Source organism: Gopherus evgoodei, chromosome 1 (genome assembly GCF_007399415.2).
Source record: "Gopherus evgoodei ecotype Sinaloan lineage chromosome 1, rGopEvg1_v1.p, whole genome shotgun sequence".
Taxonomy (NCBI): domain Eukaryota; kingdom Metazoa; phylum Chordata; order Testudines; family Testudinidae; genus Gopherus; species Gopherus evgoodei.
Genome location: NC_044322.1, coordinates 154,677,449 through 154,821,627, shown reverse-complemented (window position 1 = coordinate 154,821,627; position 144,179 = coordinate 154,677,449). Strand labels below are relative to the sequence as shown.

The 144,179-nt window shown below is 42.9% G+C and overlaps 2 protein-coding genes and 1 pseudogene across 3 annotated transcripts in view; 2 read left to right on the top strand and 1 right to left on the bottom strand.

The window, feature by feature from the left end:
• The first annotated feature begins 68,732 nt into the window (after positions 1 to 68,732).
• On the top strand, positions 68,733 to 131,597 carry MED14 (mediator complex subunit 14). Its single transcript, XM_030576157.1, has 31 exons — positions 68,733 to 69,145; positions 71,176 to 71,202; positions 75,622 to 75,727; positions 77,119 to 77,292; positions 78,253 to 78,382; positions 80,106 to 80,234; positions 80,595 to 80,702; positions 81,592 to 81,724; positions 82,359 to 82,509; positions 84,718 to 84,829; positions 86,153 to 86,278; positions 87,045 to 87,123; positions 89,159 to 89,318; positions 89,733 to 89,927; positions 94,155 to 94,289; positions 95,478 to 95,554; positions 103,716 to 103,876; positions 103,964 to 104,110; positions 104,207 to 104,298; positions 105,268 to 105,420; positions 111,336 to 111,605; positions 114,635 to 114,778; positions 117,649 to 117,760; positions 118,519 to 118,650; positions 120,877 to 121,059; positions 122,516 to 122,751; positions 124,193 to 124,372; positions 124,613 to 124,720; positions 125,214 to 125,339; positions 126,355 to 126,544; positions 131,258 to 131,597. Exons 1-31 carry the CDS (start codon positions 68,964 to 68,966, stop codon positions 131,329 to 131,331), a joined length of 4,332 nt encoding a protein of 1,443 aa, XP_030432017.1. The 5' UTR covers positions 68,733 to 68,963; the 3' UTR covers positions 131,332 to 131,597.
• LOC115657861 lies at positions 108,164 to 111,314 on the bottom strand (annotated as a pseudogene).
• Positions 131,598 to 140,865: 9,268 nt separating the features above from the next.
• The window catches only part of C1HXorf38 (chromosome 1 CXorf38 homolog), a 22,419-nt gene continuing 19,105 nt past the window's right edge, over positions 140,866 to 144,179 (top strand). For both annotated transcript variants that reach the window (XM_030576146.1, XM_030576138.1), the window contains exon 1: positions 140,866 to 141,073. In XM_030576146.1, coding sequence (XP_030432006.1) covers positions 140,870 to 141,073 — 204 coding nt within the window. In that variant the 5' untranslated portion in view covers positions 140,866 to 140,869. The remainder of the gene's footprint in view (positions 141,074 to 144,179) is intronic.

The window sequence follows — 144,179 nt, the reverse complement described above, 5'->3', positions numbered from 1 at the left end:
TAGTCATGTTACCACAAAGCAGCTAATATTTTAAAAGTAACTTTCTAATAGTTATTTCCTGTTGATTAATATTATTTCCTATTTCAATTATAGGAGAAAACTGTCTTCATATGTTTGGGCAGCATCTAGCACACAGTAGGTGTGACTGAAGTACAAATTTCAGATACCACTCTGTGGTATCCTGACAAATCCTGATTCTTCAGTTACAACCACTTAGCAGAGCTAACATCTAAATGTGGTGGCTAAAAGTCTTCCTGTGGTATGTTTTATGTGCTATAATGAGTGCAAGGGCTACCTAAATAAGTTATACATTTCTTAGTAATGAATAGTGAACATCTTGGAGACAGGTATGAACTGAAAGTCGCTATTATGTACCTAGATAGTATGGTGATGGGTGCCTTTATAAAGATATGACAGCAGTGCGGTGTTGGGATTTGGCAGCCACATCATGAATTCTTTGGCACTAGTAGTGTCAGCTTCTGAGCCTTTTTACCTGTCAGCAGAACTAGTTACTGTCCTGGAAATACAAGTTATTCATTGAAGGTTTTAACCATTATATTTCAATGAGGCTTGGGCTGTAAATCAAACCTTTTACCCTCAGTACAGTGAGATGATACCCAGGCTGGCACTTATCCTTCCAGGGGAATTTCAGAGTCTGTGTCTCTTCCCCCAGTTTTTGATTATTATTTTTCCCTCTCACCTCTTTGCTTTCTGCCTTTGTGACACACAGCTGTACTCACACCCTTAACCCAGATTCCCACGAGCTTTCCCTCACTGCCTGTCTCTTCTTCCTGCCTTGTCTGTTCCCCTCTCCTCTTAGCAGGGAGGTGGGGGAGGGGCAAGGGAGGCTCCCCTGTTCTCACTTCAGTTTTTCCCTTTTCTCTCCAATTGTCACAGACTCTTCTGATTCCAGCGTTCTGCCCTTTCTCTTGGTGGAGGGACCTCATTCAAATGTTCTGCCTGTTTGACTGGGAGTGGAGATAAAAAATTAAGCTGTGCAAATCCTGGTAAAGCACTGTAAGAGCTGTATATTCCTATGTCTGAGGAGTTTTAACACTTCTAATGTTATGTACAAAAATACTGTTAAAAGAACATGAAGGTTGCAAAGTCAGGCAGTCATACCTTTGGAAAGGCCAAAATTAATGCACTATACAGTGTAATTCTAGCTGTGTCTGTCCCAGCATATTAGAGAGACAAGGTAGGTGAGGTAATATCTTTTAGTGGACCAACTTCTGTTGGTGAGAGAGACAAGCTTTTCAACTACACAGAGCTCTTCTTCAGGTCTGGAAAAGGTACTCAGTATCACCGATAAATACAGGAGCAAACAGATAGTTTAGCATAAGTAGCTAGCATATATTATAAGGGACCATTCAACCTCATTTTTGGAAAATGTCTGATTCAATTTTTATTCATATCCAGTGCAGAGACAAAGCATGGAAAACTTCAACCCAAATGATTTGTTTGCCAAAGTCATGCACAATAGGAAAAAAGGGCTAATATTAGGCAATCTTAAGGTATGTATTGCTACTACTCCACAGGTAGCTACAAAAGCATTCACACAGCAAAAATCAATTAATCAAATTGTGTGCTCCAGGGAGCCTTGCAAATAGCAAATTAGCCAGTCAAATCTATCACTGGATAAACTGGTGCAATAACAGAAGACATTCTTAAACCTATAACATAACAGCTGTCCCTGAAATACTAAACTACAGTTCATACATTTTAACAGTTTACATACAATTACACAGAAACATTAAGTTTACATACCATTGCAGAGAAAAATAAACACTGCTCTGCATAGATATGTGCTCTGCTTCCTTGTTTACTGTTAGTCTATCTTTAATAGTCATGCTTTTTTCCTCCACCCCCTTAGGCTTCATTGGTGAAGAGAGAGGATAATATTCAGGTTTATTATGAATTGTGCACTTCCTAAGGAGATCTTAGTGAGCATCTGACGTGTGCTGGGGTGCAGTTCAGACGAGTGAGGGGCTGTCACCATCTGCCCTGTAACCTTGGGTGCCTCCTAGGGTGACTAGATGTCCTGATTTTATAGGGACAGTCCTGATTTTTGGCTCTTTTTCTTATATAGGCTTCTATTACCCTCCACTCCCTGTCCTGATTTTTCATATTTGCTGTCTGGTCACCCTAGTGCCTCCAAAGGTCGGGAACTGGGGGTGTGGGGCTTGCTGCAGCACCCATATTTTTGAGCTTGGGTCTCAGCCTCTGGCCCTGCTCCCAGGCCGCTGGCTCCACACCGGGGCCCCGCTTCCTGACTGCTGTCCCCATGCCCTGGGCTCTGCTCTTGGTGCGCGGGCCCTGCTCCCTGACAGCCCCCCACTCCTAGGGTTCTGCTCCTGGGGTCCTGGCCACTAACTCCATTGCTGAGGCAGTGCTCCTGGCCCTGTGCCCGCCCCCATCATTTGCCCCCTATCCTGGTCCCCCCTCCCAGAGATATGGCACTGCTCCAGGCCCCAGCTGGGTGCGGGAACAGACAGGGGTAAGAGGACTGGCTTTCAGCACCCCCACTACAGTAACTCCTCACTTAACACTTTAGTTATGTCATTGAAAAATGCTACTTTAAGTGAAACAAAGTTAAGCAAATCCAATTTCCCCATAAGAATTAATGTAAAGGGGGGAGGAAGAGGGTAGGTTCCAGGGAAATTTTGTTCGCAAGACAAAAGACTATATTTTATATATAGAGAGAGACACACACACATATACACAATATAAGTTTTAAACAATTTAATACTGTACACAGCAATGATGACTGTGAAGCTTGGTTAAGGTGGTGGAGTCAGAGGGTGGGATATTTCCCAGGGAATGCCTTACTGCTGAGCCCTCAAAGGTTATCACATTGTTAATGTAGCCTCCAACTCTACAAGGCAGCAGGAATGCAGGGAGGGGAGCCAACATGGCAGAGAGAGAGAGACACACACACACACACCCTGTATGTGTGTGTGAGAGAGAGAGACGTGCATTTCCCCTTTAGATACACTGACCCTAACCCTTTTAAAGTAGAACAGCAAGTTGAGACAGCAGCTGCTGCCAGCAAGTTCCCTCCATCCTGAGCCCTGTCACGTCCCCACCCTGCTCTGTGGAGATGGGGGGCAGGAGCAGGGGGGTGGGGGACAACCTGATAAATAGATGCCAACTTCCCCTCTTTCCTATGGGTGCTTGACCCCCCCGTCCCATCCCCATCCCCACTCCACCCCTTCCATGAGGCCCCACCCCTGCCCCACCTCTTCCCACCCGTGCTCCACCCCCATGCCAACCCCTTCCCCAAAGTCCTCGCCCAACTCTTCCCTCTCCCTGCCAATATTCCAACTCTTTCCCCAAATCCCCGCTCTGGCCCTGCCTCCTCCCCTGAGCGTGCCGCATTTCTGCTCCTCCCCCACTCCTGGAGCATGTTAATGCTGCCAAACAGCTCTTTGGCAGAAGCCGGGTGGGAAAAGCTGGGAGGTAGGCAGAGGAGTGGGGACGTGGCATGCTCAAGGGAGAAGGAAGAGATGGGGCAGGGGAGCTTGGCTGCCAGTGGGTGCAGAGCACCCACTAATTTTTCCCTGTGGGTGCTCCAGCCCCGGAGCACCCATGGACCCAGTGCCTATGCCCTGACATTAGCACCTCTCTCTCCCCTTGTCCTTGCACAGCAAGCAGGAGGCTCCCGGGAGCAGCTCCAAGGCAGTGAGGGGAGGGACAGCTGAACTGCCTGGCACTGGATAGCCTGCTGGGTGGCTGCTGCACAGGGAACCTAGGGGGCCTAGCGGCCCACCCTGGTTCCAAGCTCCCACCAGCTATCTCCAATGGGCTGCTCTTCCTGCAAGCAATGGACAAAGCAGGTGGCTGCCAAACAACGTTGTAAGGGAGCATTCTGCAACTTTATATGAGCATGTCCTCTGATTGATCAGCAACAAAACATTAAATGGGATGACTTTAAGTGAGGAGTTACTGTATTAAAAGGGTTCCAGCACCACTGGATGTCTCACAATGATCTGCAGTTGTACTCCCAGCCTGGGCTGCTCACAAATAGCCTGCTAGAATGTAGGTCGCACCCTGAGAGTCTGTGTATAGCTGCAGCCCTGGTCCAACAACTCTGACCCCAGCAGCCTGTCAGCAACATACCAGCCATCCTCTGGCTTCCATCAGCCTTGGTTACTATGTGCAGGGTGCCCCCAACACATTCCCAGGCCTGACTTCTCCCAAAAAACATGTGTTCTGCACTGCCTAGCCCTCTCCTGGACAGTTCAGATATCAAAGGTCCATTGCCCCTGTAGGTGGTCAATCTGCAACAGCTTGCTACTTTAAACACAAGTCTGTATTAGTTTTGAATAAAATATAAAACAAGTTTATTTAACTACAAAGAGATTTTGAGTACAAAGTATTAAAATCAGATATGATTACAAGAAGAACAAAGGTAAAATTATCTGTTGTAGATAAGACTTAAACTAGATTTGGTTTAAGGCAGGGGTGGCTCTAGGTGTTTTGCTGCCCCAAGCACGGCAGACAGGCTGCCCTTGGCGGCTTGCCTGCAGGAGGTCTGCCAAAGCACGGGACCAGCGGACTCTCCGCAGGCATGCCGTCGAAGGCAACCTGCCTGCCGCCCTCACAGTGACCAGCAGAGCGCCCTCCACAGCTTGCTGCTCCAAGCACGCGCTTGGCGTGCTGGTGCCTGGAGCTGCCCCTGGTTTACCACTGGTTCCAAGAAACATAGCTGACCAATTTCTCAGGTCAGGACCACCCCTGAAGTCAAAGGTCTCAGTTCTTTGCTGTCTTGGGGGGTGTAGATGTGGGTGTGAGAGAGAGAGAGAGAGAGAGATCCCAGGGTGTTCCCCCCCTCAATTTTATAGTCACCCTTGGAAAATGCATTTTCCTGAGGATTACCCCTAGATTAAGTTCCTTCCAGCTGTGAGGATGGAGACATGGAGTCATGTGGTGAAAGAGAGTCCATGTTGTTGTTTTCTAAAATGTAGCTCCATGTATTCCTGTCCCCCTTCCTTGCCAAAGGACATCCACTTGACAGATGATTGACAATCAACTTTGATGACACCTGGTTAGAGGCATCAGCTTGTCCTTTGTCTTTGAGAAATAGATTTACTTCCTCTGCAGGCTTGTCTGGTAAACACATTTCAGTCATAATTTCAGTTTATGTTCATAACTTTACACACAACTTAGCTACACACGTTTCACCAGAATATGACTGACCAGGGAGTTATTAGTTTTCAGTTGATACCTCACAAGGCATAGTTTGTACAAAGATTATTACAATAGTGGGGAGGTATAAATACAGGGGTGCATTTGGTCACAACATTTGGTCACAACATCTGGCATCCTGCTTGGTTTTCAAACGAGGGTAGGTATGAGACCCTTGCTTCCTGCCATATCTCTTGTTACCAATGACAAAGAAGGATATTTTTACTTGCATGCTTTGGAATGTGGCAGAGTCAGCCTTATAGGGGAAACGAACACCTTTGCTTTCTCTATGAAGGGCAGAAATACAAACAATACCTTGAAAACTATCAGATGTGGGGGAAACTGTATTTTGGAAAATAAACCCCTATTCAGTCCACTTCTTGAGTTAACACAGATGAAAAGGGAATCACTTGCTTCTTTTAAAAGGAGTCATGGGTTTGTTTAGAATAGGGAGGTTGTGGAAGCTTCTTCACTGGAAGTTTTCAAAAGGATGCTGCATTGCCATCTGTCTAGGATGGTTTAGACCCAACAAATCCTGCAACTTGGCAAGGGGTTAGCGGTGGCGGCTCCAGGCACCAGCGCTCCAAACGTGTGCCTGGGGCGACAAGCCGTGGGGGGCGCTCTGGTGGTCCCTGTGAAGGCAGCAGTCAGGCAGCCTTCAGCAGCTTGCCTATGGGAGGTCCGCCAGTCCCACGGATTCGGCGGCAATTCAGCGGTGAGTTGGCTGACTGACTGCTGCGCTTGGGGCAGCAAAAAAGCTAGAGCCGCCTCTGGAGGTTAGGCTAGATGACCCTTGCGATTCCTTCTAACCCTATGGTTCTAACCTGTAGAATTAAATAGAGTAACTTACAAAATGTTTTTTTTATAAACTACTGGGCTGGGTAGGTTATGTAGTAGTAGTGTATAAACTGACAGTTTAATAAAAATAGACTTGCTGAGAGTCTCTTTTTTGATACATGACTCAAAGAACATAAAATGAAATCGTTAATATAACTGCATTATTATAAGACTCTGTAATAGCGAGAATGCAAAAAATATTTTCACACTAAATCTATGCAGAATTTACTTTGATAGATTGCAAGCCCATCATATGTATTGGGACTTAACTCTGAGGAAGACCACATCTTGGTTAAACTTCCTCTTTATCAGCTGCTGACGTATTTAGAACTTCCCAATTTTTCCTCAGGAACCTCCATATTAAGGTAACCTCTTTGGTTCGTCATCTTCAGGAGTTTACACTCGAAACGCAGTTCTAACTGGAGTAATCTTCTTATAAGCATTTTAATGTGTCATAAGTAAAGAAACTAAGGCTTTGTCTACATGAACACTTTTGTTAGCAAAACTTCTATCGGTCAGGGGTGAGAAAAAACACCTCCACTAACAAAAGCACCGGTGTGCAGGGTGGAGCATCTCCCACTGACATAGCTACCACTGCTTGTTGGGGGTGGTTTAATTATGCCGGTGGGAGATCTTTTTCCTACTGGCATAGAGCTGCTACACAGGAGATCTTACAGTGGTGCAGCTGGCAGCAGCAAAGCTGTGCTGCTGTAAGGTGAATGTGCATGATTGCATTTGTGGCAACGAATGCCCTAGAGATAAGATTAAGCAGTTGTTTCCATTTGAACCCCCTGTTTTCAATTGCTTTTGACTCTATTACATTTTTCTCTTTTGTTGAAAAGTGACCCATTTGCCTCAGCTCAAATTTACCAAACAAATTCATATTTGGGCTAAGTCATTTGGCCATTTTTGAGTTTCAGGTGTGTGATAAGCGGTGAGGGGGAGGATTTTCAGTGGAGCAAGTTTTAGAGTGCAGTTACTGTTTTAAAAAAATAGTGCCTTGTTTCACAAATCTCCTTGGTGAGTGAGTTCAGTCATATCTGCTAACTTTGATATTATATAAATTGTTTTGTTTTACACCTGTTGCCGCTGCAGAGCTAATACAGATCTGGGAGATTGAGATGGATTATTTTCTGAGTTGCTCATCAACAGAATTATAACATTTCAAATGCAGAATCTTTACTTTGTCTACAGGTAAAGACAAACTGTACTTTAACTACACCTGGAATACACCTCAGTTGGGTCAAGGTTACTGGTGATGTGTGAGCCATAAACTATGCAGTTTGCCATTTGTTTTTTGTAGCTAATGAGCAAGGAAACTACACAATCCTATTTGGTCACTATCCAGTGGCTGGTCTATAGAACTTCATGTTAAAACGTCTTTTAGCATTCCACTCAAACCTCTAGGGTAAAATTCTGGCCACTGAAGTGAATAAAGGTTTTGTTATTGACTTCATTATAGCTAGGGCTTCACCTCTGAAATATAAAAATTTTAAACTTGTCAGATCCGTAGTCATGAAGGAAGAATACAATCCTAGTTGAGAATAAAAAACCTCACTAGTTTTAAAGTTACAGGCATGAGACAACATTGACCAATCAAAGTTAAACTGGGTGTAAGTATTATGTATGTGGAGACAATTTAATTGAAAACATGGACATCACATGGCAATTATTTTCTTGGAATAAAAGTTGTCTACTGCACATCTAGTAATTTCATGCAGGGCTCCAGGGCTAGAGCTACAAACTTCCCCTAGGCGTGCTGGTGGTGGCTAGGTTCAAAGACTGCTTGGCTCTCTACATAGGAGACCAATAACAAAAAACCCCCAGCAACAACAACAACAAAACCCAAACACACCAACCGACCAACTCTGGCCTTGTCTACACAAGCAAATTGTACCAATTTAATTAAATTAGTTTCAAAACAAATCTAATTAAATCTGTACAATACTCTTGTGTAGATCAGTCCAGAGTCTGTATTTAAATGTCTCTTTCATGTAATTAAATGTGGCAGTTGCAGTTCATCTTTCTTAGTCAGGCTTTAGATCAAGCATCAGCAGCCCTTGGAAAAGTTCAAAGGCTATAACGAAGTGACTGGACTGCAAACATCACAAAGCAGAATTGAAACGAAAACTCTAATACATTGTTTGTTAATTATACAGTAACTATCCTACCTTTCTTCATTATGGCTCCCCACACTGTCCAAAATTAGTAAAATTACCAGATCTGGTAATCAGGGCACACCTCCTAACAGTATTAAAATATACTGCTCTTTCCCCCCAGGGGAGGAGAGTGTAGAAAATTATTAATATTTGCCAAAAACTAGGAATAGTTTCTGTGTGTAAGAGGTGCTCTGAATACCCACATTCAATCCTTCCTCTATTATACAACATACACTTTTCTCTTAATTTCATCCTATTACTTCTAGTAACACCCTCATGTACCACTCAAAATAACTGTACTCTCATTCATGTTAACACACTTCCTTAATAAACCATTGGCACGTTGAAGACTGAATCCAATTGAAACCCCATTATTAGTCCTTTGATAAAATTATTTAGCAAATGTGCCTTCGACATGAACTCAACAAGTCCACTTGGTTCATAATTATAGATATTAGAAAATATCTGAGAGTCATTCCATCTTGAATGGAAAAACTAATTTAATTAAACAGCTATGCTGTGTAATCAACGCTAATGTCGAAACAAGCAAGGAAGACATTAACTTTATTGAGTGGATTATTGAATAGATGAGTACTGATGTCACTCAAGAAAATACTATACTGTAGAGGAATAGTCTAGTGGTCTTTAGTGTGACAGAGGAGCCCTTGTTTAAATTGCCAATCCCAGACTCTTGTTTTCAATGCAATCATAATCTGGGGTGGGGTGGGTGGGGTGGCAGAGACAGAAGGCACTGTTCCTGAAAGGAAGGGAGTACCTCTCACTGCTCAATGGCACCCCTTCTGGCTGACTAAGGAACAACATTGGTTCCTTTAGTGGGAAGTGCTATAAAATTCTCAGTTGCAGGAAAATAGTGTGTTACAAATAAAAGCTTTATGGTCTTTCTGTACTTTAAAGAAACCACTAACTAGATATAACTCTCCAATAAAACTATTAAAGTTATTTTACAGTATAATCCAACCCATTATACTATGAGGGAGTGAAGTCTGAGGCCCGACTTTATCAAGTGGTTATACTGAAAGTGACCAACCCTACATAGTAATTCTGAAAGCAAATATTTCATATGCACAGGAACTCCAGCAACAATGGCTGCAGAGTAGTAGAATGCTGATTCCCCCTGCTCATCAACATACAGAAAAGCGTATTAATCTTCTGGTGCCATTGCAACCAATATAGCAAATGCTCCTTCTACTGCAAAACATTAAATGATCAAAAATTAAATGCGAATAAAGCATGATCTACTCACGTATAGCATTGCTCCCTGAGCTCAACAACTCCAGCATCCTGACCTGTGAAGTAAATAGTCCCACCCACAGCTGAAAAATGATCAGAATCCTAGACCAGCACTTACAACACCAACATATGAGACACTTTGGAAGAACAACAATGAACAGCAACAAGCTAAAATGTTTGAGATCCCTGCACAGAACTATATTGTGTGATCAGACTACCTTCTCATCCTGAAATATGGAAAAGTAAGGCTTAGTATACAGATTGGTTATGTATTGTTCTAACTGTGCCAGTTGGGGTGTGATTTTTATACTGAAACATTTATACTAGTACAACCCCTAGTGTGAATGCATTTATACTACTATAAAAGTGCCTTATACCAGTAAAACTTATTCCTTTCTTCCCATTTAGGAATATCTGTACTTGTGTAAAGCACCGTTATACCAGTATAACTGTGTATACTTGTAGGGGTGTACTGATTAACTATACCTATACAGTTAAAGTGGTGCAGCTTTTGTGTTCAGACCACCCTAATGCAGACTCCCACCAAACACTGAATAAGTAACCATAAACTGGAGGAGGAATTTGGGAAGCACCAAGCACAGTTTAAACATAGAGACTGTGCAGTAATAAGAAGAAGGATGGTCCAGTGGTTAGAATCCTAGCTGAGGACTTGGGAGATTCACATTCAATTCTCTGCTCTGCCACAGACTTCCTGTGTGATCTGTTCTAGGGTAAATTCTTGAGTCTCTCTGTGACTCAGTTCCCATCTGGGAAATGGAGAACAGCACTTCCTTACCTAACTGGGGTTTTGTGATTATAAATACATTAAAGATTGTGAGGTACTATGGTGATCGGAGGGCACCATTTAAACTAGACAGCTTGAGAGAGAGACATTTTCTACTCCAATGTCTGAAAGTAAGGAAGTGTGAGAAAGATATTTCCTCAAATTATCAGTAATCATAAAAGACTTCTCATCAGAAAGTGATAATAAATATTGTACTTAACCCTGGGAGAAAGGAGAGTGATAGCAGTAAGCATTGCACTACATAGCAACCTGTCACTGAATCAGGAATGGGTAAACAAGGGACCTGGGAAAAAAGAAGAGAACTACCATAGATCCAGCTTTGTTCTAGGTTGAGATAGATAAACAACCTCTATGCAGTAAAGTAAAATCCTGATAACCCTACTGCCAGTGAAATCAAAGGAAGTTTTTTCCCTTAGTACTTCAGGATTAGAATTATTAAAAACCATGCTATTTGGCTCCTGTTAAAGTACTGGTAGATGTTACTCAAGTTTACTTTTGAATTTTAGGCTAGGCTGTGTAAACATCAGAAGAGGCAGTTCAAAAGAAGCCTTATATTGTGTACTGTGTAAGTTGTACTAATCTTTCTTCAATTTGTTGCTTGGCTACTGTACACTTTAATCTTTTTAGCAAGGAGTTGTTTAATTTTGCTTTTGATTCACCCCTTCCTTCAGGCTGAGGGGTTGATTGCCATACTCATGGAAGTACATACACTGTAGAAATCTTAAAGAATGTAAGTTAATCAAATAGCATTTTATACCTCTGTTATATTAAGAGCATACAACAAGCTTATGTAAATGGCATCCAACACATTCTGTGTGAACTATACTCCTAATATGTCCCAGATGCTTATCTTTTTAGGTATTTGTATATATAAATATTTAAATATATGTTCTCCTTCTCCCTTCCCAAGTTCCCTTGGGTAGAAAGTGGATCTAACCTGGGCTTAGTTATGCAGGATCAGGGGCAGACCTGCTCATGGCATGATGAGAGGCACCTTATATCTGTTTTCTGAAATAATACATTTTCTGTGTATTTTTGAAATGGGCTAGCTGTGAAGTTTGAGGAACTTGTTGCTCCTGACAGGAGTGTGGGTCCCCCTAGTTATGTAGTGAACGTATGCATAACAAGTGTTTCCATTTAGGCCATGCTGATAGTATTTGATGCTCTAGAATTTAAAAGGTCTCATTTAATAGTCCCACTTCCTGTCTGTCAGAAACAAGACTGATATGTGAATTAACTTTCTTGTAACCCTCTCCGACTCCAAAAAACCCACTTTCATATAGCTCATAAACATGAACTATCATATAGCTCCAGCACAGAGCAACCGGAAACCATTTTTTGAGCTAGTCTTTTTGCCTCTTCTTTAATTGCTGCAGAAATAAACAGGAATGTTCTCCAAAATTTTGTGATCAGGTCTAGAAATAAGTCTGTTTTCGAGAAACACTTTACGAGATCAAGAATGATAAACAATTCCTCTGGAAGCAGGTAATTCAATAGATCGTTATGGAGTTAGTTGTTGCAGAGGTATGACAGATGTATAAGTTTGCAGTGAACAATTCATTTGAATAACACTTGGCTATCATTACACGGACTGCTTAGAAATCTATAGGTGTGTGAATAATCACTTGAGATAGGTTAAGGGTGAATCTCTCTGACCAAAAAAAAACTTTATGAAGTTTATAACTGTCAAATTATAGATAATCTACTGCCAGAAGTAAAACTGCTATTGTGTATATACTTTGGGTGTTTGTGAGGAAAAGACATCATATACAAACCTCTTAATTTGAATTTAATAGAAGCTTCTGAAAGGAGGAAAAAACATGAGGATAATGAGAGAAATCAGCTATGGGAAAAGCTAATTTCAGACAGTGAATAACAGTGCTACTGGCAAGAAGAGGCATTCAAAATATGCACTGGAGACAGGCATGCAGGAAATAGAGAGGGAAGAGGGATATGGACAAGGTGGCTGCAAAACTATAATTTTTTGTCATTTTTTTGGGAAGAGAATCAAACCAGGGAAGGAGACAGGAAGTCAGGAAAAAATGAATATGAAGGGGAAAGAGACAGATGGTGAAGAGGAAGTAAAGAGAGGACAGCAGAAATACATTTCTAGCATTGTTATGCTTGTACATGGACCACTGAAAAACAACTCCTCCCCCGCATCCCCACCCTCAAGGAAAATCATAGAAAAGAGACAGATACTGAGTGAAAGAAAAGCAAGCCAAACAATTAAAAGAAATTATCCTGGAGAGGGTTGTGGAAATAGAGGCTATTAAAGGAAATATCAATAAATACTCTAGGAAAAAATAGGAAAAACAGATAAAAGTCCCCTAAAAAATGGGCCCAGTGGCTGGAAGTTATAGGTAAAAAAACTCAGACTGGAAATAAGGTGTACATTTTTAATAGTGAGGGTAATTACCCACTGGAACAAATTACCGAGGATCCTGGTGGATTCTCCATCACTGACAAGTTTTAAATCAAGACTGGATATTATTCTGAAAGATACGCTCTAGGACGTATACTGGGGAATTTCTGTGTTGTACAGGAAGTGAGATGATCGTAATGGTCGCTTCTGGCTGTGGAATCTGTGAATCTCTACATCTGCTGGATAATGGAAGCATGTGTACTGAACACCACAGGTTTATAAGGCCTGATCCTGCTTAATGAAGTCAAGGGAAGTTCGATCAGGCCCATAAAGAACATCTCATGCCAGGTAGTTAGGCTCATAACGTTATAATAACTCCCAGTTGCTTGCTTTTGTAAATCCCACTAGACACCTATCTGCATCTTTAGGTGCATAAACAGCTTTGTAAATCTGGCCTGAAGTTAACACAGTACTTGAATTTAAGTAAACCGTTAAAGACAGACAATGTCTCCTAAGTGTTGCTTATAATATTGATTCCGTTTGGATTTGGTATGACCACTATGTCACATAGATTCAAAAGTAGCTAAAGAACTGTAAAGTAAGGGTGGTGATTAAGGGCAATGTACAGCATTGGGGGAGGGAAGTGCCCTAGGTCTAGTCTTAATATTTTCATTTTTGACCAGGAAATGGGAATAAACACTATGTTAATGAAACTTATATACCATAGTAAATAATGAGGTATTTGCAGCATCAGTGAGGCCAGAGAAATAACACAAAAGGAGATAGAGATTAGAAATGTGCAACAAACAAACAAATCAGCTCATATTCAGCCAAAAAAACCAAAATGCTAGCTAACAAATCAAGGGAAAACAATCCAAAACTAGCGGTCAGAATATTCAATGTGAATAATTTATTACGATTTTGGCCTGCTTTTATATTCTGAATATTTGTATTTGCTGAATATCTTATTCTTAGGTGAGCAAATTTCAGCCTATTGGTTATTTTCAAACTGCTTACCACAATTATTTCCTATTTGTGTTGAGATCGGTTGCCTTAGTCACATAATATTGTGTATGGTCCCTGGTAGGATGACAAACTTTTTAAATAAAAAAATGTCAGATTATAATTAACACATTTCTATTTTAAATGTTGGGGTGAATAATCATTCATGATAAAATTTGTGATTCACAAACATATTCATTAGCACCCAATAGCTGGCTGAATGTTCACAAGCAATTAATATGACTCCATGAATAACAGTGAACTGAACTCACCTCTTATTCTAAAAAAAATTTGTGAATTGCTTCTCATATCATTTGACTACTTCTCTCCAAGGCACATAATTCAATAGAAGTGGTAAAGCCACAAAGCAGTAATAGAGGGAAAACCCACAAGTGACAATGGACAGTAAATTACTATAGACATAGCTTATCGATCACATTACATCTAAAAAGGTAAATCTAACTAGTTTTTTGCGGGGGGGAGAGGTGAAGGAAGGGGCTCTATGTGTAGACATATAAAGTCACTGACATGTAAAGTGAAAGCATGGACTAAAGCAGAAAGTTGGAGACTACATCTAGGAACACTGAATTCAGTTTTGGACATTTCTGTACTAGCTAGAAAGGTACAAACTGGATGGAGTCCAGAAAGAAACAAGAATGTTATGAGCATGCCTAAGGGGGCACATAACACCATTCAAATACATTTAGGTAGTTAACAGGCATGGAGCTAATGGGCTTGATTCATCATCATGCTACAGCAGAACCTCAGAGTTATGAACACTTCGGGAATGGAGGTTGTTCGTAACTCTAAACAAAATGTTACGGTGGTTCTTTCAAAAGTTTACAACTGAACATTGACTTAATACAGCTTTGAAACTTTACTGTGCAGAATCAGAATGCTGCTTTTCCTTTTTTTTACAGTAGTTTGCGTTTAACACGGTACTGTGCTCTATTTGCTTTTGTTTGTGTCTGCTGCTGCCTGATTGTGTATTTCCAGTGACCAGTTCTAAATGAAGTGTGTGGTTGACTGGTTCTTTCATAACTCTGGTGTTCGTAACTGAGATTCTGCTGTACTATAGTGTTACACCCACTGTAGTAATTTTCATTTACTGTACTGTTCTGCTCCTCTCCCACCATATGGACTGTTTCCTCTGTCCAACACCCCTGCAGTACAGGATTCCAGGCTGCCACCTTGATGCCCAATGTGCAAATCTAAAAGGTAGGTGGGTAATTTACTGTGTAGCAACTAGAAAAGTCTCTACTTGAGCCTGGACATTTCAGTAAAACCTTCTTCAGAGATGAAACGCTTGAAAGTTCAAGGACATTTTTTGAGTCTTTGGAAGCTGTTTGTAAAGATTTTTTAAGTATATTAAATAATATATATTTATTATAGTATTTATGTAGCAGCAGGAGACAGTTAACCTGTGACAATGTTATACTGATGTGCTCCCTGGAATCTGGACAAAGCAACCTTTCACTATATTTGTATTAAAAAATGAAAAGCTCTTCAGGAGATTTCCCTCCCAGATAGTCACTGTCAGTTTCTCCATAGCTCACATTAATATGGTTAGCTATTTTCATACTTACAGTTACCTTTCTGTTCACCCCCACATGCCTTTTGGGACCAGGAAACTTATGATATTCTCTTAGGATTCTTTGGCAGTGCATCCATCTATTTGTCAATTCAAGAGGAGTAGTGGCTTTACAGGCTAGGCTTTACCTAGCTTCTATTCTGCCTCCACGCACTCCAGACTTTACAAATGCTCCATTGAGAATTCCAGATGAGGAAGAGGCAAGATGTATGTACCGCATCTGCAGCTGCTACATAAGCCTCTCTACAGTAGTGCCTTTTTTGCAGCAACTGTGCTGTGGATCCATTTGTCTACAAGAAACCCAAGAGGACACCAAACTGATTTTCAGCATCCTCTTCAGACAGATGGCTTACCAGGGGATGCTACTGCATAGAGGAAAACTAGGCTAGGTTCCTGACCTGCACCCTGTACTCATTCTTTTAGACCATGCTGCCTCCATTAAGCAAGAGTTTTAACCTTGTTGAAGTAAACAAGTTGCTTTACTGCAAACAGAAAAACATTAACAACTTACTGCATGGTGATTCCATGGATGACAGAGATCCCCCATCTCCTAAAGCTTCACAGCCATTGAAAAGGAGCTATAACTAAAGATCTGTGCTTCTTAACACTTAGTAAAGGTAAGAGTGGAGACTTGAAAGAGTGAGGACTAAAGCTGAGAGGTTTCAGATTAGCAGCCGTGTTAGTCTGTATCCACAAAAAGAACAAGAGTACTTGTGGAACCTTAGGCCTGGTCTACACTACGTGTTTATACCAAATTTAGCAGCGTTAAACCAAATTAACCCAGCACCCGTCCACACAACGAAGCCCTTTATTTTGATATAAAGAGCTCTTAATATCGATATCTGTACTCCTCCCTGACGAGGGAGTAGCGCTCATATCAGTATTGCCATTTTGGATTAGGATTAGTGTGGCTGGAATTTGACGGTATTGGCCTCTGGGAGCTATCCCACAGTGCACTATTGTGACCGCTCTGGACAGCAATCGGGAGTCGGATGCACTGGCCAGGTAGACAGGAAAAGCCCCGCGAACTTTTGAATTTCATTTCTTGTTTGCCCAGCGTGGTGCGCTGATCAGCATGGACTGTACGGGAGATACTGGATCTGATCGCTTTATGGGGAGACAAATCTGTTCTATCAGAGCTCTGTTCAAGAAGTTGAAATGCCAAAGCATTTGAAAAACTCTCCAGACAGAGGCCAGAGCGGGGACTCAACACAGTGCTGCGTGACAAGCATAACGGAAAGCCAAGGAATCAAATGGACTATCATGGAGGGACAGAGGGGGGCTGAGGACTCCAGCTATCCCATAGTCCCTGCAATCTCTGAAACGCATTTACATTCTTGGCTGACCTCCCAATGCCTGAAGGGTCAAAAGCATTGTCCCGGGTGGTTCAGGGTATATGTCATCAATTTACCCCCTCCCCCCGTGAAAGAAAAAGGAAACAAATTGTTTCTTGCCTTTTTTCAATGTCACTGTATGTCTACTGCATGCTGCTGGTAGACGCAGTGCTGCGGTGCTGAACAGCAGCATCCCCTCCCCTTCCTTTCCTGATGGTAGATGGCACAAAAGGCTTGGAAACCGTCCTCATCATCCCGTGAGTGCTCCTGGCTGGCCTCGGTGAGGTCGGCCGGGGGCGCCTGGGCAAAAATGGGAATGACTCCTGGTCACGAGGAGTGTGGGAGGAGGGAAGCAATGGGTGGGGTTGTTGCAGGGGCACCCCCTAGAATGGCATGCAGCTTATAATTTCTGCAGGATATCTGGGGCTCTGCCCCGGAGCGGCTGTGCTCTCTGGTTCTCTAGTAGACTTGACCCATATTCTAGGCAGGACTGACTCTATTTTTAGACAAAACATAAAGAAGGGAATGACCTGGGGAGTCATTCCCATTTTTGTCCATGAGCCCCCAGCCGACCTCAGGAAGGCCAGCCAGGAGCACCCATGACAGCAGCAGATGGTACAAAAGGATTGATAACCGTCATCGCCAATTTCCAATTGCAGATGGTGATATAGCGCTGGTAACCGTCTCTGCTACCTTGCAAAGGCAAATGAATGCAGCTGTGTAGCACTGCAGTACCGCGTCTCTCAGCAGCATCCAGTACACATATGGTGACAGTGACAAAAGGCTAAACAGGCTCCATGGTTTCCATGCTATGGCGTCTGCCAGGGCAATCCGGTGAAAAAGGGTGCGAAATGATTGTCTTCCATTGCTTTCACGGAGGAAGGATTGAGTGATGACATTTACCCAGAATCACCCGCGACATTGTTTTGGCCCCATCATGCATTGGGATCTCAGCCCAGAATTCCAAGGGGCGGGGGAGACTGTGGAAACTATGAGATAGCTATGGGATAGCTACCCACAGTGCAATGCTCTGGAAATCGACTCTAGCCTCGGTACATGGACGCACACCACCGAATTAATGTGCTTAGTGTGGCCGCATGCACTCGACTTTATACAATCTGTTTTTAAAAAACCGGTTTCTGTAAAATTGGAATAATCCCGTAGTGTAGACATACCCTTAGAGACTAACAAATTTATTTCAGCATAAGCTTTTGGAAGACATACAACCAAAACCTAGTTGAGTCTCTCCGGTTACATCCAGTATTGCAATGTCAAAAGATAGAGATGCCAAAGTAATGGTTAAGATGGTACTTCCCCTCTAAATGCCTGTGTTCAGTTGCTTATTACCATTGGAGGTGAAATTTCTTCTGCTGTGACCCTGAGCCAGAAGTGAAAATGTTTGGATTTTTTAAAACTTTTCATTCTGTTAATTTTAAATAATGTTGGTCAGGTATAAGGTGGGATGTGTGTTTCATCTGAGAACTCACATGCTGTTGCTTGATGTTTTATAGCAAAATTGTTGGCTTGTACATTCTGCAGTCTTGTGTTTTTGTCAGTTTTGGGGGGGAAAAGTTGGTTGTGGAACTATAGAATTATGGATGCTTAAAAAAAAAGTGTACTTAGTGAACAGTAAATTCTTGTCCTTAACTTCAGAGAGAACCAGCAGGCTATAATGCTCAGTGTTTGAAGCTGTGGATAGATGAGAAGACACAATTACATGTAAATCGTTTTGAAACCATAAGTGAATATCTGACTATTAAAGGGGATCTTTGGAAACATCACTCAATAGTTATATACTCCAATTACTCTGGATCTTTTATTCAAGGTGAACACTGCTCAGACATCTTTGCTCTGCACCTATGCTGCATTTTATAAAAATTTAAAGTTAGTGGGAAAGCAAACTCAAATAATTCTGCAGATGTATGAGTGCATCCTGAGCAGGATAAATTATGGAAGTCATGGTAAAATGTAACTGATAGAGCAGTACCTGGATACTTCAAAAAATATATATAGCCATAGTGGTCTGAATAGGCCTCATCTCCACAATATTTTTAAAGCTAAGCAGTTCTGAGGCTGTATAAGCATACGGGACTCACCCCTTCAGTGCCTCCTGCTGGTCTCTGTCGGAAATTAGCTCTCCAGCTGTCAGAGCACCCTCTGCAGGCCAGTGAGCCACCTTACTGCTGGCCCTGTGTCCCTGCCAGGACTCCCTTTCTCTGGGGTCCTGCCCCTCTGGCAGTAACCCCTAATCTCAGGGTCTTCCCTCCCAGGGGAACCCCCAACCCCTATCCCCACCTCACCTCAGTCTTGGCTACTGCCAGTCACCACTTAACCCCTGTTCACTGGGGCAGACTGCAGCATAGCAGCCACTCATCAAAGGCAAGGGTGAGGTCTGGACCTGCTGCCTCTGCCTTGCCTACCCATAGGCTGCCTCCTGCAACCCAAGTGCCCCATTGGCCTTATCCTAGGCCTGCAGCTTTCCTAGGCTGGAGCTCCCTGGCTCCCTTGGCCTTTCCCCAGCCCTGCTCCACTTTAGGCACTTGGTTAAGCTCTCTGCAGCCAGGCCCTTTTTCTCTCTGCATGCAGAGAGAGACTGTTTGCTTGAGTTCCTGGCTTAACCCTTTATAGGGCCAGCTAGACCCTGATCGGGGCATGGCCCCAGCTGAGCCTGCTTCCCACTCAGCCTGGGCTGTTCTCCCAGCCCTTCAGCCCTCTCCCAGGGCTGGTTTTAACTCTGTCTGGCCTGGAGTGAGTAGCCACTCTGCTACAGGCTGGTTAAAGTTTGGATGGGAGAATACCAGGTGGCCTATCTTTGTTACTTCTGTGATGGTAATGCCTGTTCATTATTACATTCTAGATTTGGAGTCTTTGGCAGAAACTTTTCATTATAGACCTCAAGTTGGACTATGGTTAACAGAAAAATCAGGATCTTCTGTAACAGAATAGGTGGCCCCACTACTAACTCTAGATGCAAGGGCCTGTTTTCCAGAGTCACCACTGAAATTGATCTCCTTACATAAATTGTTACTAACAGTGGTTCCCAAAGTGGGGCCCCTGGATCCCTTGAGGTCCGCTGTGGGTTATGAGCCAGGGTGGAATGTGCCAGAACAGCATTCCAGCACTTTTGCTGAATGGAGGATGCCATTTTGTTCTTAAAAGGGCATCATCTGCACAGTGCGAACTTGCACATGCATGCGTTAGAGATCACGTTGGTGTGGGAGCGTTCCGGTAGTGCCAGAAATGAAAGGAGTCCAGGACATTTTTTCAAATGCCAAAGGCAGGGCCGGCTCCAGCTTTCTGCCACCCCAAGCAAAAAAAAAAAAAAAAAAAAAAAAAAAAGAGAGGGAGAGAGAGCGGCAGCACTTCGGCAGCAGCTCAATCACACTGCTTCTTCTGCGGCAGTTCGGCGGCGGGTCCTCCCTCTCTTCCTCTTCGGTGGCAATTCGGTGGCAGCTCAAAGAGGAAGAGAGGGAATGAGGGACCCACCGCCAAATTCCTGCCAAAGACCTGGACATGCCGCCCCGATACCGGACGGATGTGCCGCCGCCCCTTTGAATTAGCCACCCCAAGCACCTGCTTCCTACGCTGGTGCCTGGAGTCAGTCCTGGCCAAAGGGGTGGTTGATGGAAGAAAGTTTGGGAAACACTGGTTAGGAATATGCCATGCTGGAGCAGATCAGTGGTCCAACTAGTTCTGTAGTCTCTGGCCCCAATTTTTAACAAGATCCTTAAGCATATGTCTAATTTTAACCCCCTGAATCATTCCATCAAAGTCAATGAAATGGCTTGTGCTTAAACTTAGGCATATGTTAAGGACCTTTACTGAAATTGGGTTTCTGACCATAGCCACCATTAGATGTTTCAAAAGAAGTAAAAGAAAATCAGCAGTGAGAAATTATGGAATAACTTACTTGTAGAGGAAATTTCTTCCTAACACCTGACATTAGAGATTGACTTATGCCCTGAAGCACGAGGATTTATGTCCTTTCCAATTTTTCAAAATGCCTATCTAATGTAACTGTAGATATTCTGATTATCCATATATGTGTCAAATCTATTTTGAATCCTGCTCAGTTCTTGATCTCTGCTGTTTATTCCTCTGATTTCCTTTTTACCTCTGCACTGCTTACATCAAGTTTTACAAACTTTGTTTTTTTCCTTAGAATCTATTTATGCATTAGCACTTTTTATATATTTACTGCTAATTGTTGAATTACTGGACACAAGTGGTATGACCTGCAGATCATGATAAATAAAAACATTCAGCTCAATAGCTATAACCCACCTGTTGCAGCAATGCTTTAGTGAAGACTGTGATGGGGGTTCTATTATACTTATTTCTCTCCACTCCCTTTACTGCCTTTCCTTTAAAGAACAAACATGGCTTTCACTGGGACTTTTTCCCCAAGAGCTCTTTTAATAGGAACAAAGCCCAAAGAAATAGCTGCAAAAATTGTGAATGTAGTGTTAAAAGTAAGCTCATAAGCATATAAGTCTTTTGTGTCCCATAAGTAGTGTGCATTACAATAGGGTCTTTCATTATGATTTTGCAGCACTACACAATCTGCCATACTATTCAGTAATTGCAGTCAAACTCAGTGTAATTTTAAATGCATTTCTCCATAACAACAGATACATATATGGGGTACAACCAATGCCCTCTATGTTGTGTGAGCACAAAGACAGATTGCTAGTGCCATGGCCCCATGCATCTTGCAACTCGGAGCTCGTTAACGTGTCTAATTGTGGCACACATGGGGTTTTGGAGAAGAAAAGTACTTTCCTGCTCTAGTCAGTGTTAAAGCCTCTCATGATGTCAGCCATAGCCTTATGGTACACTGACCAGAGGTTTGTTAGCTCTGACCTGAGATATGAGAGAGTGACTGGAAGTTCCACCTCACTGAGCAATGGATCTCCCTTGAGACTGACACTCCCATTCTTCTTGGATTCACTCCAGGGGTTTTTGATTCATAAGGGGCCGATAATGGAATAAAACTTTTCACCTGCACTGTATGTCCCTAATTTGAATTCATCCAAGACTTGTACCTTTCTGAAAACCACCCTGAACTTATTTCACATAAATTACCATCTGATAACATAATTCAGTTTCTAGTGGCTACTTGGCCACATCACTAAAGACACCTTTGTATTTGTTAGCAGTTTCTGCATAGAAGACAATGATTGAATGGGTATAGAGGCTGTCCTCTTACCACAAAAGCTGGTCCAGATCAGAGATGAGGCACACTAACAGGGAGCAGTATAGAGAGGCTTGCTCTACTAATGCATGCACTTTATGTATTCTGTAGCTAAAGAGAGAGCTTCAGTATGGCAGATTTATTGGGCATGGGATTCATTTTGAAAAGAGCAAGATCCAAAGTCCAAAAAAGGCCTTAGTCCCGGTACAAGCAACTGCTGCAAATGTCTTCAACATTTTTAAGTGACATCTGGGCTCCATTAAAGTCAACAAGAGTTTTGCCATTGACTTCACCAGGATTTCTCCCTATATATTAATGTTCAGCAAGGGCTGACCTCCTCACTCACCCCACAGCCTGCAATTTGTCATCCAAAAAGAAGTATTGTGACTCCTTACCTGACTTTTATTTTGACTAGCTACATCCACTCTCCTAGACACCCTTTTATTCTCCTCACTAATGCTAGAAGGGGAAAAAAATCAGACCTGTTGTTTCTGTGAAGTGCAGGAGAGTTACTGTCAGTTTCCACCTAGGAAAGTTCTTGCTCCATGCAGTCCATTCAGTTTCCACCATGTACATGAGCCATCAATTGGTCACACTTAATACTGAGTACATTGCCTGGTGTTTTAGAAACTTCCTTCACCATTGTTTGAGACGAGGCATTTAGAGGAAGTCCTATAACACTGGTTGCTTGGTCAGACTTGGTAACCCTAATACATTGGAAAACACTTCGGGGCTATTTTTCTGCGGCGAGGTGGTGGTGGTGTAATTTGGCATTCTATACACTTATATGCCTGAGCTACATGGACAGCCCTAACGCCATCAGCACCTGACGCATAAAACTGAAATACCCGCTTGTACAACAGCAGTAGATTAGCCCAGCCTCTGTTATTGTAACAGTGTGTGCTTGGCTGTGTGGCACCTTTCTTACAGCTGTGCTGCTGCTTTTCTCTAGTAAAGCAGAAGGAAAGGCTTTGGCCATGAGCGACGGGTATTATAGGCTGGGAAAGGCTGTGCCTCCCAAGCAGCCTGGTGTGGCCCCACCCATGTGAGTAGCCTTGTTAGTACTAGGCACCCACCTCCAGTACCAGCAGTGCAAAGACTGAGGCTATGTCTATATGTACAGACCTGCAGCGGCACAGCCATACTGACACAGCTCCTCCGCTGCAGTTCATGTGGTGAAGATGCTCTATGCTGCTGGGAGAGAGCTCTCTCATTGGCATAATAAGACTACCGCTGCCAGCAGCAGAAGCTGTGTTGGCAGGAGAAGCTCTCCCGCCAACATAGTGCTGTGCATGCAAGGGCTTATGTAGATGTTGGTGTAACGTACGTCACTCAGGGGAGTGGTTTTTTCACACCCTTGTGCGCCATAAGTTATGCTGACATAGGCTGTACGTAACCTGAGATGGTGGCTGCTCCTTGCACACAGGTGCAAGGCACTGAAGGGCTTTTTGTGGGCCCCCCCACTTGCTCACTCATGCAGGACTAGCCATCGTCTAGCCCTAAGCGCAAGTTAATACATTTTAAAGGGCTATGCGCTTTTAAACTTTCTGAGTTTGAAAATGTTGATGAGGCTGAGATTGTTTTTGTAAAGCCCTTAGTGTTGTTGACACCGCTCAGGTCTCTGGGAGGAGAGAGAGCTTTGATTGCAAGATTCAAGCAGACCAGTTGTTCAATAATAACTGCAACCTCCACTGATTGTTTGAACTAAATTACTGTAGTATGATAACTGCTGAGCCCTAACAGCAACTGACCAGAGCAAGGGAAAAATTCCATGATGTGATGTCTTAAAGAGGGGAACAGGGGAAGTCCTAATGCAGCCCCTTTGTCTAACCACTAGATAACTAGAAAGGCTGCCACACCAGGATGCACATGCTGCTGCTTTTCAAGTAGTGGTGGGGCTGCTGCAGTGGAATGTGCTTGGAACTTCTCTGGGGATTGGTGCTGGGCAGGGGCGGCTCCAGGCATCAGCGCTCCAAGTGCGTGCCTGGGGTGGCAGTCAGGCTGCCTTCAGTGGCATGCCTGCAGGAGGTCCCGCGGTTTTGGCAGTAATTCAGTGGCAGGTACCCTGAAGGCGTGGGACTGGTGGACCTCCTGCAGGCATGCCACCGAATCCATGAGACCAGCGGACCTCCCGCAGGCGCGCCACCGAAAACTGCCTGACTACTGTGCTTGGGGCGGCAAAATACGTAGAGCCACCCCTGGTGCTGGGGAAGTGTCTCTCTGCAACTTTCCCTTTCTCCCCCTCACCCCTGTGCAAGCTCAGCTCATAGATTACTCTGTAAACAGAAGGGCAGATACCTACTACTACGTACAACCTTCCCTCTTAAGGTACATCTACACTGTGTTTTAAAACCTCTGTGCTGTGTAGACATACCCTGAGACTCGCAGTTCCCGGCCAATGGGAGCTGCAGGGGTGGTGCTTGGGGTGGGGGCAGTGTGCAGAACCCCTGGCTGCCCCTATGCATAGGAGTCAGAGTGGGGACATACTGCTGCTTCCGGGAGTCACGCAGAGCAGGGCAAGCCCTGGACCCTGCTCCCTAGCAGGAGCACGATGGCCAGATTAAAACGTCTGAAGGACTGGATGTGGCCCCCCGGACCATAGTTGCCTGCCCCTTGTCTAGCAGATCAAGACTTTTAGAATGATACTTCACAAAGCATACTGTGTACAAAACATATCCTAATTACATGACAATGGTGAATATTGCGGTTCTATACAGCTGGTTTAGCACCATAGCATGAGTCCTGCAAGTTTGAATCTGTAAACCCAGGTTCTGCGACTCACTGTTGAGAGTTTTAAAATGCAGTGTAGAAGTGTTTACCTTGACATAACTAACGTGTGAAAGCTACAACCTGCCTTGTCCCCCTTAGGATTTTATCGCACATTAGTTACTATCTATTAGCTAACAAGTGGTTAAAACTAAGCTAAACCCCTTTTCCTAGTGTGGATGGACTCTCAAAGGGAAATGTTGAAAAGAGGCTGTGGCTGTAAGGCAAGATAAGACAAGTGACAAAGTGTGCATGCTCTGGGCTGAATTCTCCTCTCCTCACCTCATGCTGTTGGCTGAAGTCAATGGGAGTGGCCCCACACGAACCTGAAAGCAAAATGTGGTTGTAGATTTAGATGGCAAACATCTGAAAAGGCTTAGCTCAAGTACAAGCTACTTTGTCACAGACTATGGGTATTTGACTCTGAGCCTATTACACTTTTCAGGCTCACTCCGTTCTTTTGAACATTAAGCTTTGTGGTTTCTGGATGAATTGCTCCATTTTTTTTCCTAAAGGAAAATGTGTTTTTACTAATGCCATAATGCAAAATAAATTAAGCTGGTGTATTAAAAATAGCAACAGTAGGAAGCTTCCTGTCCAAATAAAGATAGTGTACTGCAAAACAGCTTTATTGAGAGTGTCTTGTAATGTTCATTCCATTCTTTTAAACAATGCTTCTTTTTAAATGAATTGTGCAAAGATTATGCACAATACTTTGCCTCAGGGCTCTGCTGGATGTTTTTCTGAATCACTGTTGTTAGCATGGGGACTGTGGGTGTTTAAGAAAAAGGATCTATATATAAATTCTGAGGAGTCCTCTCATTCAGCTGCTGGATCTTATTTTACCACTTTCTATGGATTCATTTTTCTGAATGCTTAGCTTTTCAGGAATATATCTCATGCAAAAATGCTCCCCATAGATCATCAGCTACATGATATTCGAAGAGGTTATTATATCTCAGGCAGTGAGAAATAACTCTTACTGTGCAGTATTATTCAAGCAATTAGAAATCATACTGTGTATAAAATATCAGATCTCTAGGCAGCGATGTTTGGTCCTTCGTTGTGCCTACTTAAGTGTGGAGCTACAGACAAAAAAGTACTATGCTCATAATATCATCATATTCTACCCATTATACTAACTAATTCAGATAAACAACAATATACAGTGAATGTAACCCAATTTCCCCTTGGTCAAATTCTCCCAGACTTCCTATCCCTATATTACCTCTCTGGCCTTGCATTAATCCTCTATTTGTCACTTAGAAATAGGTGCAGCTCTTTGGAGTATGTCAGCGCAATTTCTTACTTTGGTAAAAGAAGATCTCAAGGGAGAAAAGTATAATATTTCTGCTCCTTAAGAATGAGTACCTTGCTTCCACAATTCTCCTGGCCACCGCTACCCTAGCATGCTAGAGGCTTGACCCCAGATCTTTTCTGTCAGTGCATTAGATTGCCATAAAAATAGGTGTAGCATTTTCAGACATTTGCCTCTGAAAAGCCACAATGAGTTGTTTTCACTAGAAAATTAGGTTGTATTAGAACATAACCTTCAAGAGTCCTATTAACCACAACTTTGTATTCAGTGTAGACAGGGACTAGTTATGTTTAATACTGAGTCACCTCATCTTAGGTAAACCCTGTTGGGTCCAAGCCTAGCATGTATTAATGTTCAAGTGAAGTCAAGCCCAGTGACAAGTGTGTATCTGATGCAATCTCTCAAGCATTGTGCATATACTAATGAACTGGCCTTACAATGCTCTTGAGAGGTTAGTGTTGTTGCCCTCAGTGTTAGACAAGAGCACTCGCCTGCCTCAGACTCCTGTGCTTTCACCAGGCAATGTTTTCTGTAAAGAAGCAGGAAATATTTGTATCATACAGAAAGGTCCGTAGCTGAATATTCATTTCCCCAGTATGTGTGTGAGAGGATCCTCCAAGCTCCTCTCAAAGCTCCGAGTATCCCTCCCAGCCATTGCCTCCTTTCTCTCCCTCACAAGCCTTGTGTCACACCAATGATTCCCTTGAATTGGGAAGGGAGGGAAGGCTAGCTCAATGGTTTGCGCATTGGCCTGCTAAACCCAGGATTGAGAGTTCAATCTTTGAGGGGGACCATTTAGGGAACTGGAGTAAAAATCTGTCTGGGGATGAGTCCTGCTTTGAGCAGGGGGTTGGATTAGATGACCTCCTGACATCCCTTCTAACCCTGATATTCTATGATTACTGCTTAATGCATCTGGCAGAAGAGAGCAACAGAGTTGCTCATCTCCATTGTAGGGAATGAGCCTATTCTTCATATGGGAAGCAAGAGATGAGCATATGAGCTAGAATTTGGTGACCTCTCATAACAGCTATGTTCCTCTGTCTTGGGTATTGCCCATGAAAATTGCCAGCCACACTTGCAACTGTTAGAGACAGGGTTTTATTATTATCTGACCCATGATTGTAGAACTCAGTGCAAAGGTTTGATTCCATGCACAGTGAAGTCAATGGAAAAATCTGAGCAGAATGAGAGCAAACCTCACTGATTTCAGAGTGATCTGCACCACTCGCTACAGTCACCTAGCTTTCTCACAATAGAAGCACAGGGTGGCTGGAACAAATTGTAGAGTGGGGGTGCTGAGAGCCATTGAACCAAACTGTAAATCCCACATATAATGGAAACCACTTCAAGCCGGGAGGTACAGCAGCACCCCAGTTCCAGCATCTGTGTAGAAGCATCTATAGAAATCTGACCACCAGGTGGAAGGGCAGAGGGAGAGAATAGCAGAACTCCTTCTGTATATAACATCTATATTTTGTAAGGCATTCAGTTACCATGGCAATGCATGCGGTATAACTACCTAGATCAATCTCCCTTGTGGCAAAGCATTATGCTGCTCCTATCCAGCTTTTGCATAGTGATTTTGATAGGCTTTTCCCCAACTTGCTCTTGGTACAATTGTGAATAACTTTGTTCAGTATTGAAAGGAGTGGGCCAGTGAGCCAAAGTATTTTTATATTCTTGCTATAAGCTACAACTCACAAAGATGAAATGTATAACCTACTTTTCCCATGGAGATGGGATTATTACTTTATATACAGGCTGGCTTTGAAGGAGTTACATTCCACTGAGTTTGGTCAGATTTGAATATAGACTCAGCACAAACTTTTCCAGCAACATTTCAATGCTGCTGAATCCTGAGTTGCATAGGAGTTTGAAAAGATTCAGATGAGCCAGTAGGAGAGAGGCATAGCCCTGAGACAGGTTCAATTAATAAAAAAAGATGCCAGTGTTTCACAGTGTGGGAGCCCTTCAATTGCTTTTCCAGGATGTGTGCAGCCTTGTATGGTACAGAAATAGGTGGATTAAAAAAACCCAATCAAGAACATGACCCTATGTTTAGGATCTGGTAACACCTTTTAAAAGCCTCTCCACTACTTACTCAATTGGCAGTCATGGAAATAGCAGCAATCACAATTGTGACTGAATTTCTCTTCCACATTCTCTCTCTCTCTGTTTTATTATCTTCCTTTAGTTCAGAAAAGAAGCAAATAAAATCTATACACTCCCCTACTGTAGGGTCCCTGAACTGCCTGCTAAAGAGGGAGAGCAAAACTGTCAAAAATGGTTGAAGGCCATGACTTCACTGCGAAAAAAGGTGTGCTCTTAACTCAAGCTAGCTAACTTGAGTTAATGCAAGGTACAAGCCTAATAACGACAAGGCAATTTGTAGTTTTCACATAAGTTAGCTGGTCAAGTTACAGACTAGTTTTCTGCAACGTTCTGGGGTGCAATACAGACCCAGAAAGGGTTGTGTCATCATTTCCCCCATAACCCTGAATGCCTTAAAATGCTCTGCTGCTGTAGTTCCCTTGTCTGGATGCTCCCAGCCAGCATATAAGTGTGTACTGAGCATCTGTGTGATAAGCTGCCCTGGACCAGCTCTGACTCCAGAAGCCTGCTTGTTATAGCACAGTCGCACTCTAGCCTCCAAAAGCCTTGTTTACCCCAACAAGATGGGCTCAAGACCTCCCAGTCCCAAATTTCCCCCCCAGAACTGTGTCTTCTGCAACGTCCAGTCCTTTCCTGGACCATTCAGAGGAATAATAAGGTTTGTTTGCTCCTCTAAAGAGACAAAACTCATAACTTACCCCTTTAACTGGAGTTAACAATTACTTCAGTTCAAACACAGCACTGGGTAGCTTAGATCAGTGCTACTCAGACTGGGGCTCCCAAGCTGCAAGTGACTCTGTAATATGTCTCCTGCGGCTCTTTGCAGCACATGCTATGAAATCACTGTGTGATTTAATTATTAACCAATCTAAGTTATTAACCAGTTAGGATGCTTTTACTATGTTATTAACCAATTGTAGTTAATAAAATAATAATGCTTGGTCAGTCATTTTGCTGTGAGAATTATATGTATACACCCACACACACACACACACACACACATATAGTAAATGAAACAATTAATTCATGCTACTGTGGGTCTTTTGGGTAATGCTGATTGTTAATTTGGCTCCTGAACCACTGAGGTCTGAGCATCTCTGGGTTAGATTAAAAGCAAAACAAGCTTATTAGCAAAAAAATGATAGGATTTTAAGTGAGTTCAAGTATAAAGAATAAAGTTATGAAAAGGTTACTGGGAAATAAAAGTGAAAAATGTTTTCTAGAGACTAAGATTTAGAAAAACTACAGTCTTGGTTCAAGGTAAGATTTTTACCACACGACCTTCCAGCATGATGGCTGACTACCTTTCTAGCCAGGATCTCCCACAAAATCCAAAATTCTTTGGCATCTTAGGTGAAACATACCTTGGGGTTCTTTGCCCCTCTTCATAGTCTAATGAACCTTTGAAATGGATTTTTCTGAAGGTTACCCCCCAAAGTAAATTTCATCCAAGCAGTGAGGAAGGAGACATGGAATTTGTTGATGAAAGAAATTCTATGCTGGTTTCTTACCTCACTGGTGTTTGCTAAAAGGCAAATCAGTGGCCACTTGACATGTATACGGTGGCAGCTGCCCCTCACTAGCTGTCAAAATGTTAATAGCAACCCTTGGAGCGGCACCACAGAACCCAGTCAATCAGAGGAAGGCTTAGAAGCAGCCAGTTAGGGCCAGGCTAGGCCGTATAAGAAGGGCTGCAGGGCAGAGAAGAGCTTAGTTTCTCTTTGGAGCTTGAGGGAGAAGTACTTGGGAGAGAGCAGTAATGGGCAGGTTAGGGGAGTAAGCGGAGCTCCAGCCTGGCTGGCTCCCGGACTGAGGCCTTAATACGAGGGCTGAGTAGGTGCTGGAGCTTTTGGGAAGTGGCCCAGGGAAAGCAGAGAGTGGCAGAAGGGAAGGAGAGGCAGTGAGTGGCTGCTAGCTATAGGATACCTGGGTTAGGGCCCAGAGTAGTGGGTGGGCCTGGGCCCTCACCTTTGCCCCACTGCCAGCCAAAGGAAGTGGCCAGCCAAAGGACTACAGTTTGCCCCTGACTGAGGGGCTGGACTAGGGGCTGTAATTCGCCACTGCAGTGAGAGGCTGAGCGATGGACTGCTGTCTCCCCTGGAAAGGAGGAGACAACAGAGTTTGGGCACAGCCAAAGGGCTGTGCCCTGAAGAGGTTGCCATGGACCCTGAGTGACATGGGTCCCCCATGGACAGTGGAGACAATGAAGAAGCAGTGATGGAGAGTGAGACACCACAAAAGAAGGGTGCCCTGCTGACAGACAGAGCTAATTCCAGGAGTAACCAGCAGGAGGCCTGACAGTGGTGAGCACAACCCTTTACAACATGTGATTGCTCATCTATACGGATAACACCTGGCACGAGGCCCCCAACCTGTCCTTTGACTGGGAGAAGCCTGTTTACCTGCTCCCCAGACTTGTCTGGTAAACACATTATAGTTCTATATTTCCTTTGTATTTCTATGGTCCCTTAGCTGTATCATATGTACACTATGCAAGAATATTAATCAGTGTTATTTTTCCAATGACCCCTTACATGACACAGAGAGGGCTGCTGGGGGAGGGGGCAGGCAAATGGGGCAATTTTCCCCAAGCTCCACGAGCCCTGGCCAAGAATCCCTTCCCTGGCTACTCACCCAGTGGCGGTCCGGGACTTCGGTGGCGGGCCCTTCACTCGCTCCAGGACTTCAGCGACGGGTCTTTCAACGCTACTGAAGACGCAGAGCGAGTGAAGGACCTGCTGCCGGAGACGCGGAGTGCTTCCTGGTGAATACAAAGCACCACAGCGGCTGGTGCCTTTTTTTTTTTTATGTCCTCTCTCTCACTTTGCCCCAAGCCTCCTGATCCTCTGGCTGCCCTCATATCGGATACAGTTCGACATTCATTTATTGGGGCACTTTGAACTGTTTAGGCCAGCTGAAACTCGCTACCAGACACCAGTGAGTCTTTTAATTTGGGATGTTGTTAGGGGCACAGTTTCCCCCACAGGCTTTAACTTAACCGGCTACCTCATGTGAAAATTACAAGCTGCCTTGTCTTTGCTAGGATTTTATTTAACATCAGTTAATACAAGTTAACACTTGGAAGGTGGTAAGGTGATAGGGAATAGCCAGCATGGATTTGTAAAGAACAAATCATGTCAAACTAATCTGATAGCTTTTTTTGATAGGAAAACGAGTCCTGTGGATAAGGGAGAAGCAGTGGATGTGGCATACCTAGACTTCAGTAAGGCATTTGATACAGTCTCACATCATATTCTTATCGATAAACTAGGCAAATACAACTTAGATGGGGCTACTATAAAGTGGGTGCATAACTGGCTGGATAACTGTACTCAGAGTAGTTATTAATGGTTCCCAATCCTGCTGGAAAGGTATAATGAGTGGGGTTTCGCAGGGGTCTGTTTTGGGACTGGCTCTGGTCAATATCTTCAATGACTTAGATATTGGCATAGAAAGTACGCTTATTAAGTTCCCAGATGATACCAAACTGGGAGGGATTGCAACTGCTTTGGAGGATAAGGTTGTAGCATGGCACAGACTCACCCAGCGGCGTCTCCTGCTGGTTGTCCTCGGGAATTAGCTCTTTGACCCAGGAGTGCCCTGTGTAGGCCAGTGATCGGCTTGCAGTTGGCCCCTGTGTCCCTCCCAGGACCCCAGTGCCCTTATCCCAGGGTTCTGCCTCCTGCAGTACCCCACAGTCTTACTGGTTTTCCCCACCCCAGGGGAACCCCCACTTCCTGTCCCCATGTCATCTCAGTCATGCTACTGCCAGTCTCTGCTTAGCCCTGTGCCCTGGGGCAGATTGAAGTGTATCAGCCGATCATCACAGGCAACAAGGGGTTTGGACTGGCTGTCTTTACCCATCCTCTGGCTGCCCCTCTGCAAGCCCAATACCTAGGAGGCCTAAAACTAGGCCCTGCAGCCTGGGGAGTTGCTGGCCTAAGGCTTTCCAGCTCTTAAGGCCTTTCCCCAGCCCTGCCTTCCTCTAGGTCCCCTGGGTGAGTTCCCAGCAGCCAGGCCTGTCTTCCTCTCGGGTCAGAGAGAGACTGCTACTTCTAGCTTCCCTGGCCTTCTTATAAGGCCCTTTTGCTCAGTTTGGGGCATGGCCCCAGCTGCAGCCACTTCTCCCCAATCAGCCAGGTTTTACCTTGTCCAGCCCCAGATGGTCACCCTGCTACAAGGGTCAAAATTCAAAATGATCTGGACAAATTGAAGAAATAGTCTGAGGTAAACTGGATGAAGTTGAATAAAGACAAATGCAAAGTGCTCCACTTAGGAAGGAACAATCAGTTTCACACATACAGAATGGGAAGAGACTGTCTAGGAAGAAGTATGGCAGAAAAGGATCTAGGGGTTATAGTGGACCACAAGCTACATATGAGTCAACAGTGTGATGCTGTTGCAAAAAAAGCAAACGTGATTCTGGGATGCATTAACAGGTGTGTTGTGAACAAGACATGAGAAGTCATTTTTCTGTTATACTCTGCACTGGTCAGACCTCAGCTGGAATATTGTGTCCAGTTCTGGGCACCGCCTTTCAAAAAAGATGTGGAGAAATTGGAGAGGGTCCAGAGAAGAGCAACAAGAATGATTAAAGGTCTAGAGAACATGACCTATGAAGGAAGGTTGAAAGAATTGGGTTTGCTTAGTTTGGAAAAGAGAAGACTGAGAGGGGACATGATAGCAGTTTTCATATATCTAAAAAGATGTCATAAGGAGGAGGGGGAACTTGTTCATCTTAGCATCTAACGATAGAACAAGAAGCAATGGGCTTAAACTGCAGCAAGAGAGGTTTAGGTTGGACATTAGGGAAAAGTTCCTAACTGTCAGGGTGGTTAAACATTGGAATAAACTGCCTAGGGAGGTTGTGGAATCTGGAGATATTTAAGAGTAGGTTAGATGAATGTCTATCAGGGATGGTCTAGACAGTATTTGGTCCTGCCATGAGGGCAGGGGACCAGACTCAATGACCTCTCGAGGTCCCTTCCAGTCCTAGAGTCTGAGTCTTATCTAACTACAGTTAAGGACACATCTTACCACCTCCCACTGCAGTGAAGACAAGACCAAAATGGGAGCAAGAGTTTGTCAGGAAATAAGTCAAACATGGGATCAGTCTCTCCTCTAATCATTCCCGACTGCCATGAAAATTCTGTGGCAGGTGGGCCCTGTGGTTGAGAGCTTGAACTGGAAGGGAAGGAATTATCAAAAAGCTAACATGTGTGACGCATTGCCTTCTCTTCATCTACACCAACACAGCATCACTTCTGACAAAAACTGATTCACTGAGATTTCTCTCTCTTATCCTTCGAAGCCCATCAGATGGAGTCAGAGCACAAATGATTAGGGAAAAGCTAGGAAGGGTGCATGCCCCTCTTACTTGACTGAATGGAGCTATTCAGCAGCGGTTACTGATGGTGATATTGTATTAACTCAATTAAATGTATCTCTTTAGCATAAATATAATTTCCTCTAACCTTCATTTTAAATGCAAACAATAAAAAATGAGAGATCCCCAGAAGAGCTTGAGAGGTGAGTCTATGTGTAAGGAGGGAGGACCACTCAAAATGCATACAGATTATACTGAAAATTTCTGAAATGATGTGAATGTAGTTCTGCTGGATGTTTTAGTTGTAACTCTAATAAAATGTATAAAATAAAACTATACAAGTTAAACCTTTTCATGAGTTGCTTTTGCTACATGTGTTAACTGAAACTCCCTCTAAGAAATGGAAAACAGAATTAAGCTTTGCTTAGGCAAAGTACCATACTTCAAGGTGAAGTGACTCATTGTGTAATAGGAGGCTGAGAGGAAGACTACATTAATTATGCGTGTGTATTGCATGGAATTGCACCTTCTCATAATTGATTGCCTAACTTACCTTCATTTCAATGTTCCACACCCAGACATACACACAGACAAGATCTGCAGTGTGTGAGAAGATCTGGCTTAGGCCATGTCTACATCTAAAATTTTGCAGCGCTGGTTGTTACAGCTGTATTAGTACAGCTGTATAGGGCCAGCGCTGCAGAGTGGCCACACTTACAGCAACCAGCGCTGCAAGTGGTGTTAGATGTGGCCACACTGCAGCGCTGTTGGGCGGCTTCAAGGGGGGTTCCGGGAACGCGAGAGCAAACCGGGAAAGTAGACCAGCTTCGCCGCGGTTTGCTCTCGCGTTCCCGGAGCCACCCAGCAAACCGCAGGGAAGGAGACCTGCTTGCTCGGGGTTCCGGGACCGAGAGAGCAAACCGGGAAAGGAGACCAGCTTCGCCACGGTTTGCTCTCGCGTTCCCGGAGCCACCCTGCAAACCGCAGGGAAGGAGACCTGCTTGCTCGGGGTTCCGGGAACGAGAGAGGAAACCGGGAAAGGAGACCAGCTTCGCCGCGGTTTGCTCTCGCGTTCCTGGAGCCACCCTGCAAACCGCAGGGAAGGAGACCTGCTTGCTCGGGGTTCCGGGAACGAGAGAGCAAACCGGGAAAGGAGACCAGCTTCGCCGCGGTTTGCTCTCGCGTTCCCGGAGCCACCCAGCAAACCGCAGGGAAGGAGACCTGCTTGCTCGGGGTTCCGGGAACGAGAGAGCAAACCGGGAAAGGAGACCAGCTTCGCCGCGGTTTGCTCTCGCGTTCCCGGAGCCACCCAGCAAACCGCAGGGAAGGAGACCTGCTTGCTCGGGGTTCCGGGAACGAGAGAGCAAACCGGGAAAGGAGACCAGCTTGATTACCAGAGGCTTCCTCCTTCCACGGAGGTCAAGAAAAGCGCTGGTAAGTGTCTACATTGGATTACCAGCGCTGGATCACCAGCGCTGGATCCTCTACACCCGAGACAAAACGGGAGTACGGCCAGTGCTGCAAACAGGGAGTTGCAGCGCTGGTGGTGCCCTGCAGATGTGTACACCTTCAAAGTTGCAGCGCTGTAACTCCCTCACCAGCACTGCAACTTTCTGATGTAGACAAGCCCTTACACTTTCTTCTCAACTGTGAAATGGATAATGGAAGTTGTCACAGTTCAGAACAACTTTCACCAGTATTTTCCCCTGGCAGTTCAGCAAGGGCACTCCAGGTTCCCAGCTCCTCAGCTGTCACCTCTTGGGAGTAGGGTGACCAGATGTCCCGATTTTATATAGACAGTCCTAATATTTGGGGCTTTTTTCTTATGGGTGTCTGTTTTACACAAACACCCCTCTGATTTTTTTCACACTTTCTATCTGGTCACCCTACGTGAGAGAGACCTGTCTCTCCCTCTCCTGACCAGGGGTTTTCCAGTTCCCTGCCTACAGGATGAATTCCCCAGTGAGTCAGACTGCCTCAGCAGACCTGCATCTATATTTTGCTTTCTTTTCAGAAGCCATGAACAGCGTAAATAACCACAAGTATAAGTATCACACAGCTCCTTCCAAACAAACACATTCATTTTTAAGGTGAAAGCATTGCAGAGAGAACTTATTAAAAGCAATAAAAACTTACACACATGCTAATAAGCTTATGAGAGGTCACCCCAACTCCAACAAGGGCTCTAGCAAGTGATCAGTCCTTCAGAAAAACCTCTAGGTGGGGTTTGTAGCTTCAAATTCAAAACCCCTTTTGTTAAGAGCAGGAATACACTTGAATAGGTCAAGTCCTTCCAATCCTTCCCAGGAAGGATTGGGGCCTCCTTTGGATAGGAGGTCCTTTTTGTTTGCGTGATCAGAAAGCAGGCCCTGACTCAGTTTAACTCAGGCTATTTATCAAGAAGTCCTTTCTTTGTTTGCTGGTTCTCTAGAGAATCCAGTTTGAACCAGTATATGTGAGTCACTCCAGGTGATGGTGTCTCTCTGGAGGTGTTACAAGCCAAGTGAATTTACTTACACATTTCGCCCCTGTTCTTAGCTCCTGGAAGGTTGCGTTCTCCCTCCCCATGAAAATGCATACACTACTTGGCCCACAGTGAGACATATGATTAATTAAATGAGGTTTGTCCAGGATATTGCAGGAAATTGCCATTTCTGTCCCTGTACTAATTTCCAGATGGATATAGTAAAATACTGAGATACACCAGGATTGTTTGTTTATGGAACTTTTAATAAATGTTTTAGCCATAATATACGTGCAAAGGTGAACCTGCTGTGGTGGGGACAACATCACTTACATGAGAGTAAGACCAAATATTAAGCTATTGATAATGCACTCCATAAGCACAGGCACTCTAACACAAATTCTTAACAATGACTTCAGCAGTTTTAAGGCAAAATAACTTGCCAAAAGCATGGAGTGTGAAAGTCAGATGTAGTTGATATAAAAACATGAAGACACTGTTAGGGTTTTGCATTAGAGTGGTAGTTTGAAGTCGGGGTACATATTGCTTTGGTACATCTGTTGAAGATGGAATTGAAAGCCTCAGAGAGTGATGGTGTTTATTACTGGCAGTGATGGAGGCAATATAAAGGTGGAAAGGAATGCACAAGTCTGTCCCTTTACCTTCTGTCCTGTTTTTCAGATTTTGGGTGGATGGAGTGCATCCTGCCACAACATTAACTGTCACTAAATGTGGTTTTCCTGGGGTAATATATATTTATATACCCCACTTATGAAGTGGTGATATTCACGTGGTAAATTGCATTTATCATGCAGGCTCACCTACCATCTGTCCACTAGCACTGAAAAACAGTTCTCCAAAGTTTTAGTTTTTCCTGAGGAAAAACTCACTCTAGTGTTTATAGCATTTAACATCTGTGGACTTTCTACTCTAATGTTCTCTAAACAACCTCAAGTTTTCTGAACTTAGTTTACTTAATTTTCTACTTGTAGAGGAACCTGGCCAAGTTACACACAATTGACCTGATTGGGGTCTGGTTTTGTGTTTGTAAATCAGCATAGGTGCTCTGAAAGTATAGTGATGAACATTGTTAATACCTAGATTGTGAGGAAAAGGCTATTTCATTCCACAGAACCCACTTGAGTACAACCACAGGTAGGGAGAGCTAGTCACTTGAATTGTGCCCATGGACAGGTGCATAGTGGTTTAGCACACCACTCCTGCAGCCAGATAAGCACATTCAGAATATGCATTTGTGGTCTGAGAGATTCTAGCAAATGAAATTCTGGTAACACCTAGATATCTGCAGTAAACTTGGAGTTCCATGAGAGGATCAATTGGGACAGCATTTGCCTAATGCAGTGGTTCTCAAACTTTTGAATTGGTGACCCCTTTCACACAGCAAGCCTCTAAGTGTGACCCCCCCTTATAAATTAAAAACACTTTTAAAATATATTTAACACTATTATAAATGTTGGAGGTAAAGCAGAGTTTGGGGTGGAGCCTGACAGCTCGTGACTTCCCACGTAATAACCTCATGACCTCCTAAGGGGTCACAACCCGCAGTTTGAGAACCCCTGGCCTAATGATATTAGAGCTTTAAAGAGCAGAAGACAAATTTATACCAAGATACTAAAAAGCTAAAGAAAATGGAAAGGATTATTTAAACATCTTTTCACTCTTCTGTAATGGATCCATGAGAAACATACTCCAAAACAGACCTAAACACTGGTAGTGTTATATGCTTATTGTATTGTTATTCCCTCTGACCCTATATTCTATGGGTGGCAGTATGTGTGGGCACACCGTCTATGTTTCTGCATGTGTGTCTATATAACAACTCTGGAGAATGAAAACTTTTTTTCTTCCTTTTTCACTGTCTGCATTATGCAGTGAGACAAATAATAAAGCCCCACTAGAAGATACTGATATCAACGTCTAACATCTGGGCTCACCGTTGCAAGTCCTCCATCTGCTAGTCTCCCACTGACTTTAATGAGATCTGCACACAGACAGACAGCAAGGGTGATTTCAGTGCTTTGTAGCGTTCTGAGTTACTGAGGCTAATGTCACACTGCATCCAGAAAAAAAGTATCGAGCAAGCTGAGGACCTGTCCTATAGTGTTCAAATTCTACATAAATTAGAACAGTTTCTACCTGTTGAACTATTTCATTTTCAAATATCTAAAGAGGATAAGCAAATAACAAAGTGAAACAGAGTTATTTGGGGAAAGAATATGGAGCAGCAGCACACAGTAGTATTTGCCTTACATAAGGCATCTGATACTGTCTTGCATGACCTTCTCATAAACAAACTAGAAAAATACAATTTAGATGGAGCTACTATACGGTGGGTGCATAACTGGTTGGAAAATCATTCCAGCTTGACTGAGAACCAACTTTACTTTGAACATGATAACTACTCTCTGGGAAATGCATATCAAGGTGAGATCCAGTTCTGTTCAATATTTTCATCAATGATTTAGATAATGGCACAGAGAGTATACTTATAAAGTTTGCAGATGATACCATCTGGGAGGCGTTGCAAGTATTTTGGAGGATAAGATTAAAATTCAAAATTATCTGGAAAAACTGGACAAATGAAATTCAATAGGATGATATTCAACAAGGACAAAGACAAAGTACTCCACTTACCAAGGAACAATCAGTTGCACAAATACAAAATGGGAAATGACTGCCTAGGAAGGAGCACTGCAGAAAGGGATCATAGTGGACCACAAGCTAAATATGAGTCAACAGTATAACACTGTTGCAAAAAAGCAAATATCATTCTGGGATGTATTAGCAGAAGTGTTGTAAGCAAGACACAAGAAGTCATTCTTATGCTGTACTCAGCACTGATTAGGCCTCAATTGGAGTGTTGCGTCCAGTTCTGGATGCCACATTTCAGGAATGATGTGGACAAACTGGAGAAAGTCCAGAGAAGAGCAATAAAAATGATTAAAGGTCTAGAAAACATGATTTATGAGGGAAGATTGACAAAATTGGGTTTATTTAATCTGGAGAAGAGAAGACTGAGAGGGGGCATGATAATAGTTTTCAAGTACATCAAAGATTGTTCTTAACTTCTGAGGATAGCACAAGAAGCAATGGGCTTAAATTGTAGCAAGGGCAGTTTAGGTTGATGTAGCGAGGAGGCGTGGCTTCCTTCAAAGAGTAATAGGGAGAAACCACAACACACATCCCTGGTGGGCCGAACCAGGAAATCCACGCCTTCCTCGCTGGAAGTGGAAGAGTAGGACAGGAAGTGGAAGTACAAAAGACGGGCCCTGCAGTTCAGTTGGGCTGGAGCTGCCATGGGAGACAGATGAATCCTGCCTGCTGCTGGAGCCTACAGAGGAGGTACTGGGTTTGCCTCCTGAGGACTGGCCAGAGATCCCAGGGCTACTGGACAACCAAGACACTGACAAACTGCTGGGGCTGCTGCTGGCCACCTACCCTGGGGAGACAGAGGACAACTACAACATAGAGGTACCAGATCCTGGGGATGTAGGAAGTAGCCCAGGGAAACTAGATGACAGTCTGGTTGAGTGATGGCCTGATACTAGGTCAGCATGTTGCAGGTGGATCCAGTGGCGGACCACTCTGCCACTATCAGGGTCCTGGGCTGGGTGGGCTTGTGTCCCCCTACTGCTGCCACCCCACCCTTGGGGTGGCAGTATGCCCATCTTAGGCCAGGAGGCTTGTGGTACCCTGCTGTCCATGCCTGCCTGAGCCCCTAGACTATACCCTTATCTGAGCCTCGTCTAGATTTTGTTGGTGCTTACTCTTACCTAGGGTTTAGACTGCTTAACCACTCTGCCTTGATTGCAGGTCAGGGCCTACTAACTGTTTGCTGCTCTGCACTGACCGAGGGCTGGAGCAGTATGTGTAGCTAATCCCCCCCCTTCCCCTTTTTGAGCTCACTTTTACAGATATGTGATAGTGAGGTGGCATGGCCTCCCTCAGAGAGTGACACGGCGGGATGGCCACACAGCTTACGGTTGGACATTAGGGAAAACTTCCTAACTGTCAGGGTGGTTAAGCACTGTAATAAATTGCCTAGGGAGGTGGTGGAATCTCCATCTGTCATGGTATAATTCCCCACTCTGAACCTTAGCGTCCAAAAGATGGGGTACCAGCATGAATTCCTCTAAGCTCAATTATCAGCTTAGAACCTGTAGCGCTGCCACCAACCAGGAATTCCAGTGCCTGGTACACTCCGGTCCCCCCCAAAACCTTGCCTGGGGACCCTCAAGACCCAGTCCCTCTGGATCTTAACACAAGGAAAGTAAACACTTTCCCTCACTGTTGCCTCTCCCAGACTTCCTCTCCGTGGGTTACCCTGGAAGATCACTGTGATTCAAACTCCTTGAATCTTAACACAGAGAGGAAAATTCACCTTCTGCCTGACTCTCCCTGAGAGAGAAAGTAATCCTAACACAGAGAGAAAATTAACCTCTCTCTCCCCCTTCCCTCCTTTCTCCCCACCAATTCCCTGGTGAATCCAGACCCTGTCCCCTGGGGTCTCACCAGAATAAAAAAAAAATCAGGTTCTTAAACAAGAAAAGCTTTTAATCAAAGAAAGAAAAAACAGTAAAAATTATCTTTGTAAATTTAAGATGGAATATGTTACAGGGTCTTTCAGCTATAGACACTGGGAATACCCTCCCAGCCTAAGTATACAAGTACAAATTAAAATCCTTCAGCCAAATACACATTTGCAAATAAAGAAAACAAACATAAGCCTAACTCGCCTTATCTACCTAGTACTCACTATTCTGGACATATAAGAGACTGTATCAAAGAGATTGGAGTGAAACCTGGTTGCACATCTGGTCACTCTCAGAACCGAGAGAGAACAACAACCAAAAACTAACAGCACAGCACAAAAACTTCCCTCCCTCAAGATTTGAAAGTATCCTGTCCCCTGATTGGTCCTCTGGTCAGGTGACAGCCAGGCTCACTCTTCTTGTTAACCCTTTACAGGCAAAAGAGATATGAAGTACTTCTGTTCTATTAACTCTTACTTATCTGTTTATGACACCATCATTGGAGATTTGTAAGAGCAGGTTAGAAAAACACCTGTCAGAGATGGTCTAGATAATACTTAGTCCTGCCATGAGCACAGGGGACTAGACTAGATGACCTCCTGAGGTCCCTTCCAATCCTATGATTCTATATAAAGACAATGTTAGCTGGTGCTAAATCTGCCAATCTACCCAAGGAAATAAATGTCTTAAGGAATTTAAACACAATAAGCAACAAGGAAATTTATATGCAAATGTGTACTCAAGATATTGAATTGGAGCACTGATAAAGTGGAGCTGATGTGAATGGAAGAAGTAGAGATTAAAAGGTTCCTGCACACCATTATGTATTGTATTCCTAATTCACAACACCTGTGGCCAAGGCAGTGTGTATGATTGAATACCACTGAAAATCTGGCTGTTAGGCACTCAGGGGTATAAGTCGCATTTACTTTAAGTGAATCTTAGGCTCCTGAATGCCTGAGTCACTTTTAGCCCCACAGTGCGAGCCCAACTCAGTTGACTCAGGCTCTGAAACTCACTGCCGTGGCTTCTTTTTTTTGCTATGTAAAGATGTGCCCTAATTGTCTTTGCTCTTCCCTGGTGCTCCGGTGGTGATGACAGCCTATAAAATTATAGCTCCTGCTGGTATTATCAGCCTGGTCCTTTATGTCATCCACCTACACACACTCACACATTCATTCTCTTACTCTTTCTCTCACTCATAATTTATTCATTAAATTTACTTATTTATGTAGGTCATTTTTAGTAGTGCTTGATTATTTGTAAAGCTAAGTTAAAAGGACAAATGAGTTACAAAATTACGGAGAGGCTTAGTGGGACTTGGCTAATGGCAGAGAGAAACTCAGCCCAAGTATAAGCAAAAATACATCAGTGAACTGTTACCGATTTTAAAATGTTTCTCTTTCTCATGTATGCAGTGTAATTGCAGCCTTGTAGGTCCCAGGATATTAGAGAGACCAGGAGAATGAGGCAATATCTTTTATTGGACCAACTTCTGTTGGTGAGAGAGACAAGCTTTCGACCTACACAGCTCTTCTTCAGGCCTGGGAAAGGTACTGTGCCAGTGTCACAGCTACATGCAAGTGGAACAGATTATTTAGCATAAGTAGTTAGCACATATTCTAAGGGACCCTTCAAGGTAGAATGGCCCGTTAACACCTTTGCAGTCATACGACAAAATGAGTTGGTTAGTGGGTTATAGAGTTGTAATAAGCTATAAATCCAGGGTATCTGTTCAATCCATGATTTTTAGTGTCTAGCAGAGTTATGAATTTAACTTCTGAGGATAGTACAAGAAGCAATGGGCTTAAATTGTAGCAAGGGCAGTTTAGGTTGATGTAGCGCACATCTTTAGAAAGTGTTGTGCAGGTTTCCTTTGAGGATGAGGACTGATAGGTCAGATATAGAATGATCGCTTTGTGAAAAGTGTTCACCCACAGGTGACAAGGTGTTTTTGGCTTTTATCATTTTCCTGTGTGAGTTCATTTGAGACTGTAGTGATTGTCTGTCTGGTTTCACCTTTCAAGATCCATGGATCCTGCATATGCCTGTCACAACATGTGGTGTACCTCACCCCGTGCACTAAAAGCCCTAGTAACAACTATGTGGGTAAAAACAGATAATCACTATGCTCTTGAATGAACTCTCACAGGACAATGATAAGAGACAAAAACACCTTGTCACCTGTGGGTGAACATTTTTCACAAAGAGGTCAGATATGGAGTGGGATTGATCGGTCCTCATCCTCAAAGGAATCCTGCACAACACTTTCTTAAGACAAGTCTGCGAGTTTAAATTCATAACTTTGCTAGACACAAAATCATGGACTGAACAGAGCCACTGGATTTATGGCTTATTACAACCATCTGTAATCACTAACGGCCTCTTTTTTGGCCTGTGACTGCAGAGGTGTTAACAGGCTCCTCTATCTTGAATGGTCCCTTAGAATCAGTAGCGGATGACTGTATAGGCCGAGGGGACCCTGGGCTGAGGGGACTGTATGGGCTGCAGATCCTGACCAATTTGGGGGCCCTGCAGGCTGGAACTCTGGCCCTGCCCCTTGCTTGTCCTCTTCCTCCCCCCACCCCCAGGCCCTACTGCTCTGCTCCTCCTCTTCCCCCTGAGGACCTGCCCTCTGGCCAGCTGTGATCCCAGAGCTGTGGTAGGGTGAGCATATTCCCATCATTCCTATGTCTTGTCAGACAGCTATGATTACAATGTTCTTTTTCCAAATATCAAGATGGAAGCCATTTCTGCTCCATGATCTGAGTAACCAGTAACCCTACAAGGTGGTGGGGTGGGCTAAGGAAGCAAGGGAGAACCCCTGAACACAACACTCCTGGCCTGCATTAGTAGCAAATCTAACCTAAATGCGGGAATATTAAAGTAAAACCAGGTCACCATTATGTCTCAAACTACTTGACACTGCCTCTGCATCTTGTTACCATTATTTTAGTGTTCTTGATATTTCACCCTAATTGTATTTTTAAATCCTTTATACCACATGGATCTGTGTGTCTCCAGGTAGTCACCACTGAATCTGTATTTCCTCTTCTCTCATTCTCTGAAACTTCAGGGGTACTTATCAGGGTGAGTTGAGATAGATAGAGGAGTGCTGTATGCAGAGGTGAAAATAAGCTGGTACGCGCCAGTACGGAGGACCTGTAAGAAAAGGAGACTGAGGAAGGGAAAGAGAAGCCTGCTTCCTGCATAAGAATAGCTTAAACTCAGCTGTTCCCTGATGGTTCAGCCCCCATGGCTAGGTTTCTGGCCTCCTTCTTAATTTCACTCACATTAGCTGGGGGGAAGGGGTTGAGGAGAGGGTGTGTCTGACCATGGCAGGGGCAGTCCCTGTCTGCCCCTGGGGATGAGGGGATCTCTCCTACTAATATACACAACAAATACAAGCATTTGGCTGCACAGCTTTAATCCAGAGCTAATAAAAGCAGGTGGAAGGGGAAAACTCACTGTCACATTGGTTTCTTGTCTCCTCCCTCCCCCTCTTCCAGCCAGGCTGCAGACAAGGCTCTGAATTTCTCCCCATTCCCCCCAGCAGGGGTTTTCCTCTAGGCTCTAGCTTGCAGTAGACTGGCTGAGATGCCTGCTATTGCTGCCTGCAAAAGAACAGTTTAAACTCAGCTGTTCCCTGTGCAGTTCAGTGCCCAGAGTTAGGAGCCATTTCTAGCATCCTTGTTGATTTCACTCCCAGTTGTTGTTAGGTGTGTGTGACCATGGCAGGCGCAGTTCTTTTCTGCCCCCAGGATGAGGGGATCTCCTAAACACAGTCAAAATCAGGATCCATTTCCAAGTTCAAATCTATCCCATTCCCTCACCAGCAGAGGATCATGGTTGTGATGTCCAAACTGCTTGCAGATCCTCTTTGAAATGTTACTGTTTTAAAAAAAAAGAAAACACAAAAAACATGGAGAACAGGGTGGAAAGATGTGTCATGATGATTAGGGTTTATTTATCTTGCTAAAGCAACTAAAGATTTACAGGGAAAGCAAATAGCCCCCATAGACAAAACCACAAAGGGATTGGAGGGGAAAACTGAATATTCAGGGAAATTATTGTGCCTGCTTTGAAAGAAATAGTAGTTTTCATTCCAATCCACCCTCTTTCTATATTGATTTAAACACCTGAAATGTCCTTAGGACAGTGGGTGCAATCTCAGATCTCTTTTTGTTTTGTCCTGCCTGCAGAGGCTGAAATTGATAAAACTTTCTTTAAATATCTTGTATATTTCATGAAGGCTATTCCAGTTGTCCTTCATTCACCCCTGACTTTCCCTTCCTCTCCTCCTCCCCCCTCCCTCCCTGGCTGGCTGGCTGTGGTTTTTGCCTTGGTTACTTACTCCTTGGCAGACACAGCCCAGCGGCACCTGCTGGCTCCCTGCAGGCAGCAGCCCACAGGGGCCGGTTGCTGGGGTCGCTGCTGGTCGGTGGCAGGCTGCAGCTGCATTGTTTGTGACACATACATACAGTATGTATGTGTATGTATGTGTCACAAACAATGCAGCTGTAGCCTGCCGTCAACTGCCCTAACCCCAGCAACCGGCCCCTACTATTGTATTTTAGTAGTATTGGAGATCCTCTCATCCAGGGGGCAGAAAAGAACTGCCCCTGCCATGGTCACACACAGCTTTCCCCTCCCCGTCTCCCTTCCCCTCCCCCCCAACAACTGGGAGTGAAATTAACAAAGATGCCAGAAACCTCTCTTAATCCTGGGGGCTGAACCATCATGGAACAACTGAGTTTAAACTATTCTTATGCAGGAGGCAGTCTCCCTGCTGCAAGCTAGAGGGAAGCCTCTGCAGCAGCTGCTGAGTGCCAGGCAGGGAGAAAGCACGGAGCCTGGTGTCCGCAGCCTGGCTGGAGGAGGAGGGAAGACATGGAGAAAAATGTGACAGTGAGTTTTCACTTTTTCAGGCTTATTCCAATAGTAAAGTTTTATTACAGACAGTACTGGTAGTAATAACAGTAGCTTTATTTTCTCTATCTATGTCATGCAATGGGAGGGATCCATAAAGTACATAGGAGAGGTGGGTGGGTTGCTTGCGATTGGACCATATGGGTAAGAAATGTAAATTACTTTCACCCCTGCCCAAACCCCAGGGCTCCCTCCGCCTCTGCAGCTGGTAGCTCTGGGGTTAATTTAAAGGGCCTGGCTCCTAGCTTCAGCCGAATCCCTGAGCCCTTTAAATCCTGATTTAAAAGCTCCAGGATTTAAAGGCCCCACCTCTTCCGATAGAGGCCACGCCTCTTCCAGTTGAGGCCCCTCCCCCTCCACAGGACTCTGGAGTACCGGCAAGTCCTTTAAGTTACTTTCACTCCTGGCTGTATGGGACCCCTTTGGGGCATATGGTCTGGAGGCCTCTAAGAGCACTCTTCTCCTCAAGAACATTACAGGAATGGATGAAACACTGTAAACCATGAAGGATCAAAGGTGGCATATCCCACTAGTATTTGTAGTAGCTATCCACAAATGAAATATACAGGTGTTAAAGTAAGGGGGCGCTGAACAAAATGGAAGTGGGTACAACTCCCATTCCTCTTCTAAAGCAGAGAGGAGCTCTCTTTTTTCTCCTTAGCTTAGATAAGCAGAGCTCCCCTGTTTGCTCCCTTTCTTTTTTTGGCTGGTGCAGTTAGAACTCCTCCTCCTCTTTTAATGTACTTAAATCACTGGAAGTGAATAATATCTTCCAGCAGTCCTGGAAACTGCAGGATCCCCATTTGTTTAGAACAGTGTTTCTCAAACTTATTTGATCAGGCCCTTCTTTGTGTCTGTAGTTGTTTACCCTCCATCCCCTAGTATATATACAACTGGGCTGCTGGCTGGGCTTCCAGCTCTGAAGGCAGCGCTGCAACAGCACAGAAGTAAGGGTGCAATGTGAACAGTTCCGCTTTTCACAGCAGACATAGGGTGGCAATAGGGCACTTCTGTACTGCAGCTGCCATTCCCGGGCTGAACAGCCAGAGCCCCACCACCTCCAGGTGAGGGATTGGCTGGTGGAGAGGGAAGGAGACCCTGAGCCCTGGCTGCCTCACAGTGAGGAATTGGGGGGGTGGCGGGAGGAAGATCCAGAGCCTGAGTGGCAGGGCTCTGGCTGTCCCCTTTATTCCCACCTCCCAGGTGTGCACAAGCCCCAGCCACCCAGGGCTGACAGCCAGAACCCTCAATAAAAAAAAAAGCACACAGCTTGTGCCTTCCTTGACATATTCTCACACCTCCCTTGGGAGGCCTGCCCCATAGTTTGAGAACTACTGGTTTAGAATAATTTTTGAACATATATGCAGCACCTTAATTCCTATCCCAATGCTTTAGAAATGCTCTGTCACCTCTGCTCTTGCATGGCAGCAGAGCAACCTTGGCAGTAACATAGGACCCAGTCCTATATTCTTTGTGCACCTACTGAAGCAAATAGGAGTTTTGGGTGTGCATGGAATGCAGGATCAGGCCCTAGAAGACGACTTTTGCATTTCTTCAATTTTAGTCTTCATCCTGACTAACAAATGTTTTCTCAAATTGGACTCTTGACCCCTTTGTTTTTGGGCCAAAGCAGTAATTACAGAGAACTGCATCCTTGAATTACCAAGGACCAGAAGTTATAAACAATTGTTTCCCTTGCTGTAACCCTTTAATTTCAGATTTTATTTTTAACATTTTCATTTGAAAATGCAATGTCTGAATCACAAATACAAATGTTACTAGGTCTCGGGCATTGGTGATAGATTTTATAAATTGCACCTTTTAAAAATTTCCCTTAAACTGTAATCTTCCAGAAGTCCAACTTCTAGTTTCTGAAGTACTTTTCCCTCTTATTTTGTCTTTTTAACCTCATGAATTATGACCAGCCATGGATTGTGATTTTTCTGTCACAATTTAGATGTACCCAATATCCCATCTTGCTGCCTACAGCTTGTTCATTTCTCCAACTTTTTTCCCCTTTTTCCATATGACAAGCCTGTTTTCCTATGTCAAGATTTCTTTGCCACAGTCTGTAGCAATCCTTCCAAGGCATGGACCATCATAAACATATCACAAAGTTCTCTTGCTGCTTGTCAAGTAAATTAGTTCCAACATTTGCTCACTTTTTGCTGCTTCTACAGGTTCTTAATGTCCTACACTTACTCAAAATGTCACTGTTACCCACCTTGCTGCTCTCATTCTTTTAGCTGGCTCCTAACTAGTTTTCTTTCCTTATTATCTTAAATGAAACCATCTTTTTCCAGATTCCCTCCATACATCTTCCTGCAGCAAAATGCTGTGCTAGCTGAAACTGTGAGAAATATATTTATGCCAGGCCTGTGCACCTTCAGGCTCTCTCTATTACTGTTGCCACATGACCCATGGTCTTCACTCTTGCATATCTTTATACAAAAATACTGTAGTTCAAGAGACGTGCAAAATAATATTAGCTGTTCATACAGTTATCCCACACTGGAGGCATATTTCCATAATAATTGTGTATCCGTGCCATGTGTGTATACAGTGCCTAGCACAATGGGGTCCCAGTCTTTATTCAGGCCTATAGGTATTTCCATAATACAAATAATAATAAGTTGTGAGCTTCTCTGACAAGTTTTGTCTGGGGGGAAAATGAAGGCTGTCATAAACAGATAGCTAAGGGTTAATGTCTCTTTCACCTATAAAGGGTTAACAAATAGTGACCTGCAAACACCTGACCAGAGGACCAATCAGGAGAAAAGATACTTTCAAATCTCGTGGAGGGAAGCCTTTGTTTGTGGGTTTCGGGTTTGGCTTTGTTCTCTCTGGGTCCTGGATGGGGCTAGAGGTGCAACCAGGTTTCTGCCAATCTTCCTGCTACAGTCTCTTATCTATTCAGAATTGTAAGTAAGAAAAGACGGTCATAGTCTTTTAATTTGTTTTTTTCTATTTGCATATGTGTACTTGCTGGAAATAGCTTAAACGGTGTTTCTGCTGGAAAAAGTTTCTTTCTATTGTTTATAAGTTGAAAGACCCTGTAACTGTTTACCATCTAAAGTGCAGAGATAAATCTTTTACTTTTTTTTCTTTCTTTTTTATTAAAAGTTTTGCTTTTAAAACCTGTTTGATTTTTCTCTCCTAGTTAAGGCTCTAAGGAAGTGAGTCTGTATATACCAGGAAATTGGTGGGAAGCAAGGAGGGAAAGGTAAATTTCCTCTTTGTGTTAGATTCAGGCAGCTTGAATCTGTATTGCCTCTGGGTGAGGGGGAGAGAGAAACTTGATCTCTCTGTGTTGTGTTTCAAGAAATTGATTCACGGTATCTCCTAGTGTACCGAGGCAGAAAGATCTGGGAGGAGGTAAAGAGGTGGGAGGGAATGGTTTATTTCCCTTTGTTGTGAGACTCAAGGAATCTGGGTCTTGGGGTCCCCTGGGAAGGTTTTGGGGGGACCAGAGGGTATCAGGCCCCAAAAATTCCTGATTGATGGCAGCGCTACAGAATCTAAGCTGCTAATTAAGCTTAGAGGACTTTATGCTAGTACCCATATCCTGGACGCTAAGGTCCAGATTTGGGAATTATACTATGACATGTTGGCAGCGTCTGGGAAAGATAAGAATCCAAAAGCCAGTAAGATTATTAATTTGCTTCTCTGCTAGCTGGTTATAAGCAGAGAGAAGGGGTTTATTTTTTTAAACTGCAACCAGAGAATTTTTTTCCTTGCTTCGGTCTGGCTGTGCATAGATATGGCCTCAGGCAAGGGCCATTAAATTTAACAGGGGTCTTTTGTTAGACAATAGAACTCCAGCTGTGAGTCAGCTACACCAGCAGAACACACATGCAAATGAAGGTTTTCCTTTTGTTCTAGTTTTATTCGGGAAGGCTTGTTAGAAAGACTGTGCTGCTTAGCAACAGAGCAGGCAGCAGAGGAACAGTAATTCAGACAGTAAACCAGCAGAGGGCACCCCAACCCAAAAAAGCAGGAACCATGACTACCAAGAATGCCCTGAAACAGGAGCCAGCGAAACTGGAGGCAAAGGAACAAATCAAAGGCAGAGCACAAGCGAGACAAGGAAAAAAAACCCAAGAACTAGAAATAAAACAAAAAGAGATGGAGCTAAGAGAAAGAGAGGTGGCCCACAAAAGAGAACAAGAAGACAGAGAGGCAGCCTACAAAAGAGAGCAAGCAGCCAAAGATGCAGACCACCAAAGACAGCTGGAACTCCAGAGGGAGACCTACCAGCAGGCCCTGGAATTAGAAAAGGCTAAGCAACAGAACCCAGCCAATCCTAACAACGCTTCGCCAATAATTGTTCCGGCGAACACAAGAAATTTCCCACGTACAAGGCAGGTGATGACACTGAGGCCTTCTTAGAAGATTTTGAAAGAGCCTGCCTTGGGTACAGCATCTCTGAAGACCAGTACATGGTAGAATTGAGGCCACTGCTCAGTGGACCCTTAGCAGAGGTGGCAGCTGAAATGCCTAAGGAGAAAATGAACGATTATAAACTTTTTCAAACCAAGGCCAGATACCGAATGGGGATAACACCTGAACATGCCCGTCGGCGGTTCAGAGCCCTAAAATGGAAACCAGATGTGTCATTCCCCCGACACGCTTACCACATTGCAAAGAATTATGAAGCTTGAATATCAGGAACAAAGGTTAACAATCTAGACGAGCTGCACTTCCTGATACAAATGGAGCAGTTCTTAGATGGTGTTCCTGAGGAAATAGAAAGGTACATCCTAGATGGAAAGCCCAAAATGGTAATCCAGGCGGTGGAGATTGGAGCCAAATGGATGGAAGTGGCAGAAAAGAAAAAAGCTATTGTCAAGGGGAGCGAATACCCCAGGGAGCACACCAACAATAAACCCTATAACTGAGAGCAGCACAAGACCCCACTGACAACCCAATGAAAGCCACAGATGCCCTATTCTTCCACTTCACCAGTCTCCAGTAACCCACCTCGACACAGTGACAGTCAGCTGGAAGATGCTTTAAGTGTAATGAACCGGGACATATAAAGGCCAACTGCCCAAAGAACCCCAACCGAGTGCAGTTCATTACACCACCATCACACCAAAGATCCCCAGGCCCAGATGCCTCTCAAATACCCTCGGAGAGAAGGGAAACTTTGAGAGTGGGCGGAAAGAAGGTTACTGCATGGAGAGACACGGGGGCACAAGTGTCAGCTATCCACCAATACTTCGTCGACCCCAAATTCGTCAACCCAAAGGCCCAAGTGACAATTTACCCCTTCATGTCACAAGCTGTAGACTTGCCTACAGCTGAACTGCCTGTCCAGTACAAAGGCTGGTCAGGAATGTGGACTTTTGCAGTCTATGACAATTATTCCATCCCCATGCTACTGGGGGAAGATTTGGCCAACCAGGTGAAGCGGGCCAAGAGAGTGAAAATGGTTACACGTAGCCAAACCAGGCAAGCTTCCAGACCCATTCCTGTTCCTGAGCCATCCACAGAGGCCCCGTCTGTGTTACAAGAGACCCAGACAGAGGTAGTGGACCCGGATCCCATGCCAACAACGGAAACAGCCACAGTGCTTCCAGTCCCAGACCAGGAACAGGAAAAGCAGCCAGCACCAGAACCGGTGCCAGCACTGACGACAGTGCTTGCAAATCCATCTTCAACGCCAGAAGGCGCCAGTGAGCCTGAACTGGCAGAAGCAGCAGACAACCACACCCAAGAGGCTCAGCCAGAGCCTGAAATACCCCCTGGTGCACCAGCGGAGAGCGGTTCACCAGCAACAGAAACAACCCCATCACCTACATCGCTTCCATAGGGACCAAGCCCAAGTCCACAGTCTAAGGGAGAAATGGTGTCTCCAGCTTCAAGGGAACAGTTCCAGACTGAGCAGGAAGCAGATGACAGCCTTCAGAAAGCTTGGGCGGCGGCACAGAGCAACCCACCGCCTCTCAGTCTTTATTCAGGCCTATAGGTATTTCCATAATACAAATAATAATAAGTTGTGAGCTTCTCTGACAAGTTTTGTCTGGGGGGAAAATGAAGGCACAGTTCAGGGTGATGTCTCAGCCCTTATTTAGAATTTCGTTACTTGTCTTGGGTTTTGTTTCAACCGTAATTGTTTTATTACTGTACTTTGGGCCTGACTCTGATATTACACAGGTGTAGATCCACAGTAACTGCATTATATGGATGTATGCTGGTGTAATAGATCAAAATCAAGGCCCTCTGTTTAAGCTCCTGTTGTTTTGTTTTTAATATCTATCTCATTGGTATCAACCTCTTCAGCCTGAGGGCCAAATACATTATTTCAAAAGTCTTAAGGAACTGAAATCAATACTTTTGGGGTTTGGCTTCACTTGCAGCTGTACAGCGCTAGGAGTTAAAGCTGTCTTCATACAGCTGTGTAGGGAAAGCGCTGCAGTGTGGCCACACAGACAGCTACCAGCACTGCAGTGTGGCCACATTTGCAGTCGTGTTGGGAATGGTGCATTATGGGCAGCTATCCCAGCATTCAAGTGGCTGCAACGTGCTTTTCAAAAGAGGGGGGTGGGCAGGGCCGTCCTTAGCCATAGGCAGAATATGTAGCCGCCTAGGGCACCACTAGGTCTGGGGGCACCGCTCTGCCGGGAGCCCGGACAGACAGGAAGCAGTGGAGCATGTAAGAGCAGGGCTGCTGGGTTCTAGAGAGAGCTGAATGCAGCACAGTCTGAGGTGGGGGATTGCTGCTGAGGTCTCTGGGAAGGGGTGGGGGAAGGAACTCACCTGTAGGGTGACCAGATGTCCCGATTTTATAGGGACAGTCCTGATTTTTGGGTCTTTTTCTTATATAGGCTCCTATTCCCCCCCACCCCGTCCCATTTTTTCACTTGCTGTCTGGTCATTTTAGGTGGGGGTAATTAGTACCTATATAAGACAAAACCCCAAATATCGGGACTGGCCCTATAAAATCAGGACATCTGGATCTGGTCACCCTAGCTGGGGAGCGCGTCTCTTCCCCGGACTGGCAGTGATCCATCTCATCCGGGGGGAGCTGCACAGGGCCGGATGAGCTGCTGTGGCTCCATGGGTGCCCCGTCCCTGAGATCAGATGCTGTGCTAACTTCCGTTGGGCTGGCGGTGGTGCCCATTGGCGTATGATCGGAGCTGAGGGTTTGCTGCTGCTGTTGCCACTCTGCACCCCAAGAGGTGGATTTTGGGGTCCTGCAGTTTTCCACCTATCTCCTCCTCTACTGCAGCTGTTGGACCAGCTGGCTAGGGGGTGAGCCAAGCATGGAAGCAGTACTGTGTTGCCATTTAGATTGTCATTTAACAAATTTGTTTGCCAAAAATGCTTGCTAACAATCTTGAATTCAATTTCAATATTTTTTTTTGAAAAAACAGAAAAAACAGAAAATTAAGTTGTTGACAATTATTTGTGACAAGTTTGGTATGGGGAAGAGAGTGGGCCAGTTTTCATCAGAGAAACAAAAACTGTTGACTGACTTTCCTATAGCCCTGTTACTGCTAAATAGAGCCCTCCAACAACTGTAATATGCTCATCTCCTTACTAGTGTATAGAGCAGGGGTCGGCAACCTACGATACATGTGCCAAAGGTGGCACGCAAGTTGATTTTTGATGGCATGCGGCGGTGGGCTGAGCGGCTCAGCCCGCCGCTGCTCTGAGGTTCCGGCTGCTGCCCCATTGCCACCTGGGGTCCTGGCTGCCAGCCCCACTCAGCACTCGCTGCTGGTCTGGGGACCCCCAAGGAACCCCAGGCTGGCAGTGGGCTGAGCAGGCTGGTGGCTGATACCCTGGCTGAGCCACTCAACCCGCTGTCGGCCTGGGTTTCCATTCACTCAGCTGGTAGCGGGCTGAGCAGGACTAAATTCAATGAAATAGGAAAACAAGAGCAATTAATGACAAAGTGCAAGAACATAGAGCAGTGGTCCCCAACCTTTTTCGTCTGGCAGTCACCAAACGGACCGTGGCAGTGGACGAGCATCCGCTGAAATGTCGCCGAAATTCGGCAGCATTTCAATGGCGACGCCTCTGGATGACGCTGCTTATCAGCAGCAAGCAGTGTCATCTAGAGATGTCACCGCCAAAATGCTGCCGAACTTCAGCGGCATTTCAGCGGATGCTCGTCCGCTGGCCAGTACGCAGGTGCACTGAGAGGCCCCTGTGGGCACCATGGCACCCTTGGGCACCGTGTTGGGGACCCCTGATCTAGAAAGCCTCCTGAAGCATGGCGATCATTTTGATTTAAATGGACTTGAACTGTATGAAGAATTGAGTACACTGTCATCAATGTTGCCACATGCAAAATCGATGATGGACATTGTACAGTTTACTCATACCAGCAAACTTGTTGACATATATCCTAATGTGTACATTGCCACTCGTATTCTACTGACAATTCCTGTAACAGTAGCATCAGGAGAACGGAGTTTCTCAAAACTAAAGCTCATTAACTATCTCCGCTCTGCAAGGAGTAGGAACACTTGACTGGTCTTGCTATTCTTGCAATCAAACGAGACATCACTTTGTCTTTGTCATACGATGACATTACTGATTTTGCAGCCAAATAAGCCTGAAAGATTGTTTTTAATTAAAAACAAATCCTTGTTTCAATACCTCTTCACAGAAATTTCCAATAAAATGTTGACAAATTAAAAAAATGGTATTATTTGCATCCTTCTGTCAAATCAGAATTTTTTCTATAGTGCTACTTCTTTAGTGCTAGTCCATCAGCATTACAGTATGCTTCATTAAGTTAAACTGGTTTTAATAACATCCATGTGGCAAGTTTTCCAATAGTGTAAGCTTATGTTTGTGTTACTAAGAGCAAGACAGGCACAGGGGCATCAGTTTAATAATCCTGCCTAGGGCACCATAAATCCTAAAGACGGCCCTAGGGGTGGGGTGGAGTGGAGTGTGACAGGGAGTGTGGGAGAGACAGAAGAAAGTGGATTTTTGGAGTTGACACTGTGTCAGCTCCCTGCCTTGCAAGTTCTAAGGATTTGAAGATACACAGCACCAACCTTCAATCATTTTAAAAGTTTCAACCCCTTCCTTCACCCCTCTCTCATTCACTAAATGCAAATAGCCTTCAGACCAGATAAGCAGCTGCTCCAAAACGGACCCTCCCCGCCGCTCGGGGCTGCTTCTCTCCTCAAGCAAACACTAGCTGTGGACATTCATCCCCTTGCCTGCCTCTGCTGGAGCAAACAGTAGCTGTGTTTGTTTTTTAGATAAGCAGCTCCGGGAGCCCTGAGTTCACAACAAAACAAAGAGAGGCATCGCAACAAAAAGTGTTAACTTCACTTAAAAAGCATTATGGGAAGGTTCTGGAGGTCAGTTATAGCATAGTAAGATTAATCACTGTTTACACTGGCCCCCCAGCGCTGCAAGAGCAGTGCTATAGTTGTTATTCCCCAGGCCGGGTGGAGTACAGCCAGCACTGTAGCCAGGGAGATACAGAGCTGTATGTGCCTTGCCAGTGTGGAAGGGGAGTAAGATACAGTCCTGTAAAGCCACCACCAGCGCTGTAACTCTCAAGTGTAGCCAAGCCCTTTGTGACCGATTCTCTTTCCTGTTCTACTTCCTTGGACCAAAAGCAACCTACAATCCCTTGTTGGAGATTCCCTCAGAGTACAAGGATCCGGGGTGCAGAGACAGTGTGTCTTATTCCTATGCCTCCCAGCCTGCAGTCCCTGACTGGTGCCAGAGGAGTGTTGAGATGGGGAGCGGTCTGTCAGACACAGGGAGTGGCTATCCCCAGCTGGTGTATGGTCCCTGCCAGCAGCACAAGTTAGAGCAGATCCCTCTAACTGGTGACAGGGCTGGGGCAGAGAATCAAGGAGCGATAGCTGGCTGTTGGTTCTTAGCTTCTCTTCTTTCCCCCCTGGGTAGCCAGGTATCTGGTTTTCAACCAAGAAGTCCAGAAGAAAAGGGAACCTGACTGTGTCTGGTCAGTAGATCTGACAGCGAAAGTTCAGTTACTGCGGGTGGTGGAGGCAGGGAGGCACTGGGTCATCACCTGCGACCAGTCCCTACTCATCCAGGGCTGCCTCCTACCTGTATTGGGCAGCTTCAGCTCCCAGTTCCGGCTCTGCAGGAGAGTCCCTCCCAACCTGGGCGGAGGGGAGAGAAGAGCAGCAAGCAATGGGGGGAGGGTGGAAGTGGACTGAATGGGGGCAGGGCTATGGGGAAGAGGAGGGGCAGGGGAGGTTCCAGCACTCCTGCTGGAATATCTGGTTTTTAAATATTACAAAGTTGACAACTCTACCCTCCTGTAGGCTGTCCTGGGGGAGCTGTGTGGGGGAGTGACACTATCAATTGGCAGGTGTTCCCCTAGGCTCTGGTAGAGCCAGTGAAATTCCTATCCTGATTCCCTTCCTATTTTTTTCACTTGTTAGCCCCCGGAATTAGTTGATCCCCTTATTTTTTTTCTGGTCCTTCCGCTCTGTAAAGGGGACTGCCCTTTTGGTTGAACAGCTGGATCCCATTTGGAGATCCATCATAAACATGGGGACCAAATAGGTCTGCTCTTCCTGTATCTCTCACAGCCTGGTAGGGAAACAAGCAATGGATAGTGGTTCTAAACCTATTTACTATTGTGGGCCGCATATGCTGCTCTCTGTGTGTTATGTGGACTACATCCACACCATATACATATGCATCCACCATACAGTACCTGTATGGCCCTAAGGATGTCACATGGGCTGCAGCTGTGTGCTGCTTGCGTGGCATGTTGAGAACCATTCATCCACAGCTGCTGTTTCCTCCTTCCCCTGTGATGCAGCACTTGCCCCCTGGGGGAGCTGCTGAGCAGCAGCAGCAGGGAAGGGAAAACAGCTGGTCAGAGCACTCCAGGCTCAGGCAGAATTGCTCTTGGGGCTGGGAGCGAAACAGTCAGAAGCAACTGGGGAGATTGTGTTCCCTTCCTCCTCACTGTAGTGATAGAGCTTATTCAAACTCTTCATTTTAAAAATCAGACAGTGCAGTTGAGGGACCACACTTTAATAACTGGTCATTTGTATTTGATCATGAATGTAATCTAAACATTTGCAATATTGTTACATTTAAAAGTGATTCAGTGGCACAAATGACTGAATTTAAGAGATTTTAAGCAGATGAGTCTAACTCCCAGCTGAAGCAGCCCAAGATAGCGTACAGTAACCCAGGAAGCCAGATAATTTGTCTGGTTCAATTCAAAGTCTTTACTAGCAATGAAGGCCAGGTGTGTTTGACATCTTTGTCATTAGTGGACCACTGTAAGTAGCCTTCTAGACTAAACCACAGCCATTAAGATGGACCTCATAAAATGCATAGAGGAAGCTGAAATAGAGTTATTGGCAAAAAATCCCTGCTTACAGGAGAACCAATACAGAACCTACACAAAGATCAGGCCATGCATTATGCACTAGCACTGTGGTTTTTGACCTTTTTTCATTTGTAGACCCCTAAAAAATTTCAAATGGAGGTGAAAATATCTTTAGAAATCTTAGACATAGTCTGCAGACCCTTAGGGCTCCACAGACCACAGGTTGAAAACCACTGTTCTATGGTAATGACAACCTTTTGTGGCCCCTTTAGACATAGTCTGCACACCTCAGGTTGAAAACCACTGCATTAGTACAGCATGCAGGAGGGCAGGGATCCCAAGGAGAAGAAATAAATGGATAGGATAGAGTTGGCTGGTGTATTACTGAATTGATGAAGTGGTGTGCTTCTATGGTGCCTATTATGAAAGAAAAGTCACATGCTTGGGTTGAGGCTGAATGAAAAGGAGAGAAAAACACATGCTCCGTGTGTGGAAGATATGCTCCCTGAGAGCAGTGATACAACATTCTCCTCACAATTGTGGTGCTTACAGATCAGTCAGTGCTTAAGGAGTTTGCCAAAGCTCTGCTTTGTTCTGTGTCTGGTTTCAACTGGCTGTGCATAACTACAAGAGTTTCACAGTGCCCCACCAAGACTCTCTGATTGGGAAGCTCAGCTGTAAAGACAGTCCCCAATTCTGTCTTCCCTTTTAAGTCAAACCTTAATAACAGTAACACTTAACAGATACACCAACATTAATATAACACACAATTATAAATACTTTTAGCCAACGTAATAACTAAATGTACTTACCACGTTCGATTACTTTTTAAGGTGCCCTGCACAGTGGCATAGGGCTCCCATGGTACTTCAACCCTACTGCTATCAGGAGGCAGCAAGCCCACTTGTTCTGGTAGTTCCATGTTCTGGGGCTCCACTGCCTCAACTTGCTGTGGTTTGTGCTTGTTGGAGACCCTCTTGGTGAAAATGGCAGAGCCATTGGCACTTATCTCCTTCCTTTCTGGGACTTGTAAAAGGTGTCATCTTTCTCCAGTTTTTGGGGTGACAATCTTACATCACCACAGGGCAATCACTGCTGTTTGTGACCACTGTTTCCCATCACACAGATGCACAGCACCATTTTCATGAAGTGGTGGGGGCACCCGGGGTCCCAAGCTATATAATTTGCCTTATTCATCTGCAAATCCCCCATGACATTCTCACTTTGAGTTTTCTATTGAACAAATTATTAGCAAGTGACAACACAGGCTTCCTTGCTGGCATTCTGTAATTTAACAGTGCTAAGCACTTTAACACCATTTTTTACCAACTCATTGGATCGGGGACAACAGTAACTAGCAGCTATATGTCTAAACCCATACTTCACTGCAAACTGCTTAAACTCATGCCCACTAAACTGTGACCCATTGTCAGATAGTTGGAGTCCAGTAAATCAATTGATTTAAGAGGGCTGCACAAGGTGGTTGCACTGATTTAATTAGCTTTTTAAACCATTTTTTTGTATTCATATAACTTGTGTGTGTAGGCAAAGCCTATAAGCTAATTATAAACAAAAAAGGGAATTAGAGCTGAGTCATCCATTACAAGATATGGGCTGGAGTACTGCTGAATTGCATGATTTCTAAAAATACCAGATTGAAGTGAATTAAGTATGAGTGAGTTCATAGGTGTTATACTGCATTCTGAAGGCTGATTAAAATTAGCTGTGAATGCTCTTTTGCTTGTCCTAAATACGCTGAAAGATACCAGTTTTTGCATGTGTTTCAGTCTTGCTTTGAGCTGCTACACCTGCAGAACTAAACTGAAAGTCTAGCACCTGTATGCAGTAGAGTAAGGGAGATAGCTTTTCTATTGCTCTGTTTTTCAATCATGCTTTCAAGCCTAAAGGAGTAAGACTCCTAAGAGATGTATGGAGAGGAAGATCATTTTCCCCATATGATATATATAGTATATGTTTTATTTATTTTTCAGGAGACATTTGCATTACAAAACTATTTTCAGATGCACACAATTTTCCATAATACAATCCACTCCACACAATAATTGCCCTTTGGACTAAAGATTAGCCTTGTTCTCAGCGTAAAGGAAAGTGTTAAAATTTAGCAAAATTCCATGTATTTTTTCGCGCTATCCAGTTGTGAAACAGCTACACCAAATCCTAATCAGTTAGGGTTTCTTTACAGCCAGATTCTAACTGCTCTTTCATGGGTGTGCCATGGGTGGAGAAGGACCAGGAAGCACTCCCTCTGCCTCCTGCACAAGGGGCAGCCAGAATCTTGGTGCACAGAAAGGTCATAGTGCCTCCAGTAGAACTAGACCCTGTGGTTCTTCACCAGAGGTACATGTACCCCTGGGGGTACTCAGAAGTCTTGCAGGCAGTACATCAACTATTCTAGATATTTGCCTAGTTTTACAACAGGGTACGTAAAAGCACTAGTGAAGTCAGTACTAACTAAAATTTCATACACGACTTGTATTTCAGTATATGGTATATAGAGCATAAACAAGTACAATATTTGTATTCCAATTGATTTATAGTTATATGGTAAAAATGAGAAAGCAATTTTTCAGCAATAGTGTGCTGTGACACTTTGTCTTGAACTACTTGCTTACACAATCAGACATAAGTAAGATGAAACTTGGGGCACAGAAGACAAATCAGACTCCTGAAAGGGGTCCAGTAGCCTGGGATGGTTGAGAGCCACTGAACTAGACAGCCTAAAAGTGAGGTGGTGCCATGATCTCATTTTGCCTCAGCTGCTGTTTCAAAGTGGCACTGGGTGGAGTTGCTCTCTCTCTGTGCTTGCCTTTCCCTAGTGAACCTGGTGGCATTCTGCTTGCCTGTCCTCCATATGCACAGTGCTACTGGATACTGCCACTTGTGCAGTGCCCCTCATCTCCAATGTATCTGCAGTGGCTGCTAATACTACAGTCTTCCTTTACTGGATCTCTTTTTTACCAGGCCTGTCATTAATGAGTCCAAGAAGCTTAACAAAACTTTCACCTACGTTTTCAGCCATTCAGTTAAACATGAAGCCATATGTTAGATATGAGACCTACCTTACTCTAGAATCACTTGTTGTATGTTGTTTATAACCTACTTTTACATGAAGGCATGGTGTACGTAATTTACACCTACTGGTCATAAATGTTATTTGAGATTGTGCATTTACCCCTTGAAAAATGTTGCCAGTCCTGGAAATTGTCCAAGAAAGGCACTCAGTATCTCGAATTGGAAACTGGGACAATTACCTAGGTAATGTTGATGTGGGTTGAGAATGGTGATCCAAGCTTAAATCTGAATGTCCTTGCTTTTGACTGGGGTAGGCCACAGTCTTAAATTTTAGGGTTGTCAATCAGTTAACTCATGCAATTAACTCAAATTAATGATTAAAATTGCAGTTTTAATTGCACTGTTAAACAGTAGAATACCAATTGAAATTAAATATTTTGGATGTTTTTCTACATTTTCACATTGTATTCTGTGTTGTAACTGAAATCAAATGGTATAATTTTTATTACAAATATTTGCACTATAAAAATGATAAACAGTAATTTTCAATTCACCTCATACAAGTACTGAATTGCAATGTCTTTGTTGTGAAAGTGCAATTTACAAATTTAGATTTGTTACATACCTGTATTCAAACACAATGTAAAACTTCAGCCCTTATAAGTTCACTCAGTCCTACTTCTTGTTCAGCCAAGCTGTAAGACAAACAAGTTTGTTTGCATTTACAGAGATAATGCTGCCCTCTTCTTATTTACAGTGTCACCAGAAAATGAGAACAGGCATTTGCATGGCATTTTTGTAGCCAGCATTGTAAGGTATTTACTTGCCAGATATACTGAACATTCATATGTCCCTTCATACTTCAGCCACCATTCCAGAGGACATGCTTCCATGCCAATGACACTCATTAAAAAAAAAAGAATGTGTTAATTAAATTTGTGACTGAACTCCTTGGGGATGGGGAGAGAATTGTATGTCTCCTGCTCTGTTTTACCTGCATTCTGCCATATATTTCATGTTATAGAAGTCTCAGATGATGACCCAGCACGTTGTTCATTTTAAGAACACTTTCACTGCAGATTTGACAAAACACGAAGAAGGTACCAATGTGAGATTTCTAAAGATAGCTATAGCACTCGACCCAAGGTTTAAGAATCTGAAGTGCCTTCCAAAATCTGAGAGGGATGAAGTGTGGAGCATGCTTTCAGAAGTCTTAAAGCAACATTGATGCAGAAGCTACAGAACCTGAACCACCAAAAAAGAAAATCAACCTTCTGCTGGTGGCATCTGACTCAGATAATGAAAATGAGCATGCATTAGTCCGCATTGCTTTGAATAGTTATCGAGCAGAACCCGTCATCAGCATGGACACATGTCCACTGCAATGGTAGTTGAAGCGTGAAGGGACATATGAATCTTTAGTGCATCTGGCACGTAAATATCTTGCGATGCCAGCTACAACAGTGCCATCAGAAAACCTGTTCTTTCAGGTAATGCTGTAAGGCAGCATTATCTCCTGAAAATGTAAACAAACTTGTTTGTCTGAGTGACTGGCAGAACATGAAGTAGGACTGAGTGGATTTGCAGGCTCTAAAATTGTACATTGCTTTATTTTTGGATTCAGGTTTTGTACATAATTCTATATTTGTAAATGCAACTTTCATGATAAAGAGATTGCATTACATTATTTGTATTAGGTGAACTGAAAAAACATTTTGTTTACAGTGCAAATACTTGTAATAAAAATATAAAGTGAGCACTGACCACTTTGTATTCTGTGTAATTTAAAATCAATATATTTGAAAATGTAGAAAACATACAAAAATGTTTAAATATTAATTACACTGAATTTTTTAAATCGCTTGACAGCCCTAATTTATTTTAGTATAAATATGGATTTACAAAGGGTATTCAATTAAGAGTGGGAACCAGAATTTAGTTGTCTTAGAAGAGTGGGCCTCACTGCAAGCTTGCACAATGTGAATTGCAGACCTGCAGACTCACCCCTGCAGCACCTCCCACTGGTAGTCCTCGGGAATTAGCTTGTTCCAGCTCCAAAGCACCCTCTGCAGGCCAGTGATCTGCCTGTCCTCTGGCCCCTGTGCCCTTTTAGCTGGGGTGCTGCCCCCTGGCAGTAACCCCTCAATCTTAGGGTCTCCCCCTCCCAGGGGAACCCTCACCCAATATCCCCACCTTGCCTCAGTATATGGCTACTGCTAGTCATTGTCTAGCCCCTGCATCCTGAGGCAGACTGCAGTATCAGCCTGCTCATCACTAGCAAGGTTGAGTTTGGACCTGCTACCTTAGCCTACCCCTGGGCTGCCCTCTGCAACCCCCAGTACTTTTTAGCCCAATGCTAGGCCACAGCCTGGGTCTTTCCAGGCTGGAGCTCCCCAGCCTTGCTTTATTCAGGTACATTATGTCAAACTTCCTACAGCCAGCCCCTTCTCCCTTTTCAAGGAGAGAAAGACTGACTTCTATCTGCCCCTGGCTTCTCTGCCTTTATAGGGCCAGCTGAGTCTGTTTGGGGCATGGCCCCAGCTGCAGCCACTTCCCCCAATCAGCCTAGCCTAAAAGCTGCTTTCTCCAGCCCCAGCCCCCTCCCAGGGCTGTTTTTAATCCTTTAGTGCAGGGGGTGTGTGTCCACCCCACTACATGACTATATTAACCAGCAGCAATTAACTATGATCAAGCAGTCTATCTGTAACTTAACCAAGATCTCTGGACAGAACACTTCACAGCTACAATCCTTCTCCCACTGGGCATGACTAATCAGGCCTGCTTTCCCTACCATTTTCTCCATCTTCTGAGGACCTTCTATAGATAAAGTCATTTCTCCATAAATACTTTCATGTTGAAATATTTGCTCACATTGTATTTTCTTTCTGTAATTTTTTTTTTCAAATTCTGTGACTAGCATTAAGTAGTAGACAGTGAGAACCATGGCTTTACTGATATTGCCAGCTTCTTAAGGCAATAATTGAACGGTGCAATTCATTTCTTTACTGCCGTGAGCTAGATCAAGGGTTTCTTTTTCTTTGTTAGCCTTTCCAAGATGTGGGGTCAAGAAACGATATAACTGTTTTGCTCCTATTTCAGAATTACTTGTAAAACTGGACATTTCATTGCTTCACCAATGAAAAATACAGTGTGTGGTTGGGACAGTAAATTTAGTTATAATTAATTGGATTACAATAATGATGACAACCAGTCTTTTGAGGATAGAAAGGACTGTTAGCTCTAGTTCCTGTCTCCTACAGACAGATTTAGAATTTACAGTGGATATCTACTTTGTTAGTAAAGTTCAGAGCAATGTGATTATGGTCAGAATCTAAAACTACCCAATTTGCAGTATTTCAAGGGACTATTGTATATTCACAGATAAAATAAAATACTTTATTTTCTGACTTGGAGAATGTTTCTTTCTTAAGTTGTTCAAGACATAATTAGAACTGTAATGTACTTAATTGTACAAGCAATTCTCTGTCACAGTAACCACTGTTTTACAAGGCATCAGTTATTACCACAAAAATTTCAACCTGTTAATGTAAATTCTTCTACAATTTAAAAATGTAAAAACCAAATGTTTTCCAGATATGATCATATGAACAAAATGTAAAGAAAATGACATTAAAAAAAAGACATTTATACTTTTAATAAACACAAAAAGTAGTACATACACGCAATAGATAGCTAATACTCTCCCCGTTGTATAAAGAATGCTCTACTGTAGGTATAAAAATCCTGCATAATTGACAAACCAATGGCCTGTGCTACAGAACACTGAATTTTCAAAGGATAAAGTAGTCAATAATAAAAACAAATGCTACAATAAACTAGTAATTTGTTCTATTATATTACTTTGTGATTACAATAGCATCAATAATTTTCAGTTGAACTGCCTCATATCCATGTAGATGAAAGTTTGATACTGATAAGATTGTTACAATGGAAAAACCTAAACATTTTTGACATTGATATTTGTATAATGCACATTGATGTATGTTTGTAACTACTGTGTATTTTAGTTTTATTGAATTAAAGTTTGAAGCTTCATAAACTAGTCCACTTTACTTAGCATTACAGTAATGGATTCTGTATGTGAAAGATAAACTATGCAAACATTTTCTGCCTTACTACTTAAAAGCATGAGATTTATATAAAACGTATTATTTATATAAAACTTTTATTACACATATAATTTATATAGGTGCTCAGATATTACAATGCTAAACACTATAGCAAGCCTGTAAATAAAACAAATGATCATTCAACAAAACCTCTGAAATGTGTATTTTTGTGTTATTTACATACGACTATTAGAAGAGCTCTTCAGTATCAAGTGAAGAAAGTATTTGTGTCATTGAACAGTGCTGTGTGACAGCAGAGATTGACATTATATTTGTTGTACTTGGGAACCAAATGACCAAGCTCTAAAATATACTGTGACAGGATAGTTAGAAAGCACCCATATAAAGAGTACAGTCCATCTTCCTGGCTCAGATAAAACATTTAAAAGATGACTCCAGGGGAAGACAAATATTTAACCTCCTCAAGAAAAAGAAATTTATCAAGTTGCCTTCCCCTTTGATTCTAAAACCTTGTCAGTCTGCAGTTAAACAGAAATACTTTTGATTCACCAACATCTAAGTTCTATTACACTGCTCTACAGCCAAAATGCTTCTGAAATAAATGTAGTCCAACTTTACTAATTCTGGGTCACTGAGAAGGAAAATGATGCTTAAAATTGTTGATTGGCTCTAGTTTTCAAGCTATGCTATTGGGTCAGTATATACGACCCTTGACTTGGGAATCGCGGAGGATAAGTGAGTTATAAAGGAAAGGGATCTCAATTTAAACCAGAAATGACTAAAATACATCTTTGACTGGATCTATGAATAAATCTATGATTGGGTGTGGACAGTACTTGCTTTTTAGGCAAAACAATGAATGATGCAATCTAAGCTGGTATTGCGTCATACACGATATGAATTGCATCATGTTATTCCTAGAAGTCATGGATGATGCAATCATAACGAAGCTTAGATCACTCTGCTGAACAAATTGCCCTATATCAGCTCTAGAAATCATACAGTGTCGTGCTCTCTTATTTGTCAGTGTTTGATTTTGCAAAAGGACACATTTCTGTTTAGCCAAAGTGAGCAGAGATGCCTTGCACTTGTGTGAACAGTGCAGATAACTTCTGCTATGTTTGTGGTGAAGTGACTTTTGCATCACAAAAGCGGAGTATAACCATTATGGTTTAGAAAGCCGATCACCTTTATTTTGGCTGCAAAATTGGAGATCCGAACAAGAGGTGGGCCCCACACATATGCTGCAACACTTGTGCAACAAATCTTGGCCAGTGGTTGAACAGGAAATCTATGCCTTTTGCAGTGCTAATGATTTGGAGAGAGCCAACAGATCATACCAGCAATTGTTACTTCTGCATGGTGCCTCCAGTTGGGAAAGGTGTGTCAAAGAAGAAAAAGTGGACCGTGCATTATCCAAACATTCCATCGGCTATACGCAGTACCCCACGGAGAAGGACCCCCGGTTCCTGATGCACCAGAATCATTCTCACTTGAATCAGAAGAGGAAGAGGATGAAACTTCTGGTCCTGAACCATCAATATCACAGGACCCACATTTTCTCCCATCCTCCTCCTCTGAACCAAACCTCATAACACAAGGTGAACTGAATGACCTTGTCAGGGATTTGGAACTACCCAAGAGTAAGGCAGAGCTGTTGGGCTCCACACTACAGCAGCGGAATCTCCTGGCAGGCTATCAGGGCAAATGGAGCCCATCAATGCTTGCAGACTATTGCTGGACAGTGACAAGAGATGCTCCATTTAATGAATACAAGAGACAAGCCAAGAAGCGCCAAGTAGACACTGAATAGGACTAAACTATGTACATAATAGTTTTTTGCCTTTTGTTTCATAATAAATTTTATTTATATAACCCTTTTGCTGATTTTTAAAGTGTTACATAAACAGGATAGGTGAAATATTATCATGGAAAGCAACCATAAACACATGAAACGACCTAGGTTTACCATTTATGATTAAAACTCTACTATCTACACAACATACATAGACATAAAATGTAAAAACTTAAATATCTTAGAAACAGTAGCCAATCAGTTGTTTTAATTGTCATATTTGAATTCAGCACATCAAAATACATAATAAATATCACATTTTATCTCTGAAGCAGATGACTTCTCAAAAATTGTAGACCAGTGTTATGAATATCTGAGTGCCAATCTAAAATATCTACACTATGCTTTATTAGTTGTACTTTATTTAGCACTAGTTGTACTTTTTATTTAGCTCTCAAAGTGCTACAGAAAGGAAGCCAAGTATCATCATTCCCATTTTACATGTGGGGAAACTGAGGCACAGAAATGAAGTGACTTGTTGGAGATCACAAAGCAGGCTAGTGGGAGAGATGGAAACAGAACCCAGACCCTTTGACTCCTAATGTAGTTCCCTGTCCACTGAAACATGCTTTCTTCTCATTATTAATATAGATTAATTTGTAGAAAATTTTAATAGGCAGAAGACTGGGAATTGCTGAACTAAGGGCTTGTCTACATCAGAAAGTTGCAGCGCTGGTGAGGGAGTTACAGCGCTGCAACTTTGAAGGAGTACACATCTGCAGGGCATCACCAGCGCTGCAATTCCCTGTTTGCAGCGCTGGCCGTACTCCCGTTTTCTCTCGGGTGTAGAGGATCCAGCGCTGGTGATCCAGCGCTGGTAATCCAATGTAGACACTTACCAGCGCTTTTCTTGACCTCCGTGGAAGGAGGAAGCCTCTGGTAATCAAGCTGGTCTCCTTCCCCGGCTTGCTCTCTCGTTCCCGGAACCCCGAGCAAGCAGGTCTCCTTCCCTGCGGTTTGCAGGGTGGTTCGGGGAACGCGAGAGCAAACCGGGAAAGGAGACCAGCTTCGCCGCGGTTTGCTCTCGCGTTCCCCGAGGAAGCAGGTCTCCTTCCCTGCGGTTTGCAGGGTGGTTCGGGGAACGCGAGAGCAAACCGCGGCGAAGCTGGTCTCCTTTCCCGGTTTGCTCTCTCGTTCCCGGAACCCCGAGCAAGCAGGTCTCCTTCCCTGCGGTTTGCAGGGGGGTTCGGGGAACACGAGAGCAAACCGCGGCGAAGCTGGTCTCCTTTCCCGGTTTGCTCTCGCGTTCTCCGAACCCCCCTTGAAGCCGCCCAACAGCGCTGCAGTGTGGCCACATCTAACACCACTTGCAGCGCTGGTTGCTGTAAGTGTGGCCACTCTGCAGCGCTGGCCCTATACAGCTGTACTAATACAGCTGTAACAACCAGCGCTGCAAAATTTTAGATGTAGACATGGCCTCAGTGAATGCATGCAAATAAAAGTACAGGAGAAATTTGTTAATTTCAATTTAACTAGCTTAGAAACCCCCTACTGCCCCCAGTGATCCACTCCCTGCTTTTCAGCAAAGATTTAATATGAGAGTGTTATAACAGTCGAATTACAAAACGCTTCATTTACAGACAAAGTACATTTATGTTGTATTATTCTTACAAAGTTGCAAAATACAGTAATTCACTATCAATGTCCCAGTTAGTATAATTTAGTGAGGTCTATTGTATGAAAGAATATCATTTAGATAATGTTTCAGTCTCGCATCTTCAATGTATAGAATATCCTGCATTAATACTACATGCATTGTCTATGGAATTAAATTGCAGTACACTTTGAAATAAGACAGAGAGCTGTGATATTTATATTATCTTATCTTCACATTGAGCAGAATTTTTAATTGAACTCTCCACAGTGACACCCAGGTCTTTTTTTCTCAGTAATTTAGATGCCAAGCATATGTATGAGTTCATATAATTTCTTCTGATGTGTATTAGCTTGAATTTGTCAACACGGAATCTTATCTGCCATTTTGCTGCCCATTAACCTACTTTTGATAGGAACTTTAGAAGTACCTTGCAGCTTTCTGTAGCGTTAACTATCCTGAATAATTTTGTGTCACCTGCAAATATTTCACATTTTTCAAAACATTAAACATATGTTAACTAAATAAGCCTTAGCTACTCAGATTCTTTAATAGTCTGTTAGGAATTGTGTCAAAGGCACTTTGGGAAAGTCCAAATAAAATTGTCAGCTGGTTCTCCATCTATTATTCTGTTCATGTACTCAAAGAAGTCTATCACATTAGAGAGGCACAATTCTAAAATTAAAAATAATTACCCATCTATGTTTCAGTTTTCCAAATTATCTTTTAAAATGTTTTTATTAAATTCTGACACTAAGGTAACACAAATATTTAATAATTGTACATTTTGAAAATGAAACCAGTTGCTTACTGATTCCTTATTTTCACTAGTTTACTTCAACATTTGAGGCAGATATTTCCTTTCTTTTGCGTATGGCTTCTGTCAGTGGCTATAATTAAATCCAGATAAGAAATGACTAGGACCGACTCTGTTTAGATTGTAAGATGTAAGGCCAGGGCAACATTCTGCACAACATTCCATCTTTTCCGCATTATTAGTATTTAAAAAACAAACAAACCCGGTACGTGTATGAGTCCAGCTTGTGACACCTCTCCGGGGCGTGATTTGCAGAAGGTGAAGGCTCGGCGCTGTCTGAAAATCAGGCCCCTTTAAAGTAGCTCATGTTGGGCACCCAAAAACGGAGGCACCAGACCTGATTATGCACTTTGCAAAAGTCAGGCCCTACAACGTGCACGGACCCTGCTCTTGAGGGTCCAGTTCCACGTGATGCCCCTGATACGAGCCCCGCCCTCCGGTGACAGCCCGGCCACCCGACTAGAGCAGCCCCAGCTTCCCGCCGCCTCCCGGCCACTTGCCCGCCACGCTCCTAGCAGCGGCGGGCCGGGCTCCCTGCCGCGCGCTGCCCCAGCGCCAGGGCCATTCCCGGGCTGCGTTCCGTCGCTCCGCCCCCAGCTGCTTGCCCCGCCCCTTCTCACTAGACAGCCCCGCCCCTACGACTCGCTCTCCAGACGCGCCCCCACCCAGGCTCGCGCCTCTCGCAGTAGCTGTTCGCACTCAACAATCTCCCCCCCCCCCGTGCTGCTTGCTTGGACCGTTGCGCTTTAGCCACGCCCCCCGCACTGCCTTGAGGGAGCCGCGGTGCAGCCCTGGGCCCGCGGGTTGCCGGAAGGGTTCTCTTTCCGGTCCGCCACAGCGGTTCTCTTCCGGTTCGGTCTCCCCCATCATGGCGGCTGCCCCTGCGCCCAGCGGGCTCTGAGTTCAGCGGAGGCTCCTGGCGCCGCCTTCTTTTCCCGTCCCCTGCTGCCGGAGCTCGGCAGCTCGTGCCGGGTAGCTGGGAGCCGCCGCGGGGTCCCTGCAGCTGGTCGGGTCCCGGGGGGAGCTGGGGTCCCGCGCGCTTCCTGCCTGGGCTGACGCGCTGCCGCCCCCATGGCGCCGGTACAGCTGGAGAGTAACCAGCTGGTCCCGGCTGGCGGCGGTCCTGCCTCGGCCCAGGCCCCCCCGGCCCCGGGCACCGCCACGGCGGCGGCCAGCCCCGGCTACCGGCTCAGCACTCTCATCGATTTCCTGCTGCACCGGACCTACGCGGAGCTGACGGTGCTGGCGGACCTGTGAGTGCCGCGCTCGGCGCCCCGTTCCCTGCCCCTGGGGAGGTGGGAGGGAGCTGGGTGCCCAGAGCTGCCCCTGCCCGAAGCCTGCACCCCGGGGGCACTAGACCTTGTGCGGCTTTGTACCTGCTCCCGGTTCATCCCATCCCCAGCTAAATTGTGGGGCTCCGTCAGATGGCCTAAAAGATGGAGAACAGAGAAAAAGCTTGAACGTAGTTTTTGTTCGGAAAGCATTTGTTTGCCTCTAAATTAATTTTAATGACATTGGAACTTGCAAGTTTTAAAATTAATTACATAGGTAATATGTTACCCTATGAGAGATTCTTGAAGTTCTGACGTCTCACACTGAAGCGCTTTAAAATAAAAAAAATAGCTTGGATAATGAGACTAACCTAGTCCATCTTTGTCTTGTTTCTTCCTACTATTGGTTGCTGCAATTCTTGATGTGAAAACAAACAAGGAGTGAACTTAAATCCGAACAATTGGTTTAATTTATCATCTAAACTACCTCTCATCTCTTGAGTTATTCTGATTAACTTCACAAGGTAGTGTAGGGGGTACAGGGAAAGGAGTAATTTATTGGGCCAATGGGAAAGTACCCATAGTTCTGTGCAGAACAAGAACTACTGAATCTGATCATGCAAACTGTATTTCCATGGACTAGCTTGCTCTCATGATATGCCCTGCCACTTTAGAATTTCAGCAAGTTTTGAAGATGCACATTTGTGGGTGCACTGACATTTTATAAATCCTATTTACAAGTAATCTGTAAAGAAAACAATCTTGGTTCAGTATCTAGTGTGTGTTAGAGTTTTAGGGTTTTCACAGTAAAATGCACTGAATAAGTGATACTGACTTCTTCCATTCTCACATTGTTAGCTCTATGTATTATAAAAATATTTGCATTAGGCACACTGTGTACTATGATATGATACCAAACACTGCAACCTCATGTATTTCATACAAAATAAAACGATCAGGGTTACCAATGCTTGAAGAATATGTTGGACAATTGATCCACTATTGAATTATAAACTGTCCAGGATCTCAACCAAATGTGAATGTCCTAGATTTTCAGTGCATGCCACATGTTCTGTGCATTTGGCTAGCAGAGGGGCTCCTTATCTCTATAAAATATCCTTATTTTTGTGTCATGATGTCCCTTGCTTAGAATTAACTGTCCAAACAAAGTACTGATGTGTCCAGATCTGTGACCAAAAATGTAGCTTCCAAGTATAGAACAAAGAATGCTTTCTGTCTGTGAAGTTTACAATCTAAGCATGACAAGACACAGCAGACTATTATAAATAGATGAGGGGAGTTCAACAGAGAGACAACATTAGCATGATAGACAGTGGTCTGTGCACACTAGTGGCTTAACCATTGCAAAGCTTTTTCTGGGCATCATGACAAAAAAGAGTTTCGAGGAGGAATTTGGAGGTGGATAATGAGATAGCTTTGTGGATATTTACAATCCACGTTATCACTTGGGCCAAGAATTGTAACTGTCGTCTAAGTCTACATGAAATGAGCTAGTTGGTCTTTGTCCTGTCTTCTGGAGGGTTATCAATGAGGTACAGTGATTGGGGGCCTTATAAGTACTTATGGTTATCGATAGTGCCTAGCTCAGGGAAGAGGCTAAAGTCTTTCATATTTCATTTTGATTCTTCTAATTCCAGTTTTAGGCAGGCTCGTAGGGCATAATGGTGGATCTAATGCTGATGCTGCCTATTTTGCACCTATTGTGTGTATAAATAGACAACTCTTATTTCTAGAGCTATTAAACCAGCACCTTTTTTGAACAGTAAAACTTGTCAAATTTAGTTTGATGAAAACGGAGAAATACTACACAATTTCTTGAAACACACTTTCCGAAGTGTGTGATGTATTCATGTTGGAGTAGTGCTAACTCTTAAATGTAATCATTACATAATAAGATCTCCTCACTGGATGCAAATGAATGTATAGCTGAATATCTGAATGACTGAAATGTAATAATATAACATTAAATAATGCTTTTATGTTTTTAATAGACTGCCAAGAAAGACTGACATGGAAAGGTGAGTCACAACAAGAGTGGGCTATTAATGTATGCTTAAATTTAACATTTAACATTGAGGTGAGTATGGGATCATTGAAATAAAATATTTTCTTTTAATTCAAGATTTGCCTAAATAAAAGAACCTTTAAAAATGGTTTCTTTATTGGCTTGTTCTTGTGTTACTGTACAGAAGTAACATTTTTGTGACAGGAATAGCAGTGTTAATTTGCAACTGCCTAGGATTGTTGGATTCTGTTGTTAATGTGCTTCTGAATAGTTCTTTCCCCAGCAAGAAGTGCAGTTCATATTAGGGCATTTCCCTTTTGTGTGGGAAGTGATAGGACATTGAAACTTGGAGGATGGGCGTGCCTGACCTGTTGTTTAATCTAGTTGGAAAGAGAATAAGAACCTAAACAAATATAGATGTGTTGAGAAGGAATTTCTACCAATACAGGACTAGTAGCTTAAAAATGTACATAGAATAAAACCTCTTATTTGCCCCTCCTAGTTTTCTAGACTTCAGAAATATATCCCTCTTTTTACTAAGCTCAAAGTACTAAATGTGCTTAGTTTGGAGGTTTGAGTAGCTTCTATAGAATCTGCCAGAAAATGTAATGTTGGCTTCTTTGCTATCTGTGTTAACTTTTTCTTGTTGATCTAGTTTAGTCTGAAGATATGTGCAAATCACACAATCTAATAATTCTAATGACAATTATATGGAAAATGCTATGTATCAAGTCAGACATGTACTTTGCATAATATGGCATAGATTTCAATTGTACAAAATTATTTTTTAACAGGGTTTAATCCAGCGGTGAGCAAACTTTTTGGCCTGAGGGCCACATATGGGTATGGAAATTGTATGGCAGACCTTGAATGCCCAGTGGGTGAGTGGGACTGTATGGGGTGTACCATTGGGGGGGCTCTATAAGGGATGTGAGAGAGGGGGGACTCATGGGGTGTGGTGCGGCGGGTCTCTACGGGGCAGTACCAGGAACTCTTAGAGGCCCAGCCGGCAGTGACACGAAGGTGGCTGTACCTGGCACTGCCATGGGTGGAGACATCCTAGCTGAGATGGGTGTGGCCCCTGGGCATTTTCGAGGTTCTTGAGGGTGAGGCTGTAGGAGGCGAGGAGGGGATTGGGTACGCTGCTGTGTAGAGGTGGGGTTCTGATCCTGGAAATAGTGTGGTGAAGTCGTGCCTGAGCAGTGTGGTTCTGTGTGCCAGAAGATGGTGCTCATCAAGGGAATTGTGAGTAGGGGGCTGGGGAGCGCTGGGTGAAGTGGGGCAAGCCCCTGCCCCTTCTCCCTGGCGGGAGCTCAAGGGCTGGATCTAAACATTTGACGAGCCGAAAGTAGCCCACGGGCCAGTGTGTGCCCATGCCTGGTTTAAACTTTTCTACTACCAGATTATGGTTTGGGAGAATCAAAAATTGGGATGTTTTCTTGAGACTTCTTTTCTCCTCTTCTCTTGAAGACATGCTGTGGCATTTGTAAGGAACTTTCTTTGTGAGGTTCACACGGTCAAGCTGGTCAATGGACTAAATCAGCTTGGATCTCTTACACTAGGTGGGAGAGAGGTAGGAGAAAGGAAAGACAATGTTGAATGGTTACATAGAGGCACAAGCAGTCTGTGGTGTCTGTAATAGAACTGTGATATTTGGATCAGTATTTTGTAAGCTGCAGTGTGATATTAGGATGTGTTATTTTCTGACGCCATTTGGTGAAGTGGTTCTCTAGCTTTTTAAGGTTGCCTACAATTGCTATAAGGGATGTTGCTTAATTAATCAACTTACTTTGTTGCTCCTGCGTATGAGAGCTACCATAGCAGCAGTAATGATGCAGAGAAATTTAATCGCACCAGACTCCTGAACCACTTAAAGCTTGCAGGATGCTGTCTTGGTGACAGGCGGTATACGCCCATCAGTGATGGAGGTGGTCTTAAGCTCTAATTAAAATCCATGTTAAGTTTAAGTCCCTTACCAGAGTCTTCTTCTTGAGGACCTGTCAATAAGCAAAGCATGTAGGAAATTATGGCTCCTATTGTTTTAGGATCTTTTTGAAAGATATGCAATTTTATTATATATAAAGGACACCACTAATATTAGATTCTAACTGCTCCACATAGATAAGAGTAAATTACTTTTAGTATTACATGCAATAATACAAAATAGCAGTTGGACAGGAAACTACCTTGATAATATGGTGAAGTGGTACTGAGAACTCATTTGTAACATGGCGGGGAGACATGGGTTTGGCTTTTGATAACAGGTAACTTGTGCATTCTCACTGTTCATAATTCCTGTTTCCTTCCTTGCTCTCTAGTGACATGTAAAGTAGTATATATTTTTGATCTAAGTGGATTAATGACTATTATATTATACAGATTTTTAAATGGAATTTGCATTACATCAGCTCTGAAGGGTCCTGCTTTCCAATGTAAACAAATAGGAGATGAATTCTCATTTCTGCTTTACATCAGCAAAGAGCTCCTGCTGGGAAGTATTAAAAGAAAACTCTTGTTCGGATACTTTGAATAGCTATATAAACTTTCAGTTTTCCAAAATAATTGCTCAGTGTTTTTAGTCAGTGAATGAGGTGTTGTCTCAACAGTAGATGTCCTTTTAATTTGCAATAAGGGCCATGTCTACACAGAAAGATTGAAAGAATCTACTTTAATTAAAAAGCAGACTTATGAAGTTGTTTAAGTAAGGTTTTAATAATTAAAAATAAATACTAAGTTAAAGTAATAGCTCTGAAACATTGATTGACTTTTCCTCCTAATGGCAAGACAGTTATTTACTCCTACTTCACTCTTAATCTACTTTCTGGACATTTTTTTTTATACTTGCTAAATATTCATTAATACAGAGGAGCAGGCTTTTTAGTGCTCTCTTATGTAGTGATCAGAAAATCTGTTGTACTCTTTATTTATATTTATGTGTTTTATACAGGCTGTACACTAGCTTTTTGAAGCGCCATATTTATCAAGCAATATGTCTCTTGATACAGCCAAATGCAAGCTCATACATCTAAGAACAAAGACTGTATGTCACATTTATATGGTGGGAGATTATATCCTGGAATGTAGTGGCTCTATAAAAGCTTTTTAAGGATAGTGATGGTTAACCAGTTGAATTTGAGCTCACTGTTCAGTGCTCTAGCTAATGGGATCTGTGATAAACTGGGGACTATCTACTACTAATAGTAGTAATAGTAGCAGGAGGGTGGTATTGCTTATGTATAGGACATTAGTGAGACCATTATTAGAATACTATGTCCTGTTTTGGTGCTAATACTTCAAAGAGTATGTTGGAGAAGGTTCAGAAAAGAGCTACAAAAAGGATTTGCAGTCTGGAAAATAACACTGTATTGTGATTTAAGGGGCTCAACCTTCTCTAGCATAGACTAAATTGATTGAGGTGTCTAGATCATAGCTAGAAATACCTACATGAGCCAGAGATTTCTTATAATAGAAGGCTCTTTAATCTACCAGGAAGATACAATGAGAACCTGTGGCTGGAAACTGAAGCTAGAAAACTTGCATCTTGTTTTTAATCCGAAATTTTTAAATGTAACTGTTAGAACAACTTGCCTATGGATGTGGTGGTTTCTCCATCACTTGAAGTCTTCAAGACAGGATATATTTCTAAAACATATGCTTTAGTACCAACAGAATTTTTTGGCTTGATGCAGAAATTATTGGATGAGCTTCTGTGTCCTGTGTTTTGCAGGAGGCCAGACTAGGTTATCATAATGGTCCCTTCTGACCTTAAATTTATGAATCTTTATTGACTACAAATCATAATTTATTGTTTTTGTAAATTGTTTAATGTAGCTTAATGAAGCTTGTTCTTGCGGCAGCATTTACAGCAATAAATTGTGTATGTTCAAAGTAACTCCTTGGAAGTCGTAGGTTCTGACCGAATTATTTGAGATCAGAAGCTTCCCATACCATAGATGGTGTCTCAGAGACTGGAATGAAAGCGTGAATTGAGATCCAAGCATGACTCTCTGGCTTTCTTATCTGGTATAGACAGGCTTCTGCTGTGGTGACGAGTACACATGAGGCTGTGGATATAGGCCGGGGCATTCAATCAGTAGCAAATAGAGTAATTGTTAAAAATGGTGGGAGGAGGAGGGAGGAAGACTGGATATGTAGCATTTCTGCAAGTAAAGAGGAAAAAAACCAATATCTCAGGAAGACATCCTGAATTTTCACTTCTCAGCACCATGCCTTAATGTATGAAAAGATTAAAGCATGTTGGGGGGGGGGGCAGAGAATTGTACAACTGAAATTGATGCTACATTATGCAAAGTATTAAGTTTACTTGATGCATGGCATTTTCTATGTAATTGTCTTTAGCAAACTGCACTGCAACTGAACTGCACCTTTGTGAGATGTTTCAGTACTGACTGACTTTTTTTTTTCTTAACAGAAAAATAGAAATAGTGCAATTTGCAAGTCGCACACGTCAACTGTTTGTTCGATTATTAGCCTTAGTCAAATGGGCTAACAATGCTGGGAAAGTGGAAAAATGTGCAGTAAGTTAGCAACTTAACTTGGTGTAAAATGACCTAAAACTTGTTGGTGGGCTTTTTAGTACCCTCTGAATAGATTCTAAAATGCTCACATTAAAAAAGCCAGATTCCATGTGGTGACGTACATGAAATTGTACATTATTAAATGATATGTTCTTCTCATCTGTTCAATAATTGTAAGTTATAACTTATATAGTAGTAATGCGTCACTTCTTCTCTCTTTAAGAGACAGTCACACTGTTGGAGTAAACCCCAAAAACTCATGAATAGGGAAAGCAAAAGGCATGACTGCATAATGTCTTCAATATTATTTTATCAGGAGTGAAAACATTAGGAGGTTAGAAGATGGGGTAGAGGGGAGGGCAGGGACATTGATCTCAGCACTAGTTCTTACTGTTACACTTGAATGCATTATATAGGCACTGTGAGATAGTTAAGTCCTGCTCTTGGATAAATAAGTTCAAAGTCCAGGATGCTGCAAAAAGTCAGTTTATTGGCAAAATATAAATAAATATGGTGGTAATCCAGTAACAGTCCACAAATGAACTGCCACAAATATACCAGGGTATGTAGGAGTGGAAACCTCTGCTGTGGAGTACGAACTGAAACCGAATGATCCTCCTTAACATTCCATCCAAAATATTAGAGACATAAGGTGGATGAGAGATCTTTTATGGGACCAATGAGTACATTTCCCAGACATGAAGAAGATCTTTGTGTAAGCTCAAAAGCTTGTCTCTCTCACCAATGGAAGTTGGTTCAATAAAAGAGATTACCTCACCCACCTTGTCTCTAAAATATCCTGGAACTGACACAGGTCCAGCAATACTGCCTCCAAAATACTCTTAGTCACATAATTCTGGTGATGGATACCCCACAGATGAAGCATTTGTGAAATTACTTAATAAATAAATAAACCCAAGCTCTCATTCATGTTTTCCACATGCTCTGTGAAGAGAAGTAAAGCGAGCTGCCACCCACTAATGGAAGCTCTGTTCTCAGGGAACTTTGAGTTGTAGTGCAAAGGCAGGGAGCCAGGACTGATCCTACTAAGCTCCCTGAACTTGTCTTCCTTCCCCAGGAGTTTCTTAAATTCAGACTTGAAACTCCCTGTAGTAGAAGTGAAATGAGGTACTTACTTTTGATTAAAGAGTGGGTCTCTGGCATTTTATTTGTGAAGGGTTTGATGATGGGAGAAATAAAATGTATAAATGTCCTTGAGTAGGTATTTATTTATTTAAGAAACTACTAAAATATTCCTTCTACCTCACCCCAAAGATCGGCTTTCTTGGATTGTGTGGGATGGAGGGAGAGAAAAGGGGGAAATATTATTTAGAGATACTTTGGGCAAGGGATTGACTTCAGCGGTCAGTATTTTTTTTTCTCCTTTATAGATGATATCAAGTTTTCTGGATCAACAAGCTATCCTATTTGTGGACACTGCTGATCGTCTAGCATCACTAGCTAGAGATGCTTTGGTTCATGCTCGCCTGCCCAGTTTTGCTATCCCATATGCTATTGATGTGTTGACAACTGGGTCATATCCACGTCTCCCAACATGTATAAGGGTAAATGTCTTTACAGTATAGCTGAAAAAGATCCCTCCTAAAATATCTTATCAGGTAACAAACACATATTAGTGAAACTAACAGTGTCAAACATCTTTTTCCTCCTGTAATGACTGCAGATCAAGTACACATTTCTCTTTAAAGTGCATGCTAATACAGAACCAGTTACAAAATGTGCAAAATTCTAACTTGTTTATATGTGGAATATTTCTTATCAACAAGCTAACTTTTCCCTATCAAGGATTTTATCTTGCTAGACTACTTCTGCTCCGGGACCAACATAATAACAAACCTTTTTCCTTTTTTATTAGTCATTTATTGGTATTTTTACACACTAAACCAAAACCCCAGAAAAATATACAACTAACCTAAGATGAGACTGAAATCGCTGTTCACACTGTCTCTGGTTGGTGCTATGATCCTCTTAATACATGCTATTATAGTATCCCTCCAGAATTAAACAGCTGCCTTTTTTGTATCTAGAGATCCATGGAAACACCTTCAGCTATCCTTAATACTGCTTTGTAATTTCCTTGTTTAGCTTGCATTCTAGTTAAGCAAGCTTTTCCAAAGTCATGTAAGATTGTAGAAATCTAGATTATTTTTCTTTTAAGTATAAAAATCTGGCTATCAACCTTAATTTTTGTAGCAATATCACTTAAGAATATTAAGGCAACTTGATGTACAAGGTCTGGAATAGTCTGAAGTGGGCTGAGTTTAGTGATTTCTTCCTAAATATAAGGTGGTCTGTCTAGGGCACAATCCAGTTCACTGGAAGGCAAATTCAAGAGGCTATAGAATGCATGTTTTAAAACTGCCTGCTTAAATATAAATACTGCATCCTATTCTACTTTCAGACTTCCAGTGTTAGTCTTCTGTATCATTTATGTACGTTAATTTATTTAGTAGTGGTTTTCTTCAGTCTGAGAGAGACAGACATGTTGATACTTACCTTAACAGGATAAAATAATTCCTCCTGACCCAATAACAAAAAATGAAAAGCAAACTACACTTCATCAGCTAAACCAGATTCTTCGACATCGACTAGTGACTACAGATCTTCCTCCACAGTTGGCGAATCTTACAGTTGGTAAGGACCTGAAGTTACTTTTAAAGACTCCATTGTTTCAGGTTATTTAAAATAGTGATTTTAGACTTTTAACTAAAACATAACTGGGAAAAAGTTTAAGCGTCTAAAAAGATTGAAACCCTGCTCCTATGTGACATTAGTGTACATACTTCCCACAGCCTGAAAGAACTGGGAGTTCTATAATCTTATTTAAACCAACTGTAAAATCTCCGAAAAACATTACTCTGACAACAGAAGAAAAGGTTGCTCTTCTGTTCTGACTGTAGCATTGGTCTTCATGAACCATGGTTTCTTGTATTTCTGCACACAGTTTCGACTGCTCAGGGGACCGCTCCTACTCCATGTCTTCCCCTGCTGATGTTTGGCAGACAAGATGGCCTCTCTTTTCTGTTTCTCCCCACCCTCATTTCCTGTGGCTCATCTTCCCATTGGTGTTAGTTAATAACATGATTTTTATTAACTAGGGTATTGCATATAAAATTGTCCATTAGTGCATGTAATGGTAAATTCGAAGTCATTAAAACTTCAATAGTGGATCCATTTTTCTCTAGGCAGGGTAATTGACTTGGGCTTTTAATCCTTGAATTTTCAGGATTTGTCAGTTACTCCGTCTAAATGTGTAGTATTGGGTAAAAATATCAAAAGTACTTAAGTGACTCTGTTACTTGTGAAAATTTTACCTATCGTGGTCTTTGTAAAAGAATGGTAAGTTATATAATCATATGGCATACTTAGTCACATAACTGCAGTGGCCCTTGAGTGGAAGGATTGTCCAGTGGCTGTGGTGCTAACCTGAGACAAACAATTCTCTGTTCCTTCATGGGCTTACTTTGGACCTTGGACAAGTCAGTCTTCTGTGCCTTGTTTCCCTATCTAAAGTAGAGATAATACTGCTCACAAAGATGTTCTTGAGATAAATATCTAAGATAGATAGATGGCCTAAATCAGAATGTGTATCAGAATCTCTCACACCTGAGGATGGAACTATAAAGGTCAAACTTGGTATAGGTAGCCTTCATCAAGGTGCATTACTTGTACTTAACAAATTTGTAAATGCTTGGACTGTCACTTGGGTGCATGCACAGGGCACCGTGAACACTTGTGTGCATCAAAGAATAAAAAGATGAGGATAGACATTTCAGGTTTGGTATACAGTGAAAGATTGTATTTGCATAGCTATGTCAGTCAGGGTGTGAAAAAACCATACCACTGACTGACATAGTTGTTCCCACCAGTGCAGACACAGCTATGTTGTTCAGGGAAGTAATGTTCCTGCACTGTCAGTGTAGGCTGCATCTACAGTAGAGGGCTGTGCTGGTATGGTCTCTGTAAGTGCAGATGCACTCTTAGTGATTGGTGAAGTAGGTTAATTAGTCTTTCATCTCTGGAAATGTTAAACTACCAGTTAAATATTTTTTCATTTGATTCAGTGTCTGCAAGCTGCTCAGGAGATAATCTATACTGAACTGGCAGATGTGTTAGAAGTCCTGACTAAAGTAATACTGTTTAAGGAAGTTTACATGGGATGTGCCCGCACTGTGCTGGCTGGTATTTCCTCTTTCACAAACATTAATAATTGACTAAAATTCTGTAGAAATGCATGTAGCAGACTAGGGATCATACAAGATTAATTTTGTTTTATATTGGAAGCCCTCTTGCACTCTAAAGTTTGAGATGCCTGTTTAGCATGCTGAGCATAAAAAAAAAGTTTGATTTCTCCTAGCTAATGGCCGTGTGAAATTTCGAGTTGAGGGGGAGTTTGAAGCTACCTTGACAGTGATGGGAGATGACCCTGACGTTCCATGGCGCCTCCTCAAACTGGAAATTCTGGTTGAGGACAAAGAAACTGGAGGTAACATCAGAAGTCTTTTATCTGTATGTTCTTAATATTGATCTGGGATTCTGCTCTCAAAATGGTAATGTTTTATTAATCAGAATTAAAACTAATTGTACAGCCTAAATTTGCATGCCACCAACTTGATATGGATAGATCATACCTAACGTCCTGTTTTTCACCACCTTGCTCTGTGTACTTTGTACCTTTAGCGGTACAGTCTCGATGGCATTTCCCCAAATATACTGAGAGAACTGTATAGAACCCAAGTTGCTAAATACCTTTTAACCTTTTGGAAGCTATTCAGTGTGGTGGTCTTTTTCTTAAAATGACTTGATGTCTAGATCTCTAATGTGAACTATTTTTAATTCACGGAAGATGGTCGAGCTTTGGTTCATAGTATGCAGATCAGCTTCATTCATCAGTTGGTCCAGTCTCGACTCTTTGCTGATGAGAAACCACTCCAGGACATGTACAGCTGCCTACGTATCCTTCCAAAGACTGCTTTTTAATAGAATGACATAATAGCCTCGCACTGTAGTGGTTAGAGTTTAAAAGAGAACATAAATGCTGTTAAGCACAAGGATAATGCCCATTAGCGTAGTGGAAATGGTCTTTGAGGTTATTCTCATGGTCCAGCAGGAAAGATTCATTGCAAGAAGCAGTGTCCAATACTTACCTGGATTGCATCATTCACTTAATTGTTCAAGTCACCTGGAAGCAAACTGGATGGGTAGCTTTGTGTACTAAAACTGTTTACCCCTACAACACTTTGGTAACTGCATGTGACAAATGATATAGAATAAAATGCTGACTTCCAAGGTGCAGTAGCTAACAATCTTTACTGTCCACAGATGCAACAGAAGTCTACAAACACTGCCATTCTGTTAGTCGGTAAAGTGGAAAATAATTTATGCACAAGTCATTAAATTGACTTTGTGCACACAAGGGATCAGTTAATATTTGGGTAATGTGAAATACTTGTCAATGAAACAAGTGATTCTATGCAAAAATAAAAACATTCTTAAGCTTGTAGTGTAACAGAATGTGTGTTTTTTTCCTACGAACTTCATTATGAACTGCATTTCTTGTAATGTGCTCCTTTCACCAAAAGGCAGTCTGATTTCAAATATTTGAAGCAGTTAGAAAAAAGTACCCTAGAAGTTTGAGAAGATTCTGTGCAAGAAGTTTAAAGACAGCTTTGAAAAATACTTGACACTGTACAAAATAAACTACCATCAAGTATTTATCTGTTTTGGGGAAGCAATGGGTATGTATAAAGAACCATAGAAAAGATTTATGATGTTCTGTTGTCTTACTGTGAATTGATATAGCATACAGAGGCTGTTTGTATTTGCTTAACTCCATTCCTTAGACTCTTTCTGCTTGTCGCTTCAACTAGAAGTTTTGCATTCACAAACACTAATGCTGATTCGGGAACGTTGGGGTGACCTTGTGCAAGTGGAACGATATCATGCAGGGAAGTGTCTCTCACTCTCTGTTTGGAAGTAAGTTAAATAATTTCCAAGGACTTATTTATATTGACAGACATGCAAGAAGAAGACTCTTAAATGTTGGTGTATTTGTAATTAATAAACTTAGGCCAGAATTTTCAAACCTGAATTTTGAAAGCTAGGTCTCCTCAACTACCATATTTAATCACCTAAATATGTGGTCTAAATTTCAGAAATGCTGAGCACCTTCACATCATGTTGACTTAGGTGGGGATGGTGGGTGGTGAGTACCTCAGAAAATTGAACCACATTTATTTAGGTGCCATATATTAGTTAGCATAACTGTTGATGCTGTTTTGATTCATATATCTAATATGCTTTAATCTGACATTTTATTTGATATCCTGCAAATAGTGAGCCTCGTAAACTAATTATGTGCTCCAGTTTAAATATTTCATTTTGTCACTGTATTTTTCTAATCACTTTTAATGTAGCACAACTTGCTTAATATTTTCTGTGCAGTGCTTTCGCAATCAGATATTGACTGTTGAAGAAACGTCTTCGTACTTACTATGATCACACTAGCTATAATATCACCACATGGCTTGGAGTGCTTCAGCAAGAATAACTTTTAAGCTATTGTTTTAAAATATAAAGTTATTTAGTATTGCATTTTTTTTATTTTAAGCCAACAGGTGGTTGGGAGAAAAACCGGGACTGCATCTCTTCACAAGGTCACCATTAAAATTGATGAAAGTGATGTCTCAAAACCCTTACAAATTTCCCATGAACCTCCCCTGCCAGCTTGTGACTCCAAATTAATGGAAAGAGCCATGAAGGTAAGGCTCTCCAGCTGCAGCAGGCATTTAGTTTTCTAAATCAAGCAGTTATAACTATATTGAGTTGATATATAGTCTTACTACCAGATTCTATTTGAAGAATTCAGACTCTAGTCTGGCATCAAATTCTATTTTAGGTTAAGTGCCATTTCTTTTGTGACCTCCACAAATTGCTGATTTAGAGGATATTTCAAAGTTGACCATAAAATTTCTGAATGCCTCACTTACTGCATCACAAAGGGGTGGTGCGAAACTATGGCCAAGAGTTTAAAAAGTATTTAGTGATTTTGGGTGGCCAGCTTGAGACATCTTAAAAGGCCTAATTTTCAGAAGTTTCCACCTACTTGCCCTCTGAAAATAGGCCTCTTCAGTGTGTCTGAAGTTGTCCACCCAAAACTACTAGTCATGTTTGAAAACCTTGGCCTATAGGTATAAGTATTATACTAAAAGATTAATATTATTCAATTTGTAGAAATGTAAAACTTAATTCTGAACAGTAACTGTAGATAATCTCACTGGTCTGTTTTACTGACTCTTTAATCTACTAGTGCCCCAATGTTAAATTAAGAAAATATGTGGAGATAATCAGAGTGGTCTGAAATAAAGAACTAGAGCCCCCATTCCTATTTGGGTGTGATTTTTTTATTTTAGTAACTTGCATTGACATGGTACTAGTTAAGTTTGGCAAAACAAACCTCTGTTGCCCTGAATTTTTAAATAATTAAGTCTTTTGTAATTTCCTTGTCAAGTCCGTTTGTGACATGCTGATACCAGTGCTTACCATAAAAAGTAAGCAATAGAAATAGTTAACTAAGGATAGTTATATGATTCTCCAACCATCATGAACATTCTTACAGTGGGAAATCTTTGCAGCACAAAACAAACCTTAACTCTGTCCCTCGAGTAACACTAGAAGTTAACACTAGCCCCGATCTTCCATTCTTTGTTCTCTTCATACCTAAGGCTTAATCCTGTCAACCCTTTCATTGTAAGGATGAAGGACTCTGCACCCCCAGCGTTTTAAGAAGCTCGGACAATAGTACAATAGTTGCCTGATAGCCACTGATATAGTAACGGTACCATGACCTTCCTCCCACTTTCTGGCTTACTTCATAACAGATGTAAGAAGTTTACAGTGTAGTTATACAGGCCCCAAGTCAGAAAAGCATATGCTTAACTTTCAACATGTGTGTAAGTCCCACTGTCGTCAGTGGAACTCAGGCATGTGTTTGAGCACCCTTCCTAAAACAGGACTGCAGTTTGTAGAGGTATGTGTGGAGCCATTCTCAGTATATGACTTATCACACACTAGCTCACTTCATTTCACTGTTATAACTTGGTTTTCTGAGCCTAGAGAGCTTTTATGCATAGTTACACACTCCCTCTGTATTTACTGTTAATTGCATAATAATCACATTGGGTAGATTGACAGTAGGACATCATAATAATAAGGGCCTAAACAAAACATAAAAATAGATGAATCTATGAAGTCTTAATGGAGAATGATGACTTGAAGTAAGCTGTTTGTCTAAGCAGGCTATTGTACAATATTTGTGGTTTTGTATGGTTATAGAAGATACTGGAGTCATCCAATATGTGATTATGAGGAAGTAGTTCCACTGCTATTGGTCACTGAGTTGAAACCCTTTGTTATGGATGAGTAAGATTTGTTTCTGAGAGCTTGTCTTACATGCTATAGTATTAGCAAAAGTGTGAATTTAAACCACTATAGTTATATTGATGTAACCCTGAGTAGACATACTTGTATTCTGGTATAAAGAGGGCATTTTTCAGGTTAGCTTCTGTCTCTTGGGAAATGGTTTAAGCTAAGCCAAAAAAAGCCACTGTTACTCCAAAATAATAAAGTGTTTCCACATGAGCAGTTATACCAGTATAACTTGTGAATCTTTTCTCTGCAGACAAGCCGTAAATTCTTCTAGTCGCTTCTCCCCTCAGTTATCCTTCCAGTGTTAAGTTGCTGTACTAGGGGCAGAACTAAGGTTATTTTGATGTTGTCCAGACATTTCAGTTGCTGGTACAAATGTATGGTATATTAAGAATATATTGAGGTATATTGAGAATTGTACAGTGAACCAGTTTAAAATATTCACTTGTAAAGTTAGGAATTCTTACTCAAATGTATTGCATGCTCCTCTCATAGTACCTTGATTTTATTTTAAACTTGCTCTTGTAATTTTGTTTCTACAGATTGACCACTTATCAATAGAAAAACTGTTAATAGACAGCGTGCATGCGAGATCTCATCAGAAACTTCAGGAGCTGAAAGCCATCCTTAAGAGCTACAATGTTAATGACAATTGTATGTGTATTTGTTATGACTTTTACATTTAATCGTATTTCTTTTATTGTGCATGTAAATGGTTTTGTCATCTTTGTCCACCTCACTTCTCAGTTCCTTGTTTCTCTGTGTGTCTTGCAGCTTAATGACAAGTTTAAAAAAAGTAAAATGTATTCACAAGCTGCGAGATGTGGTTTCAAGTCATCATCAGGGCCAGTACAACCATTTAGGTGACCTAGGCGGTTTCCTAGGGCACTGGGATTTGGGGGGGCGCCATTTTCTTCGGCGGTGACCGTGGTGGCCGGATCTTCGGCTGCCCTGGTCTCCACAGGCATTTAGGCGGAGGGAGCTGGGGCAGGGGAGCACGGGGAGGGCTGCCTGCAGCAAGTGTAGCGGGGAAGGGGCAGCATGCAGGGGAACTCCCTGCCCCGGCTCACCCCTGCCCCGCCTCCTCCCCGAGTACGCTGTGGCTGCTTCACTCCTCTCGCCTCGTAGGCTTGCGGCGCCTAAGCTGATTGGCGCTGCAAGCCTGGAAGGTGGGAGAAGTGAAGTAGCCATAGTGTGCTCGGGGTGCTCGTGCTCGGAGCAAGGGTGAGCTGGGTTGGGGCATGGTGCCTCAGGTCGGAGGGTGGGGAGCTTCCACAAGGGGGGTGCCTCAGGGCGGAGGAGGGTAGCTGCTGTGGGGGCGAAGGGGAGCTCAGGGCGGGGGTGCAAGGTGGAAGTTTTGCCTAGGGCATGAAACATCCTTGCACCGGCCCTGGTCATCATACATTGATAACTGCTTCGGAAAGTTTATGTACTTAGTGTTTCTAGCCGATATCTAATTTTACATGTAGTACAGAAGCTAAAGTTTGTAGTGCATTATGTTTTGGATGGGGAGTCTGAAGTCTTCTAGTTTGAAATTTGTTATAGTTAAAAAGAAATTCAAATCCTTTCACTGACTTGAGTAGCCTTTGGATGGAGCACTTAGGCCTGATCCGACTCCTATTGAAACTGATAGCAGTTGGATAGGGTCTTTAATGTCCTTGGTGCATCCTGTTATTAGTAGGTGTTAGGGATTTGATCATTCTCCCTTAACTATACATTGCTTTTCTGGCTGTTATTCCAACATTAACTTTGTTTCAACATAGGGGCCTTTATCTTGCAACTCCTTACTTGCATGAGAAATGTAGTAATGTGTAAATAGTCCTGCTGAATTTGATGAGACTACTTACAAGTGAGGATTACTGATGTTGCATATGGATTGGCAGGATTAGGACCATAGTTTTGGTTGACTGTGATGGGTCATTGTTTAAGTGGATCAGAATGTCATGTGCAATATAGTAATTTTTTATTTTTATTTAGCATTCATTGAGATGGCTCTTCCAACTCTTGTTATTCCAATTTTGGAGCCCTGTGGTCGATCAGAATGTCTCCACATTTTTGTAGATCTTCATTCTGGAATGTTCCAACTAATGCTTTATGGAATCGGTAAGTAGGCGAAATAGGCCATACTTAATACTTTATAAAGGCTTTACTCTTGCTTCCTTTATGTGAGTGATTCCACTGACTCCATGGATCTGTGTAGATGAATAAGGCTTACATGAGTGAATGTTGCAGTCTTGGTCTAAAATTAGTATATAAATTTACAAATCCTTAATGTGACTGGATTTGCAATTATTTTAAGATATTCTATATACTTTATTATAGAAGGATTAACACTAAATAGTTAGGCTTTGTTTAAATTGCATGTTTTGTATGATTCATCATGATTTGGTGGTGCTTTTATTGAATGGAGTGATTTAATGCACATTTTGTTTAGAGCTCTGTGTAAACACCTGGTGTGACCAGACAGGTTTTAAGATTCTGTTCCTGTTTGTGTGTATTCAACACCGTATGCCTAGCAAGTTCGATGACGTAGGTTTCAAATTGTATGAGAAAATAGATTAGTTTTCTGAACAGTATAATAATTTTTTTGTGCTTGGTTAGTATTTCAAAAGTTATTGCTCACTTTGGAGTATATGTACAAAACTGTGGTGATGTGACTCAAATTAGACAGAAATACAAGAAGTTGTTTCTTACTCAGAGGTCTGAATTTCACTATTTACAAAAGCAGCAAAGAGTCCTGTGGCACCTTATAGACTAACAGACATATTGAAACATGAGCTTTCGTAAGTGAATACCCACTTCGTCGGATGCACTGTTTACAAAGTAGATGTTAAACTTTTTTTTCACTTAAATAATTACATTTTTATAGACCAGCTGACACTGGATGACATAGAAAAGTCAGTCAATGATGACATGAAACGCATTATCCCTTGGCTTCAACAGCTCAAGTAAGTGATATTGGAATTATTCATTTGACTTACATATTATGTATTATAACATACAAGAATAAGTTCTTTACCATTGTGGGAGACATATCCTTTCCCTATCCCAAGTAAGTTAAGGTGCTGGCTATCTCCTCTTCCCTCTGCTGGAGTAGACTCTATAGCCCTTTCCTAGCCTACCTTTATCCCACTCTGTCTGAAAATCCCTCCCCATGTGTGTGCGCACAGGGAGCTCCTTTGTAGTTCACAGCAACGTGTGGGTGAAATCTTGTCCCAGCTGAAGTCCATGCCAACTCCTATTGACTTCATTAGGGTCAAAATTTCACCATGCATGCACACATGCACAGCTTCCCCAAATCCTGTTTCCCTCTTCCCCTTTGTAGCAGCAGAGGAAGGAACAGGAGTTGCCCATTGTCAGCATAATGCATTCCACTTCTTTTCCAGTTATTTTAGCACTTCAATTTTGATCAATTTATACCATTAAGAGATGTTCTATCCCAGGGGTCAGCAACCTTTCTGAAGTGATGTGCCGAATCTTCATGTAGTCACTCTAATTTAAGGTTTTGCATACCAGTAATACATTTTAACGTTTTTAGAAGGTCTCTTTCTATAAGTCTATAATATATAACTAAAATATTGTTGTATGTAAAGTAAGTAAGGTTTTTAAAATGTTTAAGAAGCTTTATTTAAAATTAAATTAAAATGCAGAGCCCCCCAAATGGGTGGCCAGGACCCAGGCAGTGTGCGTGCCACTGAAAATCAGCTTGCGTGCCGCAGGTTTCCTACCCCTATTCTAACTTATAGATTTTAGATGTCCTCTGAAGCCCTAAGATTGAGGCATCTAATAATTTTAAGCAAATAATGTATTAACTCAATAAAATATATGTCCTTATGTCCCTCCCAAGCCTGACTGTAACAAGTAATACAAACACAATTTAAAGCCATGTGAAAACAAAATCCCATCTTCTGTCATCCGGGTTTGGTCCGTTCCCCCTTCCCCCCCGTGTGTGTGCAGCTCCCCTAACTCCCAGCACACTTTTGTAAGAGTCATACTCTACTGGCATCCTGGGAAATTATCAACATTCCTGTGTTATAAATTGTGGTCTGTAACTGAAGGCCAAGATAGCATTGCAAACTTTGAGGCAGCTATTCTCTATTCTGTAATAGCCATTAGGACGTTGCAGGCTTACCTTTCGGCATTATTGTCCTGACTTGCAGAGGTTCCAGGCACCGAAAACTCCAGCTGGAGACCACAGAAACTGGATGCTCAGTACATCTGAAAATCAAACTATATATCTCTGGCTCATTCTCAGACCTAGCTGTGACTTGTAGTCTTGCCTGTGTGATCAGAATCCAGTTGTAAATATCTCAAATATGCTGACTCTGATTCAGTTTTATATTAGGATAAATGTGCTGTAATATCTTCTATATAGATCAGGCCTTTCATCTCGGAAATTTCGGGTTCATATAGTTATGGTAGAAAATAGCAGAAATCCAGAAAGTAACAGAATAGTGCAGTGTCAGTATCTGTTTAAAAAATTGTGACGTGGCTTGCCAGAACACTGAAGTAAGAAGAATTTTTCTCCAGTAAATTTTTGTAATGAGTCACGGTAAAGTTGGAAGGTGCCACATTGTGAACTCACTAAAACCTGCAGTGTTTTCTAAGGTATTCTCTAATTCTGTAATCCTGCAGAAATATTTCCAGCCATGTCTTTTAAAATCTCACTGAATATAGTTCTTAAATGAAAGAACACTTCCCTGTAGTCTCTGAAATCCAAGTGTTGCAGCAGTAAGAATCTAAAAGTGAAAGACTATAAATAAATGAAATTGAATTATTACCCAAGCTGATGGAGACAAAATATAAATAGTGACAAGTAAATCTAATTTTTAAAATTCTATTAGTCTAGGGTAATTAACTTTACATTAACTTCACTTTGTATATAACTTTTAATTTGATAGTGACCATGTATGACTTACTGTTTTGGAGCATTTTAATACATAAAAACTCAAAGCACTAATTTTCTTTCTTTTTTAATGCAAGGTTTTGGCTTGGACAGCAGCGATGCAAACAGTCTATAAAACATCTGCCTACAGTAACCAGTGAAACATTGCAGCTAGCTAATTATGCTAGCCATCCTGTTGGAAACCTTTCCAAGCACAAACTGTTTATCAAACTCACTCGCCTTCCACAGTACTACATTGTAAGTAATTGGAAAACACTTTTCTGAACTGGTGCTTGGAGACAAAAGCATAACAAACACTACCCCCCCCCTTTTTAAATAGTAAATACAGTATGATAGATTGGCTACCAGTGATGATTGCTTTAAATGTCTAGTCTGCTTTAAATGTCTAGTCTCCATTTCTGTAGCTCCTAGAGTCTGTCTATTAATATGGTTTGTCTGAACGTAATCTGGTTTTGTTACCCCATGAGCCTTCTAGTTTTCTTTTTATTTCCTAGCAGGCTGGTCTCCCTTCTCTTCCTGAGTTCTTTTCCCTACTGTAATACAATGTTTTTAGAAAGAGACAAAATAGTTTTTGGAAGAGGAAAAAAAATGTTGTTTTTTTTTTATTTTGTCAAGGTTCTTCTTAAAATGAGTGTTTTTTTTCAAACATAGGTGGTAGAGATGTTTGAAGTTCCTGGCAACCCCACAGAACTGGAGTACAAGAATCATTTTCTTTCTGTGAGCTGTCCTGAAGGAGATGACAGCCCTGCTACTGCACTTTTACTACAGCAATTCAAACCAAACATCGAGGAGTTGGTACTAGACACAAAAAGAGGGAAACAAGCAAAAGGCGGTGCCAAGCGCAAGGTTTGTATTTCCATATGGAAACAGACATTAAACCTGTGTTTGCCCTAACATTGTGAATAGTATCTGGTTGTCGGTGAATTATAAGTACCTAATTTGTCCCAATTCAAAGCTAGATGCAGCTTGTGGGGATAACTGCCTGCTTTAATAATTGGCATATTTTGAAATGTTGCATAGCTTACCTCCGTAACAGTGTCTTAGTAGGTCATAACTGAAAGTGCCAAATTCAGGACAAACCCCTGAGAAATAGAGCAAACACAACCCAAAACTGGTGGTCATTCTTTTATAAGATATATCAGAACAGCCACAAAATAAACTCCTATTTCACCACACTGGCTAACAAGAAAACATAAAGGCAATCTCGTCAGGCATTCCAGTTCTTATATCACCACCAAGAACACTGGATTCAGAGATGAGTGGTTCTTTACAACCAGTCTAATCAAATAATAGGTTCTCCTGATCCCAAAGGACCAGCCACACATCCAGGTCAATATATAACTTAGATCTTACCCCAAAATCACGCTGATGCCAGTCCTTTAGTATCTAAAATCTAAAGGTTTATTCATAGAAAGAAAGAAAGGTGAGAGTTAAAATTGGTTAAAGGACTAAAGTACGTACAGTAATGGCAGAGTTCTTGGTTCAGGCTTGTAGTAGTGATGGAATAAATTGCTGGCTTAAGTCAAGTCTCTGGAGTACATCCACAGCTTAGATGGGTCATTCAGTCCTTTGTTCAGAGCTTGTTTGTAGCAAAATTCCTCCAGGGGTAAGAAGCAGGATTGAAGACCAAATGGAGTTGTTTCCAGGGCCTTTTATAGCTTTTGCCATGTGAAAGACATCCCATTGTTCTTACTGTGGAAAATCATAGCAACAAGATGGAGTTTGGAGTCACATGGGCAAGTCACATGTCCATGCATTTTGTCTAGTCAAAGCGTGAAATTTCATTGTGTAGATGGGTGTCTCCCATGGTCCATTGTTAGTTAAATGTTCTTTTGATGGGTTACTCAATTTGAATAGTCCCTCTAAGATGTGTTGGCTAATTACTTTGTGGTCGTTAGCCCGGGAGCAAATGTTTGAAATCCAAGTATAGAGCCAGTACTTAGAACTTCACATACAAAAATGATAAATGCATACAGATAGCAAATCATAACCTTTTCATAGACCCCTCACTCGACAACCATTGTACAAGATTTGCTGCAAATATATAACTGGTTGCAACGATCATCTATATGGTCATATTTTAATCAGGTAACGTCACAACATCTCTTCTACACGGGGAAATGAAGCAGAATTGCTGTTGTGTAATAAGCTTCTCTGCAATAGCTATTCCAGAAAAGTTATTGTGCTTTAAACACACACCCTGCCTTATTCCATAATAAGTTCCATTTGTAGTTGAGACCTTAGTCAAATACCCTTTCACTGTGTATGGTCTTCCCTTGTTTTAACAGCTATACAAACAAATTAGGGGGCTTGAGTCATTCTGACTTTATTACACCTCTGCCTCCATATAACGCTGTCCTCGAGAGCCAAAAAATCTTACCTTGTTATAGGTGAAACCGCATTATAATAAACTTGCTTTGATCTGCTGGAGGCATGCAGACATCCCCCTCCTGCCCCCCAGCACTGCTTTACCATGTTATATCCAAATTCATGTTATATCAGGTCGCGTTGTATCGGGGTAGAGGTGTACTACTAGTTTGACAAGCTGGGCTTACATATTTATTTTAAATCAAGTATATTTTAGATAAAGGAAACATTAATTAGTTAATATTAGAATAGTAATAGTAACTTAATTAAACTTGACGCTGATACTCAAATAGTTGATCTGTTTTTAATCACTGGAGTCTAGTAACTCTGAAATTTTTGCTTTTAAATGTATACAATTTTAACTATTGACCTTTTTAAGTACTGTATATACTCGTTCATAAGCTGAATTTTTTAGTAAAAAAGGGAAGCACCAGGGAAGGGGGTTGGCTTATGAATGAGTATAGAGAGGGAGAGGTGGGACACAGCCCCTCCTGTCCAACAGAGGGAGCAAGGAGTGGCAGCACAGCCAGAAGGGAAGAGGCGGGGCCAGAATCTCACCACTTCTGGCCATGCTGCTCTCCCCCCGGCCTCTTCCCCAGCTGCTTCTGGCCATGCTGTGTCCATGCCACCTGACCCAGACTGCTGGAACATGTTGCAGCTGCACCACCCGGTCTGGCTCGCCAGATCAGGCTGTGGCCACACTGCCCAGCCTGCCGGAGCAGCTCCAACCAGGCCAGAGACATCCCTCCACTGGCCCTCCCCAGATAAGGTGGGAAGGGATGGGATGGGAAGAGTGTGGGGATCCCAGGCTAGGGGTGAGGTCCTGTGGGGGGTGGTCACAGGAGTTATTGCCCTGACTCCCAGCTTCCTTCTCCCCCCCCCCCCCAAAAAAAAAATTTCCCCACCAGTTGCTGTCCCAGCCTGTCAGGGTAAGCAGCTGGCACGCTGGGACACTTTGTTTACTTAGGTTTACCTGCGTGCCTGTGTACACTCAAGGTAAACAAACCATCTCAGCCACTAGCAGCTTAATCTTGATGGCCCGGGAGCCAAAGTTTGCTGACTCCTGAATTATAGGGTCAGCTTATGAACAGGTTATAAAAAATTTCAATTTTTACTTATCCATCTTTGGGAGGGTTGGCTTATAAACGAACTGGCTTATGATTGAGTATATACGGTAGTCTTTGCCTATGCTGCCTGGTGTTATCATAGAATGAATATATGTAGGTGGTTTTTTAGGGAAGTATTTTACAAGAACTGGTGAATAGATGGAAAGAACTTTAAGTTCATGTGATGGAATGTTATAGTGTAAATTTTCTAATTAAAAATGTGACGAATGTATGAAAGGTAATAAACTTAAAGGGCTCTTGGTATGGAAACTTTAAAACTTTAATCCTTCAATGAGATCTGCATGGCAAAGTCCTGCTTAAGTCATTACTGAGACTCCTGCAAAAAGCCTGTCTGTGTTGTGCTCACTGCAGGGTCACAGTCCTATGGGTATGTCTACACTGCAATTAGACACCTGTGGCTGGCCTGTGCCAGCTGACTTGGGCTCGGGCTGTAGGTCTGTTTAGTTGTGGTATAGATGTTTGGGCTGCAGCTGGAGCTCTGGGACCCTCCCACCTCAGAGTCCTAGAGCCTGGGTTCTAGCCTGAACATCTACACTTCAGTTAGCTTGAGCCTGCTAGCCTGAGTCAGCTGGCAAGGACCAGCTGCAGGTGTCTAATTGCAGTGTAGACAAACCGTAAGTGTGCAGTGTTCGTGGACCTAATGTTTAAAGATGTGTAAAGTGTATGTTTTAACTGTGACTTTGTATTTCATTAAATAAACAGAATGATTGTGATAATTCTTGGTTATTTCAGTTGTGTTTAAGTAACTCTTGTTTGTGTGGAGGGTTTTTTCTTTTTTTCTTAACTAGACCCTTGTCTGCACTACATAATTTTGGCAGTTCTGGAGCCTTTCTAGTTTCCAAAATATTTAATATGTTTATGTATTATTGGTGTCCTGTTTTACAAAAATATGCTATCTTATATATTTGAAAGTGCTTGTTTATAGGATTGTGTTCTTTACATTTTTGCTCCAGTTCCCTCGTGTCATCTGCTGAGGTAGTTTGCATTATATCTGAAGTTAGTTTGTAATGAGGAGGCTGACTGGAGAGTGAGAAAGGATAGGGGAAAGGATGAGACATCATCAATCAGATGCTGTGATTATTGAGCAAAAGCTAGTGTATTTCAAATATATTTCAGTGATACAGTGAATATGTAAAAGATGTAATAGGTTTCTTGAAGTCTTGTGGCTTAAGTGAATATTCAGAGAGAATTTAAATGATTGTAAGGTAATGTAGATTGCAGCTTCCCAAACTCCCTTATTTGAGGAGTTGGTCTAGTCACTATGTGGAAAGGTACTTCAGGAGACCCATAATATTTTGGGAGGAGTGCTGAGAGTGGACTCCGTAAACTAGCTTACGCAAAGAAGGTTTGCAAGTGTGTTAAACACTAAATTGTTTTATGAGAAAATTAGAGAATGCTTTTAAATAAACCATATTGAGTCCTCTAACCCTTAAGAGTAACCATATGTGCCCAGAGAGTATTTCATTTCAAACATAACAGCTGATCAAGCTTTTGTTCTGCATCATGACCTTTTTAAAGAGTGACTGTTTTTATTCTGAATGGGCTAGTAAATATCATCTTTTCTCTGTTTGAATTCTAGTTGTCTGGTGATCATTGTTCTGTAGAATCTAAGAAACCAAAACGATCTGGAGAAATGTGTGCCTTCAATAAAGTCCTAGCTCATCTTGTAGCAATGTGTGATACAAATATGCCATTTATAGGACTTCGTATGGAGGTAATTATTATGAGATGAAAGTTTTCCTAAAATTTCTTTGTATAAACTGATTTATCTGTATTTGGGGGTGGGGTGGGGTGACGACTCACCAGCATGGCGCCTCCTTCTGGTTGTCCAGGGAATTAGCTCTTTTCCAGCTCTGGAGCGCCCTCTGCTGGCTGATGTCTTGCCTGCAGCTGGCCCCTCATGTCCCTCCCAGACCCCGGTGCCCTTTACCATCAGGGTTTTGCCCCTTAGCAGCAACCCACAATCTGGGTCTCCCCACTAGGGGAACCCCCATCCCCAGTGTGCCTCAGTGGCTACTGCCAGTCATCTAGCCCCCGCTCCCTGGGGCAGATTGCAGTCTATAAACCACTCATCATTGGCAAGGGTGGTTGGACCAGCTGCCTCTGCCTATATCTGGGCTGCCCCTCTGCAGCCCCAGTACCTTTGTCAGCCCTTAACTCGGCCTGCAGCCTGGGGCTTTGCTAGGCTGGAGCTCCCCAGCTCCCTCTGCCCTTCCCCAGCAGTGCTCCACACTAGATACCTTTCTCAGCTTCCCAGGCAGCCAGGTCCTTCTCTCTCAAGCAAGCTAGAGAGTGTCTGTTCATCCTTCTGGCCCACTGCCCTCTTATAAGGGCCAGCTGGGCCTTGATTGAACTGGCTACAGCTGTGGCTGCTTTCCCAATCAGCTCAGCTTTTCCCCTGCCACAGCCCTCTCCCAGGGCTGTTTTAAGCCCTTCAGGGCAGGAGTGGGGTAACCACCCCCCTACAGGAGGCACATGCTAACATGTCTTCAGACATGCCTGCATACTGCTCCTTCTCCAGTCCTCTCTGCCTTCCATTCTAAATGTGCGGCTGGCCAATGTCAAGAATCTGTTTGCATGGGTCAACTGAGTGCTTTAGAGCTCGGTCCTCCTACTCCAGCTGGAGCTGTGACTCCCTGCCATGGCTGATGCTTGGGAGAGGGAAAGGCAGGGTAGGGGACAGGAGAAAGTTAAGAGAGAAAAGGAGAGATAGTGGGATGTCAAGGGAAGACGAGTCTGTAGTGTCTCCCCCCCCCCCCCCCCCCCGCGTTCTCAATTTTCCATGCTCAGAATGTGAAACTTACTTGTAGCAAGACGCACACTTTGGGGAAGTGTACACCTCCCCCCCTTGAGTGAGTTTGTTTGTTTGTTATAACTTAGTGAAATCTTCCTTTTTCTTTAGTTGTCTAATATGGAGATTCCACACCAAGGAGTACAGGTAGAAGGAGATGGCTTCAGCCATGCTATACGGTTATTAAAGTAAGATATTGTTATACACTTCATTTTATCAAGTACATGAACAGTATTAGGAAAAAGGAGCATTTGAAGAGTTTGGCATCTTGCAACACTAAACTTTGAAAACCATTTTTATTTTAAACAACGGCTTATTTTACAGCCTCAGTCATTTAAGGTAATGTGGCCTGTGGTGGGGAGGGAAAGAGTAGGGGAAAAATGTATTGCCCTTCATTGTTGGAAAAGCCAGCCCTGGTGTCTGTTCATAGGTGAGAATTGACCGACCGAGGGGCATGGTCTTTGTCTCTTCCAAACATGGCAAATGCACAGCAGCTGTTAGTAAAGCTAAGATTCTGTCATGCATATTTTTAGTAAGTCATGGGCAATAAAGAAAAATTCACAGAAGCCCATGACCTATCCCTGGCTTTTACAGTAAAATGGGGAGCTACAGGGTCCCCACGCCACCCCAGGGGCCCTGGCTCAGAACTGTTGGGTTCCTCCACCTCCAGTGGCTCTCAGCTTGGGGCACCTCTGCCCTCCACAGTGGCCTGGAGCTCCAGGGCACCCCCTCAATTCCCAGCCACCACAGGTGGCAGAGGGACTCTGTAGCTCCCTGCCTCTGCAGGTTCAAGTCATGGAGGTCTCTGGAAGTCAAGGATTCCGTGACCTCTGACAAAATTGTAGCCAAGATCTGTCCGTCCTTGTTCCAGCCAAAGATGGCTTGCTAACCTAGCATCTCCTGCTACCATCCTTGGCAGGAATTGCCATTCTCCTAGCAGCCTGTGTCTCAGGTTCCCTGTGTATCTCAGCAATCAGGAGGTTAGAACCTTGGCTTGGGAGGTTTCATAGTACCTCTCTCCAGGAATGTGAATTATACTAATGCATCCAGCCCATAGTTCTTCTTTGAGTGATTGCTCTTGTGTATTCCACAGTAGGTGTGCATGCTCGCCATGTACACCGGTGCCGTAAGTGGTTTTGTTTTTTTTTGGCCAAACCCCCCCCCCCAGCAGTGCCTGTAGGGGAGTGCCCCTAGTAATCCATGGAGTGGCATCTCTGTGGCATGGTATAAGGGGCGCTGCGCGCTCTGCCCACCCTCATTTCCTTCTTGCTGCTAGTGAAGGTGCTTTGGAACTGCTCTGCTCCAGCTTGTTTGGGGGGAGGGATAGCTCAGTGGTTTGAGCATTGGCCAGCTAAACCGAGGGTTGTGAGTTGAATCCTTGAGGGGGCCACTTAAGGATCTTAGGGATCTTGGATCTGCTAGTGAAGACAGGGGGCTGGAGTCAATGACCTTTTAGGGTCTTTTCCAGTTCTATGAGATAGGGGTGTGTATGTGTATGTATAACTTTAAATACCTGGGTAGTGTCATATCCAGTGATGGATCACTGGATAATGAGATCAACGCACGAACATCCAAAGCAAGCCAGGCACTTGCCTATCTGCGTGTCAAAGTTTTAAACCACCGCAACATCCAGATGTCGTCAAAACTGCTTCTGTACAGAGCTGCTGTTCTTTCATCTCTTTTGTACGGGTGTGAAACATGGACTCTATATAGGCATCACATCAAGGAGCTTGAAGCATTCCACATGCATTGCCTCCGCAACATCATGAAGATCTGCTGGCAAGACAAAGTGCCCAATCTTGAGGTCCTCGAGAGAGCCCAGATGACAAGCATCGAAATGATGATCATGAAGTCACAGCTACGTTGGACCGGTCATGTCAGCCACATGGATGCCAACAGAATCCCCCACCAGCTTCTCTGTGGTGAGCTCTCCCAGGGCATCCAGCATATAGGTTGTCCATGAAAACGTTACAAGGACACCATCAAAGCCAATCTGCAGTATAGCAATATCAAATCCAGGGACCCCGCCAGCGACAGAACACAGTGGCGTGCAGCAGTCAGGAATACTTGCATCGCCTTTGAGGAAGACCGCTGCCGGCGTCTACAAGAGGCACGCGAATGACGTCACAGAGCACCAGCAGCGCACAACCCACTGACTGCAAACTTCCCAAGCACCATCTGCAGGCAAATGTGCACCTCTAGAATTGGCTTGTATAGCCATCAGAGGGCACACCATGAGACCAACAATAGATGATTTGCTCAGATTTGTCGTCATCGGATCGATGGACTACCAATATATATCTATAGATATATATACGCACACACCTATTTATTTATTTTTGTCTGCAGCTTTCCTCCAGAACTCGTTTGTTCAGTATAATAGTACCTGCAGTTGAAGTAGTTAGTGTAACTTAGTTTAGTTTAATGCGCCCAGGCCAGGGCAGGCCCCGTGCCCCGGGTTTTAAGTCGTGCGACACTTGTAGGTGACCGATGCCAGTGAGTGATCCGCATATGGACTGTTTACGCTGTCTAGGTGAAACCCATGTCAGTAATAGCTGCAAAATGTGTAGCTCTTTCAAGCCTTGAACCAGGAGAGAAAGACATTTGATCTGGGCTATCCTGATGGAGTCCGCGTTGACCCTGACTCCAGCATGCTGCACTGGGCACCACAGTGTCCATGCACGGCAACCCCTCAGTGCCATCTACCAGTTGGCACCGCTCCCCGTCTGTGGGGCACACCAAGAAGGCTAAGAAGAGGCCTTCTCCACTGTGACCTTGGAGCAAGACCGGGGGAGAGGCTAGACCTATGTTGGGCAGTCCTCGGTCCCCATTGGCCTCCAGGCCTCTGGCTCAGGTTGAGCAGAGTAGTGGCTCCTGCAGTCTGGACTGTCCAGTGAGGCGCAAAGCTCTTTGCAGGACCTCCCTTTTAATGGCAAGCTCTGTTTGCAGAACAGACGGACCTGAAGCTGCATGGCCTGAAAGATTCCCGTACTATGCTTAAGACACTTGGCCTCTGTGTTCCGGCTCTAGCTATACCTAAGTTTAAGCTGCAGCAGGATCCCACCCAGGCCACCCACTCTAAATACGAGTCCACTTATAAAAAGTTGCGGGACTATAAGAAATGCCTGCAGAGGCAGTCCCAGTCTACCCCCCAACCGGGATCCTCCAAGGGTGAACAGGTGGAAAATGGCAGTTTTGATGGTACGCCTGGGGGCGACCTATTAGTTCACATCAGGGATCCACACGCAGTAAAGCTACCCATCTCCAACCGGATGTATGTTTTTCTCCCAGAGTGGTCACGGCTGACCTCAGACCGATTTTGGGTCCTCAACCCCATCTCCTGGGGCTACACCCCCCAGTTTACTTCTACTCCTCCCAACACCCCCTACCCCCATCCCTCCTGGGGGACTCCTCTCATGAGGCCCTGCTTAAGCAGGAGGTGGGGCAGCTCCTTGGCTTACGAGCAGTGGAAGTAGTGTCAGCGGAGTTCAAAGGCAAGGAGTACTACTCCTGCTGTTTCCTTATCCCGAAGGCCAAAGGGGGGCTCAGGCCCATCCTCGACCTGTGAGGCCTGAACCAGTACATGTTCTGCTCAAGTTCCGAATAGTCTCTTTGGCGTCCGTCATCCCCTCCCTAGATCCCAGGGACTGGTACACCGCCCTCGATCTGCAGGACGTGTAATTCTACATTCATGTATTCGAGGGGCACAGGCACTTCCTCCGTTTCGCGGTTGGGCAGGAGCACTACCAATTTACGGTCCTCCCCTTTGGCCTGTCCACTGCTCCCAGGATATTCACAAAGTGCATGTCCGTGGTGGCGGCAGCGTCCTACCTCAGACATCATGGGGTCCAGATTTTCCCCTATTTCGATGACTGGCTGGCCAAGGGCAGTTCCGGTTGCAGATGTGGGATCACATGGCTCTCCTCCTGTCCATGTGTGCCACCCTGGGCCTGTTGGTAAATGACACCTAGTTCACGTTAATCCTGGTACAGCGCATAGAGTTTATTGGGCAGTCCTGGACGCAGTGTTGGCCAGGGCCTCCCTCCCACTGGACAGGTTCGAGACCCTGAAAGGGCTCATTGACAGTCAGTTTCCTGTGATGACAGCCAGAGCGTGTCTCCAGCTCCTGGGTCACATGTCGGTGTGCACATACGTAGTTTGCCGCTCCAGACTCAGGATGAGGCCCCTCCAGCTCTGGTTGGCCTCGGTGTTCAGGCCAGAGACAGTATGGTCAAGGTCCTCACTGTGCCCGAGCCGGTGATCCCAGGGGAGGACCACCATTATAGGGAGGCGAACGTGCTCTGTGGGGTCCTGTTCAGGGGCAGGCCTCCATCAGTGGAGCTAGTATCTGACCCTTCGGAAGTGGGGTGGGGAGCCCATGTGGGGGACGTTCAGACCTAAGGACTGTGGTCTGTGCAGGACCCTGCCCAGCATATAAATGTCAATGAACTCAGGGCAGTCCAGCTGGCGTCCATGGCGTTCCGCTTATACCTGGAGTGGTGTGGAGTGGAGTGGTCAGGGGTTCTCACGGACAACACGGCCTTGATGTTTTACATCAACAGGCAAGGTGAGGCCCGCTCCTCTGTCAGGCTGTGGGACTTCTGTATAGCCCACGACATTTGCCCACAGGCCTATCACCTACTGGGCGCCCAGAATTCACGGGCAGGTTGCCTGAACCAAGACTTCTCCTCTGAACATGAGTGGTCTCTACACCCATAGGTGGTGCACAGGTTTTTCCAAGAGTGGGGAACTCCCCAGGTGGCCTGTTTGCGACTTGGCAGAACCGCCAGTGTCCCTGGTTCTGCCCAGGGAGGAGGGGGCTGGAAATGGGCGCTATCTCTGATGCCTTCTTCCTGTCCTGGTCAGGCCAGCTTCTCTATGCCTTCCCCCCGATCCCGCTGATAGGCAAGGTTTTGGAAAAGATAAAGACAGACAGGGCATGGGTCCTCCTGATTGCCCCGGCATGGCCCAGACAATATTGGTACGGGACCCTCATGAGCCTTGTGGTCACCCGGCTGTTGCCGTCCCACCCGGACCTGCTCTCCCAGGACCAGTGGTGCCTTCTTCACCCCCACTCTACCTCATGGCATGGCTGCTCAATGGTTAGGCTGGGAGGAAAGGACATGCTCGGAAGGGGTTCAGTGTGTCCTCTTGGAAAGCAGGCGACCCTCCATGCATCAAGCCTACTTGGAAAAGTGGTCTCGGTTTTCCCGATGAGTGGCTGAGCAGGGCATTTCCCCTGTGGCTGCCCTCATCCATCTAATTTTAGATTATCTCCTTAGAGCTCATTTTAGACTATCTCCTCCAGGGGTCACCATCTCAGCCTTCCAACCCCTGGTGCAGGGGCACACGGTATTCTCCCATGCTATGACTGGCTGATTCCTTAAGGGATTGGATCATCTCTTCCCATACATTAAGCCCCCAGTCCCGGAGTGGGACTTGAACTTGGTGCTTTGAGTTGTTAGCTACATGCACCTGGTTGCACTTTGCCACCAGGAAGGCCACCATCCACAAGATCATGTCTGCTATATGGGTCTCGGAACTCAGGGCCCTGACCTCCAAGCCCCCTTACATGGCGTTCTGTAAGGATAAGGTCCAGCTCCGCCCACATCCTTCGTTCCTCCTGAAGGTGGTCTCCACCTACCATATGGGTCAGGACATTTTCCTGACGGTCCTCTTCCCCATGCGTCAAGTGAGTAGCGCCGCCTTCACACGCTGGATATGAGACAGGCTCTGGCCTTTTGGAGCGGACTAAGCCGTTCAGGAAGTCTTCGCAGCTGTACATCGCCTTGGCCAAATGCATGAGGGATTGGCCAATCTCCACTCAGCGGCTCTCCAAATGGATCACCTTGTGCATCTGTACCTGTTATAACCTAGTGGGAATCCCTCCCCTGTCAATTGTGAGGGTGCACTCATTTAGGGCGAAACCCTCATTGGCTGCCTTTTTAGCCCATATCCCATTCAGGACATTTGCAGGGCTGCAGTTCACACATTCACCTCACATTATGCAATTGTAGGGAAGACTCTGGGTTTGGCAGGGTTGTGCTCTGTCTCAAGAGTTTGTGAACTCCTACCCACCTCCAACAGATATAGCTTGGAATATACATGAGCAATCACTCGAAGAAGAAAAGACAATTACCTTTTCCGTAACTCTTGTTCTTTGAGATGTGCTGCTCATGTCTATTCCGCATCTCGCCCTCCTTCCCCTTTGTCAGAGTTGTCTGGCAAAAAGGAACTGAGGTGCCACTTCAGGGGGTGCTTAGGAGTGCTCCCCTATGGGTACTGCTAGGGGAAAAGCTTCCGGCACCGGTGCATGTGGCGAGCACGCACACCTATTGTGGAATAGACATGAGCAACACATCTTGAAGAACACCAGTTACAGAAAAGGTAACTCTTGTCTTACCAGCTTCTGTGTCATCCATTTGCTAGGTGAAGTCTTTAATATAGCAGTATATGGTTCTCTTGAACTATACTTCCTTCTTCATTTGTTTTTGTAGATTTGAACAGTGTTCCCTTTCTTGTATCTTGGGACACGCAAAATTAACATAATTTTACCTTTTTCAATAAGTGAAAGAAAAGGGATGTTCTGTAGAAGCCAGCAATTTTTATTTCCCCACATCTCAAATCACTTGTCCTCAAGCAAAAGCTTGAATGCTTTAACAAGAGTCCCTGGTATTGTGCCCTGAAGATCAACAGACTTGGGCTCTAATGGACCAGTGGAGAGAAACTCATTCCTAACCTGAGGGCTTTTCACTGAGAATACTCATCAGTAGCCCCAGATCCTAATATCCAGAGACAGCTAGTTCTGGCAACTCTAGGTGACCTCTAGTGATGGCTCATGAGGAGAGTTCTCTGATGTAGTCACAGCTTAAGCCATGAATGTAGGAATTGTCATGCTGGATCAGATCAGTGGTGCATGTATTCGGTGTTCTGTCTCCCACAGTGGCTAATACCAGCTGTTTTGGAGGAAAGTGCAAGGAATCCTGAAGAGAGGAACTGCTAAGATGAAGTTTCTTCCTAAGCCCCCTCATTTATTGGCTAGCTTATACCCTGGAGCAAGAGGATTTATATCCATTCTAAAAAAACCCCTCTTGTATAATATTGTGACCTTTTCATATTTCTCTAATGAAAATAAACTGTACTGATAAAGCACTCTTATACTGGTATGACTGTGTCTACCCTAAAGTTGTGCTGCTTCAACTATTGATTTAGAAACAGCTGTAGTTAAAGCAGTACACAACTGTGCATACAAGCCTTTACACTCCATATTTCAAAGTGATGTATGAAGTCTAAGCAAGTCTGAAAGAAGGTCTGTAGAGGGAATGTGAACTTGTAACAAGTTGAGGGTGTTGGAAAGAAGAAGCAAATTGCATCAACTTAGAGTCCCTATAGGAGAGGGGTTCCCAAACTTTTTGCCAGCATGATGCCATTTTAATGAAGTCTTTTTAGCTTGGGAGCCCAAAGAGCATGGAGGCCATAATTTTGAAGAGCAAAATGGTGTCCCCTTCACAGGGTGACCTTGTGTACACCATATGTGTGAGTTAATGCTAGGTGGAGAATGCCATTTTGTTCTATAAAATGATTTTGTCTGCACAGTGTGACCTAGTAGTATTGTGCATGTGTGGTCATGCTATGCAGAAGATGCCATTTTGTAGAACAAAATGGCATCCTCTATGCATTGTGACCTTGCACGCACCTAGGGTTGCCAACTTTCTAATTGCACAAAACTGAACACTCTAGCCCTGCCCCTTACCATCAGGCCCTGGCTCCTATCTTGCCCCTTCCCTGAGGTCCTGTCCCCCGCTCACTACATTCCCCCTCCCTTGGTGGCTCGCTCTCCCCCACCCCCACTCACTTTCACTGGGCTGGGGCAGGGGGTTGAGGTGCAGTTGTAGTGCAGGCTATGGGGTGGGTCCAGAAATGAGGGGTTCAGAGTGTGTGTGGGAGGCTCAGGGTTCGGGCGTGGGCTTACCTTGGACAGCTCCCAGTCAGCGGTGCAGCGGAGCTAAGGCAAGCTCCCTGCCTGTCCTGGCTCTACGCTGCACCCCGGAAGCTGCCAGCAGGTCTGGCTTCTAAGCGGGGGGTCCATGAGGTTCTGCGCAATACTCTTGCCCACAGGCACTGCCCCCGCAGCTCCCATTGGCCGTGGTTCCTGGCCAATGGGAGTGTAGGGCTGGTGCTCAAGGCTTCATTTCTCCAATTCCAGGTCTCTTCCATTCATTATTCTGCAGAGCATCTTTTCTTTCAAGTAAAGTTATTTAAATGTCATTCTGGAAAATACTTTAACATGTATTATGCACTCGTGGAGCTGTAATGTGTACAATTGTGCGCTCTTTTCTTCATGGACAGAATTCCTCCATGTAAAGGTACAAGCGAGGAAACACAGAAGGCTCTGGACCGGTCTCTCCTTGATTGCACTTTCCGATTGCAAGGTAGAAATAACCGCACATGGGTGGCTGAGCTGATATTTGCGAACTGTCCACTTAACAGCACATCTTCCAGGGAGCAAGGTTAGTTTTGCAGAAATATTTTGCAGATTTAACTCCTTTCTCTTTACCATGTTCTCTGTCAAATGCTAATCATTATTGACATTGCAGGACCAACACGTCATGTCTACCTGACTTACGAAAACCAATTGTCTGAACCAGTTGGAGGTCGAAAAGTTGTTGAGATGTTCCTCAATGATTGGAACAGTATTGCTCGACTATATGAATGTGTGCTGGAGTTTGCACGATCTTTGCCAGGTACAAAAATATTCCCCTGTCCTTTCTTTTACATTTTTGGTACATCTTATATAATAAGCTTTCTCACTCCTTTTTTTATTTTTTCCTCTTCAAAAGAAATACCCAACCACCTGAATGTTTTCTCAGAGGTTCGTGTCTACAACTACCGCAAGCTTATCCTTTGTTATGGAACTACCAAGGGAAGCTCAGTAAGTAACTTTCTTAATATGCTTCTAAAGCTACATTTGAAAACAGAAAATATACAAGTTCAGGGCTTTTGGAATTTAAGCAAAAAGCTCTCCACCTTATTAAAATAACAGTAAAAAATTCATATTAACAAAAGCAGGGAAGCTATAAGTATCAGATGTTAGACCATCATTAACTTGCTGTATGCTTAGATATTTGCATAATTGGTATGTTAAATGCCAGTTATGGATGGAATGCGGTCTTTAAAATTAAATAAATAAATAAACTAAATAAATGAAGGCTCTGACAAAACTGCTGAAATATAACATTTTTTTAACTTTTAATCTAAAAAGGAATCTCAGGAAACATTTCCCCATTTTACTGTGGATTGTTTCAATGCCACGTGGAATTATCATGGCTTTCTTTAACCTGGTTTTGCTAGGAGCATTTTTTGCACATGTAGAACATGTATTGTAATGAATAGTTACTTTTCATAAATGGCGTGAATAGCGCACTGGATTTTGCATGACATTGCCACTACACATTGGCCTGCCCCATCATAGCATCCCAGTGTGTTGTAGTTGAGACGCATCCAGCCTCATCAATACTGTAGATATTGAAGTAATCAAGGGTTCAAGTTCAGTTCCCTTATCTCATTCCCTTTTTGGTCAAATGAGGCTTCTGGTTTCTGAGTAACACACTAAGGAAATAGCCTAATTTATATCTGTAGTTTCCTACCCCTCCTCCCTCCACATCTCTTGCTAATTATCCTCATGGGGATTTCCTAGATAAACTTCTTAACAGCAACAACAAAAACAAAAGCCCCCACACTTTTGTAGAAAGTTAGCATAGCTTTCTACATGGCATTTTAGCTTCAATTACTTTCATATTTATGTATGTTTAATTTTCATTTTCTGGTTCACAACTTGCAATCTGATCTGGTTGTTTTAATCAGTTTCTAAGACTTCTTGTCTTCTTACTTGGTGTTATAGATCAGTATTCAGTGGAATTCCATACATCAAAAATTTCACATTTCATTGGGAACAGTTGGCCCAAATTCAGGTTGCAGTAACTGTCACAATACTATCCTACACCAGCTCCAGGAGATGTTCAATAAAACACCAAATGTGGTCCAGTTATTACAGGTAACTATTTTATTTCTCTTCATGAAAAGATAGAATTTAGAGAAGTGTAAGATAATTAAGGCCCAGATTCTGATGGTTGAAGGTTTTTTTTCTTTTTTTTTCTTTTTTTTTTTTTTCCTGCAAGGGTATCAGAATCTGGCCCTTAATAAATTACTGATGGTTCTTTTTGATTAAGGAAGAGCAGGTAATGGTCGGGGTTCATTATCCTCCATGACTTGATTTTTCTTTTGAGGCCGTGTCTACACTATAAATTTGGATCAATGCAAGTAACACTGGGATGAAGCCATCGCAGCTAGCATATTACTTGTGCACATGCATTCTTGGCTCCTTGCAGCCATCCTGCGCATACTCACCAAGAGTGCTTGTGTCAATGCACAGTGTGGAACACCATAGGTAAGTATTCCAGTGTGCAACCTGCTACTGTCCAGCACACACTCTTTTGGATTGTTTTGGCAATGCCTGATAGAGCAGAAATGAGTTATGCAGGGTGATTGGGAGCAAGAGGTCAACTTCCCAGCGTGCAACTGTTTCCATCCCATAATGTTATCTATAGCCCGTAATATTCACATATTTAAAAAAAAATCCTATGAACCCATGTAGTGCTCCTTGCTATCTGCCTTCTCTGACAGAAGCATGGAGTTTGTACATCTCTGCACTATTGCCATAAGTGTTGCAAGCCCAGGACACACAATCTGGTAGTTGAGGAGCCACAGGAAGAAGTGAATCAGTGGGGAATCTGACAATTGCCTTGACAGATTGTTCTGGGATATAGCAAGAACCAACTCAGCATTGGTTGTGCTGTTCATGATACGGCTGCAAATGGTAGTGCTGCTTTTGGGCCCGAGAAATGAGTGTTGACTGGTGGGATCACACTGTTATAGGTTTGGGATGATGAGCAGCGGCAGCAGAACTTTCAGATGTGTAAGGCCTCATTCCTGATTTTGTGTGCCGAGCTCATCCACCTTTCCAGTGCAGAGACACCAAAATGAGAGCGGCACCGACAGTGGAGAAGGGAGTGGTGATGGCATTGTGGTAATGTGCAATGCTAGATTGCTACTGATCAGTGGGAAATCCATTTTGAAGTTGGAAAATCTGCTGTGGGAGCTGTTGTCATGCAAGTGTGCAGGTTTATTAATAGTCTCCTGCTGCGCAGGACGGTGACTCTCGGGAATCTGCAGGACATAATGAATGGATTTGCAGCAATGGAGTTCCTGAACTATGGTGGAGCAGTAAACATCGCACACATCCCTATTTTGGCATCGGACCACTGCCACAGAGTACATCAACAGAAGGGCCTGTTTTTTTTTTTTTTGTTTTTTTTTTATGATTATGCAAGCACTGATGGGTCACTGGAGACACTTCACCAACATCAATGTTGGCTGGTCAGGGAAGGTGCATGATGCTTGCATTTTTAAGCGGACCGTTCAGAAAGCTACAAGCAGGGACTTTTCTTTCTCAATGGGTGGTTTACTGTTGATGATGCTAAAATGCCAATAGTGATCCTGGGAGGCCCAGCTTACTCCTTGCTCCCTTGGCTCATGAAGCTGTACATTCTTCCTGGACGTCACCAAGGAAAGATTCAGCTCTGGCTCAGCTGGTGTAGAATGATGATTGAATGCACTTTTGGTAGATTGAAGGGACGGATGCTGGTGGTGTTTCTTCACAACATTGGATCTCAGTGAGAAAAGCATCCTATTGGTAATAGCTGCCTGCTGTGTCCTGTGTAATAACTGTGAAGCAAAAGGGAAATGTTTCTGCCGGGATTGTGGGTAGAGGTGAAGTGGCTGTCTGTTGAGTTTGAACAGCCAGACACAAGGGCTGTTAGCGCTAAGGGCGAAGCTATACTTCACAGACAGGGTTTGAAAGTGCACTTTTAACAGTGAGCCACAGTAATGTATTGTGGTATACTGTACTCTGCCAGGCCTGCTGTTTTGGGGCTTGTTAGGAATTGTGTGATGCGTGGTACACATCTATGAATATAACACTGTCAACGCACTTACTAATTTTGCAGTGCTAGTACATTTATGATTATTACACTGTTTCTCACTGATCCTATGAGTTGTCACACTGTACAATAAAAAGTAAATGGGTGATTTCATAATTGCTAGGCACTCTGCAGCATACTTTGGGAACTAATAATAAAGATGAATTATTTTCCAAATAGTTCTATTCAGTAAGAAAACTAGTGCAAAAATATTCTGTGCAATTTAAAAGTAAATACATTAAGAACTTAATAATGGTATAAAATTTAACAAAGAGAGAACAATTCATGTCCATTTTACCTATGCATATGACAACTGTGGATCTCACAGGTTGCTTAACATGTAATTGTGGTTGTCCTTAATGTCACCTGAGATGGAGTAATAAGGGGTAGGGATGCAGCCCCTGATGCCACATGAGAATGTTGGAGGGGTATAGGGAGGTGCTGTAATGGAGTTCTTTATGTACTGCAAAGGGAAGTGAGCCTGTGATTGTTGAACCTGTAGGTCCACAGGAATCTGCAGCATCTGTGTTTGCTACTGGAGAAGCCCCATTATGTCTTGGTGCATCTCCCTCTTCTTTTCCTGCTGGGAGTCCTGGGTCTTTTGCCTGTCCACTGTTTTTCCTTTTCTAGGCTGTTTGGTCTTCTTTTTTTAGTCTAAAAGACAATTCACTGTACACATTTTATTTACAGGTTTGTACACTGTCTTAATATGAATGGGACTGCTTGTCTGCTTGAGCCACTTTTAACCAAAGAATATAACCTAAGTAATACAAGTGTTAAAATACAGCATAAGGTACAAAAACAGACATACTATTTCTAGTAAGGAATGTAAATTATGGTGTTACATTTAAAAAAATCCACAATTATGTTTAGGAAATCACACAAACATAGATCACTGATTTGACTGAAATGCAGAAGTCTGTAGCAAAGCTTTGATGTTACAAAAAAAAGTTACCAAAGAATGCAAAAATTAATGTTTATTTCACCTTTGTCATATTCCCAGATCCTTTACCAATGTTACATGAGCAAGAACAACTGAAATCAGAGTATCACTAATGTTATCAAGTACGGAAACAAATAAATTAAGTCTAGCAGCCATCAGCATAGGTTACAGCAAAGACAATGCTGTATTAAGAAAATTGCTAGAAAATTCTATGCACCATACTTTTTTCCAAACCAGCAAAATATGTTACTGCATACAATGCAAATATAAAACAAGTAATTTTTTCTGTAAGGTAAAGAGATGCATTTTCTTTTCTGAATATTGTGGATAAACTATTGTATTAGTAATGTCTTACTAAGCTATTACAGAGTGGGCCAGGAAAACCTTTGTGGATTCTGGGGGTACTGTATCCTGAAATCCTTTGATTGAATAATGGTTACTTCAGCCAAAATAGAAGAAAAAATGAACACAGAAGTACAAGACAAAGGCGAATGAGACTTCTCACAAATCTTAGCAACGTTTAGATGGAAATCCAAATTTAAACGCAGTCCACTCTGCTTTTGAAGAGGCTTTGGTTCAGCTCCCAAATCTTGATTGCTTGATGCAGTCTCCTATGAAAGAATACGCAGAAGGTGTCATCTTAAACAACAAACCTATTTTTAGTGGTGGAGCCGCTCTTAGTAGCTGTGTCTGCGTGGGACTGATAGCCAAGCAGTAGCTTTGGAGGAAGTCCTGATCTTTCCTTGTATCCTCTCCCTATATGCGTAACAGGATCCCTGTTTTCACATTCAGTTGTCCATATTGCTGTTTTATCGCCCTTAGCTCTAACATTAACTGCTCCACATACATCATCTCTTTAGTCATCAAAGGACTGTCCGATAAGGCACAGCAGTGTCTATAGCCAGAAGGGATCAAGATCATTTTGTCTCTGCTGTTTAGTTAGTGTAATTAGCCATCGGCCTCCTCGCTTATTTTTCTCATCTTCCCACAGAGGTTCAATCCTATCCTTAAAAAGTGAGTAGTCACAGCCAGGCATTAAATTACTAGAGAGCTGGATATGATTGTATAAAGCCCCAAAATCTTCAACAGTATCAAACTTTGAGATAAGACAAAGGTTTGCTTGCCAGGTTTTGCTTTTCTTTTTTGAAGAACCAGAGTGCCCACCTGTTTTGTAGTGGATGCTTAATGTCCTGTTCAGGGCTGGCAACCTCCTGAGCTGGTGCTGTTTCAGTTTTTTCTTCTTCTGAAGTCTGAGGATTGGGAGTGGTTTCTGGTTCCACCATCTTAGATCGATGTTTGTTCGGGGTCTGATGTAGCACTGGCTTGCAGGATCTCACTGAACGTGCCATCCAAAGTCATTCTTTTTGTCCTCCTTATCTGGCTCAAGCATTCTGTGAATATAGAGGATGGACCCCTCAAGGCCTTAATGGCAGCGGCTATAGTTAAAACAGGCAGCGGTACCATTTTCATTATAGTCACAACGGAAAGTGAAAGTTAAGATTCAGAATTAGGAGGGAATTGCTTGGTTGCATGAAACTGAGTATAGGGCAAAGGCACTATTTTCCACAGGCGGCAGTGATTTTGGCTGATATCTGACTCCTGAGGGAAACAAGCACAGAGAGCACAGCTGCTGCTGGTGTCTGAAGCCACTGGGGCTTGTATTTGTAAGCCTGTTTACTGCAACAGTGGTGGCTGAATTTACTGCAGAGTAGTGTGAGAGAGTGCCCTACAGTGGAGAAAGAAGTAAGGCTGCCATCCCTAGAAACCTTTGGGAGAGGATTGCAGAGTACCTCCGTGAAAGCTTCATCAGGATCACTCAGAAGGATTCAAGGAACATCACTGTATACGTAAACTGCACTGCATGGCCCCTTTGCCTAACCCTACAGGGGAGTGAAAAGCAGATAGCAATACCTTCTGTAGTTGTGCTGCTACCTCTTCTGCTACGAATAAATTAATGAAAAATTGACAGCTGTGTCCTGCTAAGTTGGAATTGCCAAGACCATAATGGGAGATTTACAGACTTACCAAAGTATCCTTTCCCGTCATTGGGCTCACCCATGCTTAACTGCTGGGACTGACTGGAGTGTGGTGGAGTCTCAAAGAGGTCTTGGCTCATGGCATAACTGATCCCCCTGGTTTCATGACCTGCTTCTTCTTCGTCCTTCCTGCTCACAGTGGGGATCTGTGTCCCGGGCTCTTCAGAGGTATCCATGGTGGCGTGTGGGGTGATAGAATATCTGCCAAGTATGGCTTTGTAAAAGCATCAGGTCTGTGGCTCAGCACTGGATTGACTGTTGGCCTTCCGGGCCGCCTGATATGCCTGACGCAGTTCCTTCATTTTCGTGCAGCCCTGCTGCTGGTCCTTGTTTACCTCTTTTCCTGCATCTCCTGTACAATCTGCTTGTAGATGTCCATGTTTCTGCTGATGGTCTGTAGCTATGCCTTCACAGTCTCTTCTCTCCACAGGCCTGGGAAATCCAATATCTCCTGTCAACTCCAAGCTGGAGCTTGGCTGGAATGTGTAGCTGGCATGGTGATATGCAGTTGCATAGAACTAAAGAGGTGCCAAGATGGACAATCAGGAAACAGCATTTCAAAAATTCTCAGGGCTTTAAGGGAGGGGCCTCTGTGACCCCTGGGCAGTGGAGTTCACAATGGTGACGAGATCGGTCAGTGTCAGAAATTGTGGGATAGCTGCTGGAGGACTGTTAGGGTCAACATAAATAATGCAGTGTCTAAATTCTCACTGTGTTGATCTCAGTAAATTGACTGTGACTTGGGGAGGTGGTATTACTGTGTCGCTGTAAAGGGTAATTATGTCAGTTGGAGACAAATTTAAGTTAGACACATGCACAGCTAGGTCAAGGCCAGGTAGCTTACCTTGACCTAACTTTGTAGTGTAGACTAGGCCTGGTTCCCTTAAAGATAAACTCTGTTTGTGATTGATTGTGGAAGCTAATTGATGTCTCAACATCTGTTCTCTTGCAGATATTGTTTGATACTCAGGCTCCATTAGTTGCCATCAACAAACTTCCAACTGTGCCAATGCTGGGTCTGACTCAACGCATCAACATTGCTTATCAGTGTTTCTCAATCCTGCCACAGTCACCCACGCACATCAGGCTGGCTTTTAGGAATATGTACTGCATTGACATCTACTGCCGGAGCCGTGGGGTGGTGGCAATACGTGATGGAGCATATAGTCTTTTTGACAATAGTAAAATAGTTGAAGGTTTTTACCCTGCACCAGGACTAAAGGTAATTGGTCTTGTGTTTTCTGGCGTCTTGTGGAATCATCACTCATTGTTCCATTGTGTAGGTTGAGATGAGCTTTTCATTTAAAGCCAATTTATGTGTGAAGTATATGCTGTATCGCCTCAAAATTACAGCACTTACTCTTTTTTTGAGCACAGAATTTTCTGGTTTACAAGTAAATTGGTTAATTACTATAAATTTATTTTAACTCAGAATGTGTCCAACAAGAAACTTAACTCTCAATGTGAGACTTTTTTTTGGTTTTTTTTGTTTTTTTCCTCTTTCCCCTGAATGATTTTATTAATGAAATACTGCAGACACTTAAGGCTTCTTTCATAGTTAAACCTCACTGAAATCTTGTGCCAAAGCTACTTTTAAAGACTTTTTTTAGGATTGATGGTAATTTTCCCCCATTCTTCATAGTTGAACACTTCTTCAGCAGGGGCTGATGGATAATTTTATATTTCAGAAAAGCCTATGTAGAACTGCCCTCTTTGAAAAGGCTATAGTCTCCCATTGTTCTCAGTAGGACTGACGCCAGAGGCTGCTCTTAAAGATGATGGCTGACTTGGCTCTCACTGGAAACAATGGGAGGCAGTGGCCCTTGTGAAAGAGGGCCTCTATGCTTCAGTCCTAGTGAGAAATGGGAATGGCAGCCATTTTTCAAGAGGGCAATTTCTGAATTTTCTGAAAGATTTTTTTATGCACCAGCCTCTGTCAGAAACTTTCAGTTAGGAAAATTAATAGCAAAGAATCAACACTAGTGATAAATATTTTTCTTCAGCATCGACCCTTGCTCCAGATCTACACAGACAGTTGGAGACGAAATGGGAGTCTATAGTGGGGAAGGGGACAGGAAGGAGGGGGAAGACTGGTGTGCTTGTGTATAGGGGAATGTAAGAGGTGCAGGAGAGAGAGAGAGGGGAAAATGGGTGTGCAAGAGGGAATGAGGAATTGGGGATGTGTGCAGGGTATCCTGGGAGGTGCACGGGGGAATTAGGAGTATAAATTCCCAGTACACCTCTACCCCAATATCACGCTGTCCTTGGGAGCCAAAAAAAATCGTACCACGTTATAGGTGAAACCACGTTATATAGAACTTGCTTTGATCCACTGGAGTGTGCAGCCCCCTTCTCTCCCCCCCGCCCCCCGTGAGCACAGCTTTACTGCATTATATCTGAATTCTTGTTATATTGGGTCGCGTTATTTTGGGGTAGACGTGTATTTTCTATTGCTCAGGCAATGCGAAGCAGCTCAGAATGTAGTTTAACTGGTCAGCATGCTCTGCTCCAGCTGAGCATAAAGCAGCTAGAGCAGACAAGTGAATACAGCAATTTAAAGTTTTTAATGTTAAGGCTGATGCTTCATGTCATTAGAAAGCTCTCATGGCACCATTCTCTTTGGGTTTATTTTTTATACTGATCATGTAAATTTTTAGGGGGAAGGGAAAGGGAAATTCTTAGGCAAGCTATGTTAAGATGGTTTTATGGTTGAAAGTACTTTTATCAATAAATAGTAAAATACATCACAGGGATTTTGCCATTTTAAATAAACCCAAATATGGTAAAGTATTGAACAGTTTGCATAGAGTTAAGATTGTGTGAGTGCCATGTAGTGACATAAGTGTGGGGTAGAAACGGGGTTGGGGGGAGGAAAAAATCAGACTGTAAAAATCAGTTTAGTATAATCCAGGACCAATAACACTAAAATACCTTAACGTGTGATTATTGCTTAGTGACATCGTAAGGCAGAGTTTAAAGTTCTCTGGATACCTGCATTTCTGTAGGCTAACAAGTTGGGATTTATTTTTGATCAAATTAAGTAAGGTTCTGTGGGCACTCAATGGTATTATAGGGTCTTTCTTTAAAGAAGAGAAGAATCTCTTGAAATGACACCGGCTGATTTGATCATAATTCCTCCAAGTAAATTGTATCTTCCAGAAATGTATGTGTGTGTGTGTGTGGAGGGGGGGGGGGGTTGCTGTTTTTAATTTTTTAATGAAACTTCCAGTGACTAGCTGTGCTCTTACCCTTTTTTATATCTGTTTTTTATAAGCCATTGATTCTGGGAATTAGTGCTGTGCATAAATGTCCTTTAGTTGTGCTAGAAACCTCTTTTCAGCTAAATATTTGATATCCTTAGTAGTCAAATTCATTGTCTTTCCTGTGCCCATTGGCTAAAAAACAAAAATTTCAAAGCCTTCTAGGAAATCGGCTTTTGGTCAGGGGACACTGGGAAGGCATATGCCTTTCCAGTTTACTTGACCTTCTTCTTGAGGATACCTTCTAAGTGAAAGGTTCATTTCTATTTGAGGAGGTGAAAAAGGGAATTGTTGTAAAGATAAATTTTACATTTGCAAAATTATAAATACAAGTACATCTTAACTGACAGTCCTATCTAAATACAGAATCTTTATAAAATTATTGTTCAGTGACTAGTATGTGATGATTCCTATACATTTACTTCAAATTATTATGTCCTTTATTTTATTTCTTGGTTAATGGTTACCTTTAAGTTTTAAACCTTTTTGAGAGCTATATGGCTTTGAAAATGTTATAGGTCTTCCTGAGTTTGATTTAACCAATATTGAGTCAGTTTTTTTGTATTTGATAGCTGGACACTTAGATTTCCATCTTTTGATAATAGTTTGGCACAAGCCAGTAGAACTTGACAGGAAGAGGGTTGTTTTGCCAAAACTTCTGTGTGAATAAACTTGTACTGATCTAGAAAACTGGAGTTGCTTAAAACATTTACTACCTTTTTAATAGGAGATTGGTATGAAAGGCTACTGAATTTTGCGGGTGAACTTGCAAACAGCAACAGCAACAGTTTCTTAGTAACCAAATTGGTTTTTGACTTCCTGATCTTCTGAATTGTATTTCAAGTAATGGAATTTATATTTTAATCTAAGGATAACATAATAAGTTATAAATAGCACACATACACTACTGCTATTGATACTTAGATCAATTATAAGTATAGAATTGCTGTTAGGCATGTAATAAATTTATAATAATCAAATATATCCACAGACATTCCTGAACATGTTTGTTGACAGCAATCAAGACGCACGAAGACGATCTGTAAATGAGGATGATAATCCACCTTCTCCTATTGGAGGGGACATGATGGATTCATTGATATCACAGCTTCAACCCCAACAATCACAGCAACAGGTAAAATGTAGGCAAAATAATAAAACTACAAGTTACACTGTATCTCCATTGTTCTCCATTATTATATCTACCTTTTTAGAAAAATGTATGTGTTGTGTCTTCCTCGAGAGGGGTGGGAATAGCAGATGAAAGGTGAGTATAAACTATGCTGCCCTGGAATAGCCCTTGGAAGATTTATTCATGTTTTAAAATGTATGTTTACTTTGAGATAGCATAGATTCATAGACTCTAAGACTGGAAGGGACCTCGAGAGGTCATCGAGTGCAGTCCCCTGCCCTCATGGCAGGACCAAATGCTGTCTAGACCATCCCTGATAGACATTTATCTAACTTATTCTTAAATATCTCCAGAGGTGGAGATTCCACAACCTACCTAGGCAATTTATTCCAGTGTTTAACCACCCTGACAGTTAGGAACTTTTTCCTAATGTCTAACCTAAATCTCCCTTGCTGCAGTTTAAGCCCATTGCTTCTTGTTCCATCATTAGAGGCTAAGGTGAACAAGTTTTCTCCCTCTTCCTGATGACACCCTTTTAGATACCTGAAAACTGCTATCATGTCCCCTCTCAGTCTTCTCTTTTCCAAACTAAACAAACCCAATTCTTTCAGCCTTCCTTCATTGGTCATGTTCTCAAGACCTTTAATCATTCTTGTTGCTCTTCTCTGGACCCTCTCCAGTTTCTCCACATCTTTCTTGAAATGCGGTGCCCAGAACTGGACACAATACTCCAGTTGAGGCCTAACCAGCGCAGAGTGGAGCGGAAGAATGACTTCTCGTGTCTTGTTTACAACACACCTGTTAATGCATCCCAGAATTACGTTTGCTTTTTTTGCAACAGTATCACACTATTGACTCATATTTAGCTTGTGGTCCACTATGACCCCTAGATCTCTTTCTGCCATACTCCTTCCTAGACAGTCTCTTCCCATTCTGTATGTGTGAAACTGATTGTTCCTTCCTAAGTGGAGTACTTCGCATTTGTCTTTATTGAACTTCATCCGGTTTACCTCAGACCATTTCTCCAATTTGTCCAGATCATTTTGAATTTTGACCCTGTCCTCCAAAGCAGTTGCAAACCCTCCCAGTTTGGTATCGCCTGCAAACTTAATAAGCGTACTTTCTATGCCAACATCTAAGTCGTTGATGAAGATATTGAACAGAGCCGATCCCAAAACAGACCTGTGCGGAACCCCACTTGTTACACCTTTCCAGCAGGATTGGGAGCCATTAACAACTACTCTCTGAGTACGGTTATCCAGCCAGTTATGCACCCACCTTATAGTAGCCCCATCTAAATTGTATTTGCCTAGTTTATCGATAAGGATATCATGCGAGACCGTATCAAATGCCTTATTGAAGTCTAGGTATACCGCATCCACCGCTTCTCCCTTATCCACATGACTCGTTATCCTATTAAAGAAAGCTATCAGATTGGTTTGACACGATTTGTTCTTTACAAATCAATGGTGGCTATTCCCTATCACCTTACCACCTTCCAAGTGTTTGCAGATGATTTCTTTAATTACTTGCTCCATTATCTTCCCTGGCACAGAAGTTAAACTAACTGGTCTGTAGTTTCCTGGGTTGTTTTTATTTCCCTTTTTATAGATGGGCACTATATTTGCCCTTTTCCAGACTTCTGGAATCTCTCCCGTCTCCCATGACTTTCCAAAGATAATAGCTAGAGGCTCAGATATCTCCTCTATTAACTCCTTGAGTATTCTAGGATGCATTTCATCAGGCCCTGGTGACTTGCAGGCATCTAACTTTTCTAAGTGATTTTTAACTTGCTCTTTTTTTATTTTATCTTCTAAAGCTACCCCCTTCCCATAAGCATTCACTATGTTAGACATTCCTTCAGACTTCTCAGTGAAGACCGAAACAAAGAAGTCATTAAGTATCTCTGCCATTTCCAAGTTTCCTGTTACTGTTTCTCCCTCATCACTGAGCAGTGGGCCTGCCCTGTCCTTGGTCTTCCTCTTGCTTCTAATGTATTGATAAAAAGTCTTCTTGTTTCCCTTTATTCCCATAGCTAGTTTGAGCTCATTTTGTGCCTTTGCCTTTCTAATCTTGCCCCTGCATTCCTGTGGTGTTTGCCTATATTCATCCATTGTAATCTGACCTAGTTTCCATTTTTTATATGACTCCTTTTTATTTTGTAGGTCATGCAAGATCTTGTGGTTAAGCCAAGGTGGTCTTTTGCCACATTTTCTATCTTTCCTACCCATCGGAATAGCTTGCTTTTGGGCCCTTAATAGCGTCCCTTTGAAAAACTGCCAACTCTCCTCAGTTGTTTTTCCCCTCAGTCTTGATTCTCATGGGACCTTATCTATCAGCTCTCTGAGCTTACCAAAATCCGCGTTCCTGAAATCCATTTTCTCTATTTTGCTGTACTCCCTTCTACCCTTCCTTAGAATTGCAAACTCTATGATTTCATCATAGATAGCACATAGCATGTTGACTGCCATTCAGGAGAATCATTCAATATGTCTTATTTAAAACAGAAAAGGAGCATGTAATCGAGGGGAAACAATGTGGTCCTAAAATACAAGAGTTTTTTGGTACCCTGAGGGCCTGTATTGGATTTTTGGTCTTTGGAGGGTGGAAATGAAGAAGAGGGTTAGATGTGTAAAGGTGGTGGTTATGTGGTTTGAAGGAAGGGCATAAAGACTTCTTCAAAAACTGTGGAACAAAGTAACAAGCCCTGAATAAGGAGGTGTGAAAACTTGGATGCTATGGTGTTAAGTTGATTAGACAGATCTGATAATCAAACTACCATCAGTTTTTTGCCAAATCTATTAATATTAGTACTTAGTAGATTCAGCGTGAAATCATTGAAGACTTCCATTTTACTGTGTTGACACTTTCAGCCATTTGCAAAACAGGCAGGAGCATCAGGAGCTTACCCTCTTACTTCACCACCCACATCTTACCACAACACAGTGACCCCATCTCCTTCCATGATGCATACACAGTCACCAGGTAAGATCGCTCTCAATTCTAGATTGGCAATAGATGTTATGGAATGTACACTTCTTTATATTCTAAAGACTAGTATGATTTATGGCATACTTCTCTCATAAAGTGACCTTCTGTTACTTGAGACATGCACAGTGTGGATGGTCTTAGCTGTGCTGCATGTGAGCTCTGCATGAACATCAGCCATGGTTCTGGAATTGGCATTTACTGTGCTTGCATAACATGTAATATTTTTACAGGCTCCTAAATTGGTCAAATCAAACATCTTCACTTAAAGGTCCTTTTCTGAAAAGGCTGTTTCCGCTTTCTACTCCCAGACATTTACACTTGGATGGAGACCAAAACGAAGTGTAAACTTCAAGAAGTTTTATAAGCACCTGAGAACAGAGCTTAAACTGGAAATAGTTATGCAATCTTAACTGTAGTTATGTTGATGCGCCTGCTGTAACAAGGAAAAACATTATACCTATTACCTAACAATATCACGCATTGCACATGTAGAATGTACCGTAGAGTGTACCAAAAAATTTCTAGTTCACATTTGCCTTTGAAGAAGGATTGGTTACTGTATAAATTAGTATCCTGTCTGCTCAGTAACAGTTCATGGTTGCTGGTTCATGTCCAAGATGCAGCTTCTGGGGATAAAGGTCACTCTGAAAACTCTAGTATGAACTGTTTCTTTGCTATTGGTTTACTCAAGCTTTTGAAAGAAATGTAGGAAATATAATGAATTGCTGTTTGTGTCTGGATGTCTTTATTAGGAAATCTGCATGCTGCAAGCTCCCCTAGTGGTGCTTTGAGAGCTCCATCACCAGCATCATTTGGTCCAACTCCTTCACCTTCCTCCCTTGGAATAACAATGGGACAAACAGCTAATTTTACCAGCCCACATGGTGAGTCTTGTACTAGTACATCTCTATATTGACATGAAGAGTAAACTGTTTCTTAAAATTAAGCCCTGTCTGTGCAGGCTTAGGGACTAGGTAGGTGAGGTAATATCTTTTATTGGACCAACTTCTGTTGGTGGAAGAGACCAGCTTTTGAGCTACACAGAGCTCTTCTTCAGGTCTGGAGATTTACACTGTTTGGAATAATGAGTGTTCAGCAATTGGCTTGAATTAGGAGTTTGTGTGGATGTGGATTTTCTTGGTAATTGTAGCCATACAAATGCTTTCAACAACTTTTAGGTGGTGTTGCTAGTCTATTGAAAATTAAGTACAGTAACTCCTCACTTAATGTTGTAATAATGTTCTTGAAAAATGCAACTTTAAGCGAAACAATGTGAAGAGAATTCAGTTTCCCCATAACAATTAATGTAAGGGGAAGGGGGGGAGAGTTAGGTTCCAGGGAATTTTTTTTGCCAGACAAAAGACATTATATACATATACAGCATAAGTTTTAAACAATTTTAAACAATTTAATACTGTAATCAGCAATGATGTTTATGAAGCTTGGTTGAGGTGGTGGAGTCAGAGCGTGAAAGAGGATGGCTCGTCCAGTTGCTCCTCTTGCTGTTCTTTCCAAAGTGCCGGATGGGGGGTGCTCCAACCCCTCCCCCGAGCATTCTACGTCCTCTCCCTTCCCCTCCAGCCTCCTGAATGCTGAAAAACCCCTCCCACCCACTGCAATCAGCTGTTTCGGGATGTTTTGGAGGTTCAGGAGGGAAGGCTGCGCATTAAATCCTCACTCCTCCCCTCAGAGCCTCTTGAATGCTGGGAATCAGCTGATTGCTGCAGGCAGGAGGTGCGGGGAGGGAAAGGGGGAGTTGCTGATCTCTGGGGCTGTCGGTGGGGGGGGGGAGGTGCTGGGGGGTGGTGGAGGGGAGCTGATGGGGAGGCTGCTGGCCTATCTTGGTTCCAGGGCCCCAAGGCCAAACAATGTTGTAAGCAAATATTGTGCAACTTTAATTAATAATAATAATAATAATAATAATAATAATAATAATTGGAGATATACCAATCTCCTAGAACTGGAAGGGACCTTGAAAGGTCATCGAGTCCAGCCCCCTGTCTCCACTAGCAGGACCAGTTTTTGCCCCAGATCCCTAAGTGGCCCCCTCAAGGATTGAACTCAACCTGGGTTTAGCAGGCCAATGCGCAAACCACTGAGCTATCCCTTCCCCCCTTGAGCGTGTTCTCTAATAGATCAATAATATAATAACATAACAAAACAACGTTAACCGGAACAATGTTAAGTGAGCAGTTACTGTACCAATCACTCACTGCCCCTTACTAATGTGGGAAAAATTGACGTAGACTATCATGCAGTATCACTAAGAGGCCATGGTTTCAGCTGAATTTAATTACTTTACCCTGTATCTTTAAATGTAAAACAACTTCAGTTAATTACCTTCACATGCAGCTTGAATCAAAAAGGGAAGTAATTGAGAACAGGCTGAAGAGATTCAGTAACTTAAAACTTGAAAATTGTTGACCAAGTCTTCTTGTTTTCCAGTGCACAAAAAAGTACAACTGATCCTTCCCCCCACCCCTTTCTGTTACTTGGAAAACTCTATTCAAATTACTTCCTCTATAATTACAGTATGTCAGATTCTGCTCTCTATGGCACCACTACTACTTAAATCACCAAACTTAAGAGTGGAATTTATTTTTCAGCATATCAGTTAAGTAACTGAGAAACAGTCTGTTGTAGACACTACAGTCTGATATGTTCTTAGGCAAATACACGAATGGATTTTATTATGGAACTTTACTACAGTGAAGTGAAGTGACTGAGGCATTTTCCTGAGTAAACTACACCCTTTGTCTTTCACTGTGTCCAGCTTTCGTACAGTTAGTGGGAGGTAGAGACCTGCTGTAGTCAGTGGGACTCTGCATGGAAGAATCCCTTTGCAGAATCTAGTCCGTAACTACTAGAATTTAAAATAGAAGAAGTTTACACATTTATTATTTTGCCTTTAAATTTAATTCCTTAAAATGCTTACATCTTACATACAGCTACAGATGGAGTATGAGATAAAAGGAAGTGGATGCTATGTGTCATATTGGTATTTTACACTGAGTTTTTGAATACTTTGTTTGAAATCATTGTGTGTGATCCATATTTTCTATGACTTAAGAAAAGCTTTAATTAAAAAAATAACCTTGAGAATTTCACAGGTACCATAGACCCTAGTTCACCCTACACAATGATGTCGCCCAGTCAGCGTGCAGGGAATTGGCCAGGATCTCCTCAAGTGTCTGGTCCCTCACCGGCTGCACGCATGCCTGGAATGTCACCAGCCAATCCTTCTCTCCATTCTCCAGTCCCAGATGCCTCTCATTCCCCACGAGCTGGAACAAGTTAGTTATATTTAACAGTATTATAATTGTGAAGCACTTAAAGTTAATATTTCTAGTGCCATCTCTTTTGTAGCATTCCTTATTTTTATCTGCTACCCTTTTGTAGTAAAATAATACTCTGCTACATTTATGCATTTATTCTGGCCCAGCGTGAGTCTTAAATAATTAATAAAAATGGAAAGCAAGTCAAATCATGGTTAGCACTGGATCTATTTTTATCTGGTTCTGAAGGTTTTTTGTTTATTTACTGAGCTGTTGAAACTGAATATTTGTGTTTAAGCCTTTGATACCTCAAGGTGGGGAGAAGTCCAGATGAATAGCAGTAGTGTGAAGAAAATCTGAAAGTACATATGAGTACAAGAATAGTAAAATGTCACACTTCAACACTGTAAAATGGTCTTGGCAAGATTGGTTTAACTATACTTCTTGATCACTTCTGCCAACTGATTGAGAACAAAGTTACCATCTGCTGGCTCACCCCTAACCTCCGAAGCTTGGGAGAGAGAAAAGGGCCGATATACTATTTGCTAACATTACGAGATTCTCTTCAGGGGTTCAGTATAATGGTCGTAACTACTTCACTTTGTTGCTATAGCTGGGCCTAAGTTGTATGGCAACTAGTGCTGTAAATCCCCTTGAGGAGGAACTACCTGGGAAGATTGGAGTTTGTGTCCAGTTTTGGGCTCCCCACTACAGAAAGGATGTGGACAAATTGGAGAAAGTCCAGCGGAGGGCAACAAAAATGATTAGGGGGCTGGAGCACATGACTTATGGGGAGAGGCTGAGAGAACTGGGGTTATTTAGTTTGCAGAAGAGAAGCGTGAGGGGGGGTGGGATTTGATAGCAGCCTTCAACTACCTGAAAGGGGGTTCCAAAGAGGATGGAGCTTGGCTGTTCTCAGTGGTGGCAGATGACAGAACAAGAAGCAATGGTCTCAAGTTGCAGTGTGGGAGGTCTAGGTTGGATGTTAGGAAACACTATTTCACTAGGAGAGTAGTGAAGCACTGGAATGGGTTATGTAGGGAAGTGGTGGAATCTCCTTCCTTAGAGGTTTTGAAGGCCCGACTTGACATAGCCCTGGCTGGGATGATTTAGTTGGTGTTGGTCCTGCGTTGAGCATGGGATTGAACTAGATGACCTCCTGACGGTAATATTCTATGATTCTATAAGATGAAGGAAAGATGAGTCTTTAAATATATGAAATTGGCAGGATGAAACTTCTACTTTCATGGTAACACTATTAGTCTTGTTGTTACCTCTTCCTCCAAACCCATCCCCATTTACTTCTGGGTTTTGTCCATTAGTTCCATCCTGTCTGACACCCTGCGCACTCTCTGGGGCAAGGACTGTCATCTTTGTTACTTTTTTGTATAGTGTCTTCCAAAAATTTGAAAACATTACTTGCAGTCAAACTCTGTACACTTTCAATAAGTGAGAATTTTTCTATTTCCATCAGGTTCCCAAACAATGCCAACTAATATGCCTCCACCTCGTAAACTACCTCAGCGCTCCTGGGCTGCATCTATCCCCACAATCCTCACTCACAGTGCCTTGAATATTCTGCTGCTGCCCTCTCCTACTCCTGGGCTTGTACCAGGACTAGCCGGCAGCTATCTTTGCTCCCCTCTAGAGCGATTTCTAGGATCAGTTATTATGAGGCGACACCTTCAGAGGATCATCCAGCAAGAAACGGTACTTAAATGATTAATTTGTAACCCCAACTATTGACTTTCAAGTGTAACTTTCTAAACAGTAGTTTGTCGCATGATTGCATTGTAGGTCTGCTTCATAATAAATCACAAACTATTCTGTCTGAATTGTAATTGCTTTCAGCATCTCAGAAAAAGAGAAAGTAGGAACAGATATCCAGAATGTTGCCACTGATAAATGTTTCCAACTTTCTAGTTGAAACACCATACACCTTCAACATCTATTTTGAAGAGCTGTTTAAAATAGATCTAGAATAAATGAAGTCCAGTGATTAGAGTAGGGGTTGAAGAGTCAGAATTCCTTTGTGTTCTATTCCTGGCTCTCTCACTAACTCAAGTGTGAACTTAAGAAAAAGTACTGCATCTCCTTGCCTCAGTTCTTTTCATCAATACGATGAGTGTTATACTTGCCTAACCCTCACATCTGGGATGTGAGGGCTTAATTCTAGTAAATCTCTCCATAAATATAGAGGATCTCAGAACTTACATTTTAACTTTCTTACATATGCTTTTCATGCTGTTGGCAAAGTGAAACAATATTGTATCAGTCTATTAATACAGTTTAACACAATTTAATCCCCTCCAAATTTAGGCTGACCATATTCTGAAGCCCTTAACTTCAGGGAAACCCACACTTCTAGATGTGGAGTCTCCTACTTATCTGACAACATTAAATATCTGGTCCCTCTGTGTAGGCACTTGTGTCCCCATCACAGTAGTATCTGAGTTCTTGATAAATTACCTTTCCTAGCTGTATGCAAAATATTGTGAGATTTCTCCTCCCTTCCCTTGCCCTCTTCCCCCACCCCTCAAAAAAGGGAAACTGCAGCCATATAACGTGATAGCTGTTCTTTTAAAAAATGAATAAATAAAAGATGATGAGGGGGGCCCAGATCTTCTGATACCCAGTCCCCCCCAGGTGTAGCAGGGTGGGGTGGAGAGCCATTATGGTGTCAGATTATGGATCCCGGATTTTGGGGGTGGTTATACTCTAAGTGGTGCATGGAGCAGGCTTGGGGCTGCTCTAAACTTTTCCAGCTGGCTGTACATTCTAAGGAGTCACCTCCCAGCTGGAAATGACCAGAATGCAGTGTGCTCCAGCCATACCCTCACCCCTAGGGCTGGGGAGGAAGTGCTGAAGATTCCTTCCATGCTGAAGTAATCAACAGCTGTGGAGAGGTGGTCAGTTTCTACTCCTTTGTGCTTCCAGAACAATGCAAAAGGAGCAGAGTTGGGGCTGGAATCTAGCACTGTATTATTCCTGAAGGTGATGTTTTTATATGGCCAAATCTTAATTGGTGCTCTTGTTAAAAGAAACAGCCTTCACAATTGGGTGGTGGTGGTGGTGGTGGTCCTGAGAAGTGAGTTTGTTGTTCTGCTGTTCCGTGAAGTACTAATTAGATGCATTGTTTCTGTTCATACAGCTACAGCTAATAAACTCCAATGAACCAGGTGTAATAATGTTTAAGACAGATGCACTGAAGTGCAGGGTTGCCCTTAATCCGAAAACCAATCAGACTTTGCAGCTAAAAGTAACACCTGAAAATGCAGGACAATGGAAGCCAGAGGAACTACAAGTTTTGGAAAAATTCTTTGAAACAAGAGTATGTACTTAAACTAGTAACATTCAGTGTCTTGTTTTGTATGTCACCTTAATATTGGCCTATTCTGCAGCTCTTATTCCTAAGTACTTCTCTTGATATCAGTGGAACTAGTGATGAGAGTAAGGGCTGCAGGATAAGAGTAGCGATTAACAGCTATGCACAGTTGTGGTGCTATGTAAATAGCAAATGGACCAGTTTTGATCTAGATGGACAGTACTAATTGGTATTATATTATCGTAGGTTGCAGGACCACCATTTAAAGCAAACACGCTAATAGCTTTTACAAAACTACTAGGCGCTCCTACGCATATCCTCAGGGACTGTGTACACATCATGAAACTGGAGTTGGTAAGTTACATTTTTTTTTAACTTTTATTGACAACATTTAGTCTGCTGAACTCCAAAGTCTGCACTTGAAATAATAAAAATCTGTTTGTGGTGACTGCAGAATGAATTCCACCCTGTAGTGTAAATTAAGATACAGAATCTAATATTAAATCTACGTAAATTCAATAAAGATTTGTTCACTGTGCTTCTTACTAAGAGGTCAACAAAAACTTGTCCTCTCCCTAGACTTGACACATTTGACGAAAATCACACAACTGTGTGTTTGTATAGTATCTTTTCATTGCTATCTCAGTGTAGATTCACAGAACCATTCTCATAGCAAGAGGAGATTTGTTAACTCTTAATTATATTTATATTAAATGTGAAATCATCTGAAAGCTTGAAGAGTCTAGCTTAAGTGTCATTTAATAGTACCAGCATGTTACAATAGTCAAACACGTTACCTTAATGTGCCTTGCTTTATTATGTTCTCTGTGGCATATTTTTAAAACAGTTCCCTGATCAAGCAAGCCAATTGAAATGGAACGTGCAGTTTTGTTTAACGATTCCTCCCAGTGCCCCACCAATTGCACCTCCAGGAACACCTGCTGTTGTGCTGAAATCCAAAATGTTGTTTTTTGTAAGTATAATAGCTGTCTTTTTATTAAAAGCTGCAGCGTGCACAGGGTCTGAAAGAAGAGCAGTGTTACTAACCAGCTAGTAGAAGGGTCAGTTCTGTAATCCTGGCTTCTGTCTGCACATGGATTGGTTATTCTTGGCTAGTAACCATGGTAGCTAAAAATGTTGCTGTTGCAAGAGGCCTAGGGTTGCATGCTGTTTTTCTATAATGCGTTCACACTTTTTTTCTTTCTGTGACTATGACCCCATTAGTATTCCTGCGGACCTTTTTTTGGCTAGTCTTCCTTCTTGCTCTGTCGATGCTGTGATTAAGTATCATAAAGTTCATTGCTTCATGCACTGCTGGTGCCATTCTGTATGTGTCCCCTCTGGTCTTCCTGTTCTTTGCTGAAACACTATGGGATAGTTGCTTGCATTTTCCCAAATGTTGTGATACAAATGTGGTCTGATGGCAGGAAAGCCACTGTGTGGACACAAACTGAACTGTGTTAATCGTCGGGTTTAGATGATGGTACCTTTAACCAGTTACAAAATCAGTTGTAACTGGCAGTGCGAATGGTCCTTAGGAGGTTATTTCAACTATAGTGTCTTGAGACTGGATGTAGATTATTCCTAATTATTGAGCTGTTATCTATGAAACCTGAAATGTGTATAAAATACAGGCCTAGAAATGTTTAAAAGTTTTGCTGCAGTGAGCAGTTCTGTTTTGGACAGAGGGCTCATATAAAATGTGAAAAACGTATTGTGTATGAAGACAATTTGGAAAGCTATGGCCACAATTAGTTTTACTTCAATACCTTTTCTAAGGTGTAGAATCTTTGTGACACCTAGTTTTTGTGTGTTACTGTATTGAAGGTGTTCCCCACATAGAGATAACGTAAAAGGTAATGAAATTAAAAAGGACCTGACTACAAGCTAGGGCTTGAAGTAGCAAGGCAACTATCCTAACATTATGTGTATCTGAAAAATACTGTTTCATCTTAATGCACTCTTTATTTTTTTTGTTTTACTCACAGCTTCAGTTAACACAGAAAACTACAGTCCCACAGGAAGCCGTTAGTATTATTGTCCCAATCATTTATGATATGGCTTCAGGTACAACGCAACAGGCAGACATTCCCAGGCAGCAGAACTCTTCCATTGCTGCTCCCATGTTGGTTAGCAGTATTCTAAAGAGGTTTGCAGAACTGAATTCTCCACGACCAGGTACTGTACATATCCAGTAGACAGAACTCAAGAAGTATTCAGACTTAAGAATAAGTGGGATTTAGTTTTAGTGATTTGTAATGCATGTCTTTGTGGAGAGAGGATCGATCAGCCTTTCTTAAGGTGATCTGCAGGTCCTGATAGGGTTAATTTATGTGGTGTTGATTACTATTGAGACCGTACCAGTTATTTGTGCCAGAGGGTTGTATTAACGGCACAAGCTAGTTTACTGTTTTGTCTAGGAGGTAGAATGCATGTATTTTGACATGGCTTATGCTACTGCAGTCACAGCTGAGTGGACTCAGTGTAAATAACAATTGCAATGCTGTGGTAAAACATCTGATTTCATGGTTTACCATAGGTTAATAAACCATTTCAATAGAATAGCATAAAGATATATTAAAGCACTGATCAAACACTGTCCATGTATCATGAAGAATGAAAAATGATCTGAGTGATTGTTTGCTGAATGTACGCTCTGCCAGTGTTGTAATGCGTGCAGTGAAAACTTTCACTTTCTACCAAATGTGCTGTGAAGCTCTTGCATGTAAGTTGTTTCTAAGAATGAAAATTGTTTGTTTTGCTGCAACATTTTTATTTAACCACTTTTAAAAAACACACTTTTTTTAAAACACACCCCGATAGGGTTTAAATGGTGAACTCAAAGGGTGATTTCTGCTTCTGTTCTAAGTATTTATATATCTTAATCTAATTCACAATACTTTTGTTATGCTTGATGCTTTATTTGAAGTGACAGAATTTTAGAATGTTAACATTGGTAGAGATGTACCTATTTTGATGGTAATCATGCTACGTTCACGTTAATATTGCACCTTCTGTCATATTAAACTTACTAGCAATGTAGATGAGTAGGGGGGAAAACAAACAAGGCTTGGGCAAGGCTTCCCAGACCTCATAGGGTCCTCTACTTTAATTCCTTCTGTGGCTTGACTCTTATCCTGTGTTAGACACTTTCTGAGAACTAGCAGGATGAGGAAGAGGGCAATTGAACTCTCAAAAATAACTTTGAACTTGCAATTTCATTTTTCCAAGGGTCATGTGTGAGAGATCAGTCCTACGCCACCTCCCCATTTGTAGATTTAAAGATAAATAGGTTTGGGCACTTTATTACTGAGCATGATGTTACATATAACAGGACATGTTTGTTCCACTTAACTAACCAAACATAATTGTTTTGTTTAAAATTAATAGGTGATAATCTTGATGTTTTGGAATAACATCTTACACAGTGGTGATTTTTTTTTTTTAACAAGGAGTTTTACCCACAGGATTTCTGTACACAATAGATTTGAATGCTCAGCTGGGTAAATAGCACTCCTTCAAAAAACAAAGTTTACTGAATGTATCGGAAGAGCAAGTTCTCTTGTTGAGTACTAGTGGGGAAAAATATAGATCTTTCTCTGAGCCGAACTGTAGTATCTCAGTTCCTGAAGTTATGATTAAATGAAATCCACAGTAAAATATCGTAGGAATGCCACAGCATAGGGAACAATCTTCAAAGCTACTTGTAATGTCCAAAATTGAGATCTGTTCTTTGGTAAATTGATCAAGATAGGAAGGTGGAGCTCACCAGTTTTTGTAGCTATGACCATAGATCTTGATGAAATGAGATGGGACACAGCCCATGGAACAGAATGGGGACAAGAAAAAAGTGTATCTGAAAGGAGCTCATGTCCTCGAGTAGGATCCTAGCCAGTTAAAGAAATATATGGAGTAGGTAGGAGACATCCCTGTGTACTCCAGCCCCATTTCTACCAGGATATAGTGTCTGTATTGATGTGGTTTTAAAAAAAAAAAAAAAAAGGGGGGGGGGTTCCCTCTATTGGAAACTTTTTTGAAATGCTTGAAGCAGTTTGCTGCCATTTTAAAGGTTTAAGGCCTTTGGAAAGATGTATAGGTGGGTGGAGAGCGTTCTCCTTTTGTCTCTTTGGTGGGGTAGGAAAGGTTATACCTGTCCCCAGTGAAGGAGAGGGATAGCTAGCTGGGGACAGATCTCTTTTTTTACAGGAGGTGTGAATAAGGGTTTCCTTGCTGGGACATGACTTTTGACAAATGCTATTGCAGCTCTACCCACTAGTTGGAAGGATCCGGAGACCCAGAAACTTCCCAGCAAGGCACTAGCTCCTTCTGCTGGTCTCACTTCAAATTCCCCTGCTTGGTGAATTTTCACCACACCAGCCAGAGTGGAACGGGGACTCCCCATGTCAGGGAAAAGAGGGAGAGCTTCCTACCTGGTTTTAGCCAAGGACAGAGAATTGCACTCCCTGTATTCTAACACCTACTTCCGATCCATTGTCAGAAAACTATAGTTGTTGCAAGAATGTATCTGTAAATATGGTTTAGGAAAATGTCTCAAATTGTTTAATTTCAACAAAGACAAATACCTATTGTCTGAATGATTGTGACTATAGATGATAAATGTTCCATCTTTGTGGTTACAAAAGCATACCCACTGTAGGAATGTGATTTGCAGCAATAAAAGTGACAGGAAATGGCAAGACTAACTTACCTGTGTTATGCTCACAACTGAAATATTTGAGGAAGGATGAGACAAATGAGATGAACTGATTAAAAATCCATGAAGTAACACTTATGGTACTATTTACACTTATTGTATACTATAATCAGTGTTGCCTCATTTTGGCTGTATCTTTTACCTTGCTCTCTCTTTTTGTGAGAGAGTATTTTGTACTCAACTTCATTTTCCTTTTAATAAAATACTAGTAACTGAAAAGTGACTTTTTTGGCAGAGTTTTATTTTCAGGTACCTATTGTTAAACACTGCCTAAATCTTTGTTTCCCTGAAACGTTAACTCCTAGTGAATACGCGGTGAATCTCTTCCAGGAAAGACTTCCACCCCCACCTTCCCAAAAGGAAATCAAATACCAATTGTTCAATAAAAGATTGACCTTACATTGAAAAAAGGCAGAGAATCCCAAGAGAAACCGTATTTTGTGGACCAGTGTGGTTAAGCTTGTGCCTCGGTCCTGCAAGCTGCTCTACAAGCTGTGGGGATACCAGGGTTTGCCTGTGTGGAGGAGCTTGTAGGACCAAGGCCTTCAAACACTTCAGTTTCTTTTTTTACACTTCACCTGAGCTAACCTTTTCTAAATATCTGATTTTCACTGAGGTATTTCATTTTATTTAGCCAATTTTTGCAGCTGGTTGTACGGTGCAAGGAGATAATGACATGCCCAAAGTCATGCTGGGACTGTTTGGTTCAGCAGTTGGGATTAATGGCTCCCAGTGCACTCTGCTCTAATCATTTAGATCACACCGTGGTCCCTCAGCAGCAGGACATAACAGATCTTAATTGACACAGCTTAAGAAGCCCAAAGTTAAGTTGAGAGGAAGAATGTATCCTAAAGAACCTGACTAAGCGAAAACTTGTTGTTGTTTTAAACTCTTCATTTTTTTAAATTGTACCATACCCTTTGCTGTACATTTCTTGATGGAAAGGAATTAGAGAACTGTGTGGCCTGAGATCTGGAGTCTTGTTGGAATAAAAATGAAAATTTCTTGACCTTGTCTTGTGGTGGCTATATATTTTTATATTTTTGTCATTCTTCTGAAACAACTGTTGGGTGTCATTGCAACTGATCTGCATAAGAGGTTTCAAATAGGGACAATTTTGGGGAAACTTGTTGCTGGAAATGTTGGTTTGTTGAAACTGTTCATGAGAAGGGGTTGATTTTGAAGAATTTCCCATTTCAAAAAAATTGAGAAATTTTGAAATTGTCCATGTCCCACTTTGACATTTTTGAAACAACAGTTTCATGTTTTGTGTTAAATTTTGAAGTGAAACGTTATTTCAAGTTAACTTAAGTGAAAAGTGTTTTTTAACAAAAAGTTTCAGTTGACCCCATCTAAAACTTTTTTGCATTTCAATTTTGCCTTTTTATCCTGATTTTTAGGATGGGAATTTTTTTGACATCTTATATTCTTGTGGACAGGAAACCATTTTCCACCCGGCACTAGTTTCAAACTTCTTGTTTTTTCTTTTAAAAGTTTAGTTGCTGCTCATAATCAGCTACTATATGTAAACTTCTGTCAATTTCTTGAAGTTTTTATGAAACCAAATCTGATAAGGTGCAGCACTCGTAAGCTTTTTATGAACAGGTTACAGAAGAACTAGAAATTCCTTGTATGATAAATCATCCCATGGATTTATGACACTCAAAAGGTATTAAAGCCTTAATACTAGCTGCCACTAGTTTCTGGCAGATTTATGGCTGACCAGACACTGTGCTGAGAAATTCAGGCTGAAATTACTTTACCTGACATATTCACGAATTCTAACTCTGTTGGAGTGAATGGGTTTGGAAACTTGAACCAGAGATACAAAAACAACATTCCTGAAATGACATATTCATGCAGGCTAAGTCCCTGAGGTCAGTGGAATTTGCGTCTTAATTAGCACTGTCTTTAAGCCTCTTTCCCTTCTAAGGCCAAAACCATAGTCTAAACAATCCTTTAATGCTGGTAAACCAGCCAGTGTCGGTAAAGTATAGTTGTTTAGACTATGTTAAAGTATTACACGGTATTTAAAAATCAGAAAGCACCATGTGAGCCCAGTGTGGAGCGAGCTTGAGTAGCATACTTCGCTTGTTACAAATTAAATTGACTTAACCCCTGATTGTTTAATTCATTTTTTTCTCTGTCATGCTAACGTGTATTTTTTCCTTTTCCAGGTGAATGCACGATATTTGGAGCTGTTCGTGATTTAATGGTTAATCTTGCCCTAACCCCTGGTGGGCGCCCATAGACACTTTTAAAACAAGGCTGAAAAACAAGAGACTCAGCAGCAAAAATATCAATCTCTGAAGTAAAGCCTTCAGTTAAAAAAAGGAGAAAAGGACATTTTGACATGTTATGTTTTTTTAAAGAGCTAAATATATTAAACTGGGAAACTTTCAGGGATGCACTTTCATCAAATGATCATCAACCCGTAACTTTTATATAGTGCTCTTGTATAGTGTGTTTTAAGGGATACATTTCAGACTAGGTAATAGATTAAAGTGTCAGCTTGCCGCTAATAGATTTAATATTCTGTTTTATACTAAGATTATGGAAAATGCCAAACTTGTTTGTTGTTTTTTCTTACGTTTTGGTATAATAGAATTGGTTGGTTTGTTTTTTTTAAGGCAGATCTGTCATTTTGAATACTGTAAAACTGTGACAAACTTTATATTGAAACTGTATTTTAATATTACTGCTTTGAATCTTTAAACAAATTATTTGGGCTTGTTGTTAACATGAACCCAAAAAAGCAATATTTAATAAACTAGATAAAAAACCTTAAACTAAGATTGTATGATTTCCATGAACTTCTCCCCCTCTCTCTATTATATAACTTTAGGAAGTAAATCGTTGTAAAATGTTTGACTAAAATTTGATATATGTGTTATTGTCTTAGATGTGACACATTTTATAATTAAAAATACTATCAGGGTTTTTTTCAGCCACTTCAGATCATTTGCCTTATCTCCTACATGGCTGTTTGCGTTTTTGGCCCCATCCTTTCTCTGCCCCCAACTCTTTGGAAGAAATAATTTTGGTCCCCAACAATGACTTCTTCACTCTGCCAATAATTCTGATTATTTTTAAATCTTAAGGAAACTGTACGTACTTAATGTATCAATTCTAGTTTATAAACACTATTTAAAATATAAATTTAGTTTTCTTTTATCAAAGTGAAAAGACACAATATATACATGGCAAAGGCCACGTGATATAGTGCGAGTAGGCATTTTTTCTCAGTGCTCCTGCATTCTTGTTGTGCCTTTCATTTTAAGGACTCCACCTACTCCCCCCCCCCATACTGCTATTACTATTGAAATCCTTAATTTTGCATATAATGTTGGAATAGGGGTCAGATGGTGGAGAGAGAAGTAGAAGAATTACGAAGCAATCTTGTTTTCAAATTGTGTTCAGTGAAGTTGGACAAACTGATTCAGGAGAGCCGAAGTTGACTAAGAAAAGTGAAGAAATAACTTCATGTTTAACTTCTCAGCTTGGACACTACATTGGGAAATTGTCAAGTACAAGGAAGGTATGAAAATTTGTCAGTCTTAATGAAGTTTCTCAAATAGGTCTATTGACTACCCATTCATCTTCACAATCAGTTCCAAACTAATTTTAAAAATCCTCCATGGGTTTACATTTGCCTGCTTTATGGACTTTTGTGTTTCTATCCCTCTCTCTTTAGCAGCTGCTTCCTGGGCTTTCTACATGCATCTCTCCTTTTTGGTGGAAGAGCCATCTCCTCTGAAGTTCCTGCTATCTGGAACATCCTTCACATTGGTCTCTGATTCAAATTTCAGCTACTTTTTTTTCTTCTGTATATATTGGTCCCTTTCTCTTGTATTTATCTATTATGTGAAAGATGGTTAAACTCTCTACACTTGAAACTTTTAACCTAGTTTACTCATTCAACTCCTGCCTTCACATCCAGGTTGAAATTAGAAACTAGACTGGGGGATGCACTAAAGATGTCTGCAGTAGAACAGAACTCACTGAGCTGAAAAAGTATTACATCAGATACTACACTGGGTTACTATTCATGGTGTGATAATTCCAATATTCACTAGCTGCCTGCCCTAAGGAACCAGCTTCTGGAGAAGGGGATGTGATCACTGTGTTACTAATGTTCAGGGACACAAGTGCTGTGAGACAGAGGGCTTTGGATGGGCTGAGCACATTAGAAAGACCCTTACATCCACTTGTCACACTGAATTATTCCCAGAGCATTATTGTTATGGAAAGTTTTGGCGGTCCATTTGGCACAGCACTTTCTGGTACTTTCTGACTGTTTCAGACAAAGCTGCCTACTGACAGAAGAATGAGATAGACAGACAATGGAAACATAGGGGGCTGAATTAAGGTTGCACAGGCAACCTTAATTCTGGTATTTCCTAACTTCTGAGTGCTTTGCTTGGCAATCTTAACAGTGGGTTTCACAGATATTTGCTGACAGCAGAGGAATCATGAGATTCAGGTCTCCATTCCATGTTTTGGAGGGGAATGTGCACTAGTGGGCACTGTCATAACTTTCCTACTCAGATCTGAACCTTAGAGTTCAGAACATGAAAAGTTAGCATGAAACCTCCAAACTTAATTACCAGCTTGGATCTGATATCGCTGCCACCAGCCAGAGAATTCCAGTGTCTGGCCCACTCTGGTCTCCCCAAAACCTTCCCTGGGGAACCCCAAGACTCAGATGCCCTGAGTCTCACCACAAAGAGAAATAACCCACTTCCCTTCCCCCTCTTTACCTCCTCCCAGATTTCTGCGCCCTGGGTACTCTAGGATATTCCCTGCTTCAAGTCCTTGAAACACAAGTACTGAGAGATCAATCTCTCTCCCCTCACCCAGAGGGTATGCAAAGTCAGGCTTAGTAAATCTAACACAAAGAGATTCTCTCTTCTCCCCTGTCTTCTTCCTCCCACCAATTCCCTGGTGAGCTGCAGACTCAATCCCCTTGAGCTCCCACAAAAAAAAAAATCCAACAGGTCTTAAAAAGAAAGCTTTATATAAAAAGAAAGGAAAAGACATAAAATGGTCTCTGTATCAAGGTGACAATATACAGGGTCAATTGCTTAAAAGAAAAAATGAATAAACAGCCTTATCCAAAAAGAATACAATTTAAAACATTCCAGCAACTACACACATGTTAATACAAAAAAACAATATAAACCTATTGTCTTACTATCCTTGTACTTACAACTTGGAAACAGAAGATTAGAAAGCCTGGAGATTCCTGTGGTCACTCTCAGAGCCCAAAAAAGAGAACAGACCAAGAACAAAGGACTCACACCCAAAACTTCCCTCCACCCAGATTTGAAAAAGTCTTGTTTCCTGATTGGTCCTCTGGTCAGGTTTTTCAGGTCACTGTTTGTTAACCCTTTTATAGACGAAAGAGACATTAACCCTTAGCTATCTGTTTGACAGGCACAGACTCTGCTCATTTACCCCAGGCTTGACTCCTGGCCCATCCTCTCCAATCTGTTTTTCTCCTCTCTATGCCCCACCACTGGCCACTCATCCAAGTCCCCAGTCTCTACTCCTTAGGCTTCTGATCCTGGTCCAATCTCCTTGCCAGTAAATCCTAGTCTTGCTCCTCCAAATTCTTGTCCCAGTCTCCTTGCCTAGCCTGTGCCAGTTCACTCTCCAGTCCCCCAGTTTCTCTCTCCCTTCCAGGGCCGGTGCAACCCATTAGGCGGTTGTCGCCTTAGGGCACTAACATTTGGGGGGGCGGCATTTTGGGGGCGGGACCTTCCGCTGCCTAGGGCGGCAAAAAAGCTGGCGGTGCTCCTGCTCCCTTCTCCACTCATTCTTCCTGTCTCTTCTGGGTCCCAGTCTCCTCCTCCAGCTTCTCATCTAATCTGTGTCCTCACTTCTCCTGGATCCTTGTCCCAGTCTCTGCTCAGTTTTCTCCCCCCACATCCCAGCTCGTCACCTCTCTTCTTGCTCCATTAGTTACCAATAGTCCTGTCAGCCTCAAGTCCCAGTCTCTATTGCCCAGGCTTCTTGTCCCAATCTCCTCCCCCACTGCCCCTCCCTCACAACACCCTAGGTCTGAATCTTGTTGTCTGCATTTGAATCAGGAAGCTTCATCCTCCATAATGCCTTGGTGCCAGCAGGAGGTCATTGTGAGCACAGGAGGGATGGGCTCCCTGCTCTCAGTTCTGATACCCTACCCCAACCTTAGGCAGCAATGATAGTGAAAGCGTGGCTTTGCTCCGGTAGCCTGGGGCTGGAGCAAACCTCGCTGCTCTATGGAGATGTTGCAGGTCTAAGAGCTGTGAGAAGATGGAGCATGGTCATAGAGTTTCTGTTAAGCTCCAGTAAGTCTCCACTAAGCACATGCAAACTGCTGCTCTTCTTTGAGCAGTGTTCCTGTGTGCGCTCCACTTTACGTGAATCTGCGCCCGTACACTTGTAATTGCTACTAAAATTCTCCAGTGCCTGCTTGAGTCGCACATGTTCTGTCCCTGTCTCGTGCTGTCTCAGGCGGTTACATAGTGCTGTGTGACCAACCCTCCCTCAGTTTCTTCTCCATCGCCCTGGGCTTGAGATGTAACAATTGGCAGCGCCTCTGAGCTAATCTTAGTCTGTCTTTAATTTTAGAATACTAGTTAGTTAACCAATAGTTAATTGTTTAGTTTATTACCCTATGTCTTCCCCTATGTCTTCCCCGTTCATTCTTTCTTTTTTTTGTTTTTATTCTTAGGAATTTAAGTTTTCAGATATTAGGATACACCTTAGTATAGTACAGTTAGCCTCCTGCACGCCTGGCTCTCTGGGTTTTAAATTGCCTCACTTGCCAGTCCTCAATCCTGGTGTCTGATGGGCACTCACAAAGTGTCTGCTGCCTTGGGGAGCAAGACATACCATAGAAGTGCTCACGCTGCCACAATCTTAAGGCTCGTGCCAGGAAAGCTAGGGATCTACAGCTAAAACTCCTCATGATAGAGAAGTCTCTGCGTCTGGCATCTGAAATCACAGATCCCTCCTGGGCACTGGGCACCAATGGTGGCATCTGACAGAGGTTCCCCACCACCCTCTCAGAGGAACACCCTGCTAAAAAGACAACAAATAAGCGTGCTCCGACCTGTCCTCAGGAAACGGCCAAAAAAAGACGTTCCCCAACCTGTCGGACCCCATTGGTACTGACCACACCAACACCGTTCATCTCTGAGGTAGCAGGACCCTCCAGTATAATGGGTACCATGCAAGGCAAAGACCCTAAGCAGGCTGGCTGGGAAAAAGGCACTAAAGGGAAACGATCATCCCTGCCTTGGTACTGCCGGAGCTGCTCTAACATGCAGCACCGAGCAGCTTGGCAGTGCTACAGTCTGTGGTGCCACCTTCTGCCTCTACAGCACATAGTGCATGACCCTCGTCACTGACAACCGTGGAAAAGGCATCGGTATGGCTGACAACATCCTCCTTGGTACTGATGCTCTCGGTTCCGCAGTGATTTTTTTCTCCATTACAATATTCTAGTCTCCTTGGCACCGGAATCTCCAGTCCTTGGTTCCAACCTTACTCCAGCATGCTTGGTATTGTGCCATCTTACCACACCACCCAGATCAGCTCCTCCTTCGTCTAGCAATGAGGAGGAGGATGATGAAGGGGAAATCTACTCCTCCCATCACTTCTCACCTATACTCACAGCTACAAGACCAGGTCCACCAGAGCACCATAAATACCAGACCTGAAACTCAAGGATAGTACAGACACCCATGGATGCCATTTCCACCACAATGGCCTTACTGGGACCCATGAACAGCATGCTGCCAACACTACCCTAAGCCTCTCTGTCCACTCAGGGAGAGGACAAGGCATTCTCCATCACACTCTGTACCTGGGCCCTCTGAACCTCTGGAAAAGGCAGTTGAGGAACTGCAGGAGACTTCAGATTAGGAAGTCATGCCAGATGCCAATTTTTCATCCTCTTCTCTGGATGAAGCTATCATGCCCCCACCAGCCATGACAGGGGTTGACGTTAAACAGTTCCAGGAAAAGTTTGAGGATTGCAGATTCCCTGGAGATACTGTTGGAAGAAGTTGCGGAGGCCCAGCATAAGTTGTTGGACATTCTCCAGACTTCAACCTCCTCCAAGATTGCACTCCCAATAAACGAGGCTCTTGTAGACCCAGCCAAGACCATCTGGCAGATCCCAGCAACAATTCTGCCTGCCTGCGAAAGAGCAGATAAAAAATACTCTGTACCTTCCAAGGGGATGGAATTTCTATTTTTACACCCCACATCAAACTCTCTGATGGTAGAGGGCGTGAACAAGTGGCGCAGACAACATCATTCCAGATCCACCCCATATGACAAGGACTGGAAAAGGTTGGACTTTTTTTCGTAAAGCTTACTCTTAAGCAGCCCTACAGTTTAGGATCGCAAACTATGAAGCATTAATGGCCAAATACAGTCAGATTACTCAATATCTGACTTTATTGAACACATACCTGAGGACAAAAAGGAACCATTTAAAGCATTTATATCCATGGATAAGCCCCTAGTTCACACAACTTTACAAACTTCATTGGACTCTGCAGTCATGGCGGCATATTCCAGTGCCATGCCCATAGTAATGCAACAAGCTTCCTGGCTCCACCTCTCTGATTTTCCGAAGGTACGACCGTGTCCTGTTGGAAGGGCCCAAGCTGTTCACAGCCAAAACACAAGTCGCTTCACACTTCGAAGGACTCCTGAGTGACACTCAAATTTTTGGGCATATACACACCTACACACAGACACACACAGACACACACACACAAAATCGGGCAATTATTACTTGGCGCAAAGATCTAGAACTGCGACCTACACACACCCTCAGAGGCAATGTGACCCACAGAGGCAGAGACCTGCAAGATGGAGACCACTCCCTACCCAGCCCTCGACATCCCAATAACTTACCTCTAAACAGCAATGTTGAGGGTTTGGTCAAGGACCAGAGACACCTGCCACTTTTTCTACTGCTGGACCTATCCAACACAATCCATCCATTCATTTCTCCACCTTTCGATCGAAGGTGGCCTTTCTCATCACTATCACATCCGCGCAGTAAGTAGGAGAACAGGGCCTCATGCCACAACCCCTACACAATATTTTTCAAAAACAAAGTTATCCTAAGACCAGATCCTGAATTCTTCCTTAAAGTAGTTTCCTCATTCCATTTGAATCAACCCATCCATCTCCTTATTGTTCTTCCCAAAACCTCACGGGAATAAACATGAAGCAATGCTTCACATCCTAGACATCCGAAGAGCACTAGCATTTTACATTGAGAGGCCAACGTCTTTCAAAAAGTCACTAAAGTTATTTCTTTCCATCACAGAATGATCTAAAGGGGATGCCATATCCAAACAGAGGCTGTCTAAATGGATCTCCAGATGCTTTTACCTTTGCTATCACCATCAACAGCTACAGCCCCCACCAGGGACCTGAGCACACTCTGCTTTGATAGCCTTCCTCAACAATGTACTAATTATGAACATCTTCAAAGCAGCAATCTGGGCATCAGCCCATATGTTCACACAGCATTATGCCATAGAGCAGCACTTGTCGTCAGGTTCTTTACTGGTAATTGTGGTTTTATCTGCCATGGCTGCAACTCTGAAGCCCCTTTCTTCCATAGAAGGACACTGCTCTAGAGTCACCTAAAGTGGAGCACCCACAGGGACACTCCTTGAAGAAAAGGTTATTCGCCTTGTGCAGTAACTGAGGTTCTTTGGGAGAGTTGTCCATGTGGTGCTCCACTACCCTCCTTCTTCCCCTCTACTTCAGAGGTTTTGGGTTTTTTTTTGCACCATAGACTGTAATAGAGAAGAAACAGAGGGAGAGTTGATTGCACAGTGCTATGTAACCATGTGAGATGGCACAAGATAGGGACAGCACACCAGGCACTGTTGTTAAAAATCTGATGACAAGTGCAGGGGTGCAGATTGACCTGAAGTGAAGCACCCACAGGGACAGCCATCTCGAAGAAACTTAGTTACTGCACAGGGTGAGACACCTTCTTCCCCCTCCACTCCCCAAGTCTTATAAAATGGGCAAATTTGGGCGTGTTTTCACAGGGATGATAAAAGGCACATCCCTGACTCAAAGGCTCGTCCTCTGTCAAGTTTTTCAAAGAAAAGGTTGCCAGCATTTTTTTTTTAAATGGGCAATACATTATTCCCACCCCTCCTTTTTTTTGACAGTGCTGAAGCATTTTGGCTGAATTTTTTTTATTTTTAAAAATTGAGGCAGACATCTGGCATGGAAAATTTCAGTCCAAATATTTATAACATTGCCTAACTTAACTTTAAAACAGTATCTTGTAGTGGAAACTACACTGAGATCATTGCACAAATACTAAGGAAGACCATTATGCAAAGTGTGGATATTTATTTTCAAAAGCAGATGAGTGAAACGTCTAAATTCTGTTTACTTTTATTTCCCTCATACTATGTGAATGGTGTAGGTTCCACCTGACAGATGGTAGGATACATGTATTTTGGTAAAAATGTGCATCAGAGTGATCTCTCTTCTCCGCTGTAGTAGTGACATGCTGCATTCTGATTGGCTTAGGGAATTTTTAGTTTCTAGCATATGTAATAAGTCTGTCAGAAATAAACATTTTCTGCTTTGATAGATGAGTTTAACTGCACTGCACGCTGATGGATAAACTTGGCTTCTGACAGGGTGAAGGGTTTTTGCAATATGTTAGTGAATGGTCTCAGCCATTCAGCAATCTGAGTGGCTAAAAGGAATTCCCCTGTACTTACATTTCAGTAGGATATTTTTTAATCATCATAGGGATCTGTGCATAGAACCTTTGAGGTACGCTAACAGACTTCTCCAGTTGGACAAAATGAATTTGGCTGGACTTACAGCTCAGGCTTAGACATTTATGGAAGAAGAGAACCCTTTGTGTAAGATGTACTGCTTTACTTATGCTTTTCCTAGCTTCTGGTGGCCTTAAGTGTTCAAGGTTCTGCTAAGGGTTTTATGTCATGGCTTTGTGACTTTGCACTGTTTGGGAATGTGGCACCTTATGCATGGGCTGTGTTCTTTACTGCCCTAGTCTCTTCCCTTCAGCCTAGCAATATCATTAAATCAACTGTTAACATACATGCATCATAGTCTAAATTGCCATCTCTTGCTGTGCTATCAGAGCAGTGAAGGAGTAGTTCCTTGAGGTGGTGGTCTCCCTCCTCCCTTAACAATGTGGGGTAATCTGTGTGTAGACTACATCAACTGAGGCTGGGAGAGGGGATTTGCATTTGGAGCTGCCCTAGAAGGGCCCATTCTTGTAAATCTCACCCTCACTGGACTAATGACTCCTGCAAGTACAACTTCTGAAGCTTATCTTGTCATTTCAGAAGCGAAGTGCAGGAGTTGTTTCTCTTAAAGCTCCAGCTGCCGGAATTATGCAGTTACACGAGAACCTCGACAGTGGGGGAGGTAAATACAAGTCCAGAGCCGCCCTCCTTCCAGGCAGGCAGGGGCTTGACAACACTCAGGCCCAGGGCTCCAACCACAGGTGCTGAAAGACCAGCTTAAACACCCGTATTTCAGATAAAACGCATGCTTGTTTCCCCGCTTAAGCCAGGCCCTGCTGTTCCGCCTCGCTGCAGGGGAAGGCAAGGACGGGCCGCGCTCAGGGAGCTTGCAATGCTCACCAGCTCCCCGCTCCTCGGGGTGCCAGTGGCTCTGAGCAGCCCCTGGCCGGGCTGCGCTGCAGGGCGGAGCCGGGGGCAGGGCCAGCCGGGACCCCACCTCCCCGGAAGGCGGCGCGGGCCATGGCGCTGGCGGAGCTGGCCGCGCGGCTGAACTGCGCCGAGTACAAGAACTGGGTGAAGGCCGGGCACTGCCTGCTGCTGCTGCGGGACGCCCTGCAGCGCTTCGCCGGGGAGCAGCTCCGCGCCTTCCACCGCCAGCTGCTCGCCCGCCTGCCGCCCCCAGGCCGCCTCTGCCGCAGCCGCTGCCTTCCCCGGGGCCGGCAGGTGAGAGCCGGGGCCCCCAGCGCGCTCGGGGGAGGGGAGGTTGCTCTTGCGGGGCTGCAGGTAGCGCCCAAGTGCTGGGGATCCATGGCGGGGAGCGGGTCCCTTACAACCCATCAGACCCTCCCCGCCGTTCAAGGGCGCTAGGCTCGGCCTGTGCACTTTGTTACCGCAGTGTGCAGCCAGCCTTCCCCGGCTCCCAGCTGCGGTTGGGTGTGGTCCTGGAGACTTCCTCACACGGCAGGCTTTCACTAAAGATTAATCTTGAATTCCTGGAGACTCCAGGACACTCCTGCAAGGTTGGCAAGCCTGTGCCGCGTGGAGAGCACCAACCTTGCACTAGTCAGCATGGCCTGCTCTGGTGATGGCATTGGGGGTCTGGTGATAACAGAGTTTTCTTAAAAGCTCCGGTTCCTGCCGTGTGGGGATGATGAGAGATTCTGGACTGTCATTCGACAGAACCTTGTAGCTCTCTTGTTGCAGAGAAAACCTTGAAAACATGATCTGAGAGCAGCCTGAAGGCTCGAGAACCAGCAGGCAACTATTCCCCCGCCCAGCATGTTACTTTTTAAAATGCTAATGATTTTTAGAGGGCTGATTCGGGAATTTTAAACACGTGGCATCAGCAATGTTATGCATGGCACTACTGCTTAAATCAGCATCAACAAATAGAGAAACGGGACTGATTTTGGAAGGAGGTGTTGGAGTTTAGGAGCAGAGCACAGAGTTGTGAGCACTGTGTTGTGTTAGACCACTATCCTTTTCTCCTTGTCTATTTCACTCATTTTTTTGAGTAGCTTAGTTCTTAAAGGGGGAAGGGGGCTGCTTCTCTTTCAGCCCTAACTGCAACTCGACCTACGTGAGAGACCTCGCAGTTCTATCTGCACAATTCTGTTTACTTAAATCACCGACTACAGTCCCAGAAAGGCTGCAGGATTGGGCCCTCCCTGCTTCCTTCACATTGGGGTTCCTGATTGTTAGCCCAGAAAAGAAGTTCTAGGTGGGATGTTAGACAAGAAATTCAGAGATGGAGAATTTCTTTGCTTTAGAATTCACAGTTTTATGGTCCATTATTATCCTAGCCATTCAATTTCTGAGTCCAATACTGGCTCAGCAGAGGGTGCTATGGGACTAACTGGATCTCTCTACCCTGCTCCTTCTGCAGCTTACTGTGCTCTAGTCGACTAGGCACTTAACTGCCTAAAGCCTTGTTGGCCCTTGTATTTGCTCTCAAACTCCTGTCTCTTTGCATGGCATACATAGCCGTTATACAGAGCTAGATATTTTTGTTGTTGTTTTGAAGATCAGTTGTGATTAGGGCTGTTGATTAATTACAGTTAATTTGTGATTAACTCAAAAAAAATTAATCGCTATACAAATTATTGCGATCAATCACAGTTTTAATTGCACTGTTAAACCATAGAATACCAATTGAAATTTATTAAATATTTTGGATATTTTTCTACATTTTCAAATATATTGGTTTCAATTACAGCACAGAATACAAAGTGTCCAGTGTTCACTTTATATTTTTATTACAAATATTTTCACTATAAAAATGAAAGAAGAAATAATATTTTTCAATTCACAACATACAAGTACTGTAGTGCAATTTATAAATGTAGGGTTTTTTGTTACATAACTGCACTCAAAAACAAAACAATATAAAACTTTGGGGCCTACAAGTCTACTCAGTCCTACTTCTTGTTCTGCAAATTGCTAAGACAAACAAGTTGGTTTACATTTACAGGAGCTAATGCTGCCCGCTTCTTATATATGTCACCTGAAAGTGAGAACATGTGTTTGCATTGCATTTTTGTAGCCAGCATTGCAAGGTATTTACATGCCAGATATGCTAAACACTCATATGCCTCTTCATGCTTTGGCCATTGTTCCAGAGGACATGCTTCCATGCTGGTGATGGTTGTTAAATTTAATTAATGCATTATTTTTTTATGACTCAAGTCCTTAGAAGGGAATTGTATGTCTCCTGCTCTGTTTTACCCCCGTTCTGCCATATATTTCGTGTTATAGCAGTCTCGAATGATGACCCAGCACATGTTCATTTTAAGGACACTTTCACTGCAGATTTGACAAAACGCAAAGAAGGTACCAATGTGAGATTTCTAAAGACAGCTACAGCACTTGACCCAAAGTTTAAGAATCTGAAGTGCCTTCCAAAATCTGAGAGGGATGAGGTGTGGAGCATGCTTTCAGAAGTCTTAAAAGAGCAACACTCCGATGTGGAAACTACAGAACTAAACCACCAAAAAGAAAATCAGCCTGCTGGTGGCATGAGAGTCAGATGATAAAAATGAACATGTGTCAATCTACACTGCTTTCTTATCTAGCAGAACCCATCATCAGCGTGGACACGTCCTCTGGAATGGGGGTTGACAGATGAAGGGGCATGTGAGTGTTTAGCATATCTGGCATGTAAATATGTTGTGAACACCTATTCTCACTTTCAGGTAACATTGTAAAAAAGAAGCAGGGAGCGTTATCTTGTGTAAATGCACTTGTTTGTCTGAGTGATTGGCTGAACAAGAAGTAGGACTGAGTGGACCTGTAGGCTCTAAACCAGGGGTCAGCAACCTTTCAGAAGTAGTGTGCTAAGTCTTCATTTATTTGCTGTAATTTAAGGTTTCACGTGCCAGTAATACATTTTGGATTTACAGGGGCCAGCGGATGGAACCTCAGACTGGCAGTCTGCTGAGCGAGGCCGGCAGCTGGGACTTGAGGCTGACAGCGGGCTGAGTGGCTCAGCCTGCTGCCGGTCTGGGGTTCCAGCCCCTGCCAGCCAGGATCCCAACCACCAGCCCCACTCAGCCTGCTGCTGGCCCAGGGTTCCGTCCATCCAGGCTGGCAGCGGAGACCCCAGGCAGGCAGCAGCATGCAACGATAAATCAGCTTGCATGCTGCCTTTGGCACACCTGCCATAGGTTACCGACCCCTGCTCTAAACTTTTACATTGTTTTGTTTTTGAATGCAGTTTTTTTTTGCACATAATTCTATATTTGTAAGTTCAACTTTCATGATGAAGAGATTTCATTACAGTACTTGTATTAGATTAATTGAAAAAATACAATTTCTTTTATTTTTACTGTGC

What these genes read in the sequence shown, in the direction of transcription:
- MED14 (XM_030576157.1), top strand. Translation starts at nt 68,964, where the DNA reads ATGGCGCCGGTACAGCTGGAGAGTAACCAGCTGGTCCCGGCTGGCGGC. An exon ending in CATGCTATACGGTTATTAAA is followed by an intron (nt 95,555 to 103,715) that starts GTAAGATATTGT and finishes CTTCATGGACAG; the next exon opens with AATTCCTCCATGTAAAGGTA. An exon ending in TAATTTTACCAGCCCACATG is followed by an intron (nt 118,651 to 120,876) that starts GTGAGTCTTGTA and finishes AGAATTTCACAG; the next exon opens with GTACCATAGACCCTAGTTCA.